Source organism: Lithobates pipiens, unplaced genomic scaffold (assembly GCF_037356315.1).
Source record: "Lithobates pipiens isolate NorthernLeopardFrog02 unplaced genomic scaffold, aLitPip1_a1.2 Scaffold_16, whole genome shotgun sequence".
NCBI classification, from domain to species: Eukaryota; Metazoa; Chordata; class Amphibia; order Anura; family Ranidae; genus Lithobates; species Lithobates pipiens.
In genome coordinates this window covers 218,707,171-218,844,606 of record NW_027507748.1, presented here as the reverse complement: position 1 = coordinate 218,844,606, position 137,436 = coordinate 218,707,171, and the positions used below count along the sequence as shown (strand labels likewise).

Genomic DNA, 137,436 nt, shown 5'->3' with positions numbered 1-137,436 from the left:
GGACAATGGTCTGGCAGTTATTTGACTAAGTTCCCTAAGTACCCTTTGGTGATCAAATACCACCAAAAGAAAGCTATATTTATGGGAAAAAAAGGACATCAATTTTGTTTGGCTACAGCGTCGCACGCCCGTGCAATTGTCAGTTAAAGCGACGCAGTGCCGTATTGCAAAAAATGGCCTGGTCAGGAAAGGGGTAAATCCTTCCGGGGCTGAAGTGGTTAAACTACAACTATGGCACACAAAAAACATGCAGAAGGGCTGTCGATGTACAACATAAATGCAAAATACTTAAAATTGTATTTTTGCATGGGACAAGGGAGATCTGTATACTCACCCAAATGCTGAAGGGAACATTGTTCCCCAAACATCCAATGTTATTGGTCAATCCTAACATCCCAAGCAGGTCTGGGGTTCGATGACGTCAGAAAAAAGCCATTATAGCATTCGTGCAGCCCCACTGCATGGTAAAATTGTTCTCGACCCTGAGATTTCTTTCAGCTGTGATTTCAAATGCGGAATGCCATAGCCCAAGCCCAGGGCACATTTTGGCATCATATGGGTAGACCTGAGTGGGCAGAATCTTTTTTTTTTTTAATTTTAATATTATTTCATGTGTAGTAAAAGAGGGGATTCAATATGTGAAGTCCATATGCGATTACATTAAACAATCAGGTTCAAATAAACATTCAAACAAATCTGCAATACAATTATGCAAACACGGTTATGTCTATTCTTGTACCGCTCATTCTCTATCATGCCTGTAAACTTTATCATGCACATTGCAAATCTTGCTTATTGGGCAACTGGTGAAATTCCTGATCATAGCTGTAGGGTTGCCATTTTAAATCAATAAGCAATATAGGCCTTGATGGATTACCTAGTGCAGTGATGGTGAACCTTGACACCCCAGATGTTTTGGAACTACATTTCCCATGATGCCCAACTACACTGCAGAGTGCATGGGTGCCAAGGTTCGCCATCACTTACCTAGTGGATAGCGACAAATGTGTTTGCATCATTTGATGTCATAACCATACTATGTACTACCATTATTTTGCAATATGTGCTCAAAATGCAGCCTTGTTACTATTATCGGCTGGAGACAAAAAAATTTACACTGTTATTTGAAAATAAAAAAATTTGATTGCAATAAAGTTCGTTAAAAGCTATTTTGTTTGTCTTTACTTTGTAAGCTTATTTTTTTACATGACTGTAGTCAATGGCAAACCCAAATGTACTAAGTGTCCTGCTAGCTTAATGTGTATTTGAGCTTTGAGATCATGGTGGCTGCATGTGTTATCACAAATTTGTTTACTTCCAGGTTAAAGTTTTCTTGCACCAGCGCACGAAAAATCAAATGATTTTTCCCAGGCGAGAAAGCCACTAATCTTACAAAGTTTGTTCATTCAATAAAAATCTTTCAAAATTGTTATGCCCCGTACACACGACCTGTTTTCCCATCGGAATAAACTCTGAAGGTTTTTCCGACTGAGTTCCGACGGAATTCCACTGAAACTGTCTAGCGTACACACAATCACACCAAAGTCCGATCGTCAAGAACGCGGTGACGTGCAGCACGTACAACGGGACTAGAAAAAGGAAGTTCAATAGCCAGTAGCCAATAGCTTCTGTCTCATACTTGCTTCAGAGAATGTGTAGTTTTTGGTCCGTCGGAATAGCATACAGACGAGCGGTTTTCCCGATAGGAATTGGTTCCGTCGGAAATATTTAGAACATGTTCTATTTCGAGGTCCGTCAGAATTTTCAAAAAAAAAAAGTCAGATGAGGCATACACACGATCGGACTATCCGATGAAAGCTTCCCTCTGACTTTTTCTGTCGGACATTCCGCTCGTGTGTACGTGGCATTAATCGAATTTTCGGGGCTGAAAATTTTAAACCGATTATCGTTTGTCATCCACTATCAGAAAATCAGCCAAACGTTTGAAACAATAGAATTTTGTCAGATTTCTCGTATAGTGTATGGCCAGCAATGCATAGGATGTTTCAAATTTGACTTAAAGGGAAAGCAAACAAAAGAATGTGGGACTTTGAATGAGGTCCCACATTCCTTTCTTGTTTGCCTGAACCAGGTACGGTGGCACAATTATTGTGCCTCGTTTAAAGTCCCAAAACTCCCCTCTCTCATTTATTTTCAAGGGAAAGCAGTAAGTCAGCTAAACAAGTAGTAAATAGCAATCCCAAGGTAGTTCTGTACACTAAGGGCTGGTTCACATCACAAAAACGCACTCCATATCTGTTCCAGGTGCATTTTTGCATGCACAGTTTTAATGCGTTTTTGGTGCGTTCCAGTGAGTTTTTGCTGCTTTTCTGAATGCATTCTAGATGCTTTTATTCTTTTCCTGTTCTTTTCCTCTGTGCTGGGGTCCGGTGCATTTTTAATGCGTTTGTGATGCCTTTCAGTGCATTCCAGTGCATTTTTGATGCGTTTCACTGCGTTCCATTAGAGTCCAGGGCAGGAAAAATGCTTTGTGGTTTCACTGGGTAAAAAGGGGCGTATTCCGAAATGTTGCAGAGGTTGAGGCAGCGTGATTTGGACAGTGATTGGATGTGGGCATGTAAGGACAGTTCAGAGTCCAGGGTTACCCCTAGCACCCTGGCATGTGGGAACAGACTGATAGTTGTGCCATTGATTTTGACAGAGAGGTCAGGGGAAGGGGCACATGGGGGGGGAGGAAATATTAAGAGCTCGATTTTGGATAGATTGAGTTTGAGGAAGTGGTGTGACATCCAGTCAGATATGTCTATTAGTAAATCAGTGATGTGCGAGGAAACTGGTGGGGTGAGCTGAGGGGTAGAGAGATAGATTTGGGTGTCATCAGCAGTGGCATCGCTAGGGGGTGGCTTTTGGGGCTATAGCCCCGAATCTGGGGCCCATAGCCCAGAGTCTCTGCAGGGGGCCCCAAGGGGAGGGGAGGCTCTCTGGGGACCCTGATGTAAGTGAGGGGCTCTCTGGGGACCCTGATTTTAAGGGGGAGGCTCTCTGGGGACCCTAATTTAAGGGGGAGGCTCTCTGAGGACCCTAATGTAAGGGGGGTTCTCTGGGAACCCTGATGTAAGTGGGGGGCTCTCTGGGAACCCTGATGTAAGTGGGAGGCACTCTGGGAACCCTGATGTAAGTGGGGGGTTCTCTGGGAACCCTGATGTAAGCGGGAGGCACTCTGGGAACCCTGATGTAAGTGGGAGGCACTCTGGGAACCCTGATGTAAGTGGGAGGCACTCTGGGAACCCTGATGTAAGTGGGAGACTCTCTGGGGACCCTGATGTAAGGGGGGCTCTCTGGGGACCCTGATATAAGTGGGGGGCCCTGTGGGGAAATATACACACACACACATATATTACTGTATATACATGTGTATGCCCGCCCAAGTGGATGACTTTCTTCACTACGGCATTATGGGCTCTAGCCCCAGATCTTTTGTAAACCTAGCAATGCCCCTGGTCACCAGCATAGATATGATATTGGAAGTCATAGGAGACTATCAACTGACCCTGTGTATAGCCAGCTTTACACAGTGTACAGGACATTTCCAGATTCCTATATTGTAAGAAAGATGCATTTTTGTTTTTTACAATTTAAGAAAATTGCAGAATCTAAAAGGTATGAAAATAAGTATTTATTTTAATAACATAAAATCACAAAATGATTTGTGTAGCTACAGTACATTATTTTATATTATTGAGAAAGAGAGTTTTTTTTTCCATTAAAAAAATTGAAGTTTGTAACCAGGAAGGATAAATAAATGAAAAGAAAATCTTTTCGAAAGATCTTGCAACACATGGCTACCACAGATTTATAAACTATTGTCTATGTCTGTCCTTATGTTTGCAGGACAGATTGTCCATAAGAGCCTGGCTCTTGTAAGTACACAGATTAATGTCAAACGACCCCACCTACCAATCACTTTTTCCTATATCAAGAGGAATTAGGACCAAGCAACACAATATGAGATCTACACTGGGGACCATGAAGATGCTTGCAGTTTTTCTCATTTTGTGCTACTGGATTCACACAGGTATTTAGCCTCATGGAGGACTCAGATATAGCATGTATCACATGTATGCTTAAAACCATTGTACAAGAAATTATTATTATTATTGTTATTATACAGGATTTATATAGCGCCAACAATTTGCGTAGCACTTAACAAAATGAAGGCAGACATTACAGTTACAATTTGGTACAAGAGGAATCAGAGGGTATGTAAGAGAGTAAAGCCCCATACACACTGTCAAAATTTTTGGATTTTTTGGTGATTTTTTCCTTCAGATTTACCAAAACCATATAATATGAGGTCAAACCTTAGGAGTTTCAATGTGTATGCAATCAGGCAGGCCCTTGCACTACATGGTTTTGGTAAACCTGAAGGAAAAAAATCAGCAGAAAATCTGATAGTGTGTATGGGGCTTAAATGTCAGAAGCAACTGTTCACAATTTGATAAGTTAAAAAAACATTGCAAATATGGAACTTTTTTCCTTTTTGTCCATGGGAAAGGTAGGAATTCTATCACTGCATTCTCTGTAAGATGCAAAGCTTTAGAAGCAGGGTTCAAAAGTTGCAGATGCAGGTAAGAATTAAAGTAATTAGAACTTCCACTATTGCATATTTTTTCTCCTACTGATGATAGAAATGGCACACCTTACTCTTCTATCAGCTGTTGTGCATAATGCATAACAGTAATAATAGTAAGCAAGTAATTCCTATAAAAGTAATGATTACTTTGGACTACTTTCTTACTACTAGATGAAATTCAACAGCACTGCAAAAATACAGTGTGTGCTATCTATTCATTGCTGTATGGCTTTTTTTAGTCTTACAGCAGCAAACAAAGTAAGTAAGAAAAATCTTTAGTTATTTTCTGCAATTTTCCGTACAAGGGCCATTTGACTTCTGTGTGCAGGTAGTAAGGTTTTCCTTTAGAGTTGACATTTTACTTATAGATGGATTCTGGTTGGAAGATTTGTCCAATGGTCTCTTAGCAGTGTAACTTTGGTTGGAGGTCATAAGTCTTAGATTGGAGGAGATTGAAGGCGTGTGTAGCATCATCTGGGCCCCACTGGATCTTCTGAGACCCCCTGTTCCTACACTCCTGCCTCTTTTGTCTCCTTTGGATGCAACCTAAGATCTCCTGAAAATTCTCAGTTTTGCCCTACTGTTGGACTTATGCCCCATACACACGGTGGGACATTCCGACCACAAAATCCGTCTGATTTTTTCAGACGGATTTTGGCTGAAACTAGTCTTGCATACACACGGTCGCACAAAGTTGTCGGGAAAATCCGATAGTTTGGAACGAGGTGATGTTATACATGTACAACAGGACTACGTAGAGGCCAGTAGCCAATAGCTTTCATCTCCAAATTTTTTCTGAGCATGCTTGCCACTTTGTGCGTTGGAATTCTCTACACATGATCGGAAAAAGTACGAAAAGGATTTTGTTGTCGGAAAATTTTAGATCCAGCTCTCAAACTTTTTCCGTCGGAAATTCCAACAGAAAAAGTCCGATAGAGCCCACACACGATCGGATTTTCCGACAACATAATCCGATCTGACTTTTTCCATCGGAATTTCCGACCGTGTGTATGGGGCATTACAGTTTCATCTGCTGTGTAGAAAACTTTGGGGTTCATTTACTAAAACTTGAGAGTGCAAAATCTGGCGCAGCTCTTTATAGAAACCAATCAACTTCCAGTTTTTTTTTTGTGAAAGCTTAAGCTGAAGTTAGAGGCTGACTGGCTACCATGCAGTGCTGCACCAGATTTTGCACTTTCCAGTTTTAGTAAATCAAGCCCACTGTAATAAATTATTCTGTTTCTGATACAACAGAGAAATTTGACCAACACATTGAGTTTAAAATAATTTTCAAAAAATGTATTTTATAATCTTACAAACAACTTAGCCAATCTTGGTGAACTTGGACTTGCAGTAACTGCTCTATAGATGTTGGGTAAAAATGTATTGGTCTATGAGATTAGATATTCAGATAAACCAGTCTACTAGCAATTATCAGCTGCTGGTGACTTAGCTAGCAGGCATACTGTATCATCTAATAATAAAAAAATATATACTGTATATTTGTAGCACATTATCTCTTTCAGAATAGATTTTTTAATACTTGTCCCTCTCTAACATAGCTGCATACAATGATAAAGCACCTGTCAAGCAGTAAAACACATAAAAAATGTTAAAAACTCACTGCAGCGCTATTGATGTTTTTATAATGTTATCATAATGTCCAGTGTGCATGAGGCCCATGCACACTGGACATTATAATAACATTATAAAAACATCAGTAGCTTTGCGGTGAGTTTAACGTTTTTCAGCGTTTTTGCAATAGCAGTTTGTAGCGTTTTTCTATGCTTTTTACCGATAGCTTTTTTAAGGTTTTTTAATCAATGGGATCAAAAACATTAAAAAAACACCAGTGAGATGCATTTTTGAGCAGATATCTGCGTTTTTTGACATTAGAGAGTTTTAACTAAAAAAGTCCTGGTAGAAAAGATGTAGTTGGATAGCCGCACTCCGAATTATTCAACTTTATTTCAAAAATGTAATTAAAATCATAGCATCTAGGCTTGTAAACAGACTAACTGCACAGCCGCTGACATATTTCACACCAAACACGGTGCTTAGTCATAGCTATGATTTTAATTACATTTTTGAAATAACGTTGAATAATTCGGAGTGCGGCTATCCAGCTACATCTTTTCTACTTCAGTTCCTGTTGCAAACCGAGCCGGCACCCTGTGGGATTGTGGAGACAGCTGTTTTGGGAAAAGTCATTACCTTGGAGCGGTAATTCTTTGTATTTTTTTGTAAAAATGTCCTGGTGTTACTCCTGTCACTTTGACCCCATATTCCAAAATCACCCAATGCATCCATTTTTTTCAGGCTCTGAAACAATAAAGCCTAGCCTGTGATAGTAAAATTGCTACTTGTAATTAATTTATTATGCCTAGTAAAGCTATTGTTGGTGGTACTAAATTATAGGCCAGCGCAGTTTATTATAATCCACAATTAACAATGAGCTGTAATGCATAATGGTGATTATAACTGCAGAATGTATAAAAAAAATCTTTTATTTGCAAGAAAATGTGATACTTTACTTGTATCTTTGCAGGTATTGCTGCTTGCTCAGGTAATGTATACTTATATACGTATAGTATTTATAACAGTTTCTTTGTTTTCTTTATAGTACAATTTTTTTAGTTAACAGATATAAAAATTGGATAGAGATATATGAAATGTAGACCCCAGGGGTAGAGAGCAAATATGTTTTTTAGATGTGCTTGAAGTTCAGCTTTAACATCTTTCAGGTACTTTTGCTTCATAGCAATATGTTGCTTGCATGTCATCTTGTCACATGAATGATAAAAGAGAATCCATTGGATATATGCGATTCATTTAGTTACAAATCAAAATGTGGACAAAATTTTCATTATTTGAGATTTGGATGTATCTGAATCACAATAGTAATGAATTTCAATGAATCAAAAAAAATTATAATGAAACAACAAATTCATTTGTATTTATTCGGATGATATAGTGTGATAGTTTGGGCCTTTTGTTAATGTTTGAAGCATCCGAAGTAAATTCTACATAACTACTATATAACGAATGATCCAAATTGATTTAGATAAATTTTGTTTTTTATGTTGCATTAAAATTTTCATTATTATAGAAAAAAAAATGCACTACATTGGAAATGGAAACATATTGCAATAAATATATTGCGATATTACAATAAATATATTGCAATAAATACAGGAGGGTATTAACCCCCCTGGCGGTGTTCCCGAGTCTGGCTCGGGGCGGAAGTTTTGTACCAAAAGCGGTAACCCCGAGCCAGACTCGGGACTGCATCGCTGAATGCAGGAGGAGATTACTTACCTTCTCCCCTGGATCCAGCGATGTCCCTCCCTCCCCTGCTGTACGAGCGGCTCGTCCTCCGCCGGATCTATCACAGAGCCGATCTCAATTCCCTGCGAGCGTTGCGACGCACGGGGACGGAGATCGGCGCCAAATTCAAAAAGTAAAACACACACATTACATACAGTATAATGTCATCTTACAGATTACATTGCTGTATGTAATTATTTCACATCCCCTTTGTCCCTAGTGGTCTGCCCAGTGTCCTGCATGCAATTTTATATTATAAAAACTGTTCTTTATGCCTGGAAACTGGAGATTGTCCATAGCAACCAAAACTGTCACTTTACATCAAAAATTATTTTAGACCAGCTAGAAAACAGCGATAATAAATTGGAATCACTCGTAGAATTGAGGGATATCGATTTGTGCAGAGATCCATCATCAAATACTGAAAAGTAATGACAGTGACAATTCTGCAACTGAGCAAATTTCAGTGTTTTTGATTTGATTACATTATTGAATAATTTTTATTATTGTTATATTATTATTTAGTATAATTATTTATAGTTATTTATTTTATTATAATTTATGATTTAATTTTTCAAACTTTATCATACCCGGGATGTCTGCTAGACTCTGGTTTGAACAGTTTTAAGAGAGTTATTCCTAAGAATTGCAGGACTATAATATAAAATGCCAAATTTTCATGCAAAATAATTGTACCGCTTTTAGCACCTAAAATCCAAAATAATCATACCGCCAGGGAGGTTAAAGTCATATAAGATGATGATTCCTACTTATTGTGTTTGGGTTGGATGGAGGTGGATCTATCAGAATCTATGAATCATAACATAACAAATGGATCTAAAACTAATTTTGTTCCATTTGTTACTTTCAGTTGCATGCAGCTCCAGTTGATATTGTCCAATCAACTCATTCCATTTCTTTTTGTGGGTTGGACTAGTAAGGATGACTCAGAGTACATAAGTAGACATGTGCAGAGTGAAATATTTCGTTTCGGAATTTCGTTTTCATCCAAAAAAATTAATTTATTTAGTTACTCCCGAAATTCGTTTTTATTTATTTCGTTCAAAAATTGCATTCATCCAAAAATCCACATGAATTACGGTCAAATCTGTCTTTAAAGGCTTAGATTCGACAGAGCTGCTAAACACTATATAGCCTATGGGCGGAGCATTTGACTCCGGAAATGTACGATTGCAGCGTCGTACAGTTTCGATGCTCCGTCGAATATTATTATAAACGTGTGTGTTTTTCATTGCTTTGTCGAATCTCCGTCGTTCATGTTGAATGAATGGTCTAAGTCTCACAGTGTCAGAGGTAAGGTTAGGCACATTCGACCACAGGTTCAATAGACACAGATTGTTATTGTCAGAGTCACGTTGAATCTCCTATTCTATATCGAACTGTTGTAACAACGAAAACGAAAATAAAGCATTTATTTATGTCGGATCTTTTGTTTTTCGGATTCTGCACTTTCGTTATCGTTTGTCAAAAACGAAAACGAAAATACCTGAAATTCGGACGAAAATGCATTCGGACAAAAACGAATGCACATGTCTATACATAAGTAATCCCCCAAAATAACAAATTACAGGCATACCCCACTTTTAAGTACACAGTGGGGTTTATTTACTAAGGCTGGAAAGTGCAAAATCAGGATCACTTCTGCATAGAAACCAATGAGCTTCCAGGTTTTATTACCAAAGCTTAATTGAACAAGCTGGGGTTAGAAGCTCATTGGATTCTATGCAGAAGTGAGCCTGATTTTGCACTTTCCAGCTTTAGTAAATAAACCCAATTATGTACTTAAAAGTGGGGTATACCTGTATAGCCAATCTTCCAAAATAATTTCTGAAAAAAAACGAATCAATTCAGCACAAGGAATATACGTCACAATACTAAATATATAAAACAAATCCAAATATAATATAATTCCAAAGGGGGATCATTCTAACATAACAAATATGGCGAAAAAAAATTATTTTCTTAATGCATGAATCCGAAACTAAACAAAACCATTTTTTTTGTTGCACACATTTCTGGTACCCATTATCTGCTGTAGCTGCTTTTTGAATAACTTAATCTGTGCTTTATTCTTAATTAATGATAATGGCGAGCATTGTGTCCCACCTCCAATGTATCCTCCTTATAAATCAATTATGTAAGAATTTGATGACTTGAGTCCATAGAAATTTAAAGCGGTGCTGGGTTCCTAGTCATCCCAAACACAGGTCACTGGTTAAAGGAAATTTCTATAGCTGGTAGAATCTATGAAATTATGATTAACTCAACAACTTATTATGGCTTCTTCTAGCATCCTTTTCTGTTAGAGGCTGCTCCAAGATTTTTTAACTATTCAGTTTCCTGGTAGTTTCTAACGTTTGGGACTTGCTATCTTTTATAAGGTGGTTGGGTTTATAAAGTGTAAAGAGCTCCTCATGCCTGTTGTGGACTGCAACATCCTTCCTTGTGGCCTATCTTGTTTGATGAGCAGTTTCAGATATGTCTTAGAGCACCCTGTAAGCTCCAAAACCCAAGGTTCTACGTTATACAGATAGCAAACTCATTTAGAAGATGACACCTGGTGCTAACTCCCTGCCTATGTCTTTTACTGGCACAGTTGCTATGGTGAGCAGCATTGTGGCCCAATAAGAATGTTCACAAAGCAGCAGAGGGATAGGCCCAAGTGTCAACTTTCTAGCAGAATTCTAATTTTGCACAAGAGATTTTTGCAAACTTAGAGGCTCTTTATGTGGGCTAAAAAAGGAGACACAAACAACAGAGGGCATACCAGCCTAGTAAATTATCCCCAAATTTATTATAAAAACACATAAAATGTACTCACAAACATCAGATAAGAAATAGCTTATCAAGGTACTCACCCATAGCTATAAATTTCAGGTGATTCAGCAACCTCCAAAGCCCAGGAGGCCCTTAGGATCTTGAACCTGTTTAGAAGGATAGACCTTTTTAGAGTTAAGGTTGGCTCAGGTCTATCCTTCGAAAGACACCAGCCATTCAAGATCCCGACGTCCTCCTGGACTTTGAAGGTGGCTGAGTCGCCTGGATTTTATAGCTATAGACGAGTGCCTTGATAAGCTATTTCTTATCTGATGTTTGTGAGTATAATTGTATGTGATTTTATAATAAATGCTGTGGGATAATGCACTAGGCTGGTGCACCCTCCGTCATTTGTTTTTTTGTAGTTGCTTCAGGACATCCCCAGTCTTGAGAGAGCAGCAAGACTTGAAGTATTATCCTTGAGATGTCGAGAATATTTTAGCACCTTTACTGGGATATCATACTTATGTGCAGGGGGTGTTTTCTTATTAAGAAAAAGGAGAGTCTGCCTGCAGACACCTAAAGGCACCCAATACTGAATACAAGTGTCTCTTTTCAGTGTTAGAGACCAGTATATATACACTTAAATCTTTTTTATAAATCTTATTAATATTATCAATTAGTTGTTCAAAATTTTGAACCACAAGATAATTTCTCATAATTCTTAAATAGATTGCCTTTTGCATTCATCTTACTTTTTTGCTAATCAAATTTACAGTACAGTATATCAAGATTAGAGATATATGTATAAATACATTTTTCATACTTCCTTAAAAAACATTAATTTTCAATTTTTTTATTTTTTTATTATTATTTTCATTACAGCTCCACAAGGTATGTAAAGTTGTCCAATATTATATTTAAGCATGACTGTCATCAAAGAATAGACTTTATGTTGTAAGAATATAATTACTGTGATTGTTTATCTCATAACATGGCATACTTTCCATTTTCCAAGAATCTAAGCAAGTTGCGTCTGAGTGATGTCACTTTTTGAACTGCAGCTATTTTCTATTACTTTACTGTTTGATTTCACAACTGTAGCTGGCTTTGCTTTCCTTTGCATACCTATTTTTTTTTCTTTCTTATGTTCTAATGCATGTGTTCAAGGATTATTTTTAGTATCGTTATCTACATCAGACTATCACTATCTGCCAAATGTTGTCCTTGCATGAATAATTATAAAACCAAACTCAAAGTTTCTAAAATGGACCTGTGGACATGCTGTGGAAACTTATATATTTACACAAGCAACAAATTAGCCTTAAATCAAGCCCTCAGTGGCCTCTGTAGCTGTAGGCACTGTGGAGTAATTCATCCTCAAGCTTAACAGCAGAAGCCCTGAAGTCATTCCAGACCTTCTCTCCGTAGCTCAGCTCACTCAGTTCCTCCTTCCCAGCAGTAATTCAGCACCCTTCCTGTGTCCAATATAAACACAGCACAAATGCAACAGGAGAGTGGAGCAAGGTGAGCTGAGCTGCTTAGAGGCCTTAAATACACTTAGCAACTCTACTATGAACTTTGAGGATGAATTGCTCCACTGTGTCTGCAGCTACAGAAATCAATGAAAATGTTTTAAGCCCAGGTTCACACTGACTGCGGGAATGAAATAGTGCGAGTTCAGCTGAAGTCACATGATTTCATTCTCACATGTCAGTCCCGACTTCGGGGGCAATTTCAGAGACATCTGTGCGGGTTTCTGCACTGATGTCAATGGAAATCGCACCCAGAAATTGCTAAAAGTAGTACAGAAATAAATTTTGGGAATCGGTGCGGTGTCGCAAATGCGGCATCACACCAATTAGGACAGTGCAATTGCCGCCAATTTGCAGGTGATTTGATGTCAAATCACCTGCCAAATTGCTCCAATGTGAGACAGGGCTAAAACTAATTTTCTGTTTGTTAAGGATTTGTAAATACTTGGATGTCTATAGCCTGGCCACGGGTATACTTTAAAACTGATGAGCCAGCTTGAAAATTTTCCCAGGATTCTTGTAGGTTTCATCCTCCCTGAACCAATAAAATTGTATTTATGATGTGTTTATGATCCAGCAGACATTTAAATGCTCATGCTTTTACCCTGGAAGACATTTCAAGGTTATGTTACTGACAACGATAAAATCAATTCAGTTTCATGATACTCGATACCCTGTTTCCCTGAAAATAAGACCTAGCGTGATTGTCGTTGATGGCTGCAATATAAGCCCTACCCCCAAATAAGCCCTAGTTAAAGTCCTTGTAGGTCTTATTTTCAGGGTAGGGCTTATTTTCGCGGAAACACGGTAGCAACAATGGCCTTTTGCCTATTTGTAACTGCACTAGTAAAACGTAATAGAACCGCATACAAAAAAAAGTATTATTATTTTTACTTGATGCAAACTCTCTGGTATCTTGTTTGCTTATTTTCAGATATTCTGTGCTCTAGTTGCTCAAACAAGCAGTGCAATGGAGACAGCTGTACCTGTATCATGGATGGGAATGGAAGTGGATCAGAGCCTTGTGTGATTGATGATTCCTGCCTTCTTCCTGGATCCCGCTGTTGTCCTTCTGATCTCAAGTTTAACAATGTAACCAAATGCTGCAATGGTGAGATCTAAGTATCTGTCATTCTATAGGATCACTATGCTAGACAAACATATAGACATAATATTCAAAATCAAACTGCCCAGCAAAAAGAACAAGGAGTGGGAAAAAGCTTAGGTAAAATTAAAAGTGGCGGAACAAGAAACATGCATTCCACATTAATATGCCTCCAGCATTGTTTCTGTTTCTTCTTGCTGGAGGCTGCCCTTTTGCCGAAGCCCAGAGCCCCTGAGCAGCAGTAAATCTTTAGGCTGTCAGCAGATTGGACAAATTCAGCACAGTGCCTAAAAATAGAAGCAACTGAGCATGTGCAGAGCAGGTTGAGTATATTATTGTGGATTTTAAACAGTATAAGCACTTATTTTTAATGTTTTAAGCGAGTACTTGTGAAAATGCTCCCAATACCAAAACTGATAGTTTCCGTTGTGATTTGCGTCAATACAAAATAAATGGGTTCAAATCGCACTGCAAAAAAATTGCATGTAATTTCCCCCACTGCTTGTGTGTGTGTGTGTGTGTGTGTGTGTGTGTGTAGAAAGGGAAATGCGTCATCTAGTGGGCAATTTATTAGAAAATGTTAGCACTTGCCCTCCAAAATCTGCATAGGTGTCCCGGTCCTGCCAATGATTGCTGAAAGATGAAATCACGGCCGCTGGAGGTGCTCACATGGCTGGGGGAGATGTAGAGGCAGTCTGCCCCCAAGCTGACATTACTTCTGCCCTATAGCCACAGGGGTCCTGGTACTTCTCCAGCCACGTGAGCACCTCCAGCGGCCAAGGTTATCTATCATCAGCAGGACCGGGACACCTATGCAGACTTTACTTTTGACCAGATATATACTTAAAGTGGAAGTCCATGCAAAATCTAAAATCCCTGCATCTATAGACACCAGGAACCTAACACTAACCTCTCTATCTCTGTAAAGAAAAAATGAGTATACATACCTTTTTTGGAAGCTGATCTGACCCGCTCTGACTGGATCCCACGCTGAGCTGTCAGCCGCGGCTTCTCTGTGTAAGCGGGTGCAGAGGAGACAGAGGACAGCGGAAGCCCCATAGTAACTCTATGGGTGACGTCACTTCCCATTTATTTCACAGCCATTGTCCTCCGTGTCCTCTGCAGAGCTTCCACCTCTGGAGATCGGGTTGGAGCGGGTCAAATCAGCTTCCACAAAAGGTATGTGTACTCATCTTTTCTTTGCAGGGATAGAGAGGTTAGTGTCTATAGATGCAGGGATTTTTAGATTTTGCATGGACTTACACTTTAATGTGAGTTCTAACTTTTTTAACCACTTGACCACTGGGCACTTAAACACCCTTAATAACCAGACCAATTTTCAGCTTTCGGTGCTCTCACATTTTGAATGACAATTACTCAGTCATGCAACACTGGACCTATATGAAATTTTTGTCCTTTTTTTCACACAAATGGAGCTTTCTTTTGGTGGTATTTAATCACCGCTGGGTTTTTTATTTTTTGTGCTATAAAAGAAAAAATACAGAAAATTCTGTAAAAAAAAGAATTTTTCTTCATTTCTGTTATAAAATTTAGCAGATTAGTAATTTTTTCTTCATAAATTTTGGCCAAAATTTATACCACTACATATCTTTGGTAAAAATAAGTACAAATTGGTGGATATTATTTGGTCTTTGTGAAAGTTATAGAGTCCACAAGCTGTGGTGCCAATATCTGAAAATTGATCACACCTGAAGTACTGACGGCCTATTTCAATTCTTGAGACCCTAACATGCCAGAAAAGTACAAATACCCCCCAAATGACCCCTTTTTGGAAAGAAGACATTCCAAGGTATTTAGTAAGAGGCATGATGAGTTTTTTGAAGTTGTCATTTTTTCCCACAATTCTTTGCAAAATCAAGATTTTTTTTACTTATTTTTTTTTTTTTTTAACAAAATTGTCATATTATCAGTTTATTTCTCACACAGCATATGGATACCACAAATTACACCCCAAAACACATTCTGCTATTACTCCCGAGTACGGCGATACCACATGTGTGAGACTTTTACACAGTGTGGTCACATACAGAGGCCCAACATGCATGGAGCACCATCAGGCGTTCTGGAGCACCCAGGACAATTCTGACATTTCTCTCCTACATGTAAAAATCATCATTTATTTGCTAGAAAATTACATTGAATCCCAAAACATTATATATGTTTTTTTAGCAAACACCCTGGAGAATACAATGGTGGTTGTTGCAACTTTTTATCTCGCACGGTATTTGCGCAGCAATTTTTTGAATGCTTTTTTTTGGAAAAAAAACAGTTTTGTGCTTAAAAAAAAAAAAAACACAGTAAAGTTAGCCCAATTTTTGCATAATGTGAAAGATGAAGTTACACCGAGTAAATCGATACCCAACATGTCACTCTTCAAAATTGCACAGGCTCGTGGAATGGCGCCAAACGTCACTACTTAAAAATCCCCATAGGCGACAATTTAATTTTTTTTTTACTGGTTATATGTTCTGAGTTTCAGAGGAGGTCTAGGGCTAGAATTATTGCTCTCGCTCTAACGTTCGCAGCGATACCTCACATGTGTGGTTTGAACACCGTTTTCATATGTGGGCGGGACTTACGTATGCGTTCGCTTCTGCATGCGAGCACATGGGGACAGGGGCGCTTTTAAAAAAAAAAAAAAAAATTTATTGTTCATTTTACTTTATTTATTTTAGTTTGACATTTTTTTCCCCAAAAATAAATTTTTTGATCACTTTTATTCCTATTACAAGGAATGTAAACATCCCTTGTAATAGGAATATGGCATGACAGGTCCTCTTTACAGTGAGATATGGGGTCAATAAGACTCACATCTCACCTCTAAGCTGGGAAGCCTGAAAAAAAAATTGGCGAGTCGGTAGCAGCACCGGAGGGCGGCGGGAGGGGGGGGGGGTGTCTATGGCTGGGTATTGCAGGGTATCACCGACTATGGCTGGGTATGGCTGGGTATATCAGAGTATGGCTGGGTATCTCAGAGTATGGCGTTGCAGAGTATTGCGTTGCAGAGCATTGCAGGATATTGGCGGGTGTTGCAGAGCATTGCAGAGTGTTGCACGGTATTGGCGGGTGTTGCAGAGCATTGCAGAGTGTTGCAGAGCATTGCAGAGCGTTGCAGAGCATTGCAGAGTGTTGCAGAGCATTGCAGCGCATTGCAGAGTGTTGCAGAGCATTGCAGAGTGTTGCAGAGTGTTGCAGGGTATTGCAGAGTGTTGCAGAGTATTGCAGAGTATTGCAGGGTATTGCAGAGTAATGCAGAGTATTGCACGGTATTGCACGGTAATGCAGAGTATTGCAGGGTAATGCAGAGTATTGCAGGGTAATGCAGAGTACTGCAGAGTATTGCAGGGTATTGCAGGGTATTGCAGGGTATTGCAGAGTTATTGCAGAGTTATTGCATGGTTATTGCAGGGTTATTGCAGAGTTATTGCAGGGTTATTGCAGGGTTATTGCAGGGTTAATTTTCGGTGAGCAGTGATGTGGGCACTGCAGATGCAGCCCACATCGCTGCTGACACCGATCTCTTCCCCCTCCGCTGTTCCGATCGGTACAGAGAGGGGGAGGGAGGAACCGGCGTCATAACATGACGCCGGTTTGTTTACAAGTGATCACTCCGTCATTTGACGGAGCGATCACGTGGTAAACGGCCGCTATGAGCGGCCGTTTACCGTGATCCGTGATGCGCCGGGTCCTGTGGACCCGGCGGTCACGGATGCTCTGGAGTGTGCGCCCCAGGGGGCGCGCGAGAGCGGAATTCTGGGAGGACGTCATATGACGGCCTCCCAGAGTTAAGAAACCGCCCTGAAGCCGTCATTCGGCTATAGGGCGGTTATTAAGTGGTTAATAAACTGCCCACTAGATGGCGTTTTTCCTTTCCACGTACAATTCAGACCGCAATCACACCGCATTCCTGTTCAAATCATATGAGATTCTTTGCTGTGCGATTTCCGCCCTTTTATTTTGTATTGACCCAAATCGCACCACAACGTATCGGTACTTGGTGTCAGCGAATATATGACCGAAAGTATTGGTACTCATACTCGCCGATTAACCGTTTGCTACTGTCATTATACTGTGGCAGGTCAGCATGATCTTGCGAATTATTGTAGCTGTATGTCGGCTCCTTTAAGCAAGAGTGCGTGGGTGCCGATGCTCATGGTCAACGGTTGCGATGATCGCTGGTCATGAGCGATTGCATGCATGAGAGGCAGAACAGGGACGTGTATGTGTAAATACACAAATCCCTGTTCTGTTCTGTGAGGAGTGACAGATCGTGAGTTCCCAATTAGAACCATGATCTGTCATCCCCTCTAGATAGTCCACTCCCCCCTACAGTTAGAACACACCTAGGGAACACATTTAACCCCTTGATCGCCCCCTAGTGTTAACTCCTTCCCTGCCAGTGACATTTATACAGTGATCATCGCATTTTTATAGCACCGATCGCTGTATAATTGTCAATCGACCCAAAAATGTCTCAAAAGTGTCCGATGTGTCCACTGAAATATCGCAGTCTAGATAAAAATCGCAGATGCCCACCATTACTAGTAAAAAAAATAATAAAAAATGTTATAAATCTATCCCCTATTTTGTAGAGGCTAAAACTTTTGCGCAAACCAATATACGTTTTTTTGTGATTTTTATTACCAAAAATATGTAGAATACATATCGGCCTAAACTGAGAAAAAAAATATTTTTTGTAAAAAAAAAAAAAATTGGATATTTATTATAACAAAAAGTACAAAATATTGTGTTTTTTTTTTTTTTTCAAAATTGTCCCTCGTTTTTTGTTCATAGCGCAAAAAATAAAAAACGCAGAGATGGTCAAATACCACCAAAAGAAAGCTCTATTTGTGGGAAAAAAAAGATATCTATTTTGTTTGTGTACAGCGTTGCACAACCGCGCAATGGTCAGTTAAAGCGACGCAGTGCCGTATCGCAAAAAGTGCTCTGGTCAGGAGGGGGTAAATCCTTCTGGGGGCTGAAGTGGTTAAAAAACGGTATCAATGCAATCCTACTAATAATACTACACATGCTAACTGTGGGAAATTGTCAGACTGCATTTTATTACAGTTCTGTTTGTACAGAATCTGCAGGTTCACAAAGTGCCTCATTCTTAGTGAAGATCAAACTGTGGTTGGCTAAAATATTATGCTAATAGTATAAAAGTGCAGGACAATATTTCCTGTAACAATACCAGTGCAATATTTTAGGATATCAGTCGGTTAGTCCAAACATATGAATTCTGGCCCTAACAATATAAATGTTGGTAAACAACAACCAGATTAGAAAAAAGGACTGTCTACATAGCTAGACAATATAAGCACAGATTGTTTTCAGTGGCTCAAACCAAAGCCTTCCACATAAAACAATCCCTAAATGTCAGTGTCTAAAAAAAATAAAGATTGCTTACTCTCTTACTGAAATAGTTCATGTAAAAATAACAATACAACAAAGTTAAAAAAACAAAAAAACAGAAAAAAAAAAAAACAAGGCTGGATGCAAAGTAATTCTTTTTCCCGGACAGAGTGCTAAAAATAAAGATCTAAAAGATAATGGTAAGGCTGAACTTCGGGGTAAACAATTATTGTTTAAATACAAGAGACGTGTGTATTCTGTATTCTTAAGCCTCGTACACACGATCGGATTTTCGTCCAGGAATTGTGGTATGACAAACTGTTTGCCATCAGACAAATGTTGTCCAACTTTCCGCCAACAAATGTTGGATGGCAGGCTAGTAAATTTTCGGTGGACAACGGTTGTCAGATTTTCCCATTGTGTGTACACAAGTCCGTCAAACAAAAGTCCAAATTAAAAACACGCATGCTCGGAATAAATGCTCACCAAACACGACATTAGCAGAAGGTGCCCAAAGGGTGGTGCTCAAGAGCTGAAATTCCACATAGTACTTCACTACGTTCATGTTTGCTGGCCGACAATTGTGTACCGTTTGTACGCAAGACAAGTTCCCAACACACGCCCTTCGGACAAAAGTCTGACGCTTTTTTGGCCAACAATCCGATCGCGTGTACGAGGCTTTACATGGATCGTGTTGCGCTGTGTGTGTAGCTTTCAGATGTGTGCAGTAATCCAGTGTGAAACTTTGCCTCTGTACAGTAGATTCCTGTAATAAAGACCGGTCACTGCTGTTCTCAACTTGTGCAGGGTCTGTGGTCTTTCTCTAGGCAGTCTGTAGTGGATGGGCCCAGTGCCCATACAAGGCCATGTAATTTGCTTGTTAAATGCCCTCAATGTCGTCTTGAGAAGTCACATTTTGTATCAAAACAGGAACTCGTCTAATAGGTACATATCTGAAAGTATCATGCAGAAATTTAGGCCTCTTGAACACAGGACTTCTACCCATCTCTCCTAGATGGCTTTCCTCCTGGGAAGCGTTAATTAATTTCATTGGCCAGAATCAGTGGCTGGTGGGATCTTCTTTTGGGGGAGCAGCAAACAAACAGCACCCACCTGGCACTGACATCAGCCATCCCGTGCTATGCATACTAGCTCATTATGCCTTTGCCGTACAGGGTGCGTTTTTTTAAATTTTTTTATTTGCCTTTACTTTCTCTTTAACCACTTGCCGACCGCCTAACGCCGATGTACGTCGGCAGAATGGCACGGGCAGGCATAAGCACGTACATGTACGTGATTTGCCTCCCGCGGGTCGGGGGCCCGATCGGGCCCCCGCCCGGTGCCTGCGGCGGTCGGTTTTCGTTCGGGAGCGATCCCGGACGAGGGGACGGCCATTCATTCATGGCCACCCCCTCGCGATCGCTCCCGACGAATAGAAATCCCCGGTGACATCACTTCCTCTCCTGTAATGTAAACACAGGAGAGGAAGTGATGTATTCTCTCCTCCGTGTCGGTATTTTTCGTTCCGACACGGAGGAGAGCGGATCAGTGAGTTGCACCAACACATCCCACACACAGTAGAACATGCCAGGCACACTCACACCCCCCCTTTACCCCCCGATCACCCCCCCAATTACCCCTGCCCCCCAGTCACAGTGACACCAATGTCATTTTTTTTTTTTTTTTTTTTTTTTTTGCATTGGTGTCATTTGTGACTGTAATAACTGTTAGGGCAGTTAGAGTTAGCCCCCTTTAGTTCTAATGTACCCCCCTAACCCCCCCAATAAAGGTTTAACCCCGTGATCACCCCCCGTCGCCAGTGTCACTAAGGCTGGGTTCACATTGCAGCGGTTTATGAGAACGAATGTGATTCGCACCGCACTGCAGTGCAAATCACATCCGATCTCTGTGCGATTCGAGTTCAGCCATTCGCCGCACCCGCCGCACCCGCCACACCCGCCGCACCCGCCGCAAATTCGCACGGGACCCTTTTTTTGGCCCGCAGCAGAATCGGATCGCATGGGTGTTCACACCATGCGATCCGAGTTTGCAGATCGCACTGCGATATGCGAACTGATCTGGGGGTGTCAGTAACATTTCACTGACACTCCCAGCAGTTCGCATAGGGCAGTGTGAACTGCCGCCGGGAGGCATGCGATGCGGGAACCCGCCGCGGATTCGCGGCGTTTCCGCATCGCTCCAGTGTGAACCCAGCCTAATAAGCGATCATTTTTCTGATCGCCGTATTAGTGTCCCAGGTGACGCTAGTTAGGCAGGTAGGTATTTAGGTTCGCCGCAGCTTTTTATAGCGCCAGGGACCCCCATATACTACCGCATAAAGCCCCCTGATTGCCCCCTAGTTAACCCTTTCACCAGTGATCACCATATAACTGTTACAGGTGACGCTGGTTGGTTAGTTATTTTTTTATAGTTTCAGGGCACCCGCCATTTATTACCTAATAAAGGTTTAACCCCCTGATCACCCGGCGGGTGTCATTTGTGACTAATAACTGTTAGGGCAGTTAGGGTTAGCCCCCTTTAGTTCTAAGGTACCCCCCTAACCCCCCCAATAAAGGTTTAACCCCGTGATCACCCCCCGTCGCCAGTGTCACTAAGGCTGGGTTCAGATTGCAGCGGTTTGAGAACGGATGTGATTCGCACTGCAGTGCAAATCACATCCGATCTCTGTGCGATTCGAGTTCAGCCATTCGCCGCACCCGCCACACCCGCCGCACCCGCCGCAAATTCGCACGGGACCCTTTTTTTGGCCCGCAGCAGAATCGGATCGCATGGGTGTTCACACCATGCGATCCGAGTTTGCAGATCGCACTGCGATATGCGAACTGATCTGGGGGTGTCAGTAACATTTCACTGACACTCCCAGCAGTTCGCATAGGGCAGTGTGAACTGCCGCCGGGAGGCATGCGATGCGGGAACCCGCCGCGCATTCGTGGCGTTCCCGCATCGCTCCAGTGTGAACCCAGCCTAATAAGCGATCGTTTTTCTGATCGCTGTATTAGTGTCACAGGTGACGCTAGTTAGGCAAGTAGGTATTTAGGTTCGCCGCAGCTTTTTATAGCGCCAGGGACCCCCATATACTACCGCATAAAGCCCCCTGATTGCCCCCTAGTTAACCCTTTCACCAGTGATCACCATATAACTGTTACAGGTGACGCTGGTTGGTTAGTTATTTTTTTATAGTTTCAGGGCACCCGCCATTTATTACCTAGTCTCACTAGTGTACCCCTAAATTTAGGGGTGTCTACTTTCCAAAATGGGGTCATTTGGGGGGGGTTTGTGCCATCTTGGCATTTTATGGCCTTCAAAACTGTAACGCCCTTAGAAAGCCTGAAGGCGGTGCTTGGTTTTCGGGGCCCCGTACGCGGCTAGGCTCCCAAAAAGTCCCACATATGTGGTATCCCCGTACTCAGGAGAAGCAGCAGAATTTATTTTGGGGTGTCATTTCACATATGCCCATGGCATGCGTGAGCAATATATCATTTAGTGACAACTTTGTGAAAAAAAAAAAAAAAAAAAAAAAAGTTTGTAATTTTCCCGCAACTTGTGGCAAAATATAAAATATTCCATGGACTCAACATGCCTCTCAGCAAATAGCTTGGGGTGTCTACTTTCTAAAATGGGGTCATTTGTGGGGGTTTTGTGCCATCTTGGCATTTTATGGCCTTCAAAACTGTAATAGGTAGTGAGGAGTGAAGTCAAATATTTACGCCCTTAGAAAGCCTGAAGGCGGTGCTTGGTTTTCGGGGCCCCGTACGCGGCTAGGCTCCCAAAAAGTCCCACATATGTGGTATCCCCGTACTCAGGAGAAGCAGCAGAATTTATTTTGGGGTGTCATTTCACATATGCCCATGGCATGTGTGAGCAATATATCATTTAGTGACAACTTTGTGAAAAAAAAAAAAAAAAAAAAAAGTTTGTAATTTTCCCGCAACTTGTGGCAAAATATAAAATATTCCATGAACTCAACATGCCTCTCAGCAAATAGCTTGGGGTGTCTACTTTCTAAAATGGGGTCATTTGTGGGGGTTTTGTGCCATCTTGGCATTTTATGGCCTTCAAAACTGTAATAGGTAGTGAGAAGTGAACTCAAAAATTTACGCCCTTAGAAAGCCTGAAGGCGGTGCTTGGTTTTCGGGGCCCCGTACGCGGCTAGGCTCCCAAAAAGTCCCACATATGTGGTATCCCCGTACTCAGGAGAAGCAGCAGAATTTATTTTGGGGTGTCATTTCACATACGCCCATAGCATGTGTGAGCAATATATCATTTAGTGACAACTTTGTGTAAAAAAAAAAAAAAAATTTTTTTTTTGTCATTATTCAATCGCTTGAGGCAAAAAAATAAAATATTCAATGGGCTCAACATGCCTCTTATCAATTTCCTTAGGGGGTCTACTTTCCAAAATGGGGTCATTTGGGGGGGTTTTGTACTGCCCTGCCATTTTAGCACCTCAAGAAATGAGATAGGCAGTCGTAAACTAAAAGCTGCGTAAATTCCAGAAAACGTACCTTAGTTTGTAGATGTGACAACTTTTGCGCAAACCAATAAATATACAATTATTGACTTTTTTTTTACCAAAGACATGTGGCTGAATACATTTTGGCCTAAATGTATGACTAAAATTGAGTTTATTGGATTTTTCTAATAACAAAAAGTAGAAAATATCATTTTTTTTCAAAATTTGCGGTCTTTTTACGTTTATATCGCAAAAAATAAAAATCGCAGAGGCAATCAAATACCATCAAAAGAAAGCTCTATTTGTGGGAAGAAAAGGACGCAAATTTTGTTTGGGTACAACATTGCATGACCGCGCAATTACCAGTTAAAGCAGCGCAGTGCCAAAGTGTAAAAAGACCTCTGGTCATTTACCAGCAAAATGGTCCGGTCTGAAAGTGGTTAAGAGGCAGAAAAAAATCACCAGGCACCCCTGACAGCTAAGTTAACAGAGTTTAAAAAACGTCCATTGTGTATGAGGCCTTGGGACACCAACTGCAGAATTGGCAAACTGCACACTACTTATATACTATACTACTCTAATATAGTGCCTATATTTTGTCACCTGCAGCAAATGATGAATATTTTATATATGTATGGGACAGTATGCCCTATACATCTGGGGTCATCAACCTGTTAATTACGATCTACCTGTCAACCACAGGCAAGACGGTTTAGCCGGTCCTTCCCTTTTGCCTCCGCCACTTTGCTGCAAAGTGAGGCAGCATAGTGGACAGAGGGCAGGATCGGGAGCTACTGCAGTTAACCAGCAGATGATTGGTTGTTAGGAAGCCGGCGGTCCTAGCAACCAATCACTAGCTTGTTGATATGAAAAGTTAACACCGGCAGCTCCAGCTCCCACCCTCCATCCAGTACTATGCTGCCTCCCTTCACGCTCTCTGCTCCGCTGTACATCTTATAACAGGTAAGAGAATGCTACCTTTCCACTCCTGTTTGTGTCCGGAGATGGTGTGAAGGGACAAAGGACACTACTTGGGGGGGGGGGGGGCACAGGACACTACAGTGAGGGGAAGGTGATGTAAAACTGCACAAGACACAGCTATGGGGGGGGGGGGGGGTGATGTGAGGGAGGCAGAGATCACTGCTTTGGAGGGGCACAGGGCCATACATCCCAAATTTTTGAGATGGGAACGAGGGACATCTATTAGCAAAAGGATGTAGGCATAGGACACACCCCTTGCCACACCCCCTTAAAGGAGGATTATAAAAAAAAAGATTAGTTAAGCGCACAAGTGCTTTTTTTTAACCACTACTATTCTTTTATACTGGCTTTGGAAAACAAATGCAGCAATTTAGAAATTGGATGAAAGGTTTAGCACTGTGAAACAAGTGCATTTTATATACAGCTACAGTGGTGTGAAAAAGTGTTTGCCCCCTTCCTCATTTCCTGTTCCTTTGCATGTTTGTCACACTTAAGTGTTTCGGAACATCAAACCAATTTAAACAATAGTCAAGGACAACACAAGTAAACACAAAATGCAATTTGTAAATGAAGGTGTTTATTATTAAAGGTGAAAAAAAATCCGAACCATCATGGCCCTGTGTGAAAAAGTGATTGCCCCCTTGTTAAAACATACTATAACTGTGGTTGTCCACACCTGAGTTCAATTTCTCTAGCCACACCCAGGCCTGATTATTGCCACACCTGTTTACAATCAAGGCATCACTTAAATAGGAGCTGCTTGACACAGTAAGGTCCACCAGAAGATCCTTAAAAGCTACACATCATGCCGAGACCCAAAGAAATTCAGGAACAATTGAGAAAGAAAGTAATTGAGATCTATCAGTCTGGAAAGGGTTATAAAGCCATTTCCAAAGCTTTGGGAATCCAGCGAACCACAGTGAGAGCCATTATCCACAAATGGCGAAGACATGGAACAGTGGTGAACCTTCCCAGGAGTGGCTGGCCGCCCAAAATTACCCCAAGAGCGCAGCGACGACTCATCCAAGAGGTCACAAAAGACCCCACAACAACGTCCAAGGAACTGCAGGCCTCACTTGCCTCAGTTAAGGTCAGCGTTCATGCCTCCACCATCAGGAAAAGACTGGGCAAAAATGGCCTGCATGGCAGAGTTCCAAGGAGAAAACCACTGCTGAGCAAAAAGAACATCAAAGCTCGTCTCAATTTCTCCACAACACATCTTGATGACCCCCAAGACTTTTGGGACAACATTCTGTAGACCGATGAGACAAAAGTGGAACTCTTTGGAAGGTGTGTGTCCAAGTATATCTGGCGTAGAAGGAACACTGCATTTCATAAAAAGAACATTATACCAACCGTAAAATATGGTGGTGGTAGTGTGATGGTCTGGGGCTGTTTTGCTGCTTCAGGACCTGGAAGACTTGCCGTGATAAAAGGAACTATGAATTCTGCTGTCTACCAAGAGATCCTGAAGGAGAATGTCCAACCATCTGTTCGTGTACTCAAGCTGAAACGAACTTGGGTTCTGCAGCAGGACAATGATCCTAAACACACCAGCAAGTCCACCACCGAATGGCTGAAGAAAAACAAAATGAAGACTTTGGAGTGGCCTAGCCAAAGTCCTGACCTGAATCCTATTGAGATGTTGTGGTATGACCTTAAAAAGGCCGTTCATGCTCGAAAACCCTCTAATGTAACTGAATTAGGACAATTCTGCAAAGATGAGTGGGCCAAAATTCCTCCAGGACGCTGTAAAAGCCTCATTGCACGTTATCGCAAACACTTGGTTGCAGTTGTTGCTGCTAAGGGTGGCCCAACCAGTTATTAGGTTTAGGGGGCAATCACTTTTTCACACAGGGCCATGATGGTTTGGATTTTTTTTCACCTTTAATAATAAACACCTTCATTTACAAAATGCATTTTGTGTTTACTTGTGTTGTCCTTGACTATTGTTTAAATTGGTTTGATGTTCCGAAACACTTAAGTGTGACAAACATGCAAAGGAACAGGAAATGAGGAAGGGGGCAAACACTTTTTCACACCACTGTATAGAGATCAGACCAAAATGATGGACAAATAAAGAGGAAAGAAGGACAGAGACAGTCCCTCAAAATCAGGGACAGTTGGGAGCCCTGTGGGTTTGGTTTACTAACTGGAGAGTGCAAAATCTGGTGCAGCTCTACATAGTAACCAATCAGCTTCCAGATTTTATTGTCAAAGCTCAGCTGAACAAACTGAAGTTGGAAGCTGATTGGCTACCATGCACAGCTGCACTAAATTCTGAGTGCTCCAGTTTTTGTAAATTAGCCTTTATGTGTGTAGCGGTACCCCAATGGGGATGCTGATTGACTCTATACCCCACTGGCTACCCCGACTCTGCAGATGCTCTCTTACCTCTGACACCTTGGGTTCCATTCTGCAATGTGGCATTAGCAATAAGAAACTCACACAATATCACTGAACCACTCAGAAATATTCACTGAGATAAGTAATAGAACACAATGAAAAACATGAATGAACACAAGTTATGATTAACAACAGTTATCACTTAATGCACATATACAGAACGTATAACCTTATAATCACCTGAAAGGGGTATATGTGAACAGGTGCACAGAAAGATAGGTACTCAATATCTTCAAGACATATTAAATACCTTCCCACGGAGGCCTCAACACACAGACCAAAATGTAGTATAAAATCTTTACATTCAGTAACACAGTGTAAAATTAAGCATATACACAAATGGCACCCCCATGGCTATAATTCAGAGATCAACTTGTGAGTAGAGCAGCAATGCTTAGTAAAATAAGGAAGAAGAAGAAGAAAGAAGATGGTGAAAGTTCTTTAAACTCCAGATGTCTTTAGCTAGCCTGATGGTTAAACTGCAGTATATTGTTGGAATTTGTAATCCACAGAGACAAAGGGAAACAAATGACTTGCTTAACTGAAGAAATATCACCACTTGTAGATTCCTCTTTAGATGTGAATGCAATACAGTACTGACCTTACAGCGCAGGGGAGAAATACAAGGCCCCAAAGTCCAGCTTATGATGCCTGTGAAGAAGTAGATTCACCTCCATGGAACTACAAGTCTCACCAGCAGTCTGTAGAAAGAACTCATTCAGCAATACTGTAATCTCTACTGGAATGGGCAGGTGCCCTCTCACCACAATAGATTCCAATAACTTTGCAGCTCTGTCCGGAATCCCCTCCTGGTGAAGATGAATTGAAGTGCAGGTGGCTTCCAGTTGCTCTACTGCAGGCCGGTCCGCTTGTTAGAATAGCAGGGCTGTCCTCCAAGATCCCTCAGAGGCGGGCAATCCGGCTCTCCACTGTATAGGCCGCAGTCTCTCACTTCTGGTCACACACAGACCTCCTGCTGGCAGGTGTTGAATAGCATCCAGAGAGGCTGAAAACAGGTCATGCCTCTCCTTTTATCATTCCTCCCAGAAGGCAGTTCTGCGCACTTTGCATTGTCTGTCCTGTAGTCCATGGCTGAGCCAGCTAACAGAGTCACTCCCTCCTCCAGACTACATCTCCCACAATGCTTTGCTGCATTATTTTCAAAGAGTAAAGAAAAAATCCTAACAGAGTCCAGCAGACACTAGGGGGAGTCCAACCCATTTGCACACAACAATGAACTGTTCAACAATAATGACTATAGTGGCAAACCCCTGGATACATGTGTTTTTCATGCCATCTTTTTATTGGGGGTTAAATAATACTTTATACAGAGAAAATAATAACGTGGAGTATTAATCTGCATCTTAAAGAGTGGGGTTATTTACGAAAGACAAATCCACTTTGCACTGCGAGTGCACTTGGAAGTCCAGTCACTCTGAATCTAAGGGGTAGATCTGAAATGAGTGGAAGCTCTGTTGATTTTATCATCCAATCATATGCAAGCTAAAATGCTGTTTATTTTCCTTGCATGTCCCCCTCAGATCTACAGCGACTTTACTTCCAAGTGCACTTGCAGTGCAAAGTGGAGTTTCCTTTAGTAAATAATCCCCATAGTGTACATTTGTGAAGTAATTCGAAACTCTTACACACTACTTCTTATACATTGCTCTGATTTGTTTCCAGCTCCTGAGATCGGGAACAGTGCTACTATTAGTCCAACAAGTACAGGTAACTAGTAACATTTAAGTATTTTATCATGGTAGACATTACTGAAATTTGAAAATGTTAAGTTTAAAGAGAGCCTGTCATCAGGTAACATTTCTCAGGCTACTCACATACACAAAATGTTTATAATTAGCACTTACTGACACTTCCCTTGCTGTGGCAATTATAAACGTTGTCAGTTACAGCCCGGTAGTGTTCATCATCCTTTGACTCTGGTTGGAGTATCAGTGACTTTCTCTGTTGGTCCCTGTACTGACCCTGACATCACCAAGGTGTGTGGCTGCTGCCCCGTGAACCTTCCAACGCCTGAAGCTGTGTTTGGGAGAGTTCCTGCACTATATCAATGACAGCAGTGAGTTCTGATGCTCTGCAGAGGAAGGGAAAACTCTGCCTGTTCTCCTTTGTCACTCACAGGGCAATGGAGGCATCGCAGGTAGCAGCTGAATTCCCTGGTGGGCCAGGAAGGAAAAGGGAGGGAGCCATGAGATCTGATACTTGGCAGATGGAGAGAAAGCTCAATCTTTTTCCCACTGTCACTCAAAGAGTATTGTGAGTATAGCAGGCAGCATGGGCGTAGCATGTGGGGTTGCAGGGGTCACAATAACCCCACCCCTAGCTCTCAGGGGGCCCCTGCAGCCTCCCCATCATATTACCATATCCTCCACAAAGTCCAGCTCCAATCTGACCTAGGGCCCCACAGCCACGCTCCAGTACTGGGCTTCCACTTTGCCTTCGACAGTCCACACCCCTCTGTTCCCATTGAATGGGGAGAAGCTGTAAGCCATTTCCTAAATGGAGAGGAGCATGGGATCAGAACAGCCCGGGATGGGGAAGTGTCTGTGCTGTGTGCTTGTAACATGGAATGGTAACCGAGCCCAGCGAGTTAAGAGGAGGAGAATGCCGTCCTGTAGCCACGACGGGACCGATGTCACTGGTGAGGTAAGACGCTGCTCAGTGTCTTATAGTCACTAGCTGGGATTCTCTGTACCCCCCACCCAGGGATGTCTGCTTACCCTAATTCCCTGACAACTGGGGAAAAAACACGCGCCTCCGGGAGGTGACCTTCCCCCAACACCTGCCAACACTGACAGAGAAACCTTCAGAAATTGCTAAAATAAATCCCTTAACACCTCCTGAGGGGCTGCAGGCTCCAGATTTCACTTTGCCCCACCAGATCTAAGTTGCGGCCCTGACTACCCACTCCACTCTGGATGCTATGCGCCGCTGCTGAGCTTCTTTGCCAGTACAGCACTCTATACTGCTCCTCCCCTTCAGGGCTGAAATCACATTCCTTTACAACACAGCCAGTCAGCCATGATCTGCACAGGGTGTATCTGCCTACTGTAACTATAGTGCCTTTCCAACCAGGGGATTTCACAGGTCAGAAAGACAACATAAAAGCCAGATACACCCTCTAAAGGCTGATAGACTGTGTGTAAGGCCGCGTACACACGCGCGGACTGTTCGCCCAACTTTGTCCGTCCAACAGTTTCGGCAAACAGTCCGCTCAAACTTAGCATGGACGGACATGGCCACACACGACGGACGAACAGTTTGCTGAAACCGTGCGCGATGACGTGAACGGCACGTACGACGGGACGAAAAATACGACGTCCTATACACTGCATTATAGCTTTCGGCGTGAAAATCCTTTCTGAGCATGCGCGCAACTTTGTTTGACGAACAAGCCTACACACGAGCGGGCTGTTCGCTGAAACAAGGTTTCAGCGGACAGTTTTTCGGAAATTCCGAAAAACCTTGTCCGTCCAACTGTCCGCTGAAACTGTCCGCTGAAAGCCCACACACGAGCGGACTGTCCGCCCAAACACTGTTCAGCGGACAAAGTTGGGCGAACAGTCCGCCCGTGTGTACGCGGCCTAAAGGAATCTGATTTCAGCCTTGTGTATTGCTGGCAGGGCGGGCTGTTTACAGTACTGGAATGGGAAAGGTCTGTCAAATGACCTGCCAGGGGTCCCTGTCCTTTGATTCTCCAGGGGTGATCCCTGTCCTCTGATTCTTCAGGGGTGATCCCTGTCCTCTGATTCTCCAGGGGTGATCCCTGTCCTCTGATTCTCCAGGGGTGATCCCTGTCCTCTGATTCTCCAGGGGGATCCCTGCCCTCTGATTCTCCAGGGGGGATCCCTGTTCTCTGATTCTCCAGGGGTGATCTATGTCCTCTGATTCTCAGTGGGTGATCCCTGTCCTCTAATGTAAGGAAGAACTCTGGGAACTCAAAGCTCTTAAGAAGCTCTGCCAAATGACCTCGCAGGGGTGATCCCTGTCCTCCGATTCTCCAGGGGTGATCCCTGTCCTCCGATTCTCCAGGGGTGATCCCTGTCCTCCGATTCTCCAGGGGTGATCCCTGTTCTCTGATTCTCCAGAGGTGATACCTGTCCTCTAATGTAAGGAGGAACTCTGGGAACTCAAAACTCTTTCCAATGGCCCTCCATTGAGAGCCAGTCACACTTGCATGTCATGCGAGTTGGATGCGATGAGACTGCATCCAATTCGCACAAATGTGAACCCGGTCTTAGCCTCTCCCAGACGTCAGTCAGGCTCTGCAGCCTGTCTTTTTAGGCCAGACAGCCCTCAACATGTACTCAACTCCATGTTCTCGGCTCGTCGTAGTGTGGTACATCACCGCGTTCTTGGCGATCGAAAGTTCAGAGAACTTTTGTGTGACCGTGTGTATTCAAGCCAAGCTTGAGCGGAATTCTGTAGGAAAACCATCCAAGTTTTTTCTGACGGAATTTCTGATCATGTGTACGGGGCATCAGACATTATTAGAAATGGTTGCATAACACTTTCAAAGTTATTAAGCACAGCTGGTGCAACAATATATAGAGCTTGTGTAATGGGCATCAATAATTTGGAGCTGATATTTACATTAATAGATGATGTATTTCCTTTTGTTAGCCTCCCACCAGTCAGAATTATTGGGGATCCTTTCTCTGCCGTCGGCTATGAGTAGGCAGGGTATTGTGACCTACTTGCAGGATCTATATTATGCGTCTTTCATTGCACCTAGCTAAATTGATTGATAGAGGGTTAGCTGAAAACCCAGTATTAATGGAAGGAAAAATGACCTTGAGCCCCCAGAAAATCTAATCATATTACATGTCTGGTTTATATAATAAGGGAAAAATTTAACACCATTATTGCTTTCTGATTTTTTTCTCAGGACTCTTCAGCCTCTACCTGATCTGGCTCATATTGTGATGTATGTCCAGATATAGAAGAAGAAAGGAAAAGAGATAATGTTGCCATCATTCTATTAATGAACAGAAATTGGATGGAGCTAGCTACTATTTAATATACAATTATAAAAGTTTTTTAATTTACACCAATGTATTTATGACAAATGTAAAGTAATTCAGTAAAAATATACAGTTGACTAATGCAGTGTTTCTTAGCCTTTTTTTCAGTCGAAGCACCCTTTAAGATTATAGATAATCTCAAGGCACCCTTTAACCTCCCTGGCGGTGTGATTATGTCAGATTTTTGATGCTCAAAGTGGTACAATGTTTTGCATGGAAATTTGGCATTTTTTTTTTTTATTGTAGGCCTGTAATTCTGAGGCCGCGTACACCTGGGCGGATTGTCTGGCCAACTAAGTCCGTCAGACAATCCGACAGACAGTCCGTCCTACTTTTGAATGAACGGACTTGACCACACACGACTAACAGACAGTCCGCTGAAAGCTTGCGCGATGACGTGTACGGCACGTATGACGGGACTAGAAATTCGACGTCCAATACACTGCAATGCAACCTTCGGCCGTGTAAATCCTTTCTGAGCATGCGCCATACTTAGTCCGTCCAACTTGCCTACTCACGAGCGGACTGTCCGCTGAAACCAAGTTTGGACGGACTGTATTACGGAAATTCCGAAAGACTTAGTCCGCCAGACTGTCCGCTGAAAAAGTCAGCTGAAGCCCACACACGAGCGGATTGTCCGCTGAAACACGTTTCAGCGGACTAAGTTGGCCAGACAATCCGCCCGTGTGTACGCGGTCTTAGGAATAACACACTTAAATCTGTCCAAACAAGAGTCTTGTAAACATCCCGGGTATGATAAAGTTTGAAACACGAAATCATAAATTATAATATAATAAATAACTATAAATAAATATAACAAATAATAATATAATAATAAGAAGAAATATTCAATAATGTAATCAAATCAAAAACACTGAAATTTGCTCAGTTGCAGAATTGTCGCTGTCATTACTTTCAGTGTTTAATGACGAATTTCCCCACAAATCGCTATCGCTCAATTGTGCAAGTAATTCTAATTTATTATCGCTGTTTTCTAGCTGGTCTAAAACCGCTTTTGATGTAAGGGGACACTTTTTGGTTGCTATGGACAATCTCCAGTTTCCAGGCAGAAAGAACAGTATTTATAATATAAAACTGCATGCATGGCACTGGACATACCACTAGGGACAAAGGGGATGTGAAATAATTTGATACAGTAATGTGATCTGTAATGCCGCGTACACACAACTGGACTTTTCAACAGCAAAGTTTTATGCAAGACCCAGTTCCTATGGAGAAATCCGCTCGTCTGTATGCTCAGATGAAAACAAATGCTAGGGCAGCTATTGGCTACTAGCTATGAACTTCCTTATTCTAGTTCGGTCATACGTCATCACATTTGACTCCGTCGGACTTTGGTGTGATTGTGTGTAGCCAAGTCCGTTCATTTGGAAAGTCCATTGGAACTCCACTGAAAGTCCGTCGGGAAGACCGTCTGACCTAGTCCGTCGAAAAGTCCAGTCGTGTGCACGCGGCATAAGATTATAGTGTACTATATGTGTAATGTTTTTTTCACTTTTTGAATTTGGTGTCATGCTCTGTCCCCATGCGTTGCAACGCTCTCAGGGAAAGGAGCCTGGCACTGTCATAGATCTGGCAGAGGACACGGGTTGCACACACAGCGGGGAGACATCGCAGGATCCTGGGGACAAGGTCTGGAACCTGCAATGCGATCCCGAGTGTGACTCGGGGTTACCAATTTTGGTACTGAAAATTCACCCGTGCCACACTCGGGAATACCGCCAGGGAGGTTAAGATTATAAACAATCTCAAGGCACCTCATTCTAAAATGTAAAAAGCTATTCTAATAGTTTTACAAAATGCTGCAACATCCACACATAGGACACCCAACATTAGAGGTGATTTATTTTTCCAAAGCAAATACACTTTTGCACACTGGTACTGACTAGTATTCTAATGTTTCTCTTCTCCCTCAGTTTCTTTCCATCAGTCAGCTAGTGTCACCCCAATGCTAACAGAGAGGGGCAGGGGAGGGTCGCACAAGGATGCTGTGTAAGTGACCAACATCCTCCTTATCAACTGATGGCATCGTTGGTTTTCATGCCTCCCAACATTCTCAGATAGGAATGAGGGACACCTACTAGCAAATGTATGTAGGCATAGGACATGCCCCCTGCCACACCCCCTTAAAGGAGAAATAACCAAAAAAAAGGTTAATTAAATCCACAAGGGCTTTTTTTTTACCACTTCTATTCCTTTATATTGGCTTTTAAAATTTACAAATGCAGCAATTTAGAATATGGATGAAAGGTTTAGCACTGGGAAACACTTTTTTTTTAAAGATAAAAAGTGCGTTTTATATACAGCTTTATAGATCAGACCAAAATGAGGGACAAATGAGGAGGAAAGAAGGACGGAGGGACTTTGCTCCAAATCAGGGACAGTCCCTCGAAATCAGGGACAGTTGGGAGCTATGGGTTGTTAGGATGCCGGTGGCTAGAAGGCATAGCTCCCAATTGTACCTGATTTCAAGGGACTGTCCCATTTCAAAATGTTGGGAGGTATGAGAAGGTCCTAATGGTGCACAGTGAAAACGTGTGGTTTTGTGTAACTAAAAGGCAGATTTGATCCACCCACTGGCTCGTATACAATTTTTGGGCAATTTTGCCAAGGCACCCCTGAAGAAACCTCAAGTCACCCTAGGGTGCCTGGGCTCCCTGGCTGGAAAAAAGTTGGACTAATGTACTCATTAGGGTCATCCTTTCATATGCGTTAAATACCCTAATACAAAATATACAGGTATATTTAATCAGCAGGGCCTTAATGGGAATCTAACAGGATTATTCACAAAATGCAATAACCCATATCAAATTGAAATCTTGCACATCATTACTGGTATTTACACAATGTACCAGGATAACCCTGTAATACTATCAGGCTTACCTAATTTTACTAATAAACATGTGGCATGGAGCAGGGTGACATTCAGAAGCTCAGGTAGTATTAATAACGTATGCTTATTTATATGACAATACTGTGATCATTAGCAGTATGGCGTTATAAAGCAGCCTTCAGAGTGGAGCTGGCCCAGCACGTTTTGTTTTCTGCAGGCTTCTCTTTGACATGAACCTTCACCCCTGATTATCCCCTCCCTGCCACTTCCAATGCTGTCACTGTTCACACTTACCTCTGTCATGTGAGGGTGAATATATAATACATATGGTAAAATACATTTATGGAAACTGTCTTAATTGCCACTGTCAAGTGATTTTTATTTCTGTCCATTCAGTCCTGAGATTTGCACAGCTCTGCCACACAGCACTGCCAGTCCGGCTGGGCAGAAAACCAGATTTTTCTCAGCTGCAGTGTAATGCCCTGTACACACGGTCAGAAATTCAGATGACAAAATCCGTTGGATTTTTTCTGACGGATTTTGGCCCAAACTTGTCTTGCATAGACACGGTTGCACAAAGTTGTTGGAAAATCCCATCGTTCAGAACGAGGTGACGTAAAACACGTACAACGGGACTATAAAGAGGTCAGTAGCCAATAGCTTTCGTCTTGTAATTTATACTGAGCATGCGTGGCACTTTGTCAGTCGGAAATGTCTACACGCGATCGGAATTTAAATGATCGGATTTTGGTTGTCGGAAAATTTTAGATCCTGCTCTCAAACTTTGTGTGTCGGAAATTCAGACGGAAAAAGTCAGATGGAGCCCACACACTATTTTCTGACAACACGATCCGAGCGCACATTTTCCGTCGTGTGTATGCAACACAAGTTTCCGACAAAATCCGATGGATTTTGTTGTCAGAATGTCCGACCATGTGTACAAGGGCTTAGTGTTATGCCTTGTACACATGGTCGGACATTCTGACAACAAAATCCATCGGATTTTGTCGGAAACTTGTGTTGCATACACACGGTCGGACAAAGTTGTCAGAAAATCCGATCGTTCAGAACATGATGATGTTATTTCTTCACGATGGGACTACGTTCAGGCTAGTAGCCAATAGCTTTGGTCTAGGAATTTGATCTGAGCATGCGTGGCACTTTGTCCGATCGGAATTCTCCACACACAATCGGACAAAGTGCGATCGGATCATGTTGTCGGAAAGTTTTATAGCACAGCTCTAAAACTTTGTCTGTCAGATATTCCGACGGAAACAGTCCAATGGAGCCCACACACAGTCGGATTATCCAACAACATAGTCCGATCGGACATTTTCCGTCGGAATGTCCGACCGTGTGTACAAGAGCTAAGAGGAGAGAATTTCCCTTCCTAGAGGTAGAAATCCTCTCACTTCCTTTTATCTCCCTCCGTTTGTAAGTAGGAGTTGTTTGTAAGTCGGATGTTTGTAAGTAGGGGACCCCCTGTACTACAGTTCCTGGTGGATGGAAGGCTATCTGCAGGTGTACATCATGGCACCCCAAATATGTTGATTGGGCATACAGGGGTGACAAGAGTGCACATCCACTAAAACCTATACTGTGTTTGCAGGGCGAACAAATCCCCCCAGACAATCATTCTGTGCAATGCACAGGGGCCCATCGCTGGCAGACATGTCCTCACTCCGCGATCATCTCTCTCCAAACAACAGGAAATTTTCCACTAAATAACAGGTCTCAACCAGCATCAGTCTGCCCCAGTCAGCTCTTTAGAGCGGGCTGGGGGAAAACGAACACTGGGGGACTCTTATGACAATACATATTAAAATACATCTTCATAAAATGTTCCACAACATGGGAGTTGTAGGAATGAAAATAGTTTTCTAGGAGTAAAGGTCCACATTATTCAATTATTACCTGTATTTTTTTAAATGCAAGCAATTTATGTTACTTAGTTTGAATTGGTATCAACCTCTTGCAGACCCTGTACAGCAGAGCTCAGACTGGTAACGGAAGAATCAGAACAAAGAGCCAGTCATTTATGATGCAGGGCTCATGTGCCATCAAGGAACATGCTGATACGAGAGAAAGCAAGGTGTCAGGCCTCTTTCACACGGGCGGCTGTCCTGCCACTGTTAAAAGCATGTTTTGTTATTTTAAAATTCCAAGACTCCAGGCACAGTGATCATTTGCAGTTGTACATCGCGATTAGAAGCGTTTAAGTGCGCTTACAGGCGGCTATGTTTAGCTGCGGTTGAACATTCTTGCCATTTCTGATGTGCTTCCTGTTGTTTTTTCTTTCCTTGTTGCCACCGGGGAAATAGTACACTGCCATTACCTGCGGTTATGTACAGATAGCTGCCATTAATTCGGTCCTGGACGCAGTCAAATACATTTTTTCGAACCGCACAAAACCCCATGTAACAAAACTGTCGCTAAACGCAGTGTGTGAATAGGGACATAGGAAAACATTGTGTGAGTTTAGGTGCGATAGATAACTTCATCTATCTAAGCCAAAATCTATCTGCCCATGTGAAAGGGGCCTTAGAAAGATTAACTTATCAGTTTCCTGTTTACTTTTCACTAACAGTAAAGCCTGGCACACACTACAGTTTTTCTTTTTATTTAAAACTGACAGCTCCAGTCAGAGCAGCTGTACTAAGCATTGGACATTAAAACAGCGATCTTCCCCGCTGAGCTGTTGTGTGCTGACAGGGGGATGGTCTCCCGCTAGAACACTCCATTCAGCGCTCTCCGCCATTGGCTGAGACGCTGATCGTGAGACAGTCGGCTGCTGGTTTTCCAGTATGCACGTCTGACAGAAGCCGGCTAAACGGCTGGCTTCTGTCCGGCAAACTGACATACACACAGGCCGAATGTCACCTGTTTTTATTTTTTGAACCGGCAAATGTTTGCCAACAATCGTGTGTACCTGGCTTTAGCCTGGGTTTACACCACTGCGGTTCAGACGCTGCATATAATTGGCCCAGGAATCGCAGCAAAAGTGCCTGATGCAACATGCTGGATTTTGTTTGGAAGAATGAAACAAATGATGAAACAATCGTATGCGCCATTTTAGTTTTTCGATTGACAGAGCGCTTGGCTTTCGTCTCGTTTATGGCCGACCTTACTTAACCGCAGCAGAAGAAAACGAGGCCTCCTGCCTTCATAGATGAGATGTTTCTGTGTGGTAGAGCTGCATTAATCTCAGGACTGGATAGTTAGAAATGCAAATCATTTGGCAAGTAAAACAGCAAACATATACAGTATCTCACAAAAGTAAGTACACCCCTCACATTTTTGTAAATATTTAATTATATCTTTTCGTGTGACAACACTGAAGAAATTACACTTTGCTACAAAGTAAAGCAGTGAGTGTACAGCTTGTATAACAGTGTGAATTTGCTGTCCCCTCAAAATAACTCAACACACAGCCATTAATGTCTAAACCGCTAGCAACAAAAGTGAGTACACCCCTAAGTGAAAATGTCCAAATTGGGCCCAATTAGCCATTTTCCCTCCCCGGTGTCTTGTGACTCGTTAGTGTTACAAGGTCTCAGGTGTGAAAGGGGAGCAGGTGTGTTAAATTTGGTGTTATCGCTCTCACTCTCTCATACTGGTCACTGGAAGTTCAACATGGTACCTCATGGCAAAGAACTCTCTGAGGATCTGAAAAAAAGAATTGTTGCTCTACATAAAAGATGGCCTGGGCTACAAGAAGATTGTCAAGACCCTGAAACTGAGCTGCAGCATGGTGGCCAAGACCATACAGCGATTTAACAGGACAGGTTCCACTCAGAACAGGCCTTGCCATGGTAGACCAAAGAAGTTGAGCGCACGTGCTCAGCGTCATATCCAGAGGTTGTCTTTGGTCAAATAGACTTATGAGTGCTGCCAGCATTGCTGCAGAGGTTGAAGGGGTGGGGGGGGGGGGGTCAGCTTGTCAGTGCTCAAACCATACGCCGCACACTGCATCAAATTAGTCTGCGTGGCTGTCGTCCCAGAAGGAAGCCTCTTCTAAAGATGATGCACAAGAAAGCCTGCAAATAGTTTGCTGAAGACAAGCAGACTAAGGACATGGATTACTGGAACCCTGTCCTGTGGTCTGATGAGACCAAGATAATTTTATTTGATTCAGATGGTGTCAGATGTGTGTGGCGGCAACAGAGGCGGCTCTCTAATTAGGCAAAGTAGGCGGTGGCCTAAGGCCTCGCCCTCCCAGGGGCCTCGCGGACCTCCTACTTTGCCTAAAGAGCCTCCTTTGGCTATCCTCATACATCAGTCCCAGGTCCAATCAGCAGATGTTTGTGCCACCTCGTTCAGAGTACAGTCCAGTCAGTCTCCCTCCTCTCTGCTCAGAAACACCCTGCCCCACCAGGGCACTGCCCAGTCTCCAATCCTGTCAAGAAAACTCCTGTCAGAACACTAGCAGACACACACACACACACAGACCGTCAACTGCCCTGCCTCCCTGCCCCACCCCGCCCTGCCAGCAAATCCTGTCCCTCCATTCAGCCAATATCTTGCAAGGGCACAGCTAGCAACTCAGCACAGGATTGCAGAATCCACCCTCCTTCCAGGGTGGGGCTTCTGTGGTGGAGGTGGAGCCAATTCTAGTATGCTGTGTGCAGCCTACTGACTGAGCTGTGAGGGGACAGAGCCTTGCTATGTGTGAGGTACATGGGCGGGGGGGGGGGGGGTGGATGTGACTGGAGGGGTGGATGTGACTGAGGGGGTGGTACATGTGACTGGGGGGGTGGTATATATGACTAGGGTGGTACATGTGACTGGGGGGTGGAACATGTGACTGGGGGGGTGGTATATATGACTAGGGTGGTACATGTGACTGGGGGGGTGGTATATATGACTAGGGTGGTACATGTGACTGGGGGGGTGGTGCATGTGACTGGGGGGGTGGTGCATGTGACTGTGGAGTGCGGTACATGTGACTGGGGTGTGCAGTACATGTGACTGAGGGGGTGGTATATATGACTAGGGTGGTACATGTGACTGGGGGGGTGGTACATGTGACTGGGGGGGTGGTACATGTGACTGGGGAGTGGTGTATGTGACTGGGGGGTGGCGCATGTGACTGGGGGGTGCGGTACATGTGACTGGGGTGTGTGGTACATGTGACTGAGGGGGTGGTATATATGACTAGGGTGGTACATGTGATTGGGGGGATACATGTGAATGGGGAGTTGAGAGCACTGACAACAGCGCACAGTACTGGGGTGTGCAGTACATGTGACTGGGGGGTGGTACATGTGACTGTGGGGGTGGTACATGTGACTGGGAAGTGGTACATGTGACTGGGGGGTGGTGCATGTGACTGGGGTGTGCGGTACATGTGACTGAGGGGGTGCTATATATGACTAGGGTGGTACATGTGACTGGGGGGTGGTACATGGGACTGGGGGGTGGAACATGTGACTGGGGGGTGGTATATATGACAAGGGTGGTACATGTGACTGGGGGGTTGTACATGTGACTGGGGGGGTGGTATATATGACTAGGGTGGTACATGTGACTGGGGGGTTGTACATGTGACTGGGGGGGGTGGTACATGTGACTGGGGAGTGGTGCATGTGACTGGGGGGTGGTGCATGTGACTGGGGGGTGGTGCATGTGACTGGGGGGGTGCGGTACATGTGACTGGGGTGTGCGGTACATGTGACTGAGGGGGTGGTATATATGACTAGGGTGGTACATGTGACTGGGGGGTGGTACATGTGACTGGGGGGTGGAACATGTGACTGGGGGGGTGGTATATATGACTAGGGTGGTACATGTGACTGGGGGGGTGGTATATATGACTAGGGTGGTACATGTGACTGGGGGGGTGGTACATGTGACTGGGGGGGTGGTACATGTGACTGGGGAGTGGTGTATGTGACTGGGGGGTGGCGCATGTGACTGGGGTGTGCGGTACATGTGACTGGGGTGTGTGGTACATGTGACTGAGGGGGTGGTATATATGACTAGGGTGGTACATGTGATTGGGGGGATACATGTGAATGGGGAGTTGAGAGCACTGACAACAGCGCACAGTACTAAGTATTAATTCAAATTAATTGCATATATTAAGAGCCCTGGTGTCAGTGTGCTCTCAGCGCTGGTGTCAGTGTGCGCTCAGTACTGGTGTCAGTGTGCTCTCAATACTGGTGTCAGTGTGCTCTATCTCAGTGCTGGTGTCAGTGTGCTCTCAGTGCTGGTGTCAGTGTGCTCTCAGTACTGGTGTGATAGAGCACACTGACATCAGTACTCTTAATATATGCAATTAATTTTTATTGCTTCAATAATTTTTTCCCCCATTTTAGAGGTGAGTGGGGCCTCACGTCTAGGTTATGCCTAAGGCCTCACAAAGCCTAGAGCCGCCTCTGGGCGGCAACCAGGTGAGGAGTACAAAGACAATTGTGTCTTGCCTACAGTCAAGCATGGTGGTGGGAGTGTCAAGGTCTGGTGCTGCATGAGTGCTGCCGGTACTGGGGAGATACAGTTCATTGAGGGAACCATGAATGCCAACATGTACTGTAACATACTGAAGCAGATCATGAGCCCCTCCCTTCGGAGACTGGGCCGCAGGGCAGTATTTCAACATGATAACGACCCCAAACACACCTCCAAGACGACCACTGCCTTGCTAAAGAAACTAAGGGTAATGGTAATGGACTGGCCAAGCATGTCTCCAAACCTAAACCCTATTGAGCATCTGTGGGGCATCCTCAAATGGAAGGTGGAGAAGTGCAAGGTCTCTAACATCCACCAGCTTCATGATGTCGTCATGGAGGAGTGGAAGAGGACTCCAGTGGCAACCTGTGAAGCTCTGGTGAACTCCATGCCCAAGAGGGTTAAGGCAGTGCTAGAAAATAATGGTGGCCACACAAAACATTGACACTTTGGTCCCAATTTGGACATTTTCACTAAGGCTACTTTCACACTGAGCCATTTTTCAGGCGCTAGAGGGCTAAAAATAGTGCCTGTAAAGCATCTGAAAAACGTCTCCCTTGCCACCCCAGTGTGAAAGCCTGAGTGCTTTCACACTGGATCGGTGCACCATTAGGACGGGAAAAAAAGCCTTGCAAGCACTGCTGAACACACCGCTCCTAAAACGCCCCTGCCATTGATATCAATGGCCAACGCTGCCGAAGCGCCCGCAAAGGCACTTTGCGGGTGCTTTTAACCCTTTTTCGGCCGCTAGCGGGGGTTAAAAGCTAGCAGCTGAAAAGCACCGCTAACACGACGGTAAAGCTCCGCTAAAAAAATAGCGGTGCTTTACCGCCGACGTCCTCCCACCCCAGTGTGAAAGTGCCCTTAGGGGTGTACTCACATTTGTTGCCAGCGGTCTAGACATTAATGGCTGTGTGTTGAGTTATTTTGAGGGGACAGTAAATTTACACTGTTATACAAGCTGTACACTCACTACATTACATTGTAGCAAAGTGTCATTTCTTCAGTGTTGTCACATGAAAAGATATAATAAAATATTTACAAAAATGTGAGGGGTGTACTCACTTTTGTAAAATACTGTATGTATTTAATTTCTGTATTTAGTTGTTTGCCTGAAGCTCAGCTTTGACATATATAGTAAATAAAAATGAATACGCATAACTACACTAACTAAGAGAGGTCCTGCAAATGTAGTGTTCTAAATAGTCCACTAGATGGCACACACTTACAGGACTGATAATAGATAGATATATATATATATATATATATATATATATATATATATATATATATATATATATATATATATATATATATATATATATATATAAACAGTGCCTTGAAAAAGTATTCCTACCCCTTGAAATTGTCCACATTTTGTCATGTTACAACCGAAAACGTAATTATATTTTATTGGGATTTTATATGATAGACCAACACGAAGTGGCACATAATTGTGCAAGTGGAAGGAAAATGATAAATGGTTTGCAATTGTTTTTACAAATAAATATTTGAAAAGTGTGGCATGCATTTGTATTAAGCCCTCTTTACTCTGACACCTCTAACTAAAATCTAGTGGAACCAATTGCTTCAGCTGTCACCCAATTAGTAAATAGAGTCCACCTGAGTGTAATTTAATCTCAGGATACATACAGCTGTTCTGTGAAGCCCTCAGAGGTGTGTTAGAAAACCTTAGTAAACAAACAGCATCATGAAGGCCAAGAAACACACCAGACAGGTCAGGGAGAAAGTTGTGTAGAAATTTAAAGCAGGGCTAGGTTATAAAAATAAAAAAGCACCCCAAAAATATATCATCATCTGAAAATGGAAAGAGTATGGCACAACTGCAAACCTACCAAGACATGGCCGTCCACCTGACAGGCCAGGCAAGCAGAGCATTAATCAGAGAAGCAGCCAAGGGGCCCATGGTAACCCTAGAGGAGCTGCAGAGATCCACAGCTCAGGGGAGAGAATTTGTCCACAGGACAATTATTAGTCGTGCACTCCACAAATCTGGTCTCTATAGAAGAGTGGCAAGAAGAAAGCCATTGTTGAAAGAAAGCCATAAGATATCCCATTTGCAGTTTGCGGGAAGCCATGTGGGGGACACAGAAAACATGTGGAAGAAGGTGCTCTGGTCAGATGAGACCAAAATTTAACTTTTTGGCCTAAATGTGTAGCAGAAAACTAATGTCCTGTACACACGATCGGATTTTTGAACAGGAAATGTTCGATTACAGGCTGTTGGCAGAAAATCCGACCGTGTGTACGCTCCATTGGACAATTGTTGTCGGATTTTCCACGGACAAATGTTGGACAGCATGTCTTCAAATTTTTCCGCCAACAAATGTCTGTTGGTGTTTTCTGAGTGTGTGTACACAAGTCCATCGGACAAAAGCAGGGGCGGATCCAGAGTCCAGTCTCAGGAGGGGCATTACTATAAAATATGTTTTTTTGGGGGCAATTTATATGCGAAATGGCTGGTATTGGCGCTTCAATCATTACACCACCATGGTTGTTATGGTGTCAGGATGATTGAAGCACATTATTTCTATTAATACATTGTAATATAAAATGAAATGGTTCAACTCACCATAATGCAGAATCAGTGGGAGCCCTGAGGGTGTCATTTGCCATGTCGCCTGCCACCAAATGCGGATTGTCACTTGCCACGTCACTTGTCACCAAATGCGGATTGTCACTTGCCACGTCACCTGCCACACATTGCAGATTGTCACTTGCCATGTTGCCTGCCACACATTGCGGATTGCCACTTGCCACGTAGCCTGCCACACATTGCGGATTGCCACTTGCCACGTAGCCTGCCACACATTGCGGATTTTCACTTGCCACGTCACCTGCCACCAGATGCGGATTGCCACGTAGCCTGCCACACATTGCGGATTGTCACTTGCCACGTCGCCTTCCACACATTGCGGATTGTCACTTGCCACGTCGCCTTCCACACATTGCGGATTGCCACTTGCCATGTAGCCTGCCACACATTGCAGATTGTCACTTGCCATGTCGCCTGCCACACATTGCGGATTGCCACTTGCCACGTAGTCTGCCACACATTGCGGATTGCCACTTGCCACGTAGCCTGCCACACATTGCGGATTGTCACCTACTGTGTCACTTTTCTGCTAAGGTGTTCTTTTGTTAAGTCCAGAGTGAAGATAGGCAGCAGAGAGATGATGTAATCTCTCTGCTGCACATAGCTTCCCGCACAGTGAGGGCGGAACTGGAGGGATGCAGGGCAGTGAGAGATGATGTAATCTCCCTGCTCCCCTGCCTGCTGGCTTCCTGATTGGCCAGCAGCCCTCCTAAGCCGCCCAGCTGCCCCCCCTCACCCGTCCACTCAGCGCAATCACCCGCGGAACCGGCCGCGTGGGAACCCGTGGAACTGGCCGCGCTGGCACCCGCGGAACCGGCCACGCTGGTACCCGTGGAACCGGCCGCGATTGCACCCGCGGAACCGGCCGCGCTGTCATCAGCTGGCGGTATTCTAGGAGGGGGCAATTGACCCGTTGCCCCCCCCTGGAGCCCCTGGACAAAAGTCCAAAGTACAAACACGCATGCTCGTAAGCAAGGACGAGACAGAAGTGGTTGGTCTTGTAAACTAGCGTTTGTGATGGAGAATTAACATTCGTGGAAAATTATGACATCTCCAAATACAGCACACAATTCTCTTCTTCTTTAAAGAGGAAGTAAACCCTGATGGGTTTACTTCCTCTTTCATTCCCTGCAAAGGCAAAGCATAATGGACTACTATGCATCGCATAGTAGCCCATTATGTGTCACTTACCTGACACAGGAGCCAGCGAAGTCACCGCTGTCCCCTGTAGTCCGGCGCATCCATCTTCTCGGTGGGGTTTCGCAGCCCCGCTGCTGTCATTCGGCGAAGCCGCAATGACGTCACTCCCGCGCATGCGCACGGGAGCCGACAAGCACAGCATCGCGGGGCATCTTCGTCATTGACGAAGCCGCGCTCAGTGTGCCTGCACGTCGCTGTCTACAGCGCATGCGCCGTAGACAGCGGTGCCTGTCTTCGGGCAAATATCTCCTAAACCGTACAGGTTTAGGAGATATTTCTTGGACCTACAGGTAAGCCTTAATCTAGGCTTACCTGTTGGTCAAAGTGGTTTGTAAGGGTTTACAACCACTTTAATGGGATAATAATGAAGCTGCTTTGCTGGTGATACTGATGGAGTTATTGCAAACACATTTTCAAAGGCTTTTTTTTTTTCTAGTTCTATCAAGAATAATATTATTATGGGGTTTTTTTTTCATTTTTTTATTTGAGCAAGTTACCACAACACCATTATCCCGTTATTTTTAAGACCAAAGATACAACCATCTTGGTGTCTCTTGTCAATTTTACATTTTTTTAAATGTAACTGCCTACTCCCAAACTGTCATTTGAAGTAAAACACATAGCCAAGTATTATTCTATTGTGCATTAAAAAAATAAAAAAATAAAATAGACATGCTATCTGTCAATAGAACTTAGCCAAAATATGCGTTCTATGCATCCAAAAATATAGAAAATATACCAAATGCACACCACACTTTTCACATATTTCTTTGTAAAAAATTTTGAAAACCATTTATCGCTTTCCTTCCACTTCATAATTATGTGCTACTTTGTGTTGGTCTATCACAAAGAGACCCAATAAAATAAATGTACAGTTTTGGTTGTAACGTGACAAAATGTGGAAAATTTCAAGGGGTGTGAATACTTTTTCAAGGCACTGTGTTTGTAGATATTATAACTTTCCAATATACATTTATTGTGATTTCTTTTTCCACCAAAGACACGTAGCAGAATACATTTTGGCCTAAATTTATGAGGAAATTCCATTTTCAACATTTTTTATTGGTTATGTTTTATAGCAGAATGTAAAAAATATTGGGATTTTTTTTTATTTATTTTTTTAATGTTGGTCTATTTTCATTTATTTAATTAAAAAAAAAAAAAAACCCAGTGGTGATTAAATACCACCAAAAGAAAGCTGTATTGATCTAAATTTAGTTTGGGTGCAGCATTGCATGACCGCGTAGTTACCAGTTAAAGGAGAGCAGTGCTGAATAGCAAAAAATGGCCTAGTCATGAAGGGAGTAATGCTGCATTCACACCTGAGCATTTTCCGCTCGTAAAAACTAAAAAAAATCCAAAACGCCCATCAAGCAAAAACCAATCATTTAAATGGCCCCTGTTCACATCTGAGCAGGGCCGGGACAAGGGGTGGGCAGGAGGGAAGGCTGCCCTGGGCACTGTGGTATCATGTGAGGTGGGGGGGGACCACAAGGAAATTGGGGGAGGGGATTTGTGTTGGAAAGGGGGATTTGGGGGGCAGCAGGGAGTAAGTATTGTTTTAGGAGGGAAAATTTGGGGGGTATGCTAAAATTTAGGCGGAGAGGGCAGAAGATTTGTGCTAGGAGGGATGATTGGGGTGCTTTGTGCTGGAAGGGGGGATTTGCAGTGGGGTTATTGGGAGCGGCAATTTTAGGGGTAGAGAATTTGTGTTAGGATTTTTTTTGGGGGGGGGCACTTGAATTGGGGTGATTTGGGGGATGGGGGGGTAAGATTTGTGCTGATAGGGGGGTTTTCAGCAGGGGAACAGATTTGCACTGGGAGGAGGGGGGATTTATGCTTAGGGGGGTGAAAAAGATTAGTGCTCAGTTTTATTTTTTTGGGGGGGGGGTATATCTCTTGTATCATTTGTTGTTATGTATTTCAGCTTTTCCATAAGCTTTTATTTATTTTTTTATTAGTATTAATTTATTATAATGTTTCATTAGGGTAAGGGGTTCCAGTTCAGTTTAGGTTAGGATTAGGAGTTGGGGTTAGGGTTATTTATTTTTATTTTACTTATTATTATATGAATAAAAATAAATGAAATAAATAAATGTAAAAGAAATACACAAAGGAATAACAATCAGAAATAAATACAATAAATGGATACTAAGTAACAATAAAGAAATAATTAACCCTTAACTTTGACCTTTAAAAAAAAAAAATTATAATAAATAACGAAACACCCTAACACAAAATCAATTATTATTATTAATAATGTATTTTTTTGTTTGCGTTTGGGCGTTTATTGTTATTTTATTATTATTAATAATAATACATTTGTTTAAAGTTTAGCGGTTAATTATTATTTATAAATGTATAAATGCATAGTATTCATGTTCATTTTACTTATGATGATTTTTAGTTATTTGTGTATTTACTTTACATTTATTATTACTATTTTAGTTTTTACATTTTTTTATTTGAGCAGAAAATTGCACGACTCTGCCTGAAAACGATAAGCTGAGGTGTGAATGTAGTCTTCCTTCCTGAGGGTAAGTGTAATGGAGTGCACATAGTGATATCAGCTTTGTACCAATAAATTCCAAGTGCCAAGCATTCAGTTCTATATTTTATTATTAGACTTGAGCCCTGTCACTGTAACGCATGAACGACTCCCAGGGCAGAGAACAATAAGCCTAGTCACACGACACACTGACGCGTTAGGAGCAACGGCTGTCTGCTACCTCACACCACATACAACCTTTCCTAGACACACAAATCATGCCTGTGCTCCAAGACACCCCGACTACACGCTGCTATTGGCTGAACGTCACCCCGCCCACCCCAACTACACGCTGCTGTTGGCTGGACGTCACCCCGCCCACCCCGACTACACGCTGCTATTGGCTAAACGTCGCAATTGCGATTGGCGGAGAGGGAAGTTGGGTTTGGCTAGGTGTGGCGGGGAGACGGTTTGAAGGTGACTCCGCCCAGTTTCCGGCTGTGTGTTTCTCCTCCGTTGCTGTGCTGTGTTCCCGTTCCCAGGACTTCTTCCGGGTGCGAGTTGATCCACACCGGTGAGGTGAGCGCCTCTTAGAGCCCCACACAAGCCCGCTACGCTTAGTATTATGAGAACCCATTCATAGCCTTACTGGGCTCGGGTTTGGTTACTGTTGTTGTGTGACTTGTTTACTATGAGACTTGATTCCTGCAGTGATAGTCATTTAGAGCAGGGGGTAGGCAACCTGCGGCCCTCCAGCTGTTGCAGAACTACATTTCCCATGAGGCATTGCAAGGCTGGCAGTTATAATTACTCCCAGAGGCATGATGGGACTTGTAGTTCTGCAACAGCTGGAGGGTCCCACGTTGCTCACCCCTGATTTAGATGGTGTTGGGTTGCTGTATTTGTTTTTTAGGTTGAAAAAATTGAGATCTGGGTGACAGAGGAGCTGGCAGTACAGTGTAATTTGGAGGAAGTCACAAGTGACATGTATGAGGATGGAGACCACTAGCATTTTACAGCATGATTTGTTTTAGATCAGCCCCTTTACGTATCTGTTTACCTGGCCAGTAAATCTTATTTTTCCAGTTCCTGTCACACCCCAAGCTGTCCAGAAGAAGTGACAGTTGGACCTCACTTACACAGCTGGGGAGCAGTAAAAAGAGGCGGTTGAGCTGCAGTTTTATCAGCTGATAAGCTGCAAATGAACATAGTCAGCAGCCATGTTTGTACACACTGGAGCATTGCAGAAATGTATACCACAAGTTGTACCCAGCAGTCAGAACTGCCGCTAGACTTGATCCATTCACGTGAATGGGGCTGCTTTTTTATTATTATTATTATTATTATTATACAGGGTTTATACAGTGCCAACAGTTTGTGCAGAGGGCCCTACTCGTTGGAGCGTACAATCTTAATGCATGCGGTTTCGTAGCGGCAGGCTTACAATGAGGACCTCAAGCTGCCTTGCAAGACACTGTGGCCCACTTTTCAGAGGCGCGACAACAATGGCCACATCTAAAAGTGGTAGTAAACTGTGGCTGGTTAAAAAACCTGTAAGACAGTGGCATAATGTGCTAGTATGCATTGCATACTAGCACATCATGAAATGCTTACCTTGGAACAAAGTCTTCCAGCGGCACCCTGTCACCGCTGAGAGGGTTGACATCTTCCCCTGGTCTTTCTTCCGGGTTCGGACGCTTCGGCTATGTGACATCACTCATGTGCACATGAGCCTTCAGTTCCGGTGTTCTGTTGAAAAATGCCTCCGATGGGTCTGCGCATGCGCACTACCAAACGTCACTCCAGCTGATATGTTGCACAGATCGTCAGTCATTTTTCGACAGGCAGTATTGGACCTACACAAACAGTGGAGGGAGAACGTATTTGCCAGATTTTGCCTCGCTGTTGCGGGGTCGGTTTTTCCGTGTTTTGTCTGTGTTGCTTGGTGGGTTCGGTGTGTTTTGAAGGGGCCGGTTTTGCCTGTAAGGGCAGGTTGCAACATACAAAGCCCATCCTGCAACAGCGAGGCTCAACTTGACAACTGTGTCATCATTCTCTCCCCCCCCCGCTGTTTGCATAGTGTCAGATAATGCCTCTGACAATCTGCGCATGCGCTGTGTTGATATCACGTCAGCTGATCAACATATCAGTGACACTTGATAGTGCTTGATAGTGCGGTATTTTTCGACGGGAGGTATGTTTACTGCTAACAGAGCCCTAAATGTCAGTACAAAAAAAAAACTGACGGGTTCCAACCCTTATTTACTTTATCATAAATTGTAAGAAAACAAGATTCATTTGAACATATATAAGTTCCTTTAACCACCTCAATACAGGGCGGTTTCACCCCCCTTCCTGCCCAGGCCAATTTTCAGCGCTCTCACATTTTGAATGACAAATGCGCGGTCATGCAGCACTGTACCCAAATTACATTTCTTTTTTTTTTTTTTTTTTTTGAGCTTTCTTTTGGTAGTAATTTAATTACCACTTTTTTTTTTTTTTTTTTTTTTTTTATTTTATGCTAAAAAAGGGGAAAAAAACTTCTTTTTTTTTTACAAAATAGTTTTCTTAGTTTGCCAGAAAATGTTGAAAATAAGTAGTTTTGCTCCTTCACTGATGTGCGCTGATGAGGCACTAATATGCTGCACAGATTGGCATCACTGCTGGGCACTGTTGGGCCTGTAATCAGTACCTCCATTACCTATACAGGTCTCCCCTCTGAGGAGATGCTGCTGATTGGAGAGCCGATTACTGACACTTCCGTGTTTATATGTGATCGACTGTGATTGGACACAGCTGATCACATGGGTAAAGAGCCGTGTCATTGGCTCTTTGCCAAGATCAGGGACACAGTGCCCCCACGGGCGCACAAGGGCGGTGTCATGAAGTTGTCACAGAACAAGAGGTGGGAGGCGGTTAAAACATGTTCATCTAAGACTACCCTGTCCACAGGGGGACAACAATGCTGTGTGATTTCACCTGCAGAATGTAGAACGTTGTCACCCTATGGCTGGCAATGGACAAATGTTTGCCTGGGATTCAGCTTTAAAAATACTAATTGCAAAAAATGTTCACACCCAATCTAATGGAGTTCCATACTGTTTTCTGATATTCTAGTTGGATGAAACGCTATGGAAACTGTAGGATTCCAGCCGCCGAGCAGGATGGGTAAGCTGAACCGGCGATGTGTTTACAGAGAACTCTGGTAACTTTCTGGGTTTTTCACTGTATGCCTTCTGTTACAGCAACAGCAGTACATCCAGTTGGCAGTTCTTACACAGACTGGCAGACTCCTCAGATATCAGGAAAAGCTATAAGTCGGGTGGCATTTCCTCATGGGATCAGAAAAGGTGGAATTCCTGGCAATGAAAATGTAGAGGGTGAGTTGCTTATTGCTGTCAGAGCCAGTAATGATCAGGCATATGCCTTCCCTGCATTTCCTAAGTCTGACCCTTGAGCTGGAGTCTACGGGGGTCGGAGGTCAACTGAACTTACTTGCCCTGCTTGTCACTTCCCTGACCCCACACCCGGGAATATTAGTCCAGGTATGATACACTGATCAAAGTTTGTCTGGTTTAGCAGGGATCAGATGAAATTCAATCAGCGTGTGGATGGCTGCTGCCTGAATGTGTATTGGCAGCTTTACAGGCCAGGAACTGTAGGGTGACATCTACAATAACGCTTCCGTATTTTTGTCCTGATATTATCAGAACTGTTCAAGCTCTCCTGGCAAATACACAAATGCAACACATAATAGGGAATGTTCTATCTGCCAAAGGATTTGTTTTTTTGTCCATTCAGTCTGGAGATTTACAAAGTTGTGGTGTGTGTGTGTGTGTGTGTGTGTGTGTGTAGCCTGATTTTGCCTGGAGCAGTATATGTTTTAGGCCGGGTTCACACTGGTACGACAAACATTACAACATTGGGAGCTCATGTCGCATGATCTGTGAAAATCAATGTTTCCCTATGAGAGCTGTCTTAACTGGTCCGACACAAGTCAGTCCAACGTTGAAAATGCTCCGTGTACTACTTTGGTCTGACTTTGATCCTACGTCAGCCCATTGACTATCATTGAAGTAGGATCAAAGTCGGATCCTTGTCCTAACCATCCGACTTTGGCATCCCACATTGTGTTATTTCCTGCCCCCTGCTGTAGCCCCTCCCATTGTGTGTTAGTTTTGATAGTACAACTTGTCCTGTGACCAATCTGAAAAGTCGGATCAAAGTAGTATCCTGTTCATGAAAGTTGGGTGGATGTAGGACTGATGTTGCAGAGCACAGTAGGATGAAAGTCGTACTACTGTCGTGTAGTATAGCGTGAACCCAGCCTAAATAATATATTCACTGGCTACTTTTATTAGGCACACCTGTTCAGTTGCTTGGTAACACAAATTGCTAATCAGCCAATCACCTGGCAGCAACTCAATGTATTTAGGCATATAGAAGTGGTGAAGACGACTTGCTGAAGTTCAAACCAAGCATCAGAATGGGGAAGAAAGGACATTTAAGAGACTTTAAGAGTGACATGGTTGTTTGTACGGGCTGGTTTGAGTAAACTGCTGATGCACTGGGATTTTCATGCACAACCATCTCTAGGGTTTAGATTGTGGTCCAAAAAAATAAAATATCCAGTGAGCGGCAGTTGTGTGGACGAAAATGCCTTCTGGTCAGAGGAGGGTGGGCAACAGTAACTCAAATAGCCACTTGCTACAACCAAGGAAGCCTTGAACCAGAAGGGCTGCAGCAGCAGAAGACCACATCGGGTGCCACTGTCAGCTGAGAACAAGAAACCAAGGATTCAGTTCGCACAGGCTCACCAAAATTGGACAATAGAAGATTAGAAAAATGTTGTTCGGTCTGACGAGCTTGATTTCAGCTGAAACATTCAGATGGTAGGATCAGAATTTGGCATAAACGGCATGAAAGCATGGATCCATCCTGCCTTGTATCAAAGGTTCAGACTGGTGGTGTAATGGTGTGGGGCATATTTTTTGGGCACACTTTGAGCCCCTTAGTACCAATTGAGCATCGTTTAAACTCTATGGCCTACCTGAGTATTGTTACTGACCATGTCCATCCCTTTATGGCTACAGTGTACCCATCATCCGATGGCTCCTTCCAGCAGGATAATGCACCACGTCACAAAGCTCAATCATCTCACCACTGGTTTCTTGAACATGACGATGAGGTCCCTGTACTCCAATGGGCTCCACAGTCAACAGATCTCACTCCAATAGAGCACCTTTGGGATGTGGTGGAACGAGAAATTTTCATCATGGATGTGCAGCTGACAAATCTGCCACTGCACTGCGTGATGATATCATGCCAATATGGGCCAAAATGTCTGAGCAATGTTTCCAACACCTTGTTGAATTTATGCCATGAAGAATTAAGGCAGTTCTGAAGGCAAAAGGGGGTCCAACGTGGTACTAGCCAGGTGTACCTATTAAAGTGGCCGGTGATTGGATATCTTTTATATATGGCTGGAGTTCGGCTTTAAAGAGGAAGTAAACCCTGATGGGTTTACTTCCTCTGTCTCCCTGCAAAGGTAAAGCATAATGCATCGCATAGTAGCCCATTATGTGTCACTTGCCTGACACAGGAGCCAGCGATGTCACCGATGTCCCCTGTAGTTCGGATCGTCCATCTTCTTCCGGGTATCGCTGACTCCCAGCGCTGGAGCAGCATTGATGTCACTCCCGCGCATGCGCACGGGAGCCGCCACTAACGGCATATCGCTGTTAGCAGCGGCATGCTGCTAACTGCGATAGTGTGCCTGCGTGCCGCTGTCTTTTAGTAAATATCTCCTAAACCGCGTAGGTTTAGGAGATATTTCTTGGACCTACAGGTAAGCCTTAATCTAGGCTTAACTGTAGATCAAAGTGGTTTTTAAGGGTTTACAACCACTTTTTAAGAAAAGTGGATACGTTTTTATATTTGATTCCCCCCCCCCCCCCCCCCCCCTTCTTTTTTTTTTTTGTTTTTTTTTTTTTATAAATGTAGGCTTACATTTTCTGAGACTGGTTTTTAGGTTGAAAGTCAGAGATCACCGAATGTCTGACAGGTGCTACCATATCAAATGTGTGGCCTTACAGACAGTTCCCGAGAGTGTAAAGCCCCATACACACTATCGGATTTTCTGCTGAATTTTTTATTTTATTTTTTTCCTTCAGATTTACCAAAACCATATAATATGAGGTCAAATCAAGAGTTTCAATTTGAATGCAATCAGGCGGGCCCCTGTACTACATGGTTTTGGTAAATCTGAAGACAAAACTCAGCAGAAAATCTGGTAGTGTGTATGGGGCTTTGAGTGTATTAGTCCTATAACAGAGCCCCGCATTGAAACTGGACCTATGCAAATATTAAAGCTGTCCTTTTAATTATGAGCCTCTTAAAGTGTAACTAGGCAAAACTTGGAGATGGATTAGAACACCTGTCGGCTTTTGTTGCTGCTGTGCCCCTGCAGATCCATACTCTCTATTTGCCATGCTTCGTTATCCTCAAAAGTGAAAGTAAAAGAAAATCCTGGATTTTGGGTTGACATCAGAACACTAATAGAGGGGAAATCTCGTTCAGGAGACCCTGGTGACACACTTGAGATTCCCTCACGTTATAGGACTTTCCTCTCGCTTCCTGTTTTGGCTATGGGATAGGAAGTGAAGAGAAATCTCTGCAATAGGACGCAGGTGGCAAAAAAAGTCATAACTGTTATTACCTGAAACTTTATTAGCCATTCATGATCCCCTGAAACGGCAGCATTCAGTGTGAGAGAGGGGGCAACAGCGGGGACAATTAATCAGGACTCTATTGCTTTCCATAGAGCTGGAGATCTAACAGTTAGAACATGCTCAGGACAGAAGCGAGACCACATCAACGTGCTGTTCTTTCTTCGTTTCCCAGGAACTCTATGGAAGAGGCTGATAAAGGAAGCAGAAATGACCTCCTTCCCCAAAATTGCAGGGATCAATGTTTGTTGAGTTGTTTTTTAAGAACAAAATTAACTACAGGGCTGTGTGGTTGAAAACCCTTCTATAGCTATTCAGGCAGTTGACCAAGAAACAGCTTTCAGAATTCAGTTACAAAGTGTTTTACACTCTCATCTGGAAACCTCTTTAACCACTTCAGCTCCGGGAGGTTTACCCTTCTTCATGACAGGCCATTTTTTGCGATACAGCCCTGCCTTACTTTAACTGACAATTGCACGGTCATGTGACGCTGTATCCAAATAAAATTGATGTCCTCTTTTTTTTTTTTTTTTTTTTTTTTTTTCCCCCCCACAAATAGAATTTTTTGTCGGTGGTATTTGATCTCTGCTGCATTTTTTTTATTTTTTTATTTTTTTGCGCCTTAAAGACTGACAATATTTTTTACTTTATGCTATAAACCATATCCAATTAAGAAAATGTAAAAAATCGAATTCCTTTCAAAATGTAGGCCAATGTGTATTCTGCTACGTATTTTTGTTAAAAATCCCAATAAGTGTTTGATTTACGCAAAAGTTATAGTGTCTACAAACTATGAAATATTTTATGGATTTTTTTTATACTAATAAAGGTGGCAATGATCAGCGACTTTTTCATAGTGGGACTGTGATTATTGCGGCAGACAAATCGCATGCTTAAGTGACACTTTTGACACTCTTTTGGAACCAATGACACTAATACAGTGATCAGTGCTAAAAATATGCACTTTCACTGTACTAACACTGGCTGGGAAGGGCTTAACATGTGTGCCTAAAATGTGCTTGGTTACTGTGTGGGAGGTGCTTGTACTATGGAAAGGCAGAGATCCGTGTTCCTGCTTTGCAGGGCTATCAAACCACGGTCGCTGCTCAACACCTGCTGTGCGGCCATGCCCGTGTGCCCTCCCCTGCCCAGCCAACAATGTCATCCTATCGGCAGGGCACGGGGCAGGAGAAGCTGCAGTTCCGAATGGAGAGCTCCTCCTACCCCCTGCCCTGCTGATAGGATGACCTAGACTTTGGTGGCAGGAGCTGGGAGGGGACACATGGACTGTTTAACAGCCTCTGCTCTGCAGGTAGGGGTCCTGAGCAGGGGAGGCAGAGATTGATGTTGGTGAGGGGGGGGGGGGGGGGCAGACTGAAAAGGCACTGTAATGTAAAGGGGCACTGTTATAGTGCCCCATTTTACAGTTCAGTCCCCTTTATATCACAGTGCTCCCTTTATAGTGCAGTCTGCCTTACATCACAGCCCCCCTTTTTTACAGTGCAGTCCCCATTATATTAATGGGGGCACTGTAATGTAAATGGGGACTGTGATGTAAAGTGAACCTGTGAAGGTAAACTGAGAACACTCTGGGACTGCTTTAAAGGGGGAACTTTGTGGACACTAATATAAAGGGAGGTTCCCTATGAAAATTGGCTGCCATGAAACCGGTACCTGGAGCCAAAAAGATTGGAGACCACTGGTATATATTATGAAAGTACGTGTGTGTTTGTTTTTTTTTTTTGTTTTTTTATTGCTATCATTTTCAAATTCCAGGCTACCCTATATTCTACGTTCTGTGCTATAATACATTTTTTATTTATTTTTTTTGTCATTTATTTTCTTCTTTTTCAGAATTCTGCAATGCCAGTACCACCTTCCAGCCAATAAAAAGCCAGGTTACCATTCCCACAGCTCATGTTATGCCTTCTACATTGGCAGCATCCTCCAGTAATACACATATGCAGGACAGAGCCCCGCTTTCTGCAGAAGCTGCTTTCCCAACACTACCAACATTAGACCCTACCACAGCAGATGACACTAGAAGGTTTGAAATGCCTAATATTGAACCTACGCTGAACCAGTCGGGTCTATTGAACACCTTCTACAGTGATATGAAACGTGAAAACCCTGCAGTAGATCCTAGCACAATGGGCACACATTACAAAGCTCTACCCGAAAGCAAAGAGACTGGAGGAGTTGAATACACTAGCAGAGCTGGGTTCTCGGGGGCCACACATCAAGGATGGGGGGTAGACCCATTCAAGCAGCATCCTGTGAATGAATACAGTGCTTGGAGACAGCAACAAAACCAATACTCAGAGAATCTAAGAATGAACATGGAAAAACTACAGGTAAATACTTCCTTTTTCTACCTATGTGGAGGGGGGTGTGTGCCTTTCCTCCAATCAGCTGTCTCACAGTGTATGGCAAGAATCCACACCCACAGGTGAATCAGGAAGGGAACATTCTAACAGGACATGCACATTCTAAACAGCATATAAAGCTGAAGACAGCAGATATACATGTAAAACTTATGTAGAGAGATTTGTTACATCTGTGTATCATCTGAGGCTGTTCCATTCACTGGGTATATTTGAGGGTTTACATCCACTTTAAGCTTAAGTGCTTCCTTGCAAGCTCTGGTGTGATGCAAAAAGCTGTTTTATTTACACAATCCTCCATTCCAGTAGACTCCCTTCAGACTTGAAAGGGCAGTCTCTGCAGCATCTTCTTTCATGTTCTCCAGCAGTCGCAGGTCCTCTGACGTCATCAAGTCCAATGCAAAGTGCAAAGGTGTAGAGGAGGACACCACCAGCTGGGGAATCTGATACGTAAAACAGCATTTTGTGGCCCCCTAGGCCTAAAAAAAAAAAAACCCAACGTTCAATCCTTGCAGCGTGGGGGCAGCCCCACTGCAAGAGAACATTTCTTTCCCCGGAGATGAGCTTATAACATGAATACTTTTTTTATTTCAGATCATGAGAGATTACTCCACAAAGTTGATACATCCTGCAGCAATGCACCAGAATGCCAATGACTGGGAGAGAATTTTGCAGGCCAATGAAAGTAATTTGCTGGAAAAACAGATGATGTTGGAAAGGTGGGGAAGTATATTTTTAAGTGAGGTTTCATATGTAAAAATGTAATACAATAATGTTGTGTTGATTATGTCTAGAATCTTAAAGTGATGGCTTAATTTTAGATTCCTGCCCACCTTACAGCATATGCTCACCTTCCCCTTGTTCTCCCACTGCTGCTTTGGGAGTAAATAGTAATACCCCAATGAAACTGTTGATCAGCACAGTTAGAGAGAGCAAATCTTCCTAATGTGGAACACGGAAGGCAATAAAAACCCAACAGTCGTTCTAACCCCTCAATCCAAATCTAAACTAAAATTTTACTTCTAGTCATACGTTAAAGCCTACCTCCATGTTTCAACCATGCTTCAACCTTTTAAAGTGGTTGTAAAGTCAGTGATCACAATTTACTCCCAGCCTATCTGTTCTAACAAGCTATACTACACAGTGTATGTGTGTGTTTGGTTTTTATTTTATTTATTTATTTTAAATTCTGAAGCTAAATACCAGTCCCCCCCCATGCGCCCTCCCCAATTACCTGCTGCTCTCCTTTCCCGATCTAAAGACTACAGTGGGAGGGGCTGTGATTCCCCTCTGATGTCAGCTAGGTGGTCATGTGACAGCACATCGTAGATTTGTATTATGGTATTTAGCATACACTGTGTAGTATATCTTGTTATAACAAGAGGCTGGCAATAATTGTGATCAATAACTTTACTGCCCGACCGACTATCGTCGGGATGGGGTGGGTTTGGAGATTGACTCACACACTAGGAAGTGACACAGCGAGATGACTGGGGACACGTAAACAGACCACAGTATCATGGTTAAGCAGCCATAATTTCTGTGGTCAGCACACCAAGGGGGGCACAGGGACAGGCAGGATCAACCAGCTATTTTACAGCATAGAAAGGGAAAAAATAACACTGCACAAGCAGTATGCACTTTCAAGTGATTGTAAAGTCTCCCTTTTTTTTTTTTTTTTAATAACAAGAATGTTATACTTGCCTGCCCTGTGCAGTGGTTTTGCACAGGGGAGCCTGGATCCCCCTCTGCTCAGGTCCCTCTTCCCTGTTCCTGGCCTCTCCCCCATATTGCGTGCCCCGCACAGCAAGCAGCTTGCTATGTGGGCACCTGCGCCAAGCTGCAAATCTGTGTATCCATTCAGATATGACACTGCCATTTGGCCCTGCCCCCTCTCTCCCCTGATTGTCTAACTGACTTTGACAGCAGCGGGATAATGGCGCTATCCGGGAGGGAGAGTCCCGGATGGCCGAGGGACTCGTGGACAGAGGGTTCAGGTAAGTATTAAGGGGTGCTGGGGTGGCTGCTACACACAGGTTTCTTATCTTGATGCATAAGTGTTTTTTTTAACCAAAAAAAAAATGTATTCTGTTCCCTTAACCACTTTCAGACCGGACCATTTTGCTGGTCAATGACCAGAGGTCTTTTTACAATTTGGCACTGCGCTGCTTTAACTGGTAATTGCGCGGTCATGCAATGTTGTACCCAAACAAAATTTGCGTCCTTTTTTTCCCACAAATAGAGGTTTCTTTTAAAGGTATTTGACTGACTCTGCGATTTTTTTTTTTTTTTTTTTTTTTTTTTTTTTTTTTTTTGCGATATAAACGTAAAAAGACCGCAAATTTTGAAAAAAAATGATATTTTCTACTTTTTATTATTAGAAAAATCCAATCAACTCAATTTTAGTCATACATTTAGGCCAAAATGTATTCAGCCACATGTCTTTGGTAAAAAAAAAAAAGTCAATAACCTGTTTATTTATTGGTTTGCGCAAAAGTTGTCACATCTACAAACTAAGGTACGTTTTCTGGAATTTACGCAGCTTTTAGTTTATGACTGCCTATCTCATTTCTTGAGGTGCTAAAATGGCAGGGCAGTACAAAACCCCCCCAAATGACCCCATTTTGGAAAGTAGATACCCTAAGGAAATTGATAAGAGGCATGTTGAGCCCATTGAATATTTTATTTTTTTGCCTCAAGCGATTGAATAATGACAAAAAAAAAAAATTTTTTTTCTTTTTACACAAAGTTGTCACTAAATGATATATTGCTCACACATGCCATGGTTATATGTGGAATTGTACCCCAAAATACATTCTGCTGCTTCTCCTGAGTATGGGGATACCACATGTGGTCGACTTTTTGGAAGCCTAGCCGCGTACGGGGCCCCGAAAGCCAAGCACCGCCTTCAGGATTTCTAAGGGCATACATTTGTAATTTCACTCCTCACTACCTATCACAGTTTTGAAGGCCATAAAATGCCAAGATGGCACAAAACACCCACAAATGACCCAATTTTAGAAAGTAGACACCCCAAGCTATTTGCTGAGAGGCATGTTGAGTCCATGGAATATTTTATATTTTGCCACAAGTTGCGGGAAAATTACAAACTTTTTTTTTTTTTTTTCACAAAGTTGTCACTAAATGATATATTGCTCACACATGCTATGGGCATATGTGAAATGACACCCCAAAATAAGTTCTGCTGCTTCTCCTGAGTACGGGGATACCACATATGTGGGACTTTTTGGGAGCCTAGCTGCGTACGGGGCCCCGAAAACCAAGCACCGCCTTCAGGCTTTCTAAGGGCGTAAATTTTTGACTTCACTCCTCACTACCTATTACAGTTTTGAAGGCCATAAAATGCCAAGATGGCACAAACCCCCCCCCCCAAATGACCCCATTTTGGAAAGTAGACACCCCTAAATTTAGGGGTACACTAGTGAGACTCACAGGTAAAAAAGCACCTAGGCTGTCAGCGACTGTATCAAAACGCTACAAGAAAAACTTAGCGATCGCAGGGATCAGGCCTGACTCTGCAAACGCTGCAGTTATGTGTGTTGTGTTTTGTAAGTGACAGTGATCGATCGATACTGCACTTGGGTGGGCTGGTCTGGGCTTGGCGGAGGGGCTAAACGCAGGTGCTAGCAGGTATCTGGGCTGATCCCGCTAACAATGCGTTTTGGGAAACCTAAACTGCTGGCGACGCTAATATAGATCTGATCAGATACTATATTACTAAGGGAGGTGTATGCTTTGTGCGTGGGTGTTAGCGGTACTGGCACTAACCTGACGCTGCCTGGGGCGAGACCTTATCTGACCCTCAAACTTATATCACCCGCCGGGTGATCAGGGGGTTAAACCTTTATTAGGTAATAAATGGCGGGTGCCCTGAAACTATAAAAAAATAACTAGCCAACCAGCGTCACCTGTAACAGTTATATGGTGATCACTGGTGAAGGGGTTAACTAGGGGGCAATCAGGGGGCTTTATGCGGTAGTATATGGGGGTCCCTGGCGCTATAAAAAGCTGCGGCGAACCTAAATACCTACCTGCCTAACTAGCGTCACCTGTGACACTAATACAGCGATCAGAAAAATGATCGTTTATTAGGCTGGGTTCACACTGGAGCGATGCAGGAACGCCACGAATCCGCGGCGGGTTCCCGCATCGCATGCCTCCCGGCGGCAGTTCACACTGCCCTATGCGAACTGCTGGGAGTGTCAGTGAAATGTTAATGACACCCCCAGATCAGTTCGCATATCGCAGTGCGATCTGCAAACTCGGATCGCATGGTGTGAACACCCATGCGATCCGATTCTGCTGCGGGCCAAAAAAAGGGTCCCGTGCGAATTTGCGGCAGGTGCGACGCAAATTCAGCCATACTATCTGTATGGCTGAACTCGAATCGCACAGAGATCGGATGTGATTTGCACTGCAGTGCGGTGCGAATCACATCCGTTTTCATAAACCGCTGCAATGTGAACCCAGCCTTAGTGACACTGGCGACGGGGGGTGATCACGGGGTTAAACCTTTATTGGGGGGGGTTAGAGGGGTATCTTAGAACTAAAGGGGGCTAACCCTAACTGCCCTAACAGTTTTATTACAGTCACAAATGACACCAATGCAAAAAAAAAACAAAAAACTATGCAATTGGTGTCACTGACTCGGGGGGTGATCGGGGGGTGAAGGGGGGGGGGGGGGGAGAGTGCCTGGCATGTTCTACTGTGTAGTGTCGTGTTTGTGCAACTCACCGATCCTCTCTCCTCGGTGCCAGAACGAAAAATACCGACACGGAGGAGAAATTACATCACTTCCTCTGCCTGTGTTTACATTACAGGAGAGGAAGTGATGTCACGCCTCACTTCCATTCGTCAGGAGCGATCGCGAGGGGGTGGCCATGAACGAATGGCCGCCCCCTCATCCCGGATCGCTCCTGAACGGATACCGACCGCCGCTGGCACCGGGGGGGGGGGGGCCCGATCGGGCCCCCCACCCGCGGGAAGGCAGGGACGTACAGGTACGCCCATATGCCTGCCCGTGCCATTCTGTCGACGTATATCGTCGTGCGGCGGTCGGCAAGTGGTTAAAGCATGTTATGCAGCACAGTGCTTGTGCTATGTCATTTGGCCCCCTATAACACCTGAAATGCCTGGCTATAACCTCCCCTCCAGTAAACTGACCATGATGTATCATGGCTGCTGAGCCCTGACACTGGCCAGTATACGTCCCTCTGTCATCTGCAGCCCTGCTCTCCTTTGTGCTCTTGTGTCCTCCGCCGATCTTGTCTAAGCGAACCACCATGCTGGTTCTAACAAACTAATGTTAAATGAAACCTAGCGTTGGACCCTTTCACACATGCAGACTATTTTGTTCTGTGTAAACAGACCACAGGTTAACTTTACTACTATTTTTGCATGCATTGCTTCTCTTTTATATAAATCTGCAATGTTGTAGACTAATGCTAATTTGTAATTACAATGTGCTAATGCAGGACAATGGCCGCCCACAAAAAAACATGCTGTGCAGCACTTAAATGTTTTAGCCATTTCACTTTAGATTTCCCTCAGTCCCCCTGGAAAGCATCACAAAATACATGTTGATTCTGCCAGCGAGGTCCACCTAATGCAGCTTCCTGCGAGTCAGTGACAATGCTTTGAATTCAGAGCAGTGTTGTCATCCTCTTGAAGGCTGTAACTGTTTGCACTACAATGGGATGAAAGTTTGAGGCTTGTGCATTACTTAGTAAGTAGAACTGTGAGCTATTTAGGGCTGGTTCACAGCACAAAAATGCAGTCTATATGAGTTCTGGCTGCGTCTATGCATTCCTGTGCCCTTCTTTCTTACATATGTTTTTTTTTTTTTTTTTGAGTTCTGATGAGTTTTCCCCTACTTTGACAAGGTAATTCGCATTATTTCCACTGGGACTCAAATGCATGTTCCTTCTCACTCTTTTTGCGTGTTTTCATGCATAAACGCACATGCTGTGCGTTTACGCATGAAAACATGCAATATAGTACAACCTATTCCTATTTAACAAGGCAGATCGCCATTCTGACGAGGGAAGAGATGGAGTTTGTGTCCCTGCAAAGCAGGGAATCCATTTCATCTCTTCCCAAAGTAAAAGCACCTCACACAGTTCACAAACACTGGTTAGGCACACAGTTAACACTTTGATTGCCCTGATGTTAACCCCTTCTCAGCCAGTGTCATTAGTACAGTGACTGCATATTTTTAGCACTGATTTAGTGTCCCTGTTTCCCAAAAAGTGTAGGTGCAGAATGTCCACCACAACATCACAATCCTGCTTTAGGTCACTGATCGACACAATTACTAGTAAAATTAAATAAAACATTTAGTTTGTAGATGCTATAACTTTTGCTCAACCTATCAGCATATGCTTATTGGGTTTCTTTTTGGTTAAAAAAAATAATAAATAAAATAGGTAGTGGAATACATATTGGCCCAATTATATGAACAAATTTAGTCTTGTGTTTTTTTTTTTTTTTTTTTTTTTTTTTTCTCTCATTAAATTTCTTTATCTGATGTTTTATAGCAGGAAGCAAATAAAATATTATTTTGTGGGTTTATTTATTTGATTTTCCCAAAATTTTCTGTCAGTTTCCCTTCTCCTTTTTCCTCTCCTTTTTTATTTTTTTTTTTTTTTTTTTTTTTTTTAATATATACATAAATAGTGATCAAATATCCCCAAAAGAAAGCTCTATTTGTGGTAACAAGGACATACATTTTATTTGAGTATAGTGTCGCACGGCTGCGCAATTGGAAATTAAAGCAATGCAGTGCCGTTTGCTGTAAATGCCTGGTCATGAAGGGGGGAAAATCTTTCGGAGGTCAAGTGGTTAAAACACTAAATTAACTTAACATAAACACTTAAAGTGGATGTAAACCCTCACATATATTCAGTGAAGTGAACAGCCTCAGATGATGCACAGCTATGAAACAAATCTCCTTACAGAAGTTTTACATATATATCTTCTGGCTTCAGCTTTTATATACTGTTTAGAAAGTGCAGATCCTGTTAGAATTTTCTCTTCCTGATTCCTCTTAGGAGGGGATTATTGCTAGACACTGTGAGAAAGGTGATTGGTGGAAAGGCGCACACACCCCCTTCCCCCACACATGCAGAGGGTTGCCTGTGAATAGTTTAGCTGTGTGCTATTCTATTTATAGCAACCACCCCCAACACACAATTCAGGCTCCCTCAGAGAGCTTGTCAAAAGTTAACAGCAAGGGAGCAGGAGAAAGCTACAGGACATAGTGCTTTGAAGAGAGATAACAAAACACTACAGATATATGTGCCTAGCTCAAATTTTATGAATCTGGTTTACATCTCCTTTTTAAACATCCCACAATGGTTCTGTAGCCAGGTCAAGTGGACACTATACTAATTGCATCTCTAAGAGGAGACAGAAAAACAATAGATGACTCGATTAACAATAGGAATTCATAGTGGGAACACAATGGGGAATTATACAATGAGAGAGAGAAACCATAATAAACACTTTACACATAGCAGCAGGGGACCTCGGAATCGGGTTGTTTTCAGCTGATTATAATCTGCTTGGAGTCTGAGTCTAGGAGAGATTTGAAGCAGTCATTGCTGGTTTGGGCACAGGGGCCCCAATTCTGTATCCAGGTTGTCCAGTTTTCAGAGTCTGTGTTTTTTTTTTTGAGGAGACAAGGACTTGAATCTAAAGTAAAACTGCTCCAAAGAATGGAGCCCCCTCATACACCAGGGCCCATAATCAGTATGCGAGAGGCTAGCCTGCAGTCCCCTCCAAAGCCCCTGTCCTGGATGGGTCTGTTACAGGTGCATTTTTGATTCATTCAGGTGTGTGCAGAAAAAATGAAGCATGTTCTAATTTTTATTTTATTTACTTTCTTTTTTTTGGTGTGAACTATGCCAACTGGAATCCATATAACCTACTGTCCATGCATTTTTGTTGCAGAAAAAAAGGCACTGGCCTGCATCTGGTGTATACTGGCCCTTAGACAGTTACCTAAGGTTTTAAATGTACTTTAATGCAATTCCAGAAGCCACTTTGTCAGTCAACATTAGTGGTTCCGTATGCTGACAGGTCAACCATGGCAACCAGCAACTTTTTAAAAAGGGAAGAACAGTAACTAATTTTAATTTGTTGTTTAGAGGTATACAAGCCATAGTATCGCAGGCAGAAAATGCTGTATAGATGAATTGATACATACGGTATGTGGATTGGTGTTCACAGGCATTTGCTCTGTGCTTGAGCCCCACTAGCATTTCATTGGTCTTGAAACAGCTTGAGCCCGGCTGTGTTATTGCTGCTACTAAAGAAGTTGGTGTAAAGCTGAATATATCCATAAGCACAAGTGCATTGTAGGTTATGGGTGTGCTATATGTAGTGACTTGTATTTGCTCTGTACCAACCATCAGTGTAGCTCCGCATGGCGTATGTTGGGCATAAAAGAATTCTACTGAGCTTAGGGAAATATGTTGCATGGGTTTGTGGGGTTTTTGTTTAATGCCCATTTACAACCATCCCCAGATATTCTTAAAGTTTATTGGGACTGACAATTAAGTCTGTGTTCCATTCCTGATTACAGACAGAGGCAGCATATCTCTCAGCTTGAGCAGAGAGTAAGAGAGAGTGAGATGAAAACACACAGCGCGCTTTTAGGCCAAAACAGTTCCTACAATGATATGTACCTGATCAGGTTGCAGGTAAGTACTTTTAGACCAGACACTCCCTTACCCGTTTTTATTTTCTTTGTATGGGCCAGCAGACTCAAGTGTCCTGCTTTTATTTTAGGACCTTCAGCGGGAAGTTACTTTCTTGAGAGCCCAATTTGCAGAGAAGACAGAGTCTTCTAGCCGTGAGAAGGCAGAGTTGGAGAAGAAATTGTGTGCCGTGGAGCTGGAGAATAAAGATATGAGAGAGGCTATAAAGGAGGCAGCCCTAAAGCATTCTGATGAATTGAAAAGACAAGAGGAGCGAGTAAGTGTGTGTGTGTGTGTGTGTGTGTGGTTGGTTGGTTGGTTGGTTGGGTTTGAAGGGCTCAAAATTCACATTCAATCCTGCCCAGTTAAATATGCTGTCCAGTTCAAACAGGGAGTGTCTCACCCCAACGAGCCCAGCTCTCTGAACGGGTTCATTTACCTTTTAAATATCCACTTGCCGACCACACACTGTAGCTTTACTGCTACAGTGCAGGCCGGTTGCACAGAATCGCGTGTGTGTGTGTTTATATTTCACAGCAATTTTTCAAACGCCCCCCTTTTTTATATATATATATTTTTTTTTTTTGTATGTAAACAATGATGTTAGGCCGAGTAAGTAGATACCTAACATGTCACATTTTTTAAATTGCCCATACTTGTGGAAGTTTGTTATTTAAAAAATCTGGGCTACTCTGTGCAAAACCACTACACAGGGCAGGTAAGTATAACATCTTGTTTTAAAATGGGGAAAAAAAATAGACTTTTGTATTACTTTAAATATCTCCATAGGCTAGAGTTTAAAAATGTATGTATGTGTTACCAGTTTAGAGTTAGAGGCGGTCTTGCACTAGAACTATTGCTCTCGCTGTAATGTTCATGGCAATACCTCACATGTGTGGTTTAAGCTCCATATACATATGTGGGCATGACCTACATATGTGTTTTTCTGTGTGCGAGCATGAGGGCATAGGGGCACTCTAAAAATGTTGTGGTGGTGGGGGGTTTTTTTTTTCCTCCTCCTTTTAAATTTTTGTTTTTCGATCACTTTTATTCCTATTACAAGGAATGTAAACATCCTTTGTAATCGGAATAGGGCATGACAGGTCCTCTTTACGGAGCAATCTGGGGTCTATAAGTCTCCAGATTTCTCCTCTAGGCTGGTAAGCCTGTGATTAAAAAAATCAATCTTGGTCTTCCCAGCAAAACAGAAAATGGCAGTGATTACATCTGCCATCACCGGGAGTGACGTCATGGCTTCGCTTCCTGCCTCCAAGGGTCATGAAGATGGCTGGGGACCATCTGATCCGCGGTCAGCTCTATGGTAAACTGCTGCCAATCGCACGGATGAGCCGCGAGAAGCACCAGAAGGCAGGGCAAAACAGCCATTTTTTATGATTGCTTTTACATGCGAGGGAATCGCTGGCTGACAAAAGATATTTGAATGATGCCTGCATATGACATCTACCTAAGGTTAAGTGGTTAACCCCTTCCCAACCAGTGTCTTTAATACAGTGACATATCTTCAGCACTGATCACTGTATTGGTGTCACTGGTTCCCACAAAGTGTCCGATTTCCTGCCATACTATCGCAGTAGCGCTGATTGCCGCCATTACTAGTATAAAATAAAATTACAGTATTTATCCCATAGTTTTGTAGACACTAATATTTTTGTACAAACCAATCTATGCTTATCGGGATGATTTTATTTATTTTTTTAATAATTTTTTTTTTTTTAACAAAAAATGGCAGGGGGCATTTTAGCAGCGCTGTATTCACCCCTCCCGCAATGCCCCAAAATGCTGCTTGCAGGACTTTATTTTATTTTTTTTCCCTGTCCTGCAGGTGCACCACCTCAGTGTGAAAGCACTGGGATGCAGGGGAATTGTTTTTCAGGCGCTATTTTTAGCCCAAAAGCACCTGAAAAACGCCCAGTGTGAAAGTGGCCTGAAGGTGTGAAGCAAAGACTTTAGATTTTACTTCACTTCACTTTTTCTTTACCGGAGATGATGATCACCAGTTCATATAGAGCAAATATCCCCAGAAGGCACTCGGACAGAAATAAAAACCTGACAGAGGTTCTAACTATTCTATTCAAGAAACAGTGTGTTTGTGTGTGGAGAAAGTTTAAAAAAATAAAATTACAATTAAACTGACCCAACACCTCCTTGATACGTGTTTCCCCACCTCTAGGTGAAAGGAAGAGAGCGGCATATTAATTCTCTGAAAAAAAAGTGTCAAAAAGAGGCAGAACAGAACAAGGAAAAGAATCAGAAGATTGAGTCATTGGAGAGATACCTGGCTGATCTTCCTACTGTGCAGGACCACCAGAAACAACTACATCAGGTAAAATCCCACACAATGCACTCAATTCACAAAGCGTTAAATTCCAGATAGGTATGTTTGATAAATTACCGCATGAGAGGTTTTATAAATCCCTGCAATTCGTGAAAAAACGTGAGTTGTCCACTTTAATACTGGGCACTTTCACCCCCTTCCTGCCCAGGCCAATTTTCCAGTTTCACCGCTGTCGCACTTTGACATTTGCGCGGTTATGCAACACTACTAGGGGTGCAATGGATCGGCATACGCCGCGGAGCGCCCCGCGGTCTCGGCTTTAGGAAAGGCCGCAGCTTCGGCCTAGTTCCGGAGCAGCGGCCATCTTGGTACACCCGACGGCGTGACGGAGCGATCACCTGTAAACAAACCGGCGTCATGATGACACCGGTTCCTCTCTCCCCTCTCTGTACTGTCTGTACAGTGGAGGGAAGAAATCATGGATGTCAGCCACAGCCATCCCAGCAATACCCTGCCAATACTTTGCAATACATACCCTGCCAATACCCAGCCATACCCATCCATGCTCAGCCAATATTACAGGGGGGATATGTATATTGCTGTGTGGACTATATGGTGGTGGCATTTTCACAGGGTTTTGCAAATTCAATTATTTGCTGATCCGAAAAATGATCCGAGGAACGATCTGATCCATGAGTTTTTTTTTTTTTTATCCGTTGCACCCCCTAAACACTACACACATTTTTTATTTATTTTTTTGTATCTTAGTTTTTTTTTAGTGGTATTTAATTACCACTGGGATTTTTATTTTTTGCTACACAGAGAAAAAAAGACCGAAAATCTTGAAAAGAAAAAACATTTCTGTTGTAAAATTTTGCAAACAAGTAATTTTCTTCACTAATGTGCAGTGATGATCAGCACCCTCATCAGTGTAAATGCCCCTGTCACATGTTGAATACGTATCGGCCTAAACTGAGGAAAGCGGGTTTTTTTTATTTATATTTTTGGGGGATATTTATTATAGAAAAAAGTAAAAAATAATGCTTTTTTTTTTTTTTTTTTTTTTTTTTTTGTTTATAGCGCAAAAAATAAAAACAGCAGAGGCAATCAAATACCACCAAAAGAAAGTTCTATTTGTGGGGGAAAAAAAAGACCCAAATTTTGTTTGGGTACACAGTCGCACGACCGCTCAATTGTCAGTTAAAGTGACGCAGTGCCAATTGCAAAATGTGCTCTGGTCAGGAAGGGGGTAAATTCTTCCAGGGCTGAAGTGGTTAAATGCTGGCAATTCTATTGTATGCATTCTGCTATCGGCTAATAAGTAATGGTTCAGCAAACGGCAGCTACCCACTCCTTAACAACCATGATATTTACAGGGTTTTTTTTTTTTTTTTTTTTAACGATGCTGGTGCCTGCCTGCTCCTTAACAGCAAACTATTAAAAAAAACCCTTATAGAATTGTTACATAGTAGGTGAGGTTGAAAAAAGACACCAGTCCAAGCCCAACGTGTGTGTGTGTGTGTGTGTGTGTGTGCGTGTGAGATTTATATGTCAATATTACATTGTATATCCCTGTATGTTGCCATTGTTCAGGTGTTTATCGAATAGTTTTTTTAAACTATTGATCCCCCCCCTCCCCCCTGCTGAAACCACCGCCTGTGGAAGGTAATTGTCTCTCTTACAGTAAAGAGCCCTCTATGCAATTTAAGGTTAAACCTTTTTTTTCAAATTTTAACGAGTGGCCATGTGTCCTATTAAACTCCCTTCTGCAAAAAGTTTTATCCCTATTGTGGGGTCACCAGTACGGTATTTGTCAATTTGAAATCATATCCCCTCTCAAGTGTCTCTCTCCTCCAGAGAGAATAAGTTCAGTGCTCGCAGCCTTTCCTCATAACTAATGTCCTCCAGACCCTTTTTATTAGCTTTGTTGCCCTTCTTTGTACTCGCTCCATTTCCAGTACATCCTTCCTGAGGACTGGTGCCCAGAACTGGACAGCATACTCTAGGTGCGACCAGACCAGAGTCTTGTAGAGTGGGAGAATTATCGTTTTATTCCTGGAGTTGATCCCTTTTTAATGCATGCCAATATGCTGTTTGCCTTGTTAGCAGCAGCTTGGCATGGCATGTCATTGTCTCATCTACTAGGACCCCCAGGTCCTTCTCCATGCTAGATTCCCCCAGAGGTTCTCCCCCCAGTGTATAGATTGCATTTATATTTTTGCCACCCAAATGCATTTTTACATTTTACTACATTGAACCTCATTTCCCATGTAGTTGCCCACCCCATTAATTCAGATCTTCTTTTGCAAGGTTTCCACATCCTGCTGAGAAGTTATTGCCCTGCTTAGCTTGGTATCATCCACAAATACAGAGATTGAACCGTTTACCCCATCCTCCAGGTCGTTTATGAACAAATTAAACAGGATTGGTCCCAGCACAGAAGCCTGGGGGACCCCACTACCCACACCGGACCATCCCGAGTACTCCCCATTTATCACCACCCTCTGAACTCGCCCTTGTAGCACGTTTTCAATCCATGTACTCGCCTTTTAGTCCATGCCAACGGACCTTACTTTGTACAGTAAATGGTTATGGGGAACTGTGTCAAATGCTTTTGCAAAATCCAGATGCACCATGTCTACGGGCTTTCCTTTATTTAGATAGCAACTTACCTCCTTATAGAAGGTTAATAGATTGGTTTGGCAAGAATGATTCTTCATGAATCCATGCTGATTACTGCTAATGATACAGTTTTCATTACTAAACTCTTGTATATAGTCCCTTATCGTCCCCTCCAAGAGCTTGCATACTAGGCTAACTGTAATTTGTCAGTAATTCTCAGGGATGTATTTTTGGCCCTTTTTTAAATATTGAAAAGGTTTTTTTAGGCCAATATTGTTGTGCAAATGAAGAGGGGTGTGCCACATCCAATATTAGAAGAAAGTAAGAGAAATCCCCTAGGTGGTGGACTTTTAAGGCACAAGTCTGATCAAAAAGGTTTAGATAATGTATATAAGTGATTATAAAGTATTTATTTAGAAAAATAGCAAAAAAAAACATGTACGTATAAAAGCATAAAATGTTTGAACACCTATTGAAGCTATTACACCGTTGTACATAACGATATACAATGCGTTAATTTGGTTTATCACATCAAACGCGTTTCAGAGTCTATAATTTCCTCCTTCAGGGGTAAGAACAGGGAGAAACATAGTTCTAAAATGGAATAATAGAGTAAATATACAATCATACTATGTTTAATAATGTACAATGCCAAACGAAACTTACAGATGTTCAAGAGGTGTATGTTGCACGCTTCAATACTAGAAACTTTAAAAACATGTATAGGGTTACAGGTATCTTTCAGATCTTCACCCCAGGGGTCCCCGGTGGCATGCAACCATCTGTGCATGTTCAAACATTTTATGCTTTTATATGTACCGTATATACTCGAGTATAAGCCGAGATTTTCAGCCTCTTTTTTGAGGCTGAAAGTGCCCCCCTCGGCTTATACTCGAGTCATCGCTGTCTGCCCGCTCGATCAGCGTGTCGAGCAGACAGACAGCGGCCATTCTGATTCAAAAGCCGCGCCTCCGGCTCCCCCTTCGCCTGTGATAGGCGGAACACTGAATTTCCCAGCAGCCTGTGTTCCGCCTATCACGGACTTCGTATCATCCTCGTACTACGGACGAGGATGATACGACGTCTGTGATAGGCGGAACACAGGCTGCTGGGAAATTCAGTGTTCCGCCTATCACAGGCGAAGGCGGCGGCGCAGCTTTTGAATTTTACAATGGCCGCCGACGAACGAAGAGGGCACGGGACGGAGGCAAGGCACAGGACGGCACGGCACGGGACGGGACGGGACGGGACCGGAGGCAAGGCACGGCGGCGAGGCACGGCGGCGAGGCACGGAGGCAAGGAGGCTCGGCACGGGACGGAGGCTCGGGACAAAGGCTCAGGACACAGGTAGGCTGGACACACACACACACACACACACACACACACACACACACACACACACACACACACACACGGATACACACACACACACAGGGATGGATGGATGGATGGAGACACACACACACAGGGATGGACGGACACACAGGGATGGACGGACACACAGGGATGGACGGACACACAGGGATGGACGGACACACACACAGGGATGGACAGGCATGTCTTACCCTCGGCTTATACACGAGTCAATAAGTTTGCCAGTTTTTTTGGGGGTAAATTGGGGGCCTCGGCTTATATTCGGGTCGGCCTATACTCGAGTATATACGGTATATAATTTTTTTGCTATTTTTCTAAATAAATACTTTATAATTACTTATATACATTCTCTAAACCTTTTTAATCAAACGCGTGCCTTTTTAAAAGTCCACCACCTAGGGTCTTTTCTTTTCTTTCTTTCTCTAAATATTGGTGCTACCGTGGCTTTTCTCCAATCGGTACACTGTCAGTAAAAATTAGGAACAATGGTCTGGCAATTACTTGACTGGCTTATCTAAATACCCTCGGGTGTAAGCCATCTGGTCCCAGTGATTTATTAATGTTAAGTTTTCCAAGTCTATTTCTAATTCTGTCCTCTGTTAGCCATGGAGGTGCTTCCTGTGATGTGTCATGAGGATAAACACTGCAGTTTTTGGTTACTGAAGCCCTCCCGACTCCCTTGTGAAGACTGAGGAGAAGAATAAATTCAATACTTCCGCCATCTCCCCATCTTTTGTAACCAGATGTCCTTCTTCCATTCTTTATGGGGTCAATATGGTCTGTCCTCCCTTTTTTTACTGTTTACATACTTAAAGAATTTCTTGGGATTTTTTTTATTTTTTTTGCTCTCCTCCATGTGTCTTTCGTGTTCTATGATAGCTGCCCTAATTGCACTCTTACGTTTCTTGGTGCATTCTTTGTAAAGTCTGAATGCTGATGATCCCTCAACCTTGTATTTTTTGAAGGCCTTCTCCTTTGCTTTTATATGCATTTTTAAATTGGAATTAAGCCATCCAGGACTTTTGTTCGCTCTTTTACATTTATTTCCCAATGGGATGCACTGGCTAATTCCCTTATTTAATATGCTCTTAAAGCAAACCCATCTCTCCTTCATGTCCTTTTGTTCCTAAGATTTTATCCCAATTTATATCTTCTAGCAAGGTTCATCGTTTGGGGAAGTTGGCTCTTTTGAAATTCCGTGTCTTTGTATTCCCTTATGTTTCCTATTTGTGTGATTTTATACTGAAGCCAATTGACCTTTGATCACGGTTTCCTAAATTGTCCCATATTTCCACATCTGTGATCAGGTCTGTATTGTTGTTAATTAGTAGATCTAGTAACGCTTTGTTTCTAGTTGGTGCGTCTACCATCTCTGACCCAAGAACTGGCTAGCCTTAGACGAATGCGTAGTTCCCTCTGCCCAGTCTCTATGTCTGGATAATTAAAATCCCCCATTATGATAACACATACCATCCTTGCTGCTAATCCAAATTGTGATAGAAGATCTGTCTCCTCCCCCTCCTCCCTCAGGTTAGGGCCTATAGCATACTCCCAGTATTATTTTCCCCTTAACTTCATCCCTTTGAAGCTCTACTCATAAGTATTCCACCTCCTCCCTAGCTCCCTTAGTGATGTCATCTCTCACATTCACTTGTAGATTATTCTTCATAGATAGGCATACTCCTCCCCCCTTTTTACCCTCTCGATCCCTCTGAAAAAGGAATACCCTTGAATGGTTGCCAGCCAATCATAAGAGCTCTTGAACCAGGTCTCTGAAATTCCCACAACATCTAAATCCCCCTCGTACAACAGTATCTCTAGGTCACCAATTTTGACCACCAGGCTCCTGGCATTGGTGAACATGCCATGTAGCTTAGACCGGTCACAACCTGTGTTCTTATTGGGTGTTCCGAGTTTGCAAATAAGCTTTTCTACTATACTTGCCTCGGGTTTATGTGCTTTAGTCAACCTACCACTGATGCCCCCAATACTACCCTCTGGAATATGTTCTGCGCTGACGAGCTCTACCTCCCCCCGTCAGCTAGTCCTAGTTTAAAAACCCCTCTAACTTTTCGGCCATCTTTACTCCCAGCAGATCTGCACCTTCCTCATTTAGGTGCAGTCTGTCCCTTCTATAGAAATGGTGACCTACTGAGAAGTTCTCCAGGAAGCCAAACCTCTCCTTACTACACCAGCTCCTCAGCCACTTGTTTACTTACCTAATCTCCCTCTGCATTTCTGGTCTGGCTCGAGGTACCGGTAGTATTCCTGAGAATACTACCTTGGAGGTCCTTTTTCCTCAATTTAGCTCCTAAGTCCCTAAAATCGTTCTTTAGGACACTCTATCTTCCTCTGCCTCTAACTTTGTAATTGATGCCAATGTGCACCATGACAGCTGGGTCTTCCCCCAGTCCCTCCCAGTAATCAGCTCACCAGATCCGTGATGTGCCAAACCCGAGTGCCCGTTAGACAGCATAGTCACAGATTGCCCTCTCTGTCCTTCTAAGAATTGAGTCCCCCCCCACTCCACTCTCACTGGAGTTCTTCCTCTGCCAGCTAGGAGAGTCCCTCGGCTCCAGCAGTGCTGGTCCCTGACTGGTTTTACTAATGTCACTCAATGGAGCGTACTTATTGAGATGCTCCAGCCCAGGATCGACCTCCCTGGCACTCCCCCCCCCCCCCTCTATCCTTTCTGTCTGTCACCCATCTACTCTTTTCTAGTGCCTGCACTTCTTTGTCTCCACCTGCCTCTGTGCTGGCATATGCTGGGTACATTCCTGGCTCTCCTTTAGTATAGAGGGTCTTTTCAGTGCTGACAGTTGCTTCCCTAGATTCAGAACCTGGGCTTCCAGGGAAACAATGTGCATACATTTTGCACAGCAGTAGTCACTCTCGATCAGATGATCAAGGAGCACATACATGCCACAAGATGTACACAGGGTCGCATCTCCACACCTGCCAGGCATCATACCTACTAATTTAATGAGGCTTGTGGATTATATCCTGTCCAAATTGCCTAACCACTAGCTTCCCGACACTAATACTCAACAAGACAATATGCATGCACTCAGACAGCGTGCACTCCCAAACCTCAGGTACTCGCATAAACTGTCAGTAGGTTTTGTAGTTTGTGTCTCTGTTACTCTGCACAGCCTCCCCTGTAATCTGACACTAGCAGTCAGTCACCTTCAGTGCCCCTGCTTCAATGATCAGCCTCACACTCTCCTTCTGGTCTGCACTTCACTTACCCGCCACCTCTCCCTGTCAGCCTTCCACCTTCTGGTCCCGCTGGATGTCCTCCCGCCTCCTCTGTCTGGGTCTGAGGGGTGATTACTGTCCTCAGTACACCCACTCTGCCACCACGATGTCCCGCTTTGCTGCTGCTGTAGATCCCCGGGTCATCCACTGCCAGTTTTGGTCATGGGGGAGGTCCGGATGTTTACTTTGTTGTCCAGCGCTAAGATGTATGAAATGTGATTTGCTAATTTTTTTTCCCCCCCAGAGTTCCATATATGCTTGTAGTTTGGAAATGTTATATATTTGTTGCTCATAGAAACGGAAACCTTTTTTTTTCCTTCTAAGAATAAACTATAACCATGATGAAATGGAGGAGAAAGTTGCAAAATACAGCTAATGGCAAATAAAACAAACCAATATCGACCATAGATTTATCAAGTCAGAAACAGAATATTTTGATATAGCTCCAGGTTTGACAAGGAAGGAAAGGACACTGATTTCAAGGTTTAAAAATAAAATTTTATTATATATATATATTTGGTTTTCTTAGACATAATATGCAAATCAAACTCTGAAAAATAATAGGGCTGTTACTGATTAAAAATTTCGTGTTCGATTAATCGACTTTTTTTTTTTTTTTTTAAATCGATTAATCGACTAATTTCGATTAATTATAACGCACTTACAGATCCAACTACTTTTAGCTGATCTCCTTGCATTGCAACTCTGCATAAGTCAGTGGTAAATGTGGTATACACTATATACAATCACCTGACACTAGTTAGTTTCCACAATCCATGACTTAACTTCACAGTTCACACATACGTTTTAAATTCAAACTGTAGCACTGACGTAATTTTTTTTTCCCACAGTAGCATGACAATCCCTCCACCTTCGGTCTAACTAATCACTCTCACCTTATGGCATGGACCCCTGTGCAAACAGGTGGTCATGCATGCGGGTATCAAAAGGGTTAACAGACCATAAACTTCTCTCACAATCTCAGGTCATGGATAGAAAGAAAAGATCAAAGTGCTCACAGCTTAAGTATAAGATTCAATTTTTGTGTTCAAACACAAACTACTCACATAAAGATGATAAAAACACAGCATGTAAAGCCGTCAATCGTATTAGTTCTGTAGGGCAGCAGCGGGTGGCGTCATGCGTAGCTCTTCCCCTGTACACGTTACGTTCGATTGAACTCCTCCCCCCTTCCCTTTGTTAGCAGACGGAGGCACTTGGGGAAGGGGGGAGGAGTCTGGTGACGTCACCGGAACTCCCTGAAGATCCAGGAAGTTGGCGGAGAGGTGAGTACCGGTCAAAAGAATTTTGATCGATCAAAAAAATTAACGATTAATCAAGGAATTTAATCTTTAATTTTCACAGCTCTAAAAAATAATGAAAAGCAATACCATGTAACAATGTTGTATTTCTCAAGAAAGCTTCTGAAATGAAGCTTAAAGAGGAAGTAAACCCTGATGAGTTTACTTCCTCTTTCATTCCCTGCAAAGGCAAAGCATAATGGACTACTATGCATCGCATAGTAGCCCATTATGTGTCACTTACCTGACACAGGAGCCAGCAAAGTCACTGCTGTCCCCTGTAGTCTGGCGCATCCATCTTCTCGGTGGGGTCTCTCAGCTCCGCCGCTGTCATTCGGCGAAGCCGCGATGACGTCACTCCCGCGCATGCGCACGGGAGCCGAGACGCGCGGCATCTTCGTTATCGAGAATGCCACGCTCAGTGTGCCTGCGCACCACTGTCTACGGCGCATGCGCCGTAGACAGTGGTGCCCGTCTTCGGGAAAATATCTCCTAAACCGTATAGGTTTGGGAGATATTTCTTGGACCTACAGGTAAGCCTTAATCTAGGCTTACCTGTAGGTCAAAGTGGTTTGTAAGGGTTTACAACCACTTTAATTCTACGCAGCTGCAGGGGAAGTGGAGCTAGGTAGTAGATACAAGTTTTTATATACAGTATGTATGTGGATATAGATCTACAGATAGACAGCTGTTCTCCAGTCTGATGCTTGTGGTTTGACCTCTGCTTTGACCACCCAGTCTGGAACTGCTTGTAACTGACATTTGCGGGACGGTTGAATTGTACAGGAGAACTCTAAAACAAACACTGCTGTGTAGATTTTGTTGACAGGCTGTATAATTTGTCATGTTTTATTATTTCTATCAGATGAAGGAACTCCAAGAGAAGAATTGTCTTCTGCAGGAGCAAGTGGGTGACCTGGAAAAAAAACTGTCAGAAGCTAGAGCAACCTGTAGGGAGAATGAAGCTAAGCTTGCCGCTGAGAATTTCAAAGTACAGGAGCATCTGAGTACTATTGAAAGGTACCCATTAAACAAGATGCACAATAGCCAAATAGCTTCCTCTACCATCTTCTAACGTTTGGAATGATCTGCTTGTTAGTTTGCAGAAGGAACTAAAAAAGCTGGAAACCACAGACTGGAAAGTGGAAGAAAAGAGGTTAATCCAGGAGGCAGAGGATTTAAGACGGGAAATAGAATCTCATCAAAAAGAGCAGGAAGGCTTAAGAAAGGTACATACTCATATAAACTGAGATACTCTAAAAAGGAACCTATGAAATTCTCACGTATGTCTATTTATAGGTGTTGGAAAGCCAAAAGAAAAAGCTGGAGCAGATGTGCAAAAAAGCAAAGGTGACAAGCCATTTATTCTGTTGTTCCCTTCTCTGACATTTATATGTGCATTTTTAGTGAACCATAGCTGTGAAAAATGATGGACTCCTATGTAATTAATACAGCTTCTGAAAGTGTTTTTACCTCATGCTCTTATTTAGAATTTTTTTTTTTTACATTTTATTTATTTTTCTACATTTTACTTGCTGCCTAATAACAGGGTTGACCGGGGTTTTAAAACCATGTAAATATGGGATGACCATTGTAAGTACATCTGAAAATGTTGTTGTTTTGTCCCAACTCCTGTCTTTGTCACTTTTGCTGGGCAAATTAGTCTGCATGCAAATATGGGAAAAAAAAATGAATGAAAGCACGTGAACATGAGTCAGCCACAAATGGTTGTCAGAATACAGGCAGTCCCCAGGTTACAAACAAGATGGGGTCTCTAGGTTTGTTCTTAAAGGAGTGCCATCCAAAAGTAGAACTTCTGCTCATTTGTCTCCTCCATCCCCTCCACACAATTGGCACCTTTTTCGGGGGAAAGGGGGGATAGGATACCTGTCTTTTTTCAGCCATATTCCTGGTGGGGTGCTATTTACAGGCCCAGGGCTGTCCACCGTGAGAGGTGAAGATTGGGTCTGTTACCACAGAACCCTGCAGCTGGATAAGGTCAGGGAAATTCTTAAGGAATTTTTTTTTTTTTTAAATTCTTGTGGGTATTTCTCCTTTAAAATGTTGTCATGCCCGCGGCTTTCAAGAGCACGTACCTGATTCCATGCTTGTCAGTCTCGCCTCTGTGTCGAGCTGCATACTTCCTCCAGCCCAAGCCCCAGGTAAGACGCAGGGAAGGGGGTGTTTTTATTTATTCTTTTTCTTCTTCCTTCCTTTTTGCCTGGACAGCTTCAACCCAGGAGGCAGAGGTTCAGTCGGCGGTGTGCCGCACCATGACAATTATTAGTCACAATTTTGATTCTGGAACTGCCGCATGTGGCACCATGCGATCTAATCGCCAGGGCTTCCCCCGACGGCTTGTATAATCCTGACTTAGAAAGGGAGGAGAGAGAGAGAGCCTGCTTGAGATGTAGTAATTTGCATGCAGCAAAGTGGGGGGGGGGGGGGGGGGGGGGCGGCGGCACACGGAATGTGTTCATTCTGTCCTCCATTCAGGCAGATAAGACCATTGAAATTCCATCGGAAGTGGAGGTGTTGATAAGCCCCTCTGTGTCCACGAATACAACCTTAACATGGGAGAGGTAGACTTCAATGACCAGATGATGGCGCCATACTTTTTTAATTTCCTTCTTTTTATTTTACCAAGATCCACTTTATACGAAACCATGCAATAAAATCCAACATTTAACAATTCCGTTAACCAAACACATAAACATTAATTCACCATTATTTTTTTTTATTTTTTTTTATCCCCCCCCTCCCATGTTACTTTCCCCTATGCTATTTATCCCCTATTCCAACCTTCCATATTTTAATAAAATAGCCCAGCACACATGTTCTGAGTTCCAATTCAAGACTCGCCCTAAACATAGAATTAATTACTTTTACTATTGTGGTCCAATATCTATGCAACTTTGGACATCTCCAGAACATGTACCAGGTCGCCAGTCTCAGTGCATCTCAGGCACTTGCCATCTAGGCGACTGCCAAACATATGCATTTTCTTAGGCGTGTAATAAGCTCTATGTAGAAGGAGCAAGTGAGATACTTTTTGCGAGGGGGAGACCGATACTGATGTCCCAGTTCTAAAATTCTTGCCCATTGTTCTGCTGTTCCTCCCACGTCCTCTTCCCATCTTTTTTTTTTTTTCAAATTTTCATTCCTGTCTTTTTTTTTTTTTTTTTTTTTTCCCCCCATTATTTGCGAATACACTAGCGATATCAACCCCTTATTGGAGTCGCCTTTAATTACTCTCCGAAGAAGGGGGATATCCCTCCGATCCAAAGTTCCATTATTAAATTGTTTCCCCAAAGCGTGCCTTATCTGTAAGTAACTGCAAAACACCTTATTTGGTAGCTCGTATTCTTGTCTCAGCTCTGTAAATAATTTAAAAATATTGCCCTCGTAGAATTGGGTTACCCGGCTTACTCCGTGTTTTCCCCATTCCTTATTTATTCTTACATTAGGGAGTTCTTGCAAATTTTTGCTTTTCCAAATAGGTGAATATTCCGTTACTCCCTTTTACTCCATTATTCTCTTAATTATTTGCCATATTTTTGTCATCAATTTTGCCGTTGGCCGTCTACAGTCCAGTGATCCAGCCTCTAATGCTTCTGCTATTGAGCTATGGGGGGAATCCAGCAGGAGCATTTCGTTGCTCGACTTCCCTCCTCCCACTTTTTCCTCCCAGGTGTTGCAACTGGGCAGCTAAGTAATAAATATACGGTTGAGGGACAGCAAGGCCTCCCTCATTTATTGGATTTTGCAAGGCATTTAAACTAATCCTAGCCTGATCTTTCTTCCATATTCATTTTCTGAAGAGGGTTTGTATTTTTTTATTTTAATTTTTTTTTTTAATTTTTTTTTTTTTAAACCACTTTTCCCCAATTAATATTGGGGAATTGTGGAGTAAATAAAGCAACTGTGGCATCCAGATCATTTTAATCAAATTGGCCCGTCCGGCCACTGATAGAGGGAGCCTAATCCAGATGTCACTTTTCTGTTTAAATTTTTGGAGTAAAGGAACTACATTGTCAGCAATATATTGATTTGGATCTTTTGACAACACTATCCCCAAATACTTAATTTTCACAATTTTTTTAACTGGGGGATTCCTATTGGAGTAGGAATAATTGGCTGATCAACTGGCATGAGAGATGACTTCTCCCAATTAATAGTCAAGCCAGAGAAACTACCAAACTCCTCCACTATATGCATAACCTCAACCAGTGACCCTCCGGTGTTGCCCAGGAAGAACAGGACGTCATCCGCATACAGAGCTATCCTCTCCTCCCCATTCTTCCTTTGAAAGCCGTGCATCGCCCTTGATGATCTAACTGTGCATGCCAGGGGTTCCATCGCTAATGCGAATAATAATGGTGACAACGGACACCCCTGTCTAGTCCCTCTCTCCAGCGGGATCTTCTCCGAGTACTCATTATTAATTTTTACCTTTGCTGTTGGCTGTTTATATAGGGTTTTTAGCAGTTGGATAAATTGCTTGCCAAATTCAAACTTCTCCAGGACCCGCCGGAGGTAGCCCCACTCGAGGCTATCAAATGCCTTAGCCGTATCCAAAGACAAGACAGCTCTCAAGTCGGTGACCTCTGTCGGGACCTGGAGATTGACGTGGACCCTTCTTATGCTGACACTGGTAGATCTTCCCCGGACAAACCCTGATTGATCCTCCATGAATAAGCTTTGATATGCATTTATTCAGCCTAGATGCCAACACTTTTGCCACTATTTTAATGTCTGAACACAACAAAGATATTGGTCTGTACACGGATGCTTCCAAAAGGGTCCTTCCCCCTCCTTCTGTAAAACCTATGATGGTGGCTTCTGACAGCGATAATGGCAACCTTCCACCCTCAATTACCCATTTTAAAGTCTTTAACAATTCTGGGAGCAAACCCCCCCCCCAAACTGTTTATACATTTCCGATGGCAGCTCGTCCGGGCCGGAAGACTTGCCATTGGGCGTATCCGCTACTGCCCGTGTCAATTTCTCCAACTCTATCGGGGCATCAAGCATTCTCCTATCTTTTTCCAGAAGAACAGGTAGATCTATTTTCCCCAGGAACCTTTCCATCCCTCCACTATCTAAGCTCCGTCGTGATTTATATAGATCTCCGTAAAACTCTAAAAATGTATTCATAATTAACCCATGGTCAGATGTAACCTCTCCCTGAGGGGTCCTAATCAAAGGTATACCCAAGGAAGTAGTTATTCCTCACCAAAAGTGCAATAAACGGTCCATTTTTCCCCTTCTCCAAAGGAGTTCTGTTTCCAAAGGAGTCTCCTGTTTTCAGCATTTCTTATTACAGCCTCCCTGTAACCTTGCTGCTTGGCTAGCCAACCTTTTTGATTTTCTGGGAATGGGTCTATTAGGTATTGTCTGTCCAGTTCCATCACTTCCTTTCTTAGATCTTCTTCCCCCGCTTTAGATTCCTTATTACCCGTTCTATCAGCAATCCCCTAAGGAAGGCTTTAAGGGTATCTCAGATCACCCCTGCTGGTGCGGCCCCTTCATTAATTTCAACAAATTCCCTCAGCTTCTGTGTTTATATCTTCGGGTTTATCTATTAATTCCAACCATAATGAGTTAATGTTCCACCCTACCAATGTCTTCCTGGCCCTTAAATTTACAGTAATGACTAGGGGAGAATGATCCGAAACTCCCCTTGGCCAATATTCTATATTTTCTATTACCTAATACTAAGTCTATGTGAGAGAGTATGTGCCTAGAGAAGCAAGAATATTGTCGAGCGTCTGGATTCCTGGCTCTCCATAAGTCCCACCAACCCACTTCCTCCATAAATTGACTTAATTGACCTTCTACTGGCCTGTCTATCCTATTCCCTATACTGACTATTATTAAGGACTGCATTAAAATCTCCCATAATCAATATCGGGATATTCTCCTTGTCCTCTACAAACTTTAATAACCATTGTAGAATCTCGAGTTTGAATGGGGGGGGCGGATGGGGGGATAAACATGTTCGCTATGACATATGATTTGTTCTCTATCAAACAATCTAAAAAAAAATGTAACAACCGTGCAGGTTTATACTGACATCTCTGCAGGAGAATGGTACCTCCTTCTTAACCAATATGCTCACCCCACTGGAGTATGAGGAGTACACTGAATGAAATTGGCTTGTAAACTGCTTCTCGTTTAAATGAGTTTGTGTCCTTCGTTAAATGTGTCTCCTGCAGACATATCAGGCCCACCTTCTGGGCTTCCAGTGCTGACAATACAGTAATCTTTTTAATAGGGTCACCCATCCCCCTAATATTCCAGGAGCCTATTTTTAGAGTTTTAGACATCTTCCTGTACATTTAAAAAACAATAATTGGGGGTCGGTTCCCTTAGTGCATGCCACCTTCCAAAATAAACACACGGAAGATATATTCTACTTTTGAGCAGAGACCCATCCTGGGGGTGCAGTAGATAATTGGGTAGAAAGAACTGTGATCATACACCATCCTCAGGCTGGGAACATTTTTTTTTTTTTTTGAAGACGCCACGTAAATGTAACTCTTGGAGGATGTTCTTGACTGTATAGATCTGGAGGCTTATGAATCTGCATGTTAAAGTGTACTCTGTACTGGTTCTCCGATTGGAGCTGTTTTGTATTGTAAAGGCGTATCTGTCTTGTTTTGCATTTTCAGAAATGAAATAAAAGTTAATTCTTTACGGGGAAAAAACAAAACAAAAAAAAACTAATTGATATTGTTCAGACTTTTTTCCCTTATCTAGGGTAGGAACACTCCCGGCCATGATATAAAACGTATCCCCTAACCAAATGGAAAAAAAAAAAAACATAATCTCAAAAGAAAAAAACCCTGTTTGTGTACCTGTTTTCCTTGACTCCCCTTCCCTTTTCACAGATTTTTTCCTTTCTTTGCCCTACATACAAAAAAAAATTCTTTATCATTTTTAAAACAAAACACGCTTTACCTCCTGTGTTTATACTAGATACTAGTGCACTTCACTTCCTCAAAACATATACCCACTGTGTCCGAATTTAGTTTCTGACCTCTTATTAAATTTGTTTTTCCATTCCTTTCCCTCTCCTCCCTGCCCCCCTCCCCCCGAGCCTATTCAGGCTAACCCTTAGGGCTAATAATGTGGTCTCTTCACTCACCCTTTCCCCCCTCCATCCCTCTAATTTAACACTTTGTGTAAAAAAAACATTCTCTTCCTTTGGTGTTTATATTCACTATGTGCGTGTTTCCCCGACCCCCCCATTTTCCTAATACCCTCCATCCTCTCATATTCCCAGCTATCCTTACTCCCACCTCCGGCTCCAAAAAAAAAAAATCTATAGCAAAAACATAAAATATCAGTCCACCGACATGTCCCTACAAGTCCTTTTTTATTCTCTTCCATCCATTTTGTGGCACCTCCAGGAGAATCAAAAAAGTGGGTGGAACCCAGTGCAGTTACACGAAAACGGGCTGGGTACAATAGTGCGTATGCGATCTTATGTTACCTTAAACTGCGTTTTAATTTGTGAGAACTCTGCCCTGCGTCTTTGTAAGTCCGGTGAGTAGTCTGGGTATAAGGAAATCCTAGATCATTTATAGGAAATGTCCCCCATTTCTCTAGCTTTCTGTAGCATAGGCGTCTTATCCTTTGTAGTTCAACACTTTCATTATCAGTGATCTAGGGTGTCCTTCTGATGTAGAAGCTCTGGTTGGCACCCTATGAGCTCTCTCAATCACGAAGAAATTTGAAAGTGTCTCTGCCCCGAATGTGTTCCGGGAGCCATTTTTCCATAAATTCTATTGTGTGAGTGCCCTCGCTGCGTTCTGGCAAACCTACCACCCTTGTATTTTTCCTTCTAAGCTTATTTTCCATTTCATCCATTTTAGCTTTATAGGTGTCCAAATACTGTTGCATAATTTTAAACTCCTGTTTCATTGGGTACAGGCTATCCTCGATCTGACTTAGCCTCTCCTCCAATATAGTTGTTCTTTCCGCTGTTTTTTGTAACTCTTGGCTCATTGAGGTTAATTCTTCTTCTTTAATTTCTTTTAGTTGGTCACTTGGGTTGCCCAGCGAGTTTTTACAAACATTTACAGCACTTAACACATCCTTAAGTGTTGGTTCTATTTCTTTAGAGACTGTTAAATCTAAATCAGAGGGAAGTACAGTCCCCCAAACCTAGAGCGGCTCCCTCCAAAGATTTCCTACCAGATTTTGCTGTTGAGGGCATTGGAGGTAGTACTAATGGTGCACCCTGGCTCCTTCTGTCTCTGGTGCCCTCTGACTGGAGTTTCGCTTGCGCTTTTTGTTTTGCTGAGGATTGCCCGGGAGTGTGTGCGAACTTCTCTATTTTGGCCGTCGCCGCTGCCTGAGCCCGTTTTTCCTTTGCCATGCGGGTATTTTGAGAGGCCGGATTCTCCTACTGCGCCTCCTCTCCTTTCTTTCCCCTTGTCATGGCCTATCTACAGCTCGCACTCCAGAAAAGAAAAAAGGGGGGAAAAAAACGTGCTGTAGAGCCAAGGTAAGTATGCAAAAATTGGCCAAAATTAGAGAGCCTGCCTGGCTTATTCAGTCTCTTGAGGTGTGTGCTGTATTCAGTGCAATGTCCTCTGCCTTCTATCTCCTGCGGCACACTGACTAACTTGTCCCAGCGTTTTCCTTCCTCCAATAGGGCACCTGGCTCTGGGGCGACCCAGCTACCACCTCCCCTCCATGCCAGCGCCCGGTAAGCAAGAGGAACAGGCAGTCTCAAGCATAAAACTTGGCAGATTTAATAAAAATAACCGACTGGGCATCTCTCACCACCTCCGCCGCTCCCACCGATTGTACTGGCTTGTATCCTCTTCAGTCTCTGCAATTCCTCTCCTCTCGTCCTCTTGCGAGATTAGGCTTGAAGAGGTTGCCACGGAGATCGGACGCCAGCAAGGTCGCGTCACTGCTCTCCTCCTTCTCCTTCCCCCTCGCTCCAGAGGCACCCGGCCTCACAGCGCTGGGAATTTCCCGGTAAGAAGCCTCGGGGGGGGGGGGGCACAATCACAGGTGGGCACAAGACAGGTCCGAGCGGCACAGGACACACGCCGGTGCGCTAGTGCACTATCTGCACCTCACTGCTGCATCGCTAGGTCCTACGAGCGGAGCCGAAGAGAGCTCCACACACCTGCTCTCACTCCCTCATCCGACCACGCCCCCGATGGCGCCATACTTAATTGCCCGTAAGGCCAGACGCTAGCATAAAAAAGTGTCTGTGCAATTCAGTTAAATTAGCTCTGCTGAACGCTTATCTGCTGTACAAAGAGTTATGACGAACTGGATACTTCCTAAAATTCCAGGTAGAGATCATCATAGCCCTTCTGTTTCCAGGCTGTGCTGTGGTCCAACTTCCGAATACAAATGCAGTGAGCCGGCTTTATGAGAGGCATTTTCCGAAATGTTCTCCATGGTACCTCTACCCATAGAGCATCCCAAAGAAGATGTGTCTGCATAAAAAGTGGATATAGGCGTGACCACAGCTTTTATTGTCCCTCCCGTCCTGACCAACCTGGTCTTTGCATCGGTGAATGTTTCTGTCGCTACCAAGCGCTAATGGGGTATTAGTGTAGGGTACAGCATGGGACAGTCCTAGGGTACACTATCACATCAGGTCTCGAAAGATGAGATGGCCATCGCATTTTGAGAGACCCTAAGCTGGAATGTTGCAATAAAAGTGTAAAAAAAAAAAAAAGCCAAAAATAGTTGACGTTTTATATTCTTATCTCTTTACTGTTCTCTTTGTTACTGTTTTTTGCTTTGCAGATATGTCCCACTGTAATATTACTTTGTTTTAGGCTGCTCTCACACTGGAGGTGCTATATCGCTAAAAATAGTGCCTGTAAAGAGCCTCTCCTCTCACTCCAGTGTGAAAGCCCAAGTGCTTTCATACTGGAGCGGTGCGCTTGCAGGACGGTAAAGGTCCTACAAGCAGCATCTTTGCAGCGCTGTAGGAGCGGTGTGTACAGCGCCCCTGCCCATTGAAATCAATGGGCAGTGCCGCCAAACCGCCACTGCAGTGGTGCTTTGCGGGTGGTTTTAACCTTTTTTTGGCCGCTAGCAGAGGTTAAAAGCAGCCGAATAGCGTTGCTTTACCGCTGACACTGCCCAACACCTCAGTGTGAAAGTAGCCTTATTGTTGACCATTATTTGTTTGCAGGTAGGCTGTTCAGCTGCAGCATGGGTTTGTTTGTTCTGACAGCAACAGGGTTTACTCTCACGATATGTAAAGCTGTCACTCCAGCGATGTAGGAAGTAATTTCACCGTTAAAAAAAGAGCATATATGCCAAAAAACAGGGGCAGGAGTGGACAGGTGTCGGATTGCCCCTATGCTTCGGCATATATTTTTATTTACTTTTCTTGTCAGAGATTTCTTCATCCACGTCGATCGATGAATGGAGGAAACTGGGTTTTTTGTTTTGTTGCCATGGGCTGAACAAAAAAAAAGCAGGGTGCATGTATCCCCAGCTTTAGAAGTGAGTGGGTGCAGGGTGGTATTCTAATGGTGGGCATACCACCGACTGCTCAATATGAATGGAGGAATCTGTTGGGTTCTCTTCTTCTTCTTTCTTTGCTTTTACATGAAAAAAAAAAAATCATAGCAGCTAATTAGCCACTTTTACAAGCAGTAAAAGGGGGGGTTTTATGTCGTCCCCTACATGAAAATGAAATGCCAAGATAGCACAACCCCCCCCCAATGATCCCATTTTGGAAAGTAGACACCCCAAGGTATTTGCTCTCATTTGTTTTGGAAAATTAAGAAAGAAAAGGAAATTGTATTTTGAAACTTTGTAACAAAAAGGAGATTTACAAAATACTCAACATGCCTCTCAGAAAATGGCTTTGTTCATCTACTTTCCAAAATGGGTTGCGCTATACTCCAGTAGAAGCAGCGGAATGTTTTTTGGGGTATCATTTTACATATACCCGTGGCATGTTTGAGAAGTATATGATTTTAGTAATAACTTTTGTTAGATTGATGGGTTTAGTTCCGCTTTGAAGTGGACCTAAACCCTCCTATCTTTTTCAGCCAAGGACGCTTCTATCTTAGCCTCTGTTTGATTGCCAACTGCCATGATGCTGCACATGTGATCAGTTATGACTACGAGGGTGCCGATGCTCATGGCCACACGCGATCGTGGGCGCAAGAGGCAGAACGGGGGTGTGGGTGTGTGTGTGTGTGTGTGTGTGTGTGTGTGTGTGTGTGTGTGTGTGTGTGTGTGTGTACACAAATTCCTGTTCTGAGGAGAAGCAGATCGTGAGTTCCTAATGGCTAGGAACTACACCATTACTAGTAAAAAAAAAATAATAATAAAAATGCCATAACTCTATTCCTATTTTGTAGGCGCAATAACTTTTGCGCAAACCAATCAATATACAATTGTGATATTATTATTTTTTTATTTATTTTTTTTTATAACCAAAAATATGTAGAATACATATCGGCCTAAACTGAGGGAAAAAAAGTAGAATTTTTTTTTTTTTTTTTGAGGATATTTATTATAGCAAAAAGTATAAAATATTTTTTCCAAAATTGTCACTTTTTTTTTTTTTATAGCGCAAAAAATAAAAACCACAGAGATGATCAAATATGACCAAAAAGCTCTATTTGTGAGGGGGAAAAAAGGACGTCAATTTTGTTTGGGTACAATGTCGCATGACCGTGCAATTACAGTTAAAGCGACGCAGTGCCGTATCGCAAAAAATGGCTTGGTCATTGAGCAGCCAAATCTTCCAGGGCAAACTAAAAGAGAGCCTAAAAATTTTGAAAAACGTTTTTCTGTGTTTATAAACTTTAGTAAAGAAGAAATTTTTCTTCGTCACTGATGGGCTTCTTGATGGGCACTGACAGGCGGCACTGGTGGGCACTGACAGGCATTACCGATGGGGAAGATCACCCCTGTGAGGAAAGATGCTTATTGGCTCTCCTCCTCACGCGCTGTCAGTGAGAGGAGAGGAATGCCAATTACTGGTATTTCCTATTTACATTGTGATTGGACACAGCTGATCACATGGTAAAGAGCCTACGTCATAGGCTCTTTACCAAGATCAGTGCTGCAATGTGTCCGAGGGCTGCCTGTTCTGAAGGATGTCGTATGACGTCCTGTCAGAACGGTAAAAGCCCCCTACCCAGCTGTCATTCTGCTATAGGCTGGGCAGGATCATGTTAAACTTTGTTTGCTCTGCAGTTGCTATGTTGCTGCACATGTAAACTGCTATAACACCAGCCTTTTAATGGTTTGACAGTTTGGTTGAGAGTATAAGTAACTCACTGTTATCATTCATGGCATGCACCGACAGTAACGGTTCTAAGAAACTGTTAATGTTATGGGTTTAGCTGTAAAGTAGAACTAAAGGTATCGGTGCTCACCTTTTTTGCTAGTCTCCTGTCTTTTCTCCCATCTGCTGGTTTTCAGCCATCTTCTTCTTTGGTCGGTACAGACTGATGTCACACCTGCCTATGCGCAGAAGCTAGTCGTTCCAGCATCCAGGGATCGGGCCAGCATCCAGGGATCGGGCCAGCCTCTTAAATTCCAGGGAGCGCTGCGAGCATTGCATGTCTCTTCTGCAATAAAAAGCCTACCTGCTTCACAGTATGTAACAGTGGAATCTTACTCCCATTCTAAGGCTGGTTAAAACTTCTTGTAAATAAAATATAGCCATTTCCCCAAAGTCTTTACAAAAACATAATTAAAAGTGATAGTTTAGTAAGTTTCAGCACTACTTTAAACTTGTCTAAAGGTGCGCTTGCTGTACAGCGTGCACTATTGATGGAGTGCCATCAGTTTTCCAGCATTGTAGCATTAAGCTATCTGTAGCTTTTACAAGAAACCACAGCAGAGAGGACCTTGCCTTATCACCTTACATTTCATGCAATATGCCATTGACACGCTAATAATTCACTTGTGGCTGTTCTAAGGACCCCCGTTTGCTTAAATCTCTGCAGGAACTGGAAGAGCAGGTCGGCCATGAAGAGGGCATGGGTCAGGCCTTAAAAGAAGAATCTCAGCGCAAAGAAGCTGTTCTGCAACAGCTGAAGGCTGCAATGAAGGAGGTAAGTCAACTCTTCTTTCTTTAACTTGGCCAAAGTTTTTCTCATTTCTTGAGGGATGCAGGAATTCAGAAAATTGTTGGATTTATATCCTCACCTAGAAGAGGATAAGGACACAGGCAAACAAACTGTGGCAAGCTGGGTATAACCCCTCATACTTCAGCATTCCTCAGTTATTTGCTAATGTCCTAGGAAGATGGATGCCTTTTTAATCATCTAGCAATAAGATTAGACTTTTTTGAGCATAGCCATTTTCCTGCTCTCAGTATCTTTTTATTTTTTTATTTTTTTTTGGGGGGGGGGGGATGCAGTTCGCATCACTTTAAAAATTGAGTGTCAGCCTGCTACCTCTACTAGTGCTGTTTCGTGTCTGGGGTTATTTTAGGGTCCTCAAGACTTCCGTGGCCTTCTTGGTGCATTGAATGAATGAAATACTTGTATAGTGCACAATGCGAACTGAATCGCCTCTCGCATTGTTTCCCATCATCCTTATAGAAAACTGGAAGAACCCTGACAAGGGTTCTGTACCCATTTCAGAAGGACTTGGGTATAAAAAAAAAAAAAAAAAAAAGTGGGATGCTCCTGTTGCTCCAGCAGTATCCCATCCTAACAAAGCCTTGCCCACCCCTGCGGAAGGTGCACCTGTTTTCAAAGACTCCATAGACAAGTGATTTGCCATTCCTTTAAAAAAAAAACAAAAAAAAATTGCTCTCAATGACAGGCCCTGGTTTGCAACCTGCCCTGGCTGTGACACTAGTCTGCCAAAATTTAACTGGTTGGGCTAAAGCCATCAGAAGGGATGTGGTTACTATTCAGGACCTCATGCCTGCAGCCTTAAACTACTGCTTGGACTTGTTGTTGGGCATCTCCTGTCATGAACATGAGAAGAAAAGCACATTGCTTCACATGCCCAGAAAGGTTCATCCATCCTGGAGTCCAAAAAGGCATCCTTTTATATACTCCTAGGCCAAGATCAAGCCTAGCACCCAGTCCACTCGCAGACCATGGACTTCAAGCCCTCGGAAAAGTCTTCCTCAGCATGAAGGATTGCCCCCCCACTTTCCAAAATGGGGAGACCTCTGAGTCTTTATGGACATTTGAACATCCAGCATCTTGGATGTTTGGGTGGAGGTGGTGGTTTTCAGAAGCTACAAGCTAGAATCCTGCTTTCCGCAACATAAGCGCCTGCAGGAACTTAAAGTGATTGTAAAGGGATTAAAAAAAAAAACTATCCTACTTGCCCCTCCCATTTGCCGAGTGCCCCATAGCAGGCCACCTGCTGTGAGGGCACTTGTGTGTGCTCACTCCTGACACGGCTCTCTGCATCCATAAGACACAGAACGCAGCTCAGCCACATTCCCAGCTTACTGGCCATGATTGACAGCAACGGGAGCCAATGGCTCCTGCTGCATCTCAGCAAATCAGGTGGGAGAGACCCAGGAGAGCCTCGGGCCTTGTGCACATAGCTGAAGAGGTAAGGGGGCTCTCGGTGGATCAAAAGATTCTAGTGTGGCGGTCTCATCCCTGATACATTTTGAACAAAATATCCCCCTATATAAATGGGATTATAAGTGACCACCAACACAGAGTGGACCAAAAGGGAAGTAGTCATGGCCAAATACCAGTCTGGGACAAAGCCACACAAACCAATGACAGGCATTTGTATGGAATGGTCCCAATACATCTATCTTTGATTTAATATCTCAGAATTATCAACTTACCACCCAACTTTTTGCTCTTCACCCCTGAGGAAAGTTTTCAGCAACTAGAAACGCGTCGGGTGTGGGGTCATCAGCTTAGAGTATGATTAATATTTATTGGTTGTTTTTTTTATGTAATTATGTGTTTATAACATTTTGCTACACCATTGGGACACTGTTTGCTTAGTGGTCCCTCTGGTTTTAATGTATTTATGTGTATCTTTTGTGCTGTATTTGTTAATAAAATGTTTTTGATTTGTGTGTGGTGTTGGTGGTCACTTATAATCCCATTTATATAGGGGGATTTATTTGTTCAAATTGTGCACATAGCTGGATCAAGATCGGGCTTGGGTAAGGATTGGGTGTAAAGCTGCACAGGTTTTTTACCTTCATGCATAGAGTGAACCTTCAGCCTTGCATGTGAGCAAGGTTCAGGAGGGCAGCATTTTCAATTTGTGGGCAACATTAAGAACGTAAGGACATGGAGAATTGTTCAACTCCAAGGTTCTAAAAAATAAGTAATGGGACCCTGTTCTACAGATTAATTTTGAACACAGGTAGGCTGGGTTATGGATCTATGATGTTATGGACACGAACATCATAAAATGTGTATTCTTGTAACAGAACTGAAATTTTAAACTGTTATTTAGCCTTCCCAATTCTCTTCTATTGTGTAATGTAGAGGGAAAGGGGTTTGTAGTTCAAATTGAGAAAGCAGCCTGAGGTGACAATACTGCTCCTCCACAGATGCAATGAGCTTTATCTTAAGACAGCAAGTGTTACTGGCAGTATCGCCAGGTAGAAATAGGATAGAAAAAACTGAAGAAAAAAAAAGAAAACTAATGTAGCCATCTCAGTTTAGGATTATATAGTAAACATTTTTGTTTTTGGGTTTAGATACATTGTAAAGAGAAACTCCATTCAAAATCAATTTCATGTTGGGAGCAGTGGGGAAGGGTTGATATCCTGCTGTATTATTATATTTTTTTTTTTTTTTTTTTTTTAACTTCTTTATTTATTTATTTTTCCTCATTGTACAAAATATCATAACAAACAGCTTATATACACATCAATTAAGCTTATCCACTATATGTATTCACACTTCCTTTGGTATCAATTTATCCCACATTCTATTACCCCCCCCCCCCCTCTTTTCCTCCCGTCCCGCCTTCCCTACCCCATCCTCCCCCTCACCCTCCCTCTCCCAGTGTCCCTCTTATCTAGATCTATCTTGTTATCTCTGTACTTATTTTTAAGCCTGTATTTCGTGGTTTTCAAGCTACTTTGTACCTCATTTACCCTTATCCTTCTTCTTTTCCTTCCTTCCTTCCTTTTCTTCCTTCCTTCTTTTCTTTCTACCACTATTGTTGGTTAGGTGGGTACCCTATTTCATTCAGCCACGGCCTCCAGATTTTCTCAAACCCTATGAGGTTTCCTCTACGTATATATACAGTTTTCTCCTTCCAGATTAAGTCATTGATAACTCGGGACCACTCACTCACAAGAGGTGCGCTCTCGGACTGCCATTTCTGTGCTATCAGTTTCCGTGCTTGATATAAGCAGCGTATAACTGCGAGCGTAGTGTTTTTCTGTTCGCCCGGTGCTTTCCTATGTCCTAGTATACAGGTTTTAGGATCGAGATCCAGATTAATCCCGAATGTTTTATTTATAGTTTCTGCTATTCCTTCCCAGTATCGAAACAGCTTTGGGCACTTCCACATCATATGTAGAAGGTCCCCGCAGCCTCGGCATCTAGGACAATTGGCGTCCGTCCTCCTTCCGAACAGAAACAATCTCTTAGGAGTATAGTAGGCCCTGTATAGTAGCATCAAGTGTGACACTTTCTGTGACGGAGAAACTGATAATAGAGGCCCCAGTTCTAATATTCTCTTCCACTGTTCCTCCGTGATCTCTCCTATGTCCTCTTCCCACTTCTTTCTTTGCTTGGCTAAGCCAGGTTCTATTTTTAGTCCCCTACCTAATAGCCCATAGAGGGTGGATATAACTCCCCTAGATTTATCTATCTTAATTATCTCCTGGGATAGGGATATCTTATCCCACTCAGGGATCTGTGGTCCAAACTGCGCTTTCAGAGCATGCCGGAGCTGTAGATATTGAAAGAATGTTTGTTGCGGTAAATCATATTCCTTTTTTAAATCCGTAAATGTTTTCAGTATTGTACCCTCATAAATTTGACCCAACTTGACTATTCCTTTCTTCTCCCATATATTAATTCTCCCCATTAACAATATTTCCTGCAAGTTCTTATTATCCCACAGGGGCGTATGTTCTGACCAGCCTGTACATCCCAGCATCTTTTTTACTGTTCTCCATACTTTGTTTAGCATATTTATTATGGGGTCCTTACGCTGAATGGAACTTGCTTCCAGTGCATCTACCAATTTTTCATGTGGAGCTCCAATCAGCATTGCTCTGCCATTTGGGTTACCCTCCCCCTCCTGATTACATCTCACCAGATGTTGCAATTGCGCTGCTAAGTAATAATTCCTAGGGTTGGGCACGGCTAGTCCCCCCTTATCCATTGGCTGCTGTAACGCCTGGAGTCGAATTCTCGCTTGTCCCTTTTTCCAAATTAGCTCCCGAAAGAGAGTTTCAAATTTTTTAAACCACTTTTTTCCTATCCACACCGGGGCGTTGTGCAGAACATACAACAATTGTGGCAGCCATATCATTTTTATCAAGCTGCAACGACCCGCCACCGACAAGGGAAGTCGACTCCAGACGTCACAGCTTCGCTTGAATTTTCCCAATAGCGGAAGCATATTTTTATCAACGTATTGCTCTAAGTTTACTGTTAAATATATACCTAGATATTTCATTGAGTCTACCATTTTCAATTGCGGTATCCCAGTCGCAATCACTGCGGCTGGGGTATCCACTTGGAGCAGTTCTGACTTCCCCCAATTTATTGTCAAACCTGTGAAGCCTCCAAAGTCCTCAACAAGTTTAATTGCCTTTACCAGAGAATGACCAGTGTCTCCTAGAAAGAGAAGAACATCATCTGCATAAAGTGCAATCCTCTCCTCTCTATCCTCTTCCCTTTGAAAACCAGATATCTCAGGGTCTGACCTAATAGCAATCGCCAACGGCTCCATTGCAATAGCGAAGAGCAGAGGGGAGAGAGGGCACCCCTGCCTTGTCCCCCTGCTCATCTCTATTCTTTCAGATTGTTCTTTATTTATTCTTACTTTTGCACTGGGGTCACTGTACATCATTTTAATCCATCCGATGAACGCGGGGCCGACCCCACACCCCTCCAGGACACGCCACAGGTATCCCCATTCTAGACTGTCAAATGCCTTTGTCATGTCCAGAGATAGGATGGCCCTCGAGCCCGCGTTCATCGGGGGGGTCTGAATATTTAAAAATGCCCTTCTTATATTCATACTGGTTGATCGTCCGGCAATAAAACCTGTCTGATCTATGTGTATCAGTCTATTAATGACTTTATTTAGCCTATTTGACAATACCTTCGCCAAAATTTTAGCATCAGAACATAAAAGTGATATCGGCCTATATGAGGCTACCTCTTGAGGGTCTTTCCCTTCTTTAGGTATTACAATAATGGTCGCCTCCAACATGGATACTGGCAGCTTCCCCTCTACCTTTGCCCCTTTCAAAGTCCTAAGTAGTTCTGGAAGTAAAATTTCACTGTATTTCTTGTATAGTTCCACCGGTAGGCCATCTGGCCCAGGGGACTTTTGGTTAGCCATACCAGTCACTGCCTGCTGTATCTCGCTAAGGGTTATAGGGGCTTCCAGATCATCCCTCTCCTCTTGAGTGAGGGTTGGAAATTTCACTTTTTCCAAAAATGCGCTCATGCCTTCTTCATTCCTCTGGCCTCGAGTTCTGTATAGTTCCTCATAGAAGACCCTGAAGGCCTCTACTATCTCCTTTTCACTTGTAAGAACTGTCCCGTTCATGGATTTAATCGCTGGGATTGTAGCTGAGGGGGAATTAGTTTTTACTAGCTGGGCTAATGTTCTCCCGACGCTCTCTCCCTCCCCAAAATAGCGTTGCTTCTGAAATAATCGCTTATTTTCTTCCCTTTTTATGATTACCGACCTATACCCATGCTGTTTGTTTAACCATATTCTTTGTTTTTCATAGGTGGGATCCTGGACATAGTTCTCCTCTGCCTCTATTACTTCCTTCCTAATTTTTTCCTCCCAGCTCCTAGATTTTTGTTTAATTTTAGTCACCTGGTGAATCAGAATACCTCTAGTGTATGCTTTTAATGTATCCCATATTGTGTTAGTTGGGGCAGTGTCTATATTGAATACTATAAACTCTTTTAATCTTTTTGGAATTTCTTCTACATCTTTCATTAATTCAAGCCAAAACGGGCTTATTCTCCAATCCCCCGGTGTTTTTCTTTTTTCCCCTGTTCTCAGTACTATTTTCAAAAATGAGTGGTCAGATATTCCCCTAGGTAGATACTCTATATTTCTTACATCTTGCAACGCTTCCTCATTACCCAGGGCTAGGTCTATTCTGGATAGTGTTGAGTGAGAACTTGAAAAGCAGGAGTATTGCCTTACATTCATATTCCTCACCCTCCACATATCCAGTAGTCCTACTTCCTTCAGGAAGTGACTTAATCTTGTTAACCCCGTTTCTCCTGATTGAAGTTTACTGGGGAGCCTGTCAGCCCCTCTATCAAGCACTTCGTTGAAGTCCCCCAGAACTATTACCGGTACCTCCTCTTTATCTGCCAAAAAGTCCATTAGTCTATACACCACCTCCATCTTAAACGGGGGTGGCACATAGACACACGCCAGAACACATGGCCTGTCCTCCAAAACACAATATAAGAAGATATAACGGCCCAGTTCATCTAAACTGGCCTGTCTGCAGATGAATCTAACCCCTGTTCCTATCATCACACACACTCCCCTCGAGTAGGATGTGTGGGTGGAGTGGTATTGATTTTGATACCTCCTATTTTTAAATTGGGGAATAGTTAATTTTGTTAAATGTGTCTCCTACAGACAGGCCAGGCCGATCGCATGTCTATCCAGCATCGAAAACACTGCTGCTCGTTTAATCGGGCTCCCCAAGCCTCTTACATTCCAAGAGGCAACATTAAGTACCTTATCCAACATTATTCAACATATACCGAAACAAAATTAAAATAAATAAGCAAAAAGGGGGTGGAGCTTCAAACTTTGTGAAAAATATCCTATAGTATCTCATTCTACCCATATTCCCCCCATATCCACCTAATTTACAAAATCTATACCGGTGTATCATCTTTATAATGGTAGCTTCCAATTGAGCCACTATTTGTGTACAAAATATACAATATATAGCTTTCAACCTTCTGTGATCTTCTGTGTTCAAAATTTTTTTTTGATCCCTTCTACCCTTTCTCCTTTTGCAGTCCCTCCCAGCTCCCCCCCCTCCCACCCCATCCCTCCAACCCGCCCCCTCCCTCCCCATCCCCCCAGCCCACCACCACCTATCTAGGTACTCCCTTAAGGGGGTATACATGGCCCTTACACACTCCTCCCTTCCATCCTTCCCTCCCTTTGCATCCCCACACTTATTACACTCTACTTCCACCCTAGGGGAGACAGACACCACAAAAGTAAAACAGATATAAAGAAAAAAAAGAAATAAAACCTTAATCCCTATCTCCCCTATTATCATTGTTTCATACCTCATTTAAGTCTCCCGCAACTCTCTCCCTGTACTCCTAAAAAAGAATTGTTCAAAAAGAAGAGACCCCTATTCCCCTCCCCCACCCCCTTAATGCGTCTGTAATGACTCCTTGTTAGCCTCGAGCCATAAGGTTACATCTCCCGGGGCGTCAAACACCCGTATTCCCCCCCAGTGTCGCTATTCGCAAGCGTGCTGGGTATAAGAGGGCATATGTAATCTTATGGGTTCTTAAGGTACGTTTAACCTCTAAGAAATCGGCCCTTCGCCTCTGCAGTTCTGGTGAATAATCTGAATAAAAAGAAATCTTTACACCATCATACATAACACTCCCCATGTCTCTAGCCTTACGCATCAATGTCACTTTGTCATTGTAATTAAAAAATTTCAAAATCATTGGTCTAGGACGGCCTCCAGGAGGCGGGGCTTTAAAAGGGACCCGATGGGCCCTTTCTATTGAAAAGAAAGGTGAAAATTTTTCTCTGCCAAATAGTTCTATGAACCATGTCTCTAAAAATTTTATAGGGTCAGAGCCTTCACATCTCTCAGGCAATCCTAGCACCCTAATATTGTCTCTTCGAAGTCTATTTTCTACTTCATCCATTCTGGCAGTTTGGCTGGTTAATTGTTTTCTCAAACTGTTAACCTCCTGATGTAATGGGTGTAGAACATCTTCCATTTGGCTTATCCTTATTTCTAGTGCTGCCGTTCTTTCCGCTGCGTTATGTATGTCCTGTCTAATCAATAGTAGCTCTTCCTTCATATTTTTAAATTGGCCGCATAGATCTCCCAGCGAGTTTTTGCATGCATTAACAGCTTGAAGGACCTCTCTTAATGTTGGTTCCTCTTCAATAGGGGGGTTACTTTTGGTACCTAATTCGGTCTCATTATGGGTTATCCCTTGATGTTTGCTTGCATTCTTTGAGCTGGGTGCTGCTACAATTTTTGAGCCTGAAGGACCTTGGCTTTTTCTATCCACTGATCCCCCCTGTTGAATTTTTACTTGAATAGGCTGGGCTTGTTGTTCCGTTTGCTCCCCCTTCATTGGAGACTGACCCGATGTACGGGTATATCGCTCTAGTTTTGCTGCAGCTGATCGTGCAACCTGGGCGTTTTTTTCCTTTGAGGAGCGGAGGTGTTGTGCCCCTTCGTTCTCCTCCAGTGCCTGATCCTCTCCTCTTCTCCTTGACATCTTTAATATTCAGGTATGGTGCAAAGAATCTAGGCCTAACCCCAGAAAAAAGGCAAAAAAAAAACAAAATAATAAAAAAAAAAAAAAAAATGGGGGGTAATAATAGTAGTAGAGCAATAGCTCAAAGCAGCTCAAAACAGCTAAAAAATATAACAAGAGGGGGGGGGGGGGGGAGGGGTGAGTCCCTGTACTGAGTCAGCCAAATGTATATAGACCAGTCAGTTTTTCCCTTCAGCGAGAGCGTGCGTCAAGTATCTTGTTTATAGGACCGCACCTGCGGAGGGCTTATAACATTTGACCTTTAAGCAGCTGTCCTTTCAGAATTCTTTTTGCCCAGGTATCAAAGCGCTGATATTCACACAGTCATTATACCTCCCAGTCAGAATTACAAAGATATTAACCAGCCTGGGATATCCTTTAAGAATCTCCTCAAATAGACAGCTTATTTCCACAAGTAAAAGCAAAAGTTTTCCTACCAGGAGGGAGAGTGAGTGCTTACTCCAGTCCTGGTCCCAGCTGCTCAGCGCTTCTGCGTTCTGTCAGGCCTCCCCCACCTCCACTTCACATACCTCGGGAGCCTTCTAGTTTCCTCCGGGCTCAGCTGCTGGGGCGTCTCTCAGAACGATATTCGTCTGTGCCGCTTCTCGCTGTGTTCTCGCGGTCTTTGCGCTGCTCTCCGACAGTCCTCGGCTTCTCTCGGCGATCTTCGGCGTGCCTCGGCGATCTCCGGCTGTTTTCCGGATGCATGCAGGTGCCTTCGGAAATCTCCGACCTCAGTAAATTCTCCGGAGCTCCTCAAGCGTTCGTATATACGGCCGCCTCGCCGCTCTGCCTTCCCAGCCAGGGTGCACTAGACGTCGGAGCACAGAGAGAGAACCCGTCGGCACGCCATTCACCTCACATCACCTCGCCGTCTCCACACCTCCCACACCTTCCACATCCGGCCACTCCCCACAGACATGGCTTTTCAGACGTCTTCCCTTTTTTATTTTTTTTTTAATTAGCAGTTTGATATGCTGTCAGGGGAACTATACATTCCCTGTGTTGTTGTTGTTGTTGTTGTTGTTGTTGTTATCCTAGTAGTTAAGAGTGAAAAAGCTAAATTTTGCTGCCCCACTAAGATATCTTATAGTTTCTAAACGCATAAATCTCTCTATAATTCATGCAATGAAGAAAACAAGCATAAGAATGTGTCTTGTCAAAAACTACTGTACAGTAAAATCGCAATACAAAATATGCATTTATTGATAATAGACTATACTTTTTCTTACTAAATAAACAGGAATATTTCTGACTTGGTAAGGCAAATCACAAGAACCCATAGCAAATAAGAATTAATTATTCTCTGACCTAACATCACATGTTACCATTGTTCTTTAAAACTGTTTACTCAATAAACCAGATGCTTATTTTTCTTCCAGTTGGCAATACAAAACCAGGACCTAATGGAGCGCAATGTAACTCTGCAAGAGCAGATGCGACTGGCATGTGTAAAGGGACAGCCTATACAGATGGAGGCTAATCAACTTCTCAAGCTTTTCAAAGAGATGAATCGCTGTCAAAAGGATCTACGATCTATATGCACTCTGCTAAGCCAAGGAATGCAGGGCTCAGACCCCAATCTGTCCATGCTACTAGGAGTACACTGTAAGCTTGTCACCATTATACTTGTATTAAACTTGTTTGTTCGTAACGTGCTAATATAGTCCATAGAGCTGAGTTGATAAAGTAAACATGTTGCCCTTAAGATGCAGATGCAAAGGCAGGAGGCTTAAGGCTATACAAGTAAGGTGGATGGAGACATCCTCCCCACTGTGCCATTTTATTCTGACAGCAGAGCTCTTTTGCTGTCGGAATAAACTGAACATTGGCTGCAGCCAACATTTTACTGCTGTGGAACAGGGAGGGCCACAAACAGATTGAAATTCAGCCATTGCCCTGCTGGCTGAGGGGACAGCTAGACACTAAAGGTTTTTTTACCTACATGCATAGGTAAAAAACCTTCAGCCTTTACAACCACTTTAAAAGAGAATTCCTAGCACTTTTAAAATAGTTTGGGCCAAATGGTCCAGCTGCTGCTTATGCTGTAATATACTTTTGTAACTTGTGCTACGTAGAGTAAGCAGTGTAGTTTTCTGGCAGTAGTATGATAGACTTCCCCTCTTCTTGTGGCTATACGGTAAATGTATTGTCTCTCTGCCATTTAGGAGAAGCCTTGTATTTTTATCAAAGGATACAAGGCCTTTGCTGATTGACCAAGGTGGAGAGGCGGGCAGCTGATATTCTCATCTCTTTCAGCCCATGGTGCTTCTTTTTTTCGCTTAGAATCCCTTTGGATTGCATAAAGAGAGGCCAGTCTCTCTTCTGATAGTTGCAGCAGAGGATCTGGATGACTAGGGTTAAATTTTCTTGATGCCAAATTTAGTCACTGACTCGTCTATTGCAGCGCTACTGTTCCTGTGCGCATCCCCAAGTGACGCCTAGTACATTTGCATGGGCCACATTCAAGAAAAGTTTCCTTAAGTGGGCACTTCCTGTTGAAGATCTACCATATTTTGTCTTATCAAGACCCTCAATCCCTGTTGACGATAATCCTGTGTCTGCTACCAGTAGATAAGGAGTTATAAGCACTCTGTAAAGATCTTTTTCTTCTTGACAGGCCCTGCCGTGCAACCTAAGGATGCGCCCATGGCAGGTTGTCAAACTATTGCTGCCTGGACTAAGTGTGTGCCCTGTAATTCTAGTTCCATCCTGGGGGGATGCCTTTGTCTACAATCACACTGTGTGAATTGCTTGGCAGATGCAATTTGCCAAATCTAGTGTCTCTAGCCACACGCTCAGGATTCTCTGGCTCAAATGCTGGTCAGATGAGCTCCCATGGAATGCCTAGTTGGCCCCTCCTTGGATCAATATATTATGGAGATCATAGGGGGGTTGGAGTAATCTCATCCAGAAGAAAAAGGCCTGTGCCTCTACCAGTAGATCTTCTAAAACTCCTTTTTAGGAAGGGTTCCTTTCATACCTCTTAGTCTTTAAATGCCACGTATAAGACTGGAACATACTTTTGAAAGAAGAAATGACCCTCCAAGCCAGCTAAGACTGCTGCCAAGGCCTCTTCAGAGGGATGGGACACCCCAGCTTCTGAAAGCAGGAGAATGCCTGTTGACCACCTGGCCCCAGGAAAAATATCAGCTGCTTAGGTCCAGTGTCATTTTCATTTTCTTTGTAAAGTGGAGTTTTGCACTCTGCCTCCTCCAATATTTTTAACCTCTTTACTTAACATCATGGTGAGTGCATCTGCCCAGTCGGTGTTTAAGAAAGAGGCCCTTAGTGGCCTTGAAATGTTGCTTCATAAAATGTCCTGTCTGTTTATCTAAACATGGTGTGCTGGTGATCTCTTGGATTGGACTCACATGGGCGATTACATGCATTGACAAGATTCCAGTGGCAAGAATTTAGTGGACTCTTGCAGTTGGGATGACCAATGTATGCGAATAGAGGTGGCCACGCAGCCTTTACAAAGTAGAGACAGGCTGACAGCAGCGGTCGCTGTTCACTTGTATCCGCACACCAAGCAATTACCTGTGGTTAGGGACAGATGAGCAACCCTAGAAGCTGTCAGATGCAAGGAATTTTAAACACACTCATGACTTCTTCTGTAACAGCCAGGAATATATTTACTACTGTCAAGCCAACTGTTGGCTTTCTGTTAGAAGTCATTTTGGCACCACCAGGTCTACGCGAAAATGGGCTATCCACTCTAGTCTAATGAGCAAGCGTTGTAAAAAAAATAAGTAGCATCACACACAAAAAAAAAAAGTTCTCCCCACCTCCATGTAAATTCATGCGTCAGGTGCGCCTGCATATGAAAACGACAATTGTGCTACACATAATAGAATGGAGTGAGAGCAGTAATTCTTGGCCACAGTTAATGCTAAACTGATAACTTGCTAAGTCTTTCGATGCGTCGCCTGTGGACAAGTTTGTTACGATTTATTTGGAGATCTGCTTTAATGATGGCACTTTTCACATCACCACTCTCCCACATGGATACAACTATGCAATACCCGTATAGCTGTTTTCAAGAACAGACTTTTCAAAGACTTTGATATTCGTGTATCCAAGCATACAGATGTATGTAGTTATTTCTTGACATTTTTGTTCAAGCTAACTATACATTTTTTTTTCTTTTCAATAGCAAGATCAATTGTAGAAGACCAAGAAGAACCATCAGATTTACTGTCTCTTGAAAGGTATCGGAATGGAATAGACCAGCTTAAAAAGGACATTGAGGATTTGCGTACTACCATAAGTGATCGTTACGCCCAGGACATGGGAGATAACTGTGTTACACAGTGAAAGACTTTCAAAAATGGCCTGTATCACAACGCCTGCTTACCTTCACTAGATAGTTATGGCTTTTCTAGGATGAAGAGGACTCCATTTCATGGCATTAAAAGCAGGCAATGTAAATGTTTATCCTGGAAATTAAGAAACAAGTTTAAAGGGGAAGGCCTACATTGCACACTACTGACTTGGTTATTGAAAGAAATCTGGCATCACGGTTGGACTTTGAATCTGTGTTCTTGTATGTAAAACAGCATTTGGTTGTTTTTGTTTTATCTTTATTTAATAAACTATTTCATGCGGCTTGTATTTTATATATACTCAGGATAAATGTAACCAACCTCCTTTGGGTTTTCTACGTGACATGTCTGGTCTTTTTGGTAATTATGGAAAATGCTGCATATCTATTTCTTTCAAAGTTCATAGCCACACAACTGCAGGCATTCATATTTTATGGTCATAAATTGGTTTAATAGGCTGCATGCAAAAGTTTAATTGAGTAGTTGCATTTAATAATGAGCATCAAAATAATGCTGAGAATGAACTAACAGTTTTATAGAAGCCTTGGCAGAAATAGAAAATAGTTTTTGTTAGTATTCTTGATGGGACAATGAATAATATTCTGAAACCACTGACTTGTACTGCCACCTTTCTGGAGAATTGGGCAAAGACAAAACTGAAGGACAGCCCGGTATACCCCTTCCACTCCCAGCCTGCCTCCGTTTAAGTAGTTGTAAAGTCAGAGTAGGATTACTGCCAGCTCCTGTTATACCAAGGTATACTACACAGTGTAAATGTTTGTTTGGCATAATTTTAATCAGTCCCCCCCCCCCCCCTTTTTTTTATTTTTTTTTTTATTTTATTTTTTATTTTTCCCCACATAGCCTCTGTGCGGTCACATGACCTCCCGCCTCTCTCCTCTTCCAATCTAAGGGCTACAGCAGGAGGGGCTAAACCCCCCCCCCCCCCATTGCAGCCAGGAGGTCACAGGATCACTGGTCTCAGCCCCTACCCCTGTAGCCCTTTAGATCAGGGGTGGAGAGCGGTGGGAGGTCCTGTGACCGCACAGAGGCAAGCTGAAAGACCTGACTAACCTCTAACCTGGGTCGATCTTGCCAAAGGTCACCAGCCTGGGCTCACTGACAATGCCTTACAGTGCAGTCCATACAGTGATTCAGGGAGAACCTAAATCTCCAGAAATCAGCACTAGAACTGTCTTGCTGCTTTGAGTATCCGGGCCTGATATTGGGCACATCCCCTGTCCAAGGTTTTCCTTCTTTTGGACAAGCTTCTGCCTCCACTCTGCAGTTCAGAAGGCATATGACCCTCTGTTTTTTTGCATGAGGGATTTGGGTTTATTGGTGTCCTCCTTCAGGGCAGTTCCATATGCCCAATTTTATTGCACGCTGTTGCAACTCAACATTCTTGCAGCATGGAACAAGAGGGTCTAGTCTCTATATCCTCCTGTATGCCTGACCAGCAAGACCAGGCTTGCCCTGGTGTGGTGGGTCATGATTGTACTCCTGGAATCGGGAAAATCTTCCCTTCTAATATTTTGGAAGGTGCTCATACTACAGTGATTTCCAGCTTCTACAGGGATTACATAGGTATGGACCATGCGTGCATGCATGCATGCGTACATTGGTCCAAGCTGCAGATGGCACAGTGCTGGATTGAACAAGGGCTCATGTAAGTAAAAGGGGAGGTGGAGGGGGAGAGGTCGATACTGATGACTAAACATGTTTTTTTTACCTTTTTTTTAATGTGTTCCTTGTAAAAAAAAAAAAAAAGTTTAGGCTTTATAACCACTTTAAATCCTTTTCTTGGAGTACATAACAGGACATCAATCTCTCCACTCTGTTCTTACAGTTGTATGATCCACTCCTTTCATGGCTTGCTACTAAATTGAGGCAAGGTGCAAGTGGACATGGTTATACTGGACTGTCTTTTCACCTGCTTTGCTAGTGTCCAATATTACTGAAGCTGGCAGTATGATAGTGTTCTATTACATACTAGCCTTTATCCCAAAATGTACTCCCAAGAAAAGGATTTGGCAGGTAGGACAACATTTTTTCTCTTTCGTTCATTGACTGACGCAGCACCTTTAATCTTGACCTAAGGGTTATAGCGACACCTTCAGGAGTGGACTAGGCAGAACATGTAAAAACAGCAAAACTGCACAATACCGCCCAGTGGTCAGTCCTGCTGGCTAATACCCCCTCACTCCTGTTTCCAGCTTCTCAGTTTATTTCTGCCTAGTGTAGAAGGACCTGGCTCCCTGTGGGGACCATTGGTCCTCGGGATTTTTTTTCTTTTTTCTTCTTCTTTTTTTTTTTTTTCTTCTTCTTTTTGATTCCTGTGATCTACCATCAACAGCTGGGCTGGGTGACAGGCTGAATAATATAGATCCTGGTAGTCTCCCCTGCCTGGCCATCAAGCGTGAGCAGACCCTAGCTACGAGCTAGGTCGGCCATGACCTGCCCTGTCTGGTCCAGGGGCGGCCGGTGAGCTATATGCTCCGGTGCACACATATGACCGGGCTACTGCTGTCCGAGTCGCAGCGTGCCGTGGCAGACACTGCTCGGGTGATGGGTCTGTCTGTGGAATGCGTCCAGCAGTCTCTGCAGGAGGGATAAGTACATGGTAAGAGTCTCGGCAGGATGGAGCAGCTGGGCATTCCCTGGGAGGTTGACTAGGGGGTATCTCATTCTCCCTTTCTTCTCTCCCTGTCCCTTCCCCTCCTCCCCATGCTATGGGCCACTGTGTGACTGGGTATAAGAGGTGCGGTGCACATACCTGGCAGGGAATCTGAGTCCTGGCAGGGGGCTGCGCTGGGCGGTTGGTGGTCTGCTCGTTTTCTCCCTGTTTTTATGCTTCTTTTTTTTTTGCATTTCTGTGTGTTTGCCATGTGGGGTCTGGCCGCTGCGGCCATTTTCTTGTAGCCGCAGCCAGTTTTCTTAAGTGCGGCCATTTTCTTGAAGTCCGGCGGCTTTTTTGCCAGCACTCTCATTTGTGTTTTGCTGAGGTGGCAGTTTTCTAGTAGCCCCAGCTTTGTTTCACTCTAGCACTGGGTGGCCGTTTCACTCTGGAACAGCACGAAACTGACACAGAACACCTCGTGGCTGGCACAGGGGAGAGCTGATGGTGGCAGCGCAGTACCTGGGTCAGGGTGGTGAGTGCTGTAGGGGGCCCCTCAGTCTGGCAGCTAGAAGGGTGGGATTTTGTTGTGGCTTGCCTTAGTTCCCTAATCAGTGACAGGCGAGAGTGGGTCAGCATGGCGTCAGAAGCTGTCGCTTCTTCTCCAGACATCCCTGTTATTACAACCGGCTCACCTGCACCTGCGGTGCCTATGGGTGCTTTGTCGGCAGTTCTGGACTCCTTTGTTGCCAGGGTGGAAGCGGAGTGCAAGCGAAAGGGGGGTAAAAAACGCCACCTCCCTTTGTCTTCTAGGGAGAGCTCTGATTCAGACTCGGGCCCCGCTGTGACAGGTGGCCCCTGTTTTGACATGTCAGAGGATGCAGACCAGGACTATCCAGACAGAGAGGATGACTCCGGGTCAGCGCAGGAAAAAGAGCTAGTAGGAGCACTGTTGCAGCAGTGCGGGATACCCTAAAGATAGAGGATACAGTGGGGGCATCTGCAGAGGCGTCGGTCCCTTTTGGGGCCCGCACTGCTAAGGTGTTTCCCTACCTAACTTATTTTGGTAAGTTTATTTAGAAGGAGTGGGGAAGTACGCAGCGGGCCTTTTCAGTCAGGAGACAGATGACGGTGTGTTACCCATTTGAGGAGAGCTTCCTGAAAAAATGGACATCTCCAGTTGTTGACCCCTGGTATCCAGGTTAAATAAGGTAACCACGATTCCGGTGGAGGGACTCCTGCCTTCAAGGACCTGGCCGTCAGAAGGGCCGAGGCGGTTGCCCAGTCCATGTTTATGGTCATGGCGTCAGCATTGTGGCCAGTGTTAGCCATGGCCCTGGGCTAAGTTATTGCACCACGAGTTGGAGAAGCAACAGGTTTCCCCAGTCTGCACTGAACTGGCAATCCAGAAAGGGTAAGGAGCCACGCCAAAGGCAAATTTTTGTCCGCCTGGGTCGGCAGGTAAGCGTTCCCAGTCCAACAAGGTGCCTGCTGAGGGACAAAAGTGTCCCTGGTTTCACAAGCCTGCGAGCAAATCTGTTTTGCCCCCGTCTGCCTCGGGTGGGAGGCTGCCTGTGGGAGTTTGCAGCATGGTGGACCTACCTTCTTTCCGACCAGTGTGTCTGCGAACTGGTTACAAGATAGTTTCTTGTCCGCCAAACAGATTTTTTTCCCTCCCAACCTTCATCTTCTTCTGGCTTGTCGGGAGGCCCTGTTTGGGGCAGTACAGGATCTGCTGCAGCACGGGGTGATAGTAGCTGTACCGACACCGGAAAGGTTTCAGAGATTATACTCCAATCTGTTTGTAGTCCCAAAGAAGGAAGGGGTCTGTCCGGTCCTGGATCTCAATGCCCTCAACGGCTTCTTGAAAGTGCAAAGGTTCAGAATGGAATTGGTTCGCTCTGTGGTCGCTGCACTCCACCAGGGGGATTTCTTGGCATCTTTGGACATCAAGGATGCATACTTGCATGTCCCCATATGCGGCAGGCATCAGAGGTTCCTACGATTTGCGGTCGGTTGAGTACTATCAATTTGTAGCTCTCCCTTTTGGCAACGGCGCCAAGGTGCTAGCCCAAATTCTGGCATTGCTAAGACAACGAGGGATCGCAGTTGTGGGTTACCTGGACAACCTCCTCCTGAGAGCAGCTTCCTCTTCAGATTTAAGGGAGGATGTGGCGATCGCCATACAAACTCCCCGGGAGTTTGGTTGGGTGTTTGTGACAGATCTCGGATACCCCTGCTGAGCATCTCCGCCAGACCTGTCTCCTGTCCTCCAAACGCACCCACAGCCTGCAGATTTGCCATAACCAGCCCTTAACCCCTCAATCATGAGACAAGCCACACAGGTGTTGAGGGTTAAACATCCAGAGCATAAACTGTTTATTAAAAACCAAACATGCACCTTTAAGCACACTTAGGGACGCTCCTCCTAGCCTTGTCATAGAGGGGGTAGGGGACAAGGAAGAACCAATGGGAACTCAACACTTATATATTCAAACAACTACAGTTGAAACACATGAAGAGATTATGATAAGCAGGCAGCCCTTCCTTACACATCCCCTGCTGGGATGTGTCTCCAGACCTTTGTCTATGTGCCCTGACCCAACACAAATAACACAGCAACAAGAAGGGGTGGGGAAGAAGGGCTGTAGCATTACATTACATTATCTCAATGCCGTTTTGTCCCCAAGTCTTGTAGCTCCACGCTTTGGGTATACCACCATCTTGTATATGCCTTTATCAACTAAAGTACATTGTGTAATAAAAGTATATATTTAGCCCGGCTGGACCAATAGGTTTACGTAGCCAGAAACTACTCCAGGAGCCCCGCCACAGATACCGCATTCACACGTTTCCGATGAACCGGCGACTACAGACACAAAGGTCTGGAGGTGGCATATTCTCCAGGACGTAGGAAACTGCAAATACCCATCCAAATCGCACGTTCTCTGCTGGGCCATAGTCTGTGGGTAGGAGGCGACCCCCACAGCCCCTTCCAAAACACAGTGACATTGGGTTCTGTCACAGTGTTGAACATCCAGAAGTCGGTGTTGATGCCCACTCAATGCCTAGAGTACCTGGGCTTGATTCTGGACTCCTCAGAGACGAGAGTCTTTCTCCCCTCAGACAAGCTGCAGACTTTTCAATCTGCAGTGAAGTTGTTGGTGTCCTGCAGGTGTTCGTCGTTGCGTTTTTGCATGCGAGTTCTGGGTCTCATGGTAGCCACTTTCGAGGCAGTACCATATGCTCAATTCCACACTCGAGTCTTGCAGAAGGAGATCCTGTCTAGATGGAACAAATCTCAGACATCCCTGGATTGTCAAATTCGGGTGAATCAGCTAGTCAGAGAGTCCCTTCTCTGGTGGCTGAGGTCTCCGGCCCTTCGGTCAGGGAAGTCGTTACTCCCTGTCCATTGGACAGTGATCAAAACGGACACCAGCCCGACCGGCTGGGGTGGTAGTTTGGAGTGTACAGTCGGCCCTGGGTCACTGGACGCAGGAAAAATCCCGCCTGCCAATAGATGTGCTGGAGCTTCGGACGATCAGGCGGTGCCTCTCCACATGGTCAAAGAGGCTGCAGGGGCGTCTGGTCAGGATCCAGTCAGACAACACCACGGCGGTGGCGTATCTCAACCATCAAGGAGGAACAAGGAGCTCGGCTGCAGCACTGGAGGTCACTCACATCCTGCAGTGGGCAGAGCAGCTCGTGCCAGCTCTGTTGGCCATATATATTCCGATGTAAAGAGTAAACCGCGCTATTCAAACAAGATGAAAAAATATTATAAATAAATTCCCTACAAGCAGCAACCCTAATCGTAATACTCCGATAACAGACTAAATATGTGAAAAAAGTGAGCTGCGCTAAAAAAAACTCTAAACAGAAAAAATTAATCTAATCACAAAGATTCATCAATAATCACAAGAAAAAAATATTAGTGACAAAACGGGATACACATAATTGAATTATATCAGTAAATAATATCTTTTCACCATATAAGTGACAAAAAAATAGTTTTTAAATTAGTGCCCATAATATGATTAACATAAATTGCATACCCCTTATATATAAATCACATAAATAATCAGTATTAAAGAAAATAAACCAACACACCCCCAAATTAGTTGTAATGAATGAACAGAAAAAAACAACAAAAAAGAGTATTGAGTTAAAGAAAAAAAGAAAAAAGGCTGGTCTAACAATTTCTGAACATGTAATCTAGTGTCAAGACCATGCTCGTTGTTTTGTTATCTTTTTTTTTCTTTCTCTTGTTACACGATTCTATTGTATCCCAATACCCGAATCGCTCTGTAAGCACTATTGCACATTTTTTCTATTCTCCTTTATCTTCCTTTGTAATAGCTCTGCTACCACTGTTAGTTCCTTGCAAACGATTGTAACAGTACCAACACCGTCTGTATCTTTTTTGCTTGTTGTCAATAAAATTATTTGAACGAAAAAAAGAAAAAAATCCCAGAAAAAATGTCCAAAGAGCAGTGTTGATTCTTCCAAAGTGAAAATATGGAGTTAACACCCACAATGTTCTGTGTTAAAGAAAATCCAAACAATCCTCCACCAGTGAGAAGAGGGGCCGCTTACCAAAATGATAGATCTCAGTGTCAATGAGATCAACAGGGCAAAAGCACAAAAGTTCTGGATGAACCCCGTCACAGGAGCCACACAGCCTTTATCTCTGATACGAAGCCTCCAGACAAGGAACAAGGGTATCGTGGATCATATAAAAAATCAGAAAGGCACTCGCATAGCGTAAAACCTCTTAGTTTAATGGAATTAAAAAATAAACAGTATTGCACTCACATGTACACAGCGGCGTAGAACGCGGAGACGTCAGAACGCCTACCTCCCTACGCGTGTTTCGTCACGAACGGACGTGTTCCCGTGAACACGTCCGTTCGTGACGAAACGGGCGTAGGGAGGTAGGCGTTCTGACGTCTCCGCGTTCTACGCCCAGCTAGGAAGTGCGGGCGGCATACGAGTCCCGGCCGGCTCGTTTTTCTTATTATACGATCGTATTCTTCTGTGTACATGTGAGTGCAATACTGTTTATTTTTTAATTCCATTAAACTAAGAGGTTTTACGCTATGCGAGTGCCTTTCTGATTTTTTATATGATCCACGATACCCTCGTTCCTTGTCTGGAGGCTTCGTATCAGAGATAAAGGCTGTGTGGCTCCTGTGACGGGGTTCATCCAGAACTTCTGTGCTTTTGCCCTGTTGATCTCATTGACACTGAGATCTATCATTTTGGTAAGCGGCCCCTCTTCTCACTGGTGGAGGATTGTTTGGATTTTCTTTAACACAGAACATTGTGGGTGTTAACTCCATATTTTCACTTTGGAAGAATCAACACTACTCTTTGGACATTTTTTCTGGGATTTTTTTCTTTTTTTCTTTAACTCAATACTCTTTTTTGTTGTTTTTTTCTGTTCATTCATTACAACTAATTTGGGGTGTGTTGATTTATTTTCTTTAATACTGATTATTTATGTGATTTATATATAAGGGGTATGCAATTTATGTTAATCATATTATGGGCACTGATTTAAAAACAATTTTTTTGTCACTTATATGGTGAAAAGATATTATTCACTGATATAATTCAATTATGTGTATCCCTTTTTGTCACTAATATTTTTTTCTTGTGATTATTGATGAATCTTTGTGATTAGATTAATTTTTTCTGTTTAGAGTTTTTTTTAGCGCAGCTCACTTTTTTCACATATATATTCCGGGCATAGAAAATTAGCAGGCGGACTACCTAAGTCGTGAGATGCTGGACCAAGAGGAATGGTCGCTGCATCCGGATGTATTTCGGCTCATTTGCCTAAGGTGGAGCACACCAGATGTGGATCTCTTGGCCTCTTGTCTCAATCGGAAGGTACAGAGGTTTGTGGCCAGGAGAAGAGACCCCTGGGTGGACGCGTCAGACACGCACGTTGGTGGCTCCATGTGGGCATTATCGGCTGATTTATTCCTTCTCCCACTAAAACTTCTACCCCATCTGCTACGCAAAGTGGAGGCCGAGGGGATTCCGGTAATTCTGATTGCCCCAGATTGGCCTCGATGTCCTTGGTACAACGACATAGTCAGAATGGTGGCGGATGTTCCTTGGCGGCTGCCGATGTGGGAGGACCTTCTGTCGCTAGGTCCAATACTTCATCCTGCTTTACCTTAGCTGGTTTTAATGGCATGGCTGTTGAAAGCCAGGTGCTAAGGGACCGAGGATTGTCGGATTCGGTGATCTCCACTATGCGCTGACGGCACGGAAGTCCTCTTCTCGGGAGATTTATCATCGTACGTGGAAGTCTTACATCTTCATGTGTGAGGAGATGGGGTGGCGTCTGCGTACATATTCAGTTTCCAGGATCCTCCTGTTTTTGCATCGGTGTTTGTATCGGTGGCTGGTCCGCAGAAGGGCCTGGTGGGCTCATCGGCCACTATTTCTTGGTGGATCAGACAGATCGTGGTTCAGGCTTATGCTATAAGGGGGCAGGCGCCCCCTTTCCTGTCACGGCACATTCTACCAGGGAAATTGGTGCCTCCTGGGCTTTCTGACATCAAGCGTCTATTTCTCAGGTGTGTAAGGCAGTGACCTGGTGATCCGTCCACACTTTCACTACATTTTACAAGGTTGACGTGAGCGGCCGTTTAAGGTTACAACTCCTCTGTTGAGGAGTTCCTTTTTGTTATCGGTGGAGTTTATTTTCATGCTGTTCCCACCCCTCGTTTTTTGACACTGCTTGGGGACGTCCCTAAGGTCACGATTAAAGGTGCTGTGTTCGTTAATGAACGAAAGAGAAAACTGAAAATTTATATCAAATACTTACCGTAATTTTCCTTTCCTGATAGGCTCCATGGCAGCATACGTGTGGGTAGCCCCGCCTCCACGATTACCCAATAGGACCCAACTCCCATAAATCTTTGCTCCTGGCTACTATCAGTGTTCCGTAACTAGCCGACTCCAGACATTTGGGAGGGAACTCCTGCTGCCATGGAGCCTATCAGGAAAGGAAAATTACGGTAAGTATTTGATATAAATTTTCCGTTTTCCTGAAAGGCTCCATGGCAGCATACGTGTGGGAAATAACTCGCCAAACACACCCGGGTGGGCAAAATGTCGAGCAAAGAACAAAAGTTTATTTAGCATTGTCAACCGACAAAACTTGCAAACCAAAATTAACAGAAGACAGAGCCGCTGGCTCTACACAGTAATGAGAAACAAAGGTATTAATAGAAGACCAAGAGGCCGCTCTGCAAATAACTTCAGGCGCCACATGGCGAGAAGCTGCCCACGATGTTGAAATACTCCGTGTTGAATGAGCCGTTAATGCCTCAGGAGGAGCCAAGCCCTTTGCTCTGTACGCCCTCTGAATGATCTGAACGATCCAGGTAGAGATAGATCTAGCCGAAGCTCGCAATCCTTTATTCTTGCCATGAGGGAGAACAAAAAGAAATTTCGTTTGTCTAAAGGGAGCTGTGACTTCCAAATATTGTTTAAGCGCGTGTCCTACGTCCAGAGGATGAACATCCTGACTCTCTGAGTTTTTGAAAGTGGGAAGCACAACTTCCTGATTCTCATGGAAGACCGAGGTTACTTTGGGATACGATCCCAACATGGGAATCAATACTGCCCTATCTGGAAAGAAAGTCAGAAAGGGTTCTTCCGAACCTAGATTCCTAATCTCAGAAACTCTCTTGGTCTTGAGAGTGAGATCCCTTATGGACAGAGGCTCCGTAGAATCCTTTCCAAGGTTTGAGAGAAAAACCAGCACTAAAGGGAGGTCCCATTTAGGAAACCTTGGTTTTCTTTGGGGTCTGAGCCTGGTAGCTCCCTTGAAGAATTGTTGTACCAGTGCATGGTTTGCCCAGGAAATACCCGTAAAGGCTGAAATAGCCGATACTTGGACTCTCAATGAACTGATAGCTAGAGGTAAATCAAGGCCTGTTTGAAGAAAGCTTAGTATGTCTTGTATTGTTGGAGAACTGCAAGAATTTTCTCTGGTGGACATATGGGCCGAAAACTTGGACCATATACGCTCATATACCCTATTAGTACTCCCGCGTCTGGAATTGAGAAGGGTTAGGATGACCTCTTCCGGACAACCAAGAGCTTCTAGCCTTTCCCTCTCAAAAACCATACCTTGAGGTTCAGACATGATGGGCATGGATGTAACCTTGTGCCTTGAGATAGCAAATCCGACCTGAGAGGCAGGGGAACTGGCTCTTGAAAACTGAGGAGCAGCAGTAGAGGGAACCAAGGTCTGTTGGGCCAGAAAGGAATCACTGCGAGAATCTCCGCCTTCTCTGACCTGAGTCTCCGAAGGAATTGCAGGATCACCGGAACTGGAGGGAAGGCGTAAGCTGTCTGAAACTTCCAATGTTCTGTGAGGGCATCTATCCCATATGCCTGGGGATCCCTGAACCTTGAGTAATATTTCGGAAGCTTCCGATTGCACGGGGAAGCGAACAAGTCGACTTCCAGGGACAATCCTAAGGTCAGGAGCCAATCGAATACTTCCCGGTGTAGAGACCACTCGTTGTTGTCCAACTCGACACGCGATAGGAAGTCCGCCTGAACATTCTGCACCCCTGGGATGTAGACTGCAGAAAGGTTGGACAAATTCTTCTGAGCCCAATTCATTATTGGCTCCGTCTCCTGTAACAGGGACCAGCTGCGAGTTCCCCCTTGCTTCTTTACGTAAGCCACCGCGGTTGTGTTGTCCAACCTTAGCATGACCGAGGCATTCGCTGTCAGATGATGGAATGACCGAAGCGCCTGGAAGGCCGCTCTTAGCTCCAGAACATTGGTGACGACTCTCTGTGATGGAAACGTCCACCTGCCCTGAGCGACCTCCGAAAGGCAGTGAGCGCCCCATCCTCGGTTGCTGGCATCTGAAGTTACCGTGACCCATGAGATGGGAATGATTGAATGGTGGTTGCACAGGTTCTTCCCCTGTAGCCACCAAAGAAGAGACGTCCTCATGGCTGGAGTGAGGAATATGCGCTGTGTCTGGCTGGATAAGTCCCACTGTTGTAGAAACCCCTTCTGAAAGGGACGAGTGTGCCACTGGGCCCACTTTACCATGGGAATGGTGGCTGACATTGTGCCAATCACCCTCAGACATTGGAGAGCCGAGAGATGGGATGCTGCAAGGGCTGCATGAATCCTGTCTCGTATGACTCCAACCTTCTCTTCTGGAAGGGCGATAGTACCTTCTGCTGTGTTGAACTGCGCCCCTAGGAAAACAAGAGACTGAGTTGGATCTAGGTGACTCTTTTCTAAGTTCAGAAGCCACCCGAACTCCTGTAGAGTGGAGATGACTAGGTCTTTGTGCTCCAAGAGCTGATCTTTGTTCTGGGATAGCAGAAGAAGGTCGTAGAGATAGTGATGGAGACGAACACCTTTGACTCTGAGAAAGGCCACAACTGCCAAAAGAACTTTGGAGAAGACCCGTGGGGACGTTGTTAACCCAAAGGGAAGACATGTAAATTGAAGATGTTGAATGCCTACTGCAAAGCGGAGGTATTGTTGAAACTCCTTTGCCACGTGAACATGGAAGTAAGCGTCCTTCAAATCGACTGATATCATCCAGTCCCCCAGATACACGGACTGCTGGATGGTAAGCAGAGATTCCATCTTGAACTTCTCTTTGCGAATGAAGGAATTGAGATGGGTCAAATCTATTACCGGCCTCCATGTGCCGTTTTTCTTTTGAACCAGAAACAAAGGGGAATACATGCCCTCTCCACGTTCTTCTTCTGGAACGGGAACGGCTGCGCCTTGATCCAGTAAAGAGTTCACGTAGGTCAATAGGACTTGTTTCTTCTCTTTTGATTCTGGAAGATTTGTGGGAATAAATCTTAGCTTTGGGGTGCTGATAAAACCCCACTTGTGACCTGAGGAAATTGTTTTTACAGTCCAAAAATCCCGAATTGAGGCCGCCCAAACATGCCTGAAGTGGAGAAGACGAGCCCCCACCTGACAAGTTTGAGCGGGCCCAATTTCAAAAGGATTTCGCGGAATCCTGCTTGCCGGACGAACCCCCTTTTGAGGTATTTTTGAAAGAAGATTGCCTGGATCTCCATGACCTTGAGAATTCTCGACCAGGTCTATAGCTCCGCGCCTCCCTGGCACGATCAGGGCCTTGTCTTCTAGGAAATGGACGCCTTTGATTTTGAAGATGTCTGTCCTGGGGAAGAAACCCAGATTTCCCACCTGTAGCCCGGGATATGGCAGTATCCAGCTTGTTACCAAACAAAGATGACCCCTCAAAGGGAATACGGCACCAGGCCTGTTTGGATGCTGGATCCGCCAGCCATGGACGGAGCCATAACGCACGGCGAGCTGAGACTGCTGCTAACATATCCCGAGATATCAGGCGGATAACATCAATAGATGCCTCCCCCAAAAAGGCAGACGCCATCCTGATTTCTTGAATAGGGGAGTCTTTTGCTGATTCAATAGAAATACCCCTCAGGAATTCCTCTACAGAGTCAGCCCATGATTCTATGGCCTTGGATACCGCTGCCATTGCAAGCCATTCCAGAAGTCAGATATATCCTCTTAAGGTCTGAAACGATCCGCCTTTCCAAAGGATCTTTAAAGGATACCGTATCCTCTAAGGGTAGGGTTACATATCTCACCAAACGCATGAGTGCTGCATCCACCAGTGGTGCTGACTCCAGGTGCTTCACATCCTCTTCTTTAAAGGGATATAATTTCAGGATTTTTGACTGCATGGAACCCTTTTTATCCACCTTGCTCCATTCCTCGGTAATAATGTCACCCAACTCTGAAAGGAAGGGAAAAAATTGTCGCTCCTTATTGAGCTGTTTAAAGAACTTTCTCTGCTTTGGTGGGGAAGTAATAGGGTCTTCCCACTTCAGAGCCTCTCTCACTGCTTTGACCAATGAAGGCACCAGTCCATAGTCAAAACCTAAACCAGGATCCTCACAGTCAGATTCACTATCTGAGATGGGAGCAGATAGGCGGCTTGGCTGAGAGGATTCCCATGTCTCCTGCAATGGGTTCTCTCCAGGTGGAGGAGCCAATAATTCTGACGGGGATTCACACAGCTGTAGAACATCCCTCTCCTGCAGAGACTCCTTCACAACCCGTCTTACTATTGACTCCAAACGCTGGTCTGCATCATCCCTTTCATCTGCAGCTTTGGAGAAGCAATGATCGCATAAGGATACGTCCGAAGGAACAGGCATCCTGCACCCCCAGCATGATTTTTCCGTACGCTTGCTGGAGTGAGCAGCAGGGGGGTGAGAATAATTCTTATTATGCTGTTCAGATCTTGACCTATGCTGGCTAGATCTTGAGGAGGATTTATGGCGGTGTGATCTTGATGATCCACTGCGTCTAGAAGTGATAGGTTGTGGATCAGACCCAGAAGGGCTGTAAGGGTAAAACAGACAGAGAGAGAAAAGGATATACAGTCAATCCTACCTATGCCAAAAACTCTCTCCATTATATAAAAAACATGAATACTAAAGACCTACCTAACATGAGCGGGCTGGCCACTAGGAGGCAGTAAGGCGTCCATATTCACAATAAACCCACAGTTTAAGAAACACTGCAACCAAAGAGAAAAATAAAACACACATTTTTTTTTTTTTTTTTTTTTTTTTTTTTTTTTAAAGCATTTCCCCAGCCTAAGGGACATGCTCTTACCTTAAACCGCCGCGCTGACAGCCCCGGGAAGTCGCTGCGACCACTGCAAACATTCCCAGGGTTCTGACAGCTTCCAAAGCCTTTTAAATTTGGCGCCCGTGACATCATCGCCGACGTCAGACACGAGGCGCTCGCGCGCATGCGCGGGAACCAAGCCTCGGTCTCATACCGGGTTCGCACATGCGCAGAACGCCTGCATAACCCGGAAGTAGGAGAGAGGTTTGCTGGAACGCGGAAGCGAACGCAAACGGCATGGAGGAGACCGCAAGACAAACAAAAGAAATACACACAAATACAATGCTGCCATGGATAGATAAAAGGCTCACCACTCCACCAACGATCACCTGGCCGAACGGACTGGAACACACACGCCATACCTCCAGCAGATAATGGTCACCCATAGCAACGGGACACAGACCGTGCGCACTCAGGTAGGAAATCCTTTCTTCAGCGCTACTCTGCAAATACTCTCCATACCCTGCTTAACAGTCAGGGCCTATCGGAGGAAAAATTCTCAGTCAATCAGCCAATCGATCGTCGTGAAGTTTTATTTCCAGGAAAGAAACCATCTGGTCCTACTGGGGAGGACAAAAAAGGAACACTGATAGTAGCCAGGAGCAAAGATTTATGGGAGTTGGGTCCTATTGGGTAATCGTGGAGGCGGGGCTACCCACACGTATGCTGCCATGGAGCCTTTCAGGAAAATAGGATTTTTGTACTCGCTGTAAAATCCTTTTCTCTGAAGTTCATTGACGAACACAGCACCCACCCCTCCTATTTATGTTTGTACTGCTTTTTGATGAACTGAGCTGCTGGAAGCAGAGTGAGGGGTTATAGCCAGTAGGACCACCCCCTGGGGGGTACTGCGCAGTTTTGCTGTTTTTACATGTTCTGCCTAGTCCTCTCCTGAAGGTGGCGATATAAGGTCAAGATTAAAGGTGCTGTGTCCGTCAATGAACTTCAGAAAAAAGTTTTTTACGGTGAGTACAAAAATCCTTTTTTTTTCATGTGGCTTTGAGTGGCAACATACTAAATGAAAACAATGCTCAGGTTCCATGAAATGCTAAAACCGTTTACAAAAGTTCCCATACTACTGGCCTTCCTTTGTGTGGCATTCTTCTCTAAAGCAAAAACTAGAGAAAATGGCAACAATTTATTTGCCATAATGACTAATTTAAGCAAAGTGAAACTGGTCATTGTGGATATATGAAAAAAGCACCTTCTGTTTTCCTGCACTTTTCTCACAGTTGTTATGCATCACTTCCCACTGCTAGACTAGCAGGATTGGAATCTATTGATTCAAAAACTAGTGCGAACTTGCAGATGTGCAAAATACATGTCTGTCTAAAATGATAACACTTGGCAAAACGTACATTTGCTTTCAGGAAATGGTTTACCTATAATCCCATATACCCCATTCACACTTGTGAATGGGGTTGTTTGAGATTAGTTGAGTGAGATACAGTGGGGTTGCCTGTGATTAGCTGCGGACAGGAAGCCCACATTGAATGCAAAATTACTAGCAGATGTCCCGAGCGCTCCCCCAGACCGTTCAAATCTGCCCATTTTCTCAGGGTGTAGTCTGTCATCCACATAATGCTAAAGGTGTGAAAGTTGGAACCATCCAGTCTATTGGACTTGGGAGATGTATTTTAGGTTGAGTGTCCAAGGACTTTGACCTCAGGAGATTCTCTGTAGGATAGATCCTTTTTTCTTTCTGCAACCGAGTGTGGACCAGTGTTTAGGCATTGGTAACATCAAAGGTCAGGTCTCTGCATTGGCTATCCTGGTCCAGAGACCTCTGGAGTCTTATGCCATGTACACACAATCGGAATTCTCATCGTAAAAAGCTCTGATGGTTTTCACAATGGAATTACGCTCAAACTGTCTTGCCTACACACGATCACATCAAATTCTGACCACCAAGAACGCGGTGACGTACAACACATACAACGGGACTAGAAAAAGGAAGTTCAATACCTAGTAGCCGATAGCTTTCATCTCGTAGTTGAATCTAAGCATGCGTGAGTTTTTGCGTGTCAGAATTGCATACACACGATCGGAATTTCCGAAATAACGTTTTTCCGTCGGGAAAATTGAGAACATGCTATAAATTTTTTGCTGGCGGAAATTCGGACAGCTAAATTCCGATGGAGCATACACACGGTCGCATGTTCCGATGAAAAGCTCTCATCTGTCTTTTTCTGGCCGGAATTCCGTGTGTACGCGGCATAACTCTCTGATTAGGATCTTTGTCAAGGCTGTGACTCACGTGGATCCTCCTGTCAAAATCCCCTCTGTCCCCATAGGGTTTGAACCTAGTCCTGGAGTTTCTTTCAAGATCTCACTTCGAGGCGGTCAAGATAGCACACAAAAAAAGTGGTCCATCAAGTCTGTCTAAATGTTTGTTAATTTTATCTTTTTTGTCTGAATATAGATCTGTTTGTCTCAATTATTACCTCTGCTACAAGTCTATTCCAAGAATCAACTTCTCTTTTGGTAAAATACTTTCTAAAATTACTTTTATACTTTCCTCCTGCTAGTTTGAGGTTCCTCTGTTCTTGTTCTTAGTTGCATATTGAAAATACTCCTCTCCTGAGCCTTATTCCCATTCTTAACCACTTGCCGACCGCCTCACGCCGATGTACGTCATCAGAATGGCACGGGCAGGCATAAGCACGTACATGTACGTGCTTTGCCTCCCGCGGGTCGGGGGCCCGATCGGGCCCCCGCCCGGTGCCTGCGGCGGTCGGTTTTCGTTCGGGAGCGATCCCGGACGAGGGGACGGCCATTCATTCATGGCCACCCCCTCGCGATCGCTCCCGACGAATGGAAATCCCCGGTGACATCACTTCCTCTCCTGTAATGTAAACACAGGAGAGGAAGTGATGTATTCTCTCCTCCGTGTCGGTATTTTTCGTTCCGACACGGAGGAGAGCGGATCAGTGAGTTGCACCAACACATCCCACACACAGTAGAACATGCCAGGCACACTCACACCCCCCCTTTACCCCCCGATCACCCCCCCAATTACCCCTGCCCCCCAGTCACAGTGACACCAATGTCATTTTTTTTTTTTTTTTTTTTTTTTTTTGCATTGGTGTCATTTGTGACTGTAATAACTGTTAGGGCAGTTAGGGTTAGCCCCCTTTAGTTCTAATGTACCCCCCTAACCCCCCCAATAAAGGTTTAACCCCGTGATCACCCCCCGTCGCCAGTGTCACTAAGGCTGGGTTCACATTGCAGCGGTTTATGAGAACGAATGTGATTCGCACCGCACTGCAGTGCAAATCACATCCGATCTCTGTGCGATTCGAGTTCAGCCATTCGCCGCACCCGCCGCACCCGCCACACCCGCCGCACCCGCCGCAAATTCGCACGGGACCCTTTTTTTGGCCCGCAGCAGAATCGGATCGCATGGGTGTTCACACCATGCGATCCGAGTTTGCAGATCGCACTGCGATATGCGAACTGATCTGGGGGTGTCAGTAACATTTCACTGACACTCCCAGCAGTTCGCATAGGGCAGTGTGAACTGCCGCCGGGAGGCATGCGATGCGGGAACCCGCCGCGGATTCGCGGCGTTTCCGCATCGCTCCAGTGTGAACCCAGCCTAATAAGCGATCATTTTTCTGATCGCCGTATTAGTGTCACAGGTGACGCTAGTTAGGCAGGTAGGTATTTAGGTTCGCCGCAGCTTTTTATAGCGCTAGGGACCCCCATATACTACCGCATAAAGCCCCCTGATTGCCCCCTAGTTAACCCTTTCACCAGTGATCACCATATAACTGTTACAGGTGACGCTGGTTGGTTAGTTATTTTTTTATAGTTTCAGGGCACCCGCCATTTATTACCTAATAAAGGTTTAACCCCCTGATCACCCGGCAGGTGTCATTTGTGACTAATAACTGTTAGGGCAGTTAGGGTTAGCCCCCTTTAGTTCTAAGGTACCCCCCTAACCCCCCCAATAAAGGTTTAACCCCGTGATCACCCCCCGTCGCCAGTGTCACTAAGGCTGGGTTCACATTGCAGCGGTTTATGAGAACGGATGTGATTCGCACCGCACTGCAGTGCAAATCACATCCGATCTCTGTGCGATTCGAGTTCAGCTATACAGATAGTATGGCTGAATTCGTGTCGCACCCGCCGCACCCGCCGCAAACTCGCACGGGACCCTTTTTTTGGTCCGCAGCAGAATCGGATCGCATGGGTGTTCACACCATGCGATCCAAGTTTGCAGATCGCACTGCGATATGCGAACTGATCTGGGGGTGTCATTAACATTTCACTGACACTCCCAGCAGTTCGCATAGGGCAGTGTGAACTGCCGCCGGGAGGCATGCGATGCGGGAACCCGCCGCGCATTCGTGGCGTTCCCGCATCGCTCCAGTGTGAACCCAGCCTAATAAGCGATCGTTTTTCTGATCGCTGTATTAGTGTCACAGGTGACGCTAGTTAGGCAGGTAGGTATTTAGGTTCGCCGCAGCTTTTTATAGCGCCAGGGACCCCCATATACTACCGCATAAAGCCCCCTGATTGCCCCCTAGTTAACCCTTTCACCAGTGATCACCATATAACTGTTACAGGTGACGCTGGTTGGTTAGTTATTTTTTTATAGTTTCAGGGCACCCGCCATTTATTACCTAGTCTCACTAGTGTACCCCTAAATTTAGGGGTGTCTACTTTCTAAAATGGGGTCATTTGGGGGGGGGGGTTTGTGCCATCTTGGCATTTTATGGCCTTCAAAACTGTAACGCCCTTAGAAAGCCTGAAGGCGGTGCTTGGTTTTTGGGGCCCCGTACGCGGCTAGGCTCCCAAAAAGTCCCACATATGTGGTATCCCCGTACTCAGGAGAAGCAGCAGAATTTATTTTGGGGTGTCATTTCACATATGCCCATGGCATGCGTGAGCAATATATCATTTAGTGACAACTTTGTGAAAAAAAAAAAAAGTTTGTAATTTTCCCGCAACTTGTGGCAAAATATAAAATATTCCATGGACTCAACATGCCTCTCAGCAAATAGCTTGGGGTGTCTACTTTCTAAAATGGGGTCATTTGTGGGGGTTTTGTGCCATCTTGGCATTTTATGGCCTTCAAAACTGTAATAGGTAGTGAGAAGTGAACTCAAAAAATTACGCCCTTAGAAAGCCTGAAGGCGGTGCTTGGTTTTCGGGGCCCCGTACGCGGCTAGGCTCCCAAAAAGTCCCACATATGTGGTATCCCCGTACTCAGGAGAAGCAGCAGAATTTATTTTGGGGTGTCATTTCACATATGCCCATGGCATGCATGAGCAATATATCATTTAGTGACAACTTTGTGAAAAAAAAAAAAAAAAAAAAAAAGTTTGTAATTTTCCCGCAACTTGTGGCAAAATATAAAATATTCCATGGACTCAACATGCCTCTCAGCAAATAGCTTGGGGTGTCTACTTTCTAAAATGGGGTCATTTGTGGGGGTTTTGTGCCATCTTGGCATTTTATGGCCTTCAAAACTGTAATAGGTAGTGAGGCGTGAAATCAAAAATTTACGCCCTTAGAAAGCCTGAAGGCGGTGCTTGGTTTTCGGGGCCCTGTACGCGGCTAGGCTCCCAAAAAGTCCCACATATGTGGTATCCCCGTACTCAGGAGAAGCAGCAGAATTTATTTTGGGGTGTCATTTCACATACGCCCATAGCATGTGTGAGCAATATATCATTTAGTGACAACTTTGTGTAAAAAAAAAAAAAAAAATTTTTTTTTGTCATTATTCAATCGCTTGAGGCAAAAAAATAAAATATTCAATGGGCTCAACATGCCTCTTATCAATTTCCTTAGGGGGTCTACTTTCCAAAATGGGGTCATTTGGGGGGGTTTTGTACTGCCCTGTCATTTTAGCACCTCAAGAAATGAGATAGACAGTCGTAAACTAAAAGCTGCGTAAATTCCAGAAAACGTACCTTAGTTTGTAGATGTGACAACTTTTGCGCAAACCAATAAATATACAATTATTGACTTTTTTTTTACCAAAGACATGTGGCTGAATACATTTTGGCCTAAATGTATGACTAAAATTGAGTTTATTGGATTTTTCTAATAACAAAAAGTAGAAAATATCATTTTTTTTCAAAATTTGCGGTCTTTTTACGTTTATATCGCAAAAAATAAAAATCGCAGAGGCAATCAAATACCATCAAAAGAAAGCTCTATTTGTGGGAAGAAAAGGACGCAAATTTTGTTTGGGTACAACATTGCATGACCGCGCAATTACCAGTTAAAGCAGCGCAGTGCCAAAGTGTAAAAAGACCTCTGGTCATTTACCAGCAAAATGGTCCGGTCTGAAAGTGGTTAATGTGTTTAAATGTTTCAGTGTGAGTTATAACATTTTTTTTATAAACTGCCCACTAGATGGTGCTTTTCCCTTTATACACACGAGCAGTGGGGGAAACTGCATGTGATTCTTTACAGCGTGATTTGCGCCCATTCATTTTGTATTGACGCAAATTGGACCGCAAAGTATTGGTACCAGGACCATTTTCACGAGTACTCATGAAAATGCTTTGTATCAGCACCGATGCATCCCTAGTGTCCAGCATCAGTTCACCAGAAAACTTTTTCTTTTGTTGCCTAGCTGTTTCTATCTTTTAGCCACAGCTTTATTCAGAAAGATTGACTCCCTGTCATCCCAGAGGGTTATAGGGGGAGCATGTCATCCTCTAATATCATTCCTAGATGGATTCATCAGACCAATGAGTGACTTGTAGCAGGAGCATGCAGAGCAACCAGAACACCTGCCAGTGATCTGTCGTCGATGGTCTAGATTGGGCTAGTTTCAGTGTCCATCTGAGGTTGTCCCCCAGCAGCAAGCCGTATCATACAGTTAGTCACCACCTGATGCTGACTGCTGGAAGGCTATTTAACCACTTGCTTACTGGGCACTTAAACCCCCCTCAGTCCCAGACCAATTTTCAGCTTTCAGTGCTCTCACATTTTGAATGACAATTACTCAGTCATGCAACACTGTAACCAAATGATTTTTTTGTCCTTTTCTTCATACCAATAGAGCTTTCTATTGGTGGTATTTGATCACCTCTCGGTTTTTTATTTTCTGCGCTATAAATGAAAAAAGACCGAAAATTTTGAAAAAAAATGAATTTTTCTTCGTTTCTGTGACAAAATTTAGCAAATTAGCAATTTTTCTTCATAAATTTTGGCCACAATTTATACTACTACACATCTTTGGTAAAAATAACCCAAATTTTTGCATATTATATGATCTGTGTGAAATTTATAGAGTCTACAAGCTATGGTGCAAATCATAAAGATTTGCAAAAAAAGATCACATCTGATGTACTAAGGCCTATCTCCATTCTTGAGACCCTAACAAGCCAGGAGAGTACAAATGCCCCCCAAATGACCCCTTTTTGGAAAGTAGACATTCCAATGTATTTAGTAAGAGGCATGGTGAGTTATTTTAAGTTGTCATTTTTTCCCCACAATTCTTTGAAAAATTACGATTTTTTTTTTTTCCCACAAAATTTTCATTGTAATAGCTTATTTCTCCCACACGGAATGTGCATACCACAAATAACACCCCAAAATACATTCTCCTACTCCTCCTGAGTATAACGATACCACATGTGTGAGACTTTCGCACAGCCTGACCACATACAGAGGCCTAATTTTGAAGTAGCACCTTCAGGCATTCTAGGAGCATAAATTACACATTTCATTTCTCAACCACCTATTACAGTTTTGAAGACCCTGGAACACCAGGGCAATGGAAACGTCCAGAAAATGACCCCATTTTGGAAAGCTAACACCTCAACGTATAATCTATGAGGCATAATGAGTCTTTTCAATGGTTCATTTTTTTCCAGAAGTTTTCGGAAAATGTGGAAAAAAATAAAAACGCATTTTTTTTTACACAAAGTTGTCCGTTTATAAGATATTTCCAACACATAGCATTAACATAGCAAAAATAGCACCCCAAAATACATTCTCCTACTCCTCCTGAGTATAACGATACCACATGTGTGAGACTTTTACACAGCCTAACCACATACAGAGGCCTAATTTTGAAGTAGCACCTTCAGGCATTCTAGGAGCATAAATTACACATTTCATTTCTCAACCACCTATTACAGTTTTGAGGGCCCTGGAACACCAGGGCAATGGAAACGTCCAGAAAATGACCCCATTTTGGAAAGCTAACACCCCAACGTATAATCTATGAGGCATAATGAGTCTTTTCAATGGTTCATTTTTTTCCAGAAGTTTTTGGAAAATGTGGAAAAAAATGAAAACACATTTTTTTTACACAAAGTTGTCAGTTTATAAGATATTTCCAACACATAGCATTAACATAGCAAAAATAGCACCCCAAAATACATTCTCCTACTCCTCCTGAGTATAACGATACCACATGTGTGAGACTTTTACACAGCCTGACCACATACAGAGGCCTAATTTTGAAGTAGCACCTTCAGGCATTCTAGGAGCATAAATTACACATTTAATTTCTCAACCACCTATTACAGTTTTGAAGGCCCTGGAACACCAGGGCAATTTTAAACGTCCAGAAAATGACCCCATTTTGGAAAGCTAACACCCCAACGTATAATCTATGAGGCATAATGAGTCTTTTCAATGGTTAATTTTTTTCCAGAAGTTTTTGGAAAATGTGGAAAAAAATGAAAAAGCATTTTTTTTTACACAAAGTTGTCCGTTTATAAGATATTTCCAACACATAGCATTTACATAGCAAAAATAGCACCCCAAAATACATTCTCCTACTCCTCCTGAGTATAACGATACCACATGTGTGAGACTTTTACACAGCCTGACCACATACAGAGGCCTAATTTTGAAGTAGCACCTTCAGGCATTCTAGGAGCATAAATTACACATTTCATTTCTCAACCACCTATTACAGTTTTGAAGGCCCTGGAACACTAGGGCAATGGAAACGTCCAGAAAATGACCCCATTTTGGAAAGCTAACACCCCGACGTATAATCTATGAGGCATAATGAGTCTTTTCAATGGTTCATTTTTTTCCAGAAGTTTTTGGAAAATGTGGAAAAAAATGAAAACGCATTTTTTTTTTTACACAAAGTTGTCCGTTTATAAGATATTTCCAACGCATAGCATTTACATAGCAAAAATAACACCCCAAAATACATTCTACTACTCCTCCTGAGTATGGCAATACCACATGTGTGAGACGTTTACACAGCCTGGCCACATACAGAGGCGCAACATGCAAGAAACACCGTCGGCGTTCCAGGGACACATAGCCTGCACATACCAAGAATTACACCCCCAAATACATTATGCTGAGCAAAGGGTAAAGAAAAGATTACCTGTGGTTTTAGAAGCGCAGTTGTCCACAGGAGGATATCACTGGTCCAGGCAGCAGGCAGGGACTTGGTCAGCAACAGCGAACACAGTTTTTTAGGCAGCAGGCAGGGATACTGTCCATATTACAGTCCAGGGTCAGTGCAGAGATGTCAGCAGTGCCAAAAATATTGGTCCTGGTAGTAGGCAGGTCCTTGTGGTGTGGTCAGTGCGGCATGATGGCAGTAAGTCCTACAGGCAGCAGACAGAAGTAGAGCCTCGTTCAGGACAGAATGGGGATAGGGGTAGAGGCTTCTCCCTCCCAAATCTCTTTGAAGCCTCCGAGTCTCCAGACCCTAATCTAGGAATAAGAAAACAAAGAAAATTGTTTTCTTCTTCCAGAAAAACTATACTGGAGCCCCTCACATATGTGAGACCCCGTGTTGAATCCCACTAGTCCAGTTGCAGAATACAAGATCAGCCCAAGAGGCAGGCAAATATCGTGGTCAAACAGTCCAAGGTCAGTTCCAGATCAGGCAGAGATATGTACAGAATCGTTAGACAGAAGCATGGTCGAATAACAGTCCAGGGTCAGTTCCAGATCAGGCAGAGGTATATACAGAATCGTTAGGCAGAAGCATGGTCGAATAACAGTCCAGGGTCAGTTCCAGATCAGGCAGTGGTATGTACAGAATCGGCAGGTATAAGAGTGGTCAAATAACAAGCCAGGGTCAGTTGCAGAGCAGGCAGTGGCATAAGGGGTGTGAAGGTGTATGAAGGCAGGAACTGAGGATTATGTTTACCATACTTCACTAAAAATTTATTGAAGTATGGTAACGCTGAAAACAGTCGCCTATACAGAGGCCTGGTTGGGAAGGACATTGTGCACAATAATAAGATGTGTCTCTTCTGACTCCTGCTCTGGTACACACCTTACATCTTTTTTGGCGTCTTTTGCCTGTTGGTTCGGGGGGGATTTTATCGGGAAAGTGGCGCTCGGAGAGTCAACTAACAACGTCTGATCTGATATTTTCTGGTGGGCCGTTTGGGAAAATAAGGGCAGTGAAAACTTCCTCCTGGTAGCCAAAGAAACGTTTGGGGTTTTGGGTGGCGTTGCGGTAAATGACATAGGAATTATAAATGGCCAATTGAAAAAAATAAATTGCTACTTTTTTGTACCAATGGTATGTCCGTCTTGTGACAAGATATGGTTCCATCATTTGGTCGTTGAAGTCGACTCCTCCCATGAACAAATTATATTCGGAAATGCATTTGGGTTTCTTTATGGGGCCATTCCTTCTGGGGATTTCCACGAAGGTATCGTTGTGGATAGAAGATAACATGTATACATCCCTTCTGTCCCTCCACTTCACTGCCAGAACCTCCTTGTTTCTCAGACTTGCGGTTTCTCCTTTCCGCAGCTTCTTGTTCACCAGACTTTGAGGAAAGCCCTTCCGATTCTTTTTTACAGTGCCACATGCTGGCGTCTTCTTCCGGTGAAGGTTGTGGAACAGGGGCAGAGATGTGTAGAAGTTATCTACATAGAGGTGGTAGCCTTTATCCAGTAGGGGGTATATGAGGTCCCAAACAATTTTTCCGCTGGATCCCAAGTAGTCCGGACAAATAGGGGGCTGTAGCTGGGTGTCCTTCCCTTCGTACACCTTGAATGAATATGTGTACCCTGTGGCTCGGTCGCATAATTTGTAGACCTTCACCCCATAGCGGGCCCTTTTGCTGGGCATAAATTGCTTCATTCTAAGCCTGCCACTAAATTTAATAAGGGACTCATCCACACATATGTGTTGGTCCGGGGTAAACAATTTGGGGAATATTTCTGAAAAATTATTTAGTATTGGTCGAATTTTGTAAAGCCTGTCGTAATTTGGATCATTTCGTGGAAGGCACTGGGAATTGTCACTGAAATGTAAGAACCTCAGGATCATCTGATACCTGGTTCTGGGCATTACCGCGGAGAAGAGTGGTGAGTGGTGGAGGGGGTGGGTTGACCAGTAGTTACGTAATTGATTTTTTTTGTTGAGTCCCATATTAAATGTGAGGCCTAAAAAAAACTTGAACTCCTCCACCGTTAGGTCTCTCCATTCGTAGGGACGGGCATAATAGGAGGTCGGATTTTGAAAAATAAATTGTTGTGCATACAGGTTGCACTGGGCCACAATTGACGCCAACATGTCCTCCGTAAAAATTAAATTAAAAAAATCTATAGGGCTAAAATTCTCCGTGTCCACCTGGACTCCTGGCTGGGTGGTGAAAGGGGGAACATTGGGCTCTCCTGAATTAGGAGGAAGCCACAAGGGGTTCTGAAGGGCATAGGGAAGGCCAGCATGGCTCCTAACCCTTTGGGGCTGAGATGACACCCCACTGGTACTTGGCCTTTCTTTCTGGGGCACTGCGGTGCTGGTGGACGGCATTGCGGTGCTGGTGGACGGCACTGCGGTGCTGGTGGAGGGCACTGCCTCACTAGAACGCCTTCGCTTGATGGGCTGGATATCTTCCTCCTCGGATTCAGTCAGTGTTTCACTGCTGAGGACTGGCTCATAATTTACGTCGGCTTCAGAATCCGAATACGAAAAGGAATCTGAAGAGGAGAGCTCTCCGTTGCTCTCGTCGGCCGTGGAAATAATTTGGTACGCCTCCTCAGCGGAAAAGACACGTTTAGCCATGGTAGCACTGATGGGCACTGAAGAGGTGGCACAGATGGGCGCTTTTGAGGTGGCACAGATGGGCACTTTTGAGGTGGCACAAATGGGCACTGATGGGTCGGCACAGATGTGCACTGATTTATTGCACAGATGTGCAGATTTATTGCACGGATGTGCACTGATGAGGCGGCAGATGAGCACTGCTGAGGCGGCAGATGGGCACTGCTGAGGCGGCAGATGGGCACTGCTGAGGCGGCACAGATGGGCACTGCTGAGGCGGCAGATGGGCACTGATGGGTCGGCACAGATGTGCACTGATTTATTGCACGGATGTGCACTGATGAGGCGGCAGATGGGCACTGCTGAGGCGGCAGATGAGCACTGCTGAGGCAGCAGATGGGCACTGCTGAGGCGGCACAGATGGGCACTGCTGAGTCGGCACAGATGGGCACTGCTAAGTCGGCAGATGGACACTGATGGGTCGGCACAGATGTGCACTGATTTATTGCACGGATGTGCACTGATGAGGCAGCAGATGGGCACAGATGGGCACTGCTGAGGCGGCACAGATGGGCACCGATTGGTACAGATGGGCACCGATTGGCACTGGCGGGCACTGGCGGTGCACAGATGGGCACTGGCGGTGCACAGATGGGGCACTGGCGGTGCACAGGTGGGCACAGGTGGCCACAGGTGGGCACAGGTGGGGTAGATCTGGGCACAGGTGGGGTAGATCTGGGCACAGGTGGGGTAGATCTGGGCACTGGCAGGGTTTATATTGGCACTGGCAAGGTTTATATTGCTACAAAACAGTCACTCACGCTATCTCTCTCCTCACACGCTATCGCTGTGTGAGGAGACAGATTCGGCAATGGGTGATGATCTAATTTGTTTACATTTGAGATCATCCCCCATTGGAGGCGGCGATCGCGCTGTAAACGGCCGCTGTGATTGGCCGTTTACAGCGATCTGTGATTGGCTGTATCCAGGGGACACGGCCAACACAGATTTTCCCCAATGCGCGCTCCCGGGAGCGCGCGGGGAGCTCTTAAAGGGGACGACGTCAATAGACGTAGTCCCGGAAATTGAGATCCGCGCTGTAGCCGTCATTTGACTATAGCGCGGATCTCAAGTGGTTAATCCCACCCCTGAAACCAGAAATGCCTGGTCATACATTTTACAGTGTTCTAATTATATTTTCTTTAGATTTACCTTCAACTATGTAGTGCAAGGGAATGCCTGCATACAAATTGAAAGTGTTTAGGTTTGACCTCATATTATGGAAAATGATATAATGTCGCAGTGTGACCGTGCCCCTGTTCTTGCGATCTGATCTACAGTACCTCTGTCTCTTCATTTTACCTGTTATTTCCTTTGCCATTCTTCCCCCTTGCCTGATCTTGCTTTGACCTACTTTCCCTTTCCTGCTTTTTTTAAGATTATTTGTACATAGTTTGTTATTTTGCTTAAAGAGGAACTGCAGTCTGCTCACATAATTTGTAATAAAAACATTGTTGCCATTCTGAAGCTTCTCTCCAACCATGTTGCATATTATTTTATCTATACTGTGATTCAGTACTTGCCAAAAATGATGCAGAAATCTCCCTCCACAAAGTCTGGTTGCAGCCATTTTAACTGTGGGCAGCTGAAACTGCTGCCTGTTCACTTCCTGGATTTACACAAAGGCACACCTCCAGCTCTGCAGCTCTCAATGGCCCTCTTATGACACATGGCGTCTCACTCACCGTTACCCCCGTGGGATCTGAACCTGGTGTTATTGGCACTTCAAAAACCGCCATTTGAAAATATCAGGGAGATCCCGCTGTTGACCCTTTCCCAGAAAGTGGTCTTTCTAGTGGCCATGACATTGGCCAGGAGAGTTTTGGAACTGGCGGCCTGATCCACAAGGATAAGGTGGAGTTGCGTCCGCAACCATCTTTTCTGCCGGAAGTGGTCTCAGCGTTTCATATCAATAAGGACATTGTGTTACCGTCCTTGTGTCCTAAGCCGACACATCCTAAGGAAGTGGCCATTCACGCTCTGGATGTGGTTCAGGCTCTAAAAGTGTATTTGTCTGCCAAGGCTCCCTTCCGGAAGTCAGACTCACTGTTTGTTTCAGTGGCTGGTCAGTGGCTGGTCCAAAGAAAGGCATGGCGGTCTCGTCGGCCACCAGTTCCAGGTGGATCAGACAGATTGTAGTACAAGCCTATGCCTTAAAGGGGCAGGTGCCCCTCTTTCCGGTCACGGTCCACTCCACAAGGGCAATCAGAACGTCTTGGGCCTTCCGACACCAATCGCCTGTCGCTCAAGTGTGTAAAGTGGCGACCTGGTCATCTGTCCACACGTTTACCAAGTTCTACAAGGTAGACGTCAGTGCATCGGCTGATGCCTGTTTTGGCCGCAAAGTTTTGCAGGAGGCTGTATAGTTGTAATTGTGTATGTAATTTTTACCTTTTTCCAGTTTTTTTGGGGTAAAAACGCAGTACCTTTAAGTTAATGCACTGTTGCATTAATTTCCACAGTTTTTGGTGCGGTTGTGGGTAGTCCCTCCTGTTCACGGTACCCTTGTTTTGTGGTGTTTTTTTTTCCACACACTGTTGTTTTTGTGGGTAAAGTTACACTAGTTCCCACTTGCCATGGTGGATGAAGTTTTTATGCTGTTTTCCCACCCCTTGTTTGGCACTGCTTGAGGACGTCCCAATGGCTAAGAGAGGAGCTGTGTCGGTCGGTGAATATAAGAGAAAATAGGATTTTTTGTACTCACCATAAAATCCTTTTCTCTGTAATTCACTGACCGACGCAGCACCCGCCCCTCCTGTTTTTCTTTACGTTATACTGCTTGTTGACGTACTGATGACTGCATGGCAGGCTGTGGGGTTGTTACCTAAGGGACCGCCCCCTGGGCGGAACTGGAAAGTTCTGTGTTTTACATAACATGTAATGCCTAGTATTCTCCTAAAGGTGGTGTAACAACCCAATTTCTAAGAGAGGAGCTGTGTCGGTCGGTGAATTACAGAGAAAAGGATTTTACGGTGAGTACAAAAAATCCTATTTTTACTATCCAAAGTTAAAACAACAAGGGCAGAAAATTTAATAGAGGCAAAGTTGAAAAAAATAACTAAAGTTCTGCTTTAAGTGTTGTGTAGAGGAAACTTTCATAGGTTAGTACTGCTTTGGAGACTGCACACAGCAGGGGGACAGGAAGCAATGGTGAGAAAAGGCATGCAGCTCCATGTATTATTTTAATTTTATTAATTTTTTTAATATCGCTTAACTTAAAGTGGTTCTAACGGTAGAAGGTATTTTTTATCTGAATGCATCCTCTGCGTTAAGGTGAAAAACCTTCTGTGTGCAACTCCCCTCCCCAGACCCCCTTATGCTTAATGTAAACCCTAAGGCCAATTCCGATCCATTGCTGTATGTGAGAGTAGCGGCTCTCTCAGCTCTCTCTCTCCTCACTGGAGATTGAGGCAGCAGTGGAGCCATTGGCTTCTGCTGCTGCCAATTACAGCCAGTAAGGAGGGGGGGGGCACCTAGCGGGACCATGTGTGTCACAGCACCGGAGCGAGTCAGCATGAGTGCCCCATATCAAGGGGCTTGGAGCACTGGCGAGGGAAGAAGAGGATCATTGCACAGTAGGTACTGTAAGTAAGTATCAAATGTTAAAAAAAATAATCCTTTAGAATCACTTTAAGTGTGTGTAGCTCACTTATGTGACAGATCACAAGGTAACCTCTTACTGGTCTCCTGATATTCTATGAAAGCTCACGGCACTAGGGCTGTAAGCTTTTCCATTTTCCCTCCCAGGTGTCATGTGACTCGTTAATGTTACAAGGTCTCAGGTGTGAATGGGGAGCAGGTGTGTTAAATTTGGTGTTATCGCACTTACTCTCATACTGGTCATTGGAAGTTCAACATGGCACCTCATGGCAAAGAACTTTCTGAGGATCTGGAAAAACAGAGTTGTTTTGCTGTACTCACACTGGTCAGTTCTTCATTAGCCTTCATGGGTTCCCAGGGTCGGAATCTTAAAGTGGTGGTCCAGCGGAAAAAAAAAAAATAAGAGTGAGCAGCTACAAACACTGTAGCTGCTGACTTTTAATAAGCACTTACCTTTCTAGGGTGCCCGCGATGTCGGGCGCTCGAGGCCGACCTGTCCCTCGGCTCTCGGGGTCCCGGCGCCGCCGTTCAAAGTAAGGGAAACAGCGGCTTCACTGCCCGTTTCCTACTGCACGTGCGCGAGTCGTGTGACGCTTTGTGAATGGGGCACGCTGTGTTGTGGGACACACACAGTTCCCACATCACACCGCGCCCCATTCACCAGAAGACAACGCAAAAGAGGAGAAGACCGAAGATCACCGCGGAGTAGGAAGTGGCAGATTAGGATGATCTGCCTAGTAACAACCATTTCTGGTAAGTGAAAAAAGCAGGGTGAGACAGTGTATTACTGGATTTTAAACAGTGTAGACACTTTTTTTTTTTAATGCTTTACATAGATATACCTGCAGAATGGGCCAGCCTGGAGTGATCTAGCAGGACTTCATTTTCTGGCTAAAATTCCACTTTAAAGGGGAGGTCCACCCTAAAAAATAAATTTAAAAAATGCATAAAATTGGTGTCACTGGTCCCCAAAGTGTCTGATTTGTCTGCCACATTTAACCCTTTGATCGCACCCTGATGTTAACCCCTTCCCTGCCAGTGTCATTAGTACAGTGATATTGCATATTTTTAGCACTGATCACTGTATTGCTTGTCACTGGTCCCCAAAGTGTCTGTTTTGTCTGCCACATTTAACCCTTTGATCGCCCCTGATGTTAACCCCTTCTCTGCTAGTGTCATTAATACAGCAATAGTGCATATTTTTTTAGCACTGATCACTGTATTGGTGTCACTGGTCCCCAAAGTGTCTGATTTGTCTGCCACAATATCGCAGTCCTACTATAAGTTGCTGATCGCCGCCATTACTAGTAATTTTTTTTTTTTATTGCGTAAATCTATCCCCTATTTTGTAGACGCAATGGGGGGAAAAGGGGATAAGCCTGTTTTAAGGCTCCCCTTTTCCTTATGGGATTGTGGCAGGAGCATTTTCAAGGTTCCCTGCGATAAGGAATCAGCAGGAGTCTTGGGATTGGTTGTTTGTCAGCTGTTTGGGAAAGTTCTGGAATTAAAGGAATAGGGGTCTAGGATAGGTCAAAAGGGGTCAGATGACTCATGGAATTTTCTAGAAGTCCAAAGGGGTCTCTATATAAGGGGCTAGTCAGGAGGGTAAAGGGCCAGTCACCTGAGGAGATTCTACATCGCCACTTCACGTTTCTAGGTTCCGTTTTTCTTTGTCACAATTTGTTTTCACCTAGCATTATGAAGACACTTGTTCGTCAGTTATTAGAGCGTGTGGAGGCTGAGCAAGGTGATGACTGGATTAGACAATGTTTGTCTTTACCTGCGGGTCATGATATGGGAGTGTCGGCCGGTGTTATTACAGAGCAGTGGACTGTCCAGCCGGAAGATAATGGCGCTTTAGAGGAGGAGGCGGAGTTGGATGATGTACATCCTTTTCCAGGTCAGGTTCCGAATGACACAGCCGAGGGAGGAACCATGGAAGAGAGGCTGGCAAAGCGTCGAAAGATTCGATGCCACAGATTCAGCCCATCGCCGCCGAGGACCGCGTCGAAAAAGAAGGTGGAGTCGAATTCTTTGGGCAAGCGAAATATGGCGGGCGCAGCCATTACAGGAGGAGCAACCGTAGAACAAAATTCTCTGGAGAGTTCCTCCCGGAGTGTCAGGTCTCCTAGACAACGAATGACGCCCAGCTCAGCAGGTTTGTTTGAAGCACAGACCACGCTTGCTGGGGCGCAGAACGGTGTAATTGCTAAGGACTCAACGCAAGCGGAGGTAGCTGGTGCTAGTATACCGTGATTTGTTCCTCTTCACAGCCTGTATTACAAGGAAGGGTTGAAGGTGAGACTCGGTCATTAGATTTAATCAGCCAACTGTCTTCCTCTCTAGCTAATTTTGTAGAGGAGTTTAAGAATATTATTCCTTATTCTTGTAATACGGTTCCTGTGTCAAATGTGTCATCTAGTTCTCATAATGCTATTGCTACTCCGCAGGATCCATCTGCTACAATTTGGTCAATGGATAGGGGTGTAGGTTCTATGGAGGCTGTTTCAGAAGCAGAAGTCTTTTCTTCAAAAAGACCAGCAATTGTTCCTGGCAATGTCAGCAATTTACCTAATGCAAATTTTAAAGAGTCCATGCCCTGTTTTTTGTCTCCTTTGGGTTTCCATTTACCTGCCCATATTAAAGATAAGATATGGAAAGGAGAATTTGTTGATATTCTCTCTTTATTACCATTCAGTAAAGAATCTTTAGAATTGACAAGTTGGAAGAAGAGCATCGCAGGAATATTCCTAAATCTTTTTCCAATTGGTTGCAAGGTTTTGGTATTTTTTCTAGTATACTTTGCGAGCATTTTCCGGATAGGAGCCCGGGCCTTTTTCAGCATATTGACTTTATCCAAGAAGCCTATAGGTGTTTTTCAGGTTTTTCTTGGTTTCAATATGATGAAGCGTTTCGTCAAAAAATGTACATTTACCCAGGTTTAAAGTGGGGATCAAAGGATGTAGGTCTATGGCTTAATCTTTTCCTTCCATAGAGGCCGGTGCTACCAAGACTAAGTACAGGTAATGTTTCAACTATGCCTGCAGTTCCTTATAAAAAAGATATTTGTTTTTCTTTTAATGACAGTCTATGTAGATGGCCTGCTTCATGTAAGTACAGGCATGAGTGCGCTCTTTGTGGCGGATCACATCCGGTATCTAAATGTTTTCGGAAATTCTCAGCAGCAAACCAGCAGCAGCCTCAAAGGGAATTTTTTTCTCAAAAGCAATCTCCCCAGTGAATTTAACAGGGATGCTCCCATGGCTGCAGCACTACCCAAATCGGCAGACAGCGGATCTTATCATTGGAGGTTTTTCTGAGGGTTTTTTAATTCCTCAATTTACAGGTTCAGGATGCACTATGGTGGACAATTTAAAATCAGTTTCTGATTTACCGTCATTGGTCGGTCAGAAATTGGATGCGGAGATTGATCTGGGCAGAATTTCTGGTCCTTTTGATTATCCTCCATTTCCCAATTTTCGTTTATCTCCTTTAGGTTTAGTACCTAAAAAAGAACCCAATTCTTATTGTTTAATTCATCATTTATCTTTGCCGGCTGGTTCATCCCTGAATGATCAGATAAATGAGGAATTATCGTCGGTATCCTATGCATCTTTTGAGCAGGCGGTGCAAAAGATTAAATTATTAGGTGGTTCGGTGTTACTAAGAAGCAGATATCAAATCTGCTTTTAGGCTTCTCCCAGTCCATCCTAGTTGTTTTCATTCTTTAGGTTTTCAATTTCAGGGAAAATTTTATTTTGACCACTGTCTGCCGATGGGGTGTTCCTTATCTTGTTTTTATTTTGAAGAGTTCTCCACCTTTTTAGAATGGGTAGTATCCGTTCGTTCTGGTTCCCCATTTTTGATTCATTATCTTGATGATTTTTTATTTATGGGTCCTTCTGGCTCTTCCCAATGTTTTTCTTTGTTTAAAGCGGGACTGTGTGTCCCAGCAGACAGCGCGGCAGGACAGGAAGAGGCACAGACTCCCATGGGAGTCTTTGCCCGGAAGTGGGTGTAAATACCTGTCTTTGACAGGTATCTCCACCCCCCTCCCCCCTGAAAGGTGCCAATTGTGACACCCGAGGGGGGGAGGGTTCCAATCAGCGGAAGTTCCACTTTAGGGTGGAACCCCGCTTTAAGATTTTCTCGGATACCTGCAAGGAATTCGGTATTCTTTTGGCATCGGAGAAAACAGTGCTACCAACCACCTGCATTGAATTTTTGGGTGTCGCCATTGACGCAGTGCAGCAGGAATTTCGTTTGCCTTTGGAGAAAATTGATAAAATAAGGAATCTTCTTTTGTCTTTTCTCAAAAGGAAAAAGATGTTATTGAAAGAATTGCAATCATTATTAGGTCCTTTAGCCTTTGCTTCCCGTGTATTGCCTGTCAGTAGAGTTTTTCTCGTTGGCTTTATTTGGCGACTTCGGGTTTTAAAAACCCTAAATCTCATATTAGGTTGACTGCTGATTTAAAAGAGGATTTTTTGGTTTGGCTTAAATTTTTAACGCACTTTAATGGGAGAACTTTCTGGCAGGAGGATTTCGTCCTGGACAGAGATTTCTGCTTATTTACTGACTCGGTGGGATCAGTTGGTTTTGCAGCTATTTAGGGTAATCATTGGTGCGCCTCTTCATGGTCGACGAGTTGGGTAGACAGGGGCCTCTGTAGGAATATTGTTTTGCTAGAGCTATTCCCTATAATTGTTGCCTTAGAGATTTGGGGTGATCAATTTGCAAACAAGCATATCATTTTTAGTACTGACAATAAGGGCGTTTTGTTTGCAGTTAATTGTCTATCCTCCAGGTCTCCTCTGGTAATTGTTAATAATAATAGTTAGTTAATTATAGTTAATAATGGTTTATAAATGCCTTTGTCTGAACATATGGATTAAGGCCCGTTATATTCCAGGTAAGGTAAATGAGACGGCTGATGCTCTTTCTCGTTTGCAGATGAGGGTGGAATTGCGGGGGTTCCAGGGGCGGACTGACCATTGGGCCACTTGTGTCTGTGTATACTGTGTGATTGTATACTGTGTGTGTATACTGTGTGGCCCCATAATGTCTGATTGCCTGGGGGCCCCATAATCTCCTATTGCCCGGGGGCCCCATGAGTTGTCAGTCTGCCCCTGGGGGGTTCTATAGATTTGATGGGGTGCATCTTTCGGACATTGGCCTGGACATTATGAATCTTGCTTTTCAGTCATGCATTGAAAAGGCCGCGTGCTGGGGTGGTGACAGGCGGGTTTGAGGCAAACCCGTCCTGTCTTTTGGGGTCAGTTTTGTAAAAAATATTAAAGGCAGAATTGTTTTCAGCGTGAGTCTTAGTGGCTGAGCTGTATCTTTGGTAATAGTTGGTATTGAGTTATTTATATGCTAAATAAATGAGTATGGTTTTACTATTTATTAAATATATTGATAATCCAATAATATTGCCACGGCCAAGTTTTATCCAATAAAGTTTATTCTAAAATTACATGTTGTTTCGATTGTGTCTTTTTGTTCATAATGTCCGGGCATTCCTGCCTTCAATCCCATAACTTTTGCACAAACCAATCAATATACTC

General features: G+C 43.8%; 2 protein-coding genes across 3 annotated transcripts; both read left to right on the top strand.

The window, feature by feature from the left end:
- The first annotated feature begins 3,900 nt into the window (after window positions 1-3,900).
- Window positions 3,901-31,700, top strand: LOC143982387 (uncharacterized). Of its 2 annotated transcripts, XM_077481053.1 has the most exons (5): window positions 3,909-4,036; window positions 7,143-7,160; window positions 13,169-13,345; window positions 28,260-28,304; window positions 31,483-31,700. In XM_077481053.1, the coding sequence occupies exons 1-5, from the start codon at window positions 3,967-3,969 to the stop codon at window positions 31,518-31,520; spliced, it is 348 nt and encodes a 115-aa protein (XP_077337179.1). In that variant the 5' UTR covers window positions 3,909-3,966; the 3' UTR covers window positions 31,521-31,700. The 2 variants fall into 2 exon arrangements, with proteins under 2 accessions (XP_077337180.1, XP_077337179.1); XM_077481054.1 differs by lacking the exon at window positions 28,260-28,304 and having other exon boundaries at window positions 3,901-4,036.
- A 15,982-nt stretch (window positions 31,701-47,682) lies between these two features.
- Window positions 47,683-102,215, top strand: CEP85 (centrosomal protein 85). The gene is made up of 14 exons (XM_077481052.1): window positions 47,683-47,803; window positions 50,342-50,392; window positions 50,470-50,604; window positions 55,807-56,306; window positions 56,931-57,055; window positions 64,942-65,059; window positions 65,148-65,333; window positions 67,248-67,400; window positions 76,773-76,927; window positions 77,007-77,136; window positions 77,207-77,257; window positions 88,876-88,983; window positions 98,976-99,201; window positions 101,753-102,215. Exons 2-14 carry the CDS (start codon window positions 50,356-50,358, stop codon window positions 101,911-101,913), a joined length of 2,085 nt encoding a protein of 694 aa, XP_077337178.1. The 5' UTR covers window positions 47,683-47,803; window positions 50,342-50,355; the 3' UTR covers window positions 101,914-102,215.
- Window positions 102,216-137,436: the final 35,221 nt, after the last annotated feature.

Bases quoted from the DNA above. Each gene is read 5' to 3' on its own strand.
- CEP85 (XM_077481052.1), top strand. From the start codon at position 50,356: ATGGAAACTGTAGGATTCCAGCCGCCGAGCAGGATGG. The intron at 65,060-65,147 runs GTAAGTACTTTT...CTTTTATTTTAG, and splicing joins TGTACCTGATCAGGTTGCAG to GACCTTCAGCGGGAAGTTAC. The intron at 76,928-77,006 runs GTACCCATTAAA...TCTGCTTGTTAG, and splicing joins CATCTGAGTACTATTGAAAG to TTTGCAGAAGGAACTAAAAA.
- LOC143982387 (XM_077481053.1), top strand. From the start codon at position 3,967: ATGAGATCTACACTGGGGACCATGAAGATGCTTGCAGTTTTTCTCATT. The intron at 13,346-28,259 runs GTGAGATCTAAG...ATTTGTTTCCAG, and splicing joins TGTAACCAAATGCTGCAATG to CTCCTGAGATCGGGAACAGT. The intron at 28,305-31,482 runs GTAACTAGTAAC...TTTTTTTCTCAG, and splicing joins TATTAGTCCAACAAGTACAG to GACTCTTCAGCCTCTACCTG.